The sequence below is a fragment of the Chiloscyllium plagiosum genome, unplaced genomic scaffold, assembly GCF_037043375.1.
Source record: "Chiloscyllium plagiosum isolate Xiang-an unplaced genomic scaffold, Cpla_swu_hap1 HiC_scaffold_39, whole genome shotgun sequence".
NCBI lineage: Eukaryota > Metazoa > Chordata > Chondrichthyes > Orectolobiformes > Hemiscylliidae > Chiloscyllium > Chiloscyllium plagiosum.
The window spans coordinates 91,117,337-91,261,515 of NW_028270177.1; the positions used below are offsets into that span (position 1 = coordinate 91,117,337).

A 144,179-nucleotide genomic window follows, 5' to 3' on the forward strand; every position below is an offset into this window, starting at 1 on the left:
TATCCATTGTCACACTCAATGCGCCAGACACTTCCCCACTATCACACTCACTCCCCAGCAGATTGCCCACCATCACATTCACAACCCCACACACTGCCCCACAGTTAAGGTCACTCTCCCGAACATTACACCGCCTTCAAACGCACACTCAGCACAGTCTCACAGAGCCAATACCAGTTCTCTGCACACTCCTGCCGGTCGCATTTGCCCACACGATTCCACACCCTCATGCTCACTCTCCGGCACACTCCCCCGCCGTCACGATCATTCCACTGCACACACCCCCACTGCCCCAAACACCCCACAACCATCATGCTCTCTCCCCTGTACACTCGACCACTGTCATCTCCCACTTCCTTGCACAGTCCACACCGTCATGTTCACTCCGATCCACCCACTCCCCCAATTGCACTCTCAACCCTTGCACACTCCGTTTCCATTGCACTCGCTTCATGCACACGGTCCCAACCCGCCAGTCACACCATTGTATACTGTCCCACTGTCACACTAACTCCCCTGCACACTCCTTCACTGTGACGCTCACTCCCAAAGACACTCCCCCACTGTCACACTCAACCTATGCACACTCGCTTTCCAGCACACTCACTCCCCTACACTCTATTCCACTGTCACACTCATTCCGCCTGACACTCCCTCAGCAATGTGCTCACTCCCCCGTACACTCCTCCAGTGCGACGCTCACTGCCCTGCACACTCCCCAATGCCATCCTCATGTCCTTGCACTCTGCGGAATCGTCACGCTCACTCCCTGGGAAACTCACCCTCTGTTACCGCCACTTACCCACAAATCTCCACCGTCATGCTCACTCCCCTGCACACTCACCCAGATTTATCTCCATGCCCCCACTACTCCTTCACGGTCATCCCCACTCACCTGCACACTCTCCACCATCATGCTCACTCCCCAAAACTAGTCACTGTCACACACAATCCCCTGCACACTTTACCACTGCCACGCTCACTCCCCAGCTCAATCCCCACTGTCATATTCACAATGCCACATACCTCCACAGCCACGCTCACTCATCCGAACACTGCACCACCCAGCACAGCCACAGCCAAACCCACTTCTCCACACACTCCTGCCGTCGTATTTGGTTGTCCACACAATTCCCCAATCTCACGCTCACTCTCCAATACACTCCCCCACTGTCACCTCTCACTTTCTAATACACTCCTCCACGGTCATATTCACTTCAATGCACACTCCCACACTAGCCACAAAGTCATCCCCGCATCCCATCAAGCTTCCCCGTACTCTGTCCCACTGCAATTCCCACTCCTCTGCACACTATCCCCCACCATGCTCACTCACCCACACACTTTCTAATTTCACACCCTATCCCCAGCTCACGTCCCCATTGTTGCACTCACTCCCCTGCACATTCGTTTACGTTCACATTCACAACAACGATCACTTCCCCAGAGTCATGCTCACTCACCCTAACACAACTAACAGCTACACTCAAACCTGGCATTCTTCACCAAGCCAAGGGCCATTAGCCCACAATGCACCCCGTCATACTCAGTTGCCCGTACAATTCCCAATGCCATACTCACTCTCCTGCACACGCCCTCACCATCAATTTGTTCCACCACACTCTCCCCCACTCTCCACACAATCCACAACCGTCACGCTCACTCCCCTGTACACTCCATCACTGGCACCCCCACTCACCAGCACACTCCCCCACAGCAATTTTCACTCACACTCACACTCACCCACTGTACGCTCCCTTTCCACCACAATCGCTATCCCACACTCTATCCCACTACCACAGTCACACCTCGCCCACTCCCCAACCGTAACGCTCTCTGCCCCATCGTAATGCTCACTCCCACACACTCCTCCACTGTCACACTCAACCACTGCACACTCCTGTTCCAGCACACTCACTTTCCCTCACACCATTCCACCATCACGCTCAGTCCCCCGTACACTTCCCCACCATGCAGTTAACCCCTGTAAATTCCCGCACCATCAAGCTCACTCCCCCATACACTCTCCGCAGCGTGGTACTCACTCCTTTGCATACTTTGACGATGACAAACTCACTCCCCTGTAAACTCCAACACCATCACGATCATTCAATTTCATACTCATTCCTTGCCCATCCACCTGTGTAACTCCATTCGGCCGTGCATTCCCCCAGCATCACGCCCCCACACCTTCATACTCCAGGCCTGACATGCATACACTGCCGCACACTCCACCAAAATCACGCTTACACCCACACACACTCCTTCATGATCACATACATTACCCCTTTACCCTGCCCCACTGCCATGCACTTTCACCTGCACATTCTCCCACTGTCATGCTCACTTCTCTGCACACTCTCCCTCCATCACACTAATGTCGCCGAACACTCTCACCACCAGGCACAGTACCACACACCCTCCACCATCTTCTCGCTCTTTCCCCGCACAGTCCACCACCGTCAATCTCACTGCCCACATCCTTCCCACCATCATGCTCACTTCCCACAGACTACCACACTGTCCTGTTCACACCCCAACACATTCCGCCACTGTCAGTCTCACGCCCACACACATTCCCTCACTTTACCATACATTCAACACAGAGCCGCACTGTTACGTTCACTCCCTGCACACTCCTGAACCATCATGCTCAGTCACTTACGTACTCCTGCAGAATCACTCTCACTCCACAAAACACTCCCTCCACTGTGACATTCAATTCCCAACATACTCCACCTCTGTCACGCTCACTTTCCAATGAACACACATTGTCACGCACATTGCATCACTCACTGTTCCACGATCGCATTCACTCTGCCACACACTCCGCCACCGTCAAATTCAATCCCCTGCAAACTCGCTCGTCATCATGCGCATTAGCCCACCTACTCTCCCATCGTCATGCTCAGTTGAGTGCGTGCTGCCTCATGCTCACCCGCCTGCACAATCCACCATGACAATGATCACTACACTAGAAACAACCCCCCGTCATGCTCACTGATCTGCACACTCCCACATGTCATTCCCCCGTTCCTGCACACTCCCGCACCAACATGCTCATTCCCCAGCACACAGCCCAACTATCATCCACAATCCCTGCACACTCTCCACCGTCATGCTCACTCCTCCACAATCTCACCCATAATAATGAACACGCCCCACACAATCCCCCACTGTCCCTCTCACTCCACTACATATCACCCAGTGTAAAATCCACATTCTCGCACACTCGCCCACCTTCACGCTCTTCACTCCCCAATCCCCCAGTGTCATCCCGATGTCCATGAACATTCCTGCACCATCATGCTCACTTCTTGGCATTCTCCATTGCTGTCATATGCATTCCCACACCGACAACCCAACTGTCACATTCACCCCACGCACATTCACCCAGTCTGACGCCAATATTCCTGTGAACTAACACACCTCCATGCTCAGTCGGCTGCACAAGAACCCGTTCACTCTCCCGCACCCTCCCCCACCGCAAGTCAACCCTTGTTTAATCCCACGCCGTCAGGCTGACTCCCTCACCATTGCACTCATTCCCCTGCAGACTCCGCCAATGACACTCACCCAAACTCCCAATCTGTCACGATCATTCAACCACTCATTCCCCAAATTTCAGTTCCACTTGCGCACACACTTCCTGACTGCCACGCTTATTCCCCCCACGCACTCCCCCATCATCATGCTCATTCCCACTCCCATTCTCCCACCATTATGCTCAACCCCCCACACTCTCCTCCACCATCACACTCTCCCATGATCACACTCAGTACCCCGTACCCTCTGCAACCATCATGACCTTTACCTCATGCACTCTACCAGCTTCAGCCTCACACACCCGCAGACACCATCCACATCACACTCACGCCACTGCACATTATCCCACCACACACAGTATCCCGCATCCTCTGTCACCTTCACACTCTTACACCCACACATTTCCCACTGTAATGTTCTCATCTCCACACAGTCTACCGCTGTCACACTCACGCCCTCGCCCTTTCCATCACCGTCTTTAACACTCACTCCCCCAGACACAGCCTCAGTGTCAAACACACATACCACAGACTCTCACGCCATCTGTGGTCAGTTCTCCACGTATTCCCCCACCATCAGGCTCACGCCCCAACTCAGTCCACCACAGTGATGCTCTGTCTCCCGCACACTCCCGCATCATCACGCTCACTCCCCATGACACACTCTTAATGCTATCCCCCTCCCTGCACAGTCTCCACTGTCATGCGCACTCCCCAGAACATTCACCTCCATTCATCTCCTCGCCTCACACAACCTCCCACTGTCACCCCAATCCCTCTCCCATTCCCCACCATTATGCTCAAGCCGCCACACTCTACTCCACCATCATACTCATAACTCCACACACTCTCCAACCATCGCACTCAGTACACCGTACCCTCCCCACCAATCATCCTCATTCCATTGCAGAATCAACCACAGTCGCAGCCACATCCACGCTCCTGCAGTCTGTCATGCTCACTGAGCCGCACACAATCCCAGCATGACGTTCACGCTCCCACACATTCACCCAGTGCAACACCCACATAGCTGCACCACTCACCCACTGTCATGCTCAGTCCCTAGCACAATGACGAACCTTCACCCTCGTGACTCCCCCACTATCAACACAATTCCCATGCACAATCTCAAACCATCACACTCTACCCCCTACACTCTCCCGTTCTCTCAGACACGACCCCTGCATACACGCCACTGTCAATCTCACTCTTCCGCACACGCCCCATCATCACGCTCATTTCCCCACACACTGTCTCACCTTCAGGTCACTCCCCCCACACAGCCCACCGTAAAACTCACTCGACCGCTCACTCTCACAACGTCATTCACACTGTCATACACACTCCACTACAAGCACACTCAACTCATGCACATTCCCTTTCCATCACACACGCTGCCTCTCACACTATCCCGCCATCTCACTCACACCCCGTCTCCCATCAATACACTCACTCCCACACACACTGCCACGTCATCACTCTTACTCCCCCGCAAACTCCTCACCGTCACTCTCACTCACCTGCATATACCCCGTCATCAAGCTCCGCCCAAGCATACTCCTGCACCATCACACTCACTCTCCACCACCCTGCTCACTCCCTCGCACACTCACCTATATTAGTCCTCATTCACCTGCACACTGCCCAATCATCATGTTCACTCATTCACAGACTCTCCCACTATCACACTCACTCACGGGCATACTCTGCCACCGACATGCACACTCCTCCAGCGTATCATCATTTCTACCACCGTCATTCTCACTCCCCTTTCAATGCTTCACCCGTAACTTTCCCTCTCCCGCTCACTCCTCCACAGCTATACTCACTTCCCTGCACAATCTCCAAGCCTCACATTCTCTCCCCTGCTCAGTACCCCACCATCACATTCACACCTAAGCACACTCCCCCATCATTATGCACACTCCCCCACACATTCTCCTCACTGTCACGCTACTCCCGTTCATGTCATTCACTCTCCCACAGTAATGCATACTCCTATGCACAATACCCCATCGTCACGCTTACTCTCCACATACTTCCCCACTTTCATGCGGCCTGCCCCACACTCGCCGACTGAAATACTCACATTACTGCACACTTCCCATCTTCACACTAATCTCCTACCCACTTCTGCACTGCTACACTCAGTTCCCTGCACAATCCCCTACCATCACATTCACTCCTTCACATAGTGCACTGTCACACCCACTCCCCTGTAACTTCCCCACCGACAGGCACACTACCGCACGCACTCATCCCACCGTCACCTTCACTTTCCCAGTACATCATTCACTCTCCCAATATCACACTCACATCCCCACACACTTTACCGTGCGACCTCCTTCAGTCCACATGGCACTCCTTATCTTCATAACTTCCTTCAGTCCCCATGACCATCACTATCTATGTAACCTTCTTCATCTCGCCACAGCCCTCTGTATTTGAATAACCTCCCCTCATCTACAGAGACTTCCCTATCCCCATCACCATCTTCAGTCCCCGAGGTCCTGCCTAACTGTGTAGTTATCCTTCCTCAGCCAAACCTTCCCTATCTGTGTAACCTCCGTCAGTCTCCATCACTATCTCTATATCCATAATCTCCAACAGTGGCTGCAGCTCTCCCTATCCCCATAGCCTCATTCAATCCACACAGCATTCCCGATCTCCATAACACCGTTCGGCCTTCAGAACCCTCCCTACTTCTACAACCTCCTTCAATCCTGCCTGTCTGTGTAACTTCCTCAGTCCCCAACATCCTCCCTGTCAGTGCAGCCTTATTCCATCTCGACAAATATCCCTGACGCCCGTCCCTGTCTCCATGATCTCTGTTTGTAACCACAAACTCTACCTATTTCTTTACCCTCCTCAGTACCCTCATACCTCCTATCTCCGTAAATTCCTTCTTGCCCCACGACACTCTCTATATCCATTTAGGTCAGCATGTCAGAGCTTTCTTCACTGCCTGCTGTATCGGCATCCTCCATTTATATGAAACCTGCCTGTATACTTCTATTTCACCCGATCTTTGTAAATTCTTAGAGTTACTAAACCCTCCTTATCTTTGTAACGTAATTTCCTTCAGTGTCTAAAGTTCTCCCTATCTTTGTATGATCCTCCAAAAGCTCGAACTCTTCTCTCATTGTGACATCATCCTGCAATTTTAAACCTCTTGATAAGTAAAACTTCTTCAGGCGCTGCACTTTCTCAATTTCTGTTACCTTCCCTGCTCTTCGAAACCTCCCTATCTGCATGATCCCTGCTATTTCTGCCGCCATCCCTATCTCTAAATCACACCAGCCTGCATAGTCCTCCTTATATCTGGAAACTTTTTCCAATTGTTCAGCACCCTCTTTTACTGCAAACTCCTTGAGCCCCTGCCTGATTTGCCATTTGCCAAGCCTATTCCTGTCCTTCCAATGAATGTCAGTGTATAAAACCCTATAGTGCTCTCAACCCCAAGTATGTACAAGTAGCTTTATAATCCATAACCGTTTCCTGTACCACAACCACTGTACCTCTCCTCACTCTTTCAGACCCATTAAGCTTCCGATTTCTTCACATCAGTAACACCGTTTCTTACGACGGTCCCTAAAAACTTCCCTCTCTTTGTGAACTCCTCCACAGTCTCCATAAACTCTTGCTGCCCCTCAGATCCTCCTTATCAGCTCATCCAGTCTCTTTATCGAACTACTTACCTTCAGATAATTCTGCAGCTTTTGCACTGTATCTTGGTAAAGTCTACTCTTCCCTCAAATCCTCCCTATCGAGGGTAAATCATCTAGTTTGAGTGATATCGCCTATGTCGGAAACTGTCTCTGGCCTGTAAAGTCTGCCAGCCTCCATAGCCTTCCTGTCCACGTAACTTCGAGCGCAGCAGGTCAGGCAGCATCCATAGAACAGGAGGTGCTGCCTTGGAGATAATCCTTGGATGCTGCCTGACATGCTGCGCTTTTCCAGCAACACATTTTCAGCTCTGATCTCCAGCATCTGCAGTCCTCACTTTCTCCACGTTAATACTAGAACTTACAAGCGTTCTTATATTTGCAACGAAATCAGTCACCACACCCCTCCATATCTTTCTTAATTTCTCTTGTTGTCTCTCTTGAAGACGCCTTATTGTGTGTGCCTCTCACTGCCTGCTCCTCCCTATACCCATCCGTGTATCTGGAATCTAATCCAGCCTGCTCTACCTCTGTAATTTCCAGTAATCCCAAAAGCTCTTTCTTTCGCAATCACTCTTGATTGCTTGTAACTACGCGTAACTCTGTAATATCATTGAAACCCTGAAAGTCTCCCTATCTCTGTAAGCTCTCTCCATCGTATTATCCCCACAATCACTGAAACACTCCTGGGATTTGCAACAAAGCAAGTGTGTTGACAGCATTAACTGAAGTGAGCAGATATGATCGAACTGTCATTACGGAGATGGGGCTGCACAATGGGCATGGATGGGAAGTAAATATTAAAGGATGTCGGCATTCAGCACAACAGGCAAAACGACAAGCAAGTTCCAGTGACGTTGTGAAAAAAGGTTGTGGTCAGTGAATTATGAGATAGCCACGTGGATTGGAAGAACAAAGTTCACATTCTATTTGGATGGAGCTGAGAAACAGCAAGCAGCAGCAGCAACCGTTACAGGCAGTAAACATTGATGGCAATGTAAATATGTAATCAGTCAGGAAACTGAATGTACTTGTCGCAAGGGCATTATAGCTACTGTGTGTAACAGTAGTCACCATCCCGACTGGATACCTAATGAGCATCAGGGCTGCAATGGATCAAATTCTGGAATGTATAAAAGATGGCTTTCTATAATAGCATGTCAAGGGCCCATCAAGAGAAGGACTAATTCCATATCAAATGTTGTGTAATGATAAATGTCTAATAAGCTCATTCTAAAAAGCTTTGCTAGAGTAATATTACTAATCTCGTATTGCGTTTCAATCTGAGTAAGCAAAGACCATCAGATGTAGAAGTGGAATTAGGCCATTTGGCCCATTGGCCTTTCCACCATTCGGTTAAATCATGGCTGATCCGGTATCCCCAACTCTAAATTCCTGCCTTTCCCACATAAAACATGGTTCCCCGATAAACTAAAATCTGACCTCTTATTTAAACAAATTTAATGCCATCGCCTCGACAGCCGTCTTCAGAAAGACAATTCACAGGATCACTTTCCTGTGAGTGAAGAAATTACTCCTCACTTCAATCTTGAATGGGTGAGCCTTTGCTGTGATTTTATGCCCACTTGTTACAGTTTCTCAAACAATGGAAATCAAATGAAGTGGCAAAGGTAATTTTTGCTGACGACAAGGAAATTGGTGGAGTTGTGTATATTGAGGAAACATATCAAAGGTTACATCGGGACACGCATCAGCTAGAATGATGCTTGGAGAGATGGCAAATGGAGCTTAACTTGAGATGCATGAGATGACGAATTTTATGTTGTAAAATGTAAGGAATTAGCATTTTAGGAGGGAATTGATGTACAAAGGGATCTCGATATATGCCCATAGCTGCCTGTAAGTGGCAATACACGTGGTTAAGATGAGAAAGAAAGCACATAACGTGTTTTTCCTTATCATCGCAGGACTGAGTGCAGAGGTTTGCATGTCATGTTGTAACTGTATGAAACTTTTATTTGGGCACATTTGGAATACTATGTGCAGTCCTCATTGCCTCATGACAGGAAGAATGGGGATAATTTTCGAAGTTAAGAAAAGCGGATTATGAACATATTGTCTCTGTTAGGTCTTTTAAGAGTCTGTTACCTACAAGGCGAATATAAACAAACTTAGACTGTTTTGCTAGAGTGTCAGAGGCTGAGTGGCGGAAGGGTACAAGCATATAAAAATATGAAGGGCAACGATAATGTAGATAGCCGAACTCCCTTTTCTAGCTTACAAGTATCAAATACAATGGTGCATAGTATTGAAGAGAGAAGGGGAAAGTTTAAATGAGATGTGCGAAACAAGTGTTTTATTTACAGTTAGTTTGGAGGGTGTGAGGTGAGGTGGTAGAATCAGAAACGTGAGCGAAGTTTTAATTGGCATTTAGGCAGGTAGGTGAACAAGCGTAGATATAGGGAGATGGACCATGTGCAAGCAAATTGTATTCGTTAGGGATAGCATTATGGTCAGCACAGCCATCGTAGACTGATGGACCTATTGCTGTCGTGTATTGTTCTATTTTCTAACTTTTCAGCATCTACTTTATCAAAGCCCTCAGAATCTTAGATATTTCATTCAATTTCTTTCTCATTCTCCGAAATGCCAATGTGGCCAAGCTCAGTCACTCCACCTCTTCTCGCTAGAAAATCCATCTATTGTCAAGATCATCAGAATGAACCTTCTCTGGTCTGCCTCCAATGGAAGAGTATCTTTCGTTCTGGTACTCACGCTGTTCATAATATTCTTGGTATCGTCTGATTTGTATCTTGCATAGCTTAATACAAGACCTCCCTATTGTTAGACTACATTCACTTATTCGTAAATGCCGTCATTTGATTTGTCTTCTCCATTACTTACTGACACTGTGAGCGACACAAAACCCTTTGTGCAGTCAATCTGAAATCAAAAGGTGCTAGCCTGATTGTAATTAGGGAATGCTGGAATGCATTATTATAGATACGGCAATAGACAATAACTGGAACATTATGAACATTTGAAGACAATTTGTTTTTCTGGCAGTTGGATTATATTTGTTAGTGTGAATATCAATGGCAGAATAGGTAAGGATGGTGGAAGCGTGTGATGGTAGGAGAATGTGATTTATTTAAATGTTCAGAAGGTTTGAGAAAGTTGTCAATAAGGATTAAAGAGTAACCTTTGGAGAGAATGGAGTCACTTAAAGATCAATGACGTCGTCTGCATGTGGAACCAGAGGAGATGTGTGAGACATGTTACCAAAAAAGCTTACTGTCAGCATTACTTTGGAGAAATATATGGAATTTGGGGAAGTAAATAGTAAAATCTTGGAAAGAAACCTCAACAGAAACGTGACGGTGCTAGAATCTTAAAAGGAATAAAGGTAGATCTATCCTTCGTAACCCATAAGGTCTATCCCAGGATATTGTGGAAGCCGTAGAATGTATTGCAGGGCCCCTAACCGAGAGATTCGCATTGTCAAAACACACGGTGAGTGCGGCAAGTCCGGAGTGGAGACAATGGAACAGTCAAGAATCTACAGAACAGTGAGACCTGTGGTGGCTCAGTTGTTCGAGGAGATTCTGAGAGAAATGTGCGACATGCATTTGAAAATGCAAGAGCTAACTGGAGACAGTCAGCATGGATTTGTGATTGGAAAATCGTGTCTCACAAACCTGATTTAATCTTCGAAAAGATGGCCAAGAGACAGATGAGGGTACGGAGGTCAATGGTGTCCACATGGTTTTCAGCAAGACCTTTAACAAGGATCTAAGGATGGTAGAGTATCTAGTAATAAGGAAGAAGGAAGCTTACTAAGGCTGCCGAAGCAAATATCAGACGGGACTCGAAAGGGTTACATGAGACTGTGTGGTGGTTCAGTGGTTAACTCTGCTGTCTCATAACACCAGGGACCTGGCTTCAATTCAAGCCTCGGGCGAATGTCTGTCTCGAGTTCGCATACTCTCTCGTATTTTCATGGCTTTTCTCCGCGTGCTCAGGTATCCCCCAGAACACAATGAAGCGGAGGTTAGGTGAATCGGCCATGCAAAATTGTCCATAGTGTGCAGGGATGTATCGGTTTGGGGCATTAGTCAGCGGAAACGTCGAGTAACAGGATGGGGGAATGCGTCTGAAAGGGATTCTCTTCAGAGGGTTAGTCTGAAGTTGTTGGGGCAAACAGACTGTTTCCACACTACAGGGATTCTGTCAAGACAGCCGTGAAGGATCTGAAGAATTGATTTTGGGGAGCTAGATCTCAGGCATGAAAAAGCTTTAATGGGTAGGATAAAGGAAAATCAAAAGGCTTTTTGAAGTTAAGTGACAGACACGACGATGGCCAGAATGAGCCTCGGGCCGATCAGGGACGATTGAGGGTACGTATTACGTATTCCTGGAGGCGAGGGAGGTAGGCGAGATCCTTAATGAATAGTATGCTTCAGTATGCACGAATGAGAAGGAATTTGTCATTTGTGAGGACAGCCTTGAAATAGGCTGATACATCCGAACAAGTTGATGTTAAGAAGGAGGATGTCCTAAATATTTTGAAAAAGGTAGTACAGATAAGGCCACGAGGGCCAGACGAGGTAGATATTGGTTCCTGGAATGTAAGATTGTGGGTCATACTGAAATGGGTAATATACTGGGCAGTGAAGAATGTTATCTCTGATACAACTGGATTGACAGTATTGTTGGAATAGTGGGATGAAAAATAGCAGATGGAGTTTAATTAGACATGTATGAAGTATTCCATTTGATTGAACTGGTCAAGATAATGAGAGGCATAGCTATAGTGCATATTGAGAGACATTTATTTTTTCAATGATAGAAATGTTTTTCACGAGGGGGGAAAACATAAAGGAGATTGGAGAAAGATAAGTGGATATTTCAGAGTTCAGTTCTTTACACAGAGTGGAGGGTGTTTGGTGCGTGCAGCAAGCGGTGGTGGTAGAGTCAGACAGATAACATACATTTAATAGACTTCAGAGAGGCACATGGATGATCATAAAATGAAGGGCATGTAGGTTAGTTTGATCTTAATGTCGGGTGAAAGGTCGACACAACATCATGGGCCGAAGGACCTTGTGCTGGAATGTTCTATGTTCTGTGTTCTACGTTCCATATGATAGACGAGATAATAAGTTCAGCTCAATATAAAATGTTATGGCATCCAGGAGGAGCTAGTCAACTGGGTACAAAATTTGGCTTGACGTTAGAAGACAGAGGGAAGTGGGAGACACTTTGTTTATCTGACGGGAGGCATAGACAAGCGGTGCAGTGGGTACACTGAATTTTGATATTTGGATAAGTGATTAGGATGGGAATATTAGTTTCCTTGTCCGTAAGGTTGGGGGTGAGGTGACACTGAAATTGGTGATACATTTGGCAGTGAAGGAGGTAATATCAGATACAACGGGATTAACAGCATTGTTGGAATAGTGGGATGTAGAATGGCAGATGGAGTCTATTGAGATAAGTAGGAAGTGTTCCAATTGTTGAAGGAATGCAGGGCGGGGCTTTTACAGGTAATGTTGGTTCGCTAGGTAGCGTGTCAAACAGACACCGAGGAACGCTGGTACACAGTTCTTTGAAAGTGGTGCCACATGTAGACGGGGTGGTGAAGCAGGTATTTGCGGCATTTGTCTTCATTTTTCAGAGCATTGACAGTAGGAGGTGGATGTCCTATTATGGCTGTTAAAGGCATTGGTGGGGCCGCCATAAAACAGTTGTTGATCAGTAGAATGAGCACATCTGGTTCACTTACACCATTTACGGAAGGGCACCTGACATTCTAAACTGGCCTGGCTAATATGTGTCTTTAGACCCACATTAATATGGCTGACTCTGAGCTGGTCTCTGGGTGATTGACACTGGAGCAAAGGATACTGGTCCAAGTGACATCCTCATCCCATGAATGAATAAATAAAAGTACATATGTCACTATTTCCCTCTGCAAACACCTCCCGCTGCAAGAATTCATACTGGCTTTGTAACACTCTTAAGGCCCTTGCCAATCTTGTCACTCTCAGCACCTCCAAAATATTGAACTCGCCCTGTTCCTTCTGTGTCAATGAACCCTGACAATGAATCTTTTCCCACTGTCCTCATTCTTTAAGCAGACCATTGGCAAACGCTTTAACACTTGTTGCTTAAATACTCTCTCGCTTCAGGTTTGTTCATACTTTATGGTGATCGTCTAAGCCTCATAATCTAATATGATCTATTTTGTCTTGAGTGAGAGACAGGTGGAAATTTCTTGCTGAAGCTTTGTCTGTTTCAATGAAATGCCATTTGTGTTGAGTGTTTTACACTGTTCCTTTAAATGTTTTCCACTGATCGTCTACAGACACACATTTCCGACTGTTTACTCTGTTTACCTTGTTCAGTTCTCCTGTCGCATTCTTGTAATTGGCTACTTTTGTTTCTTGCTGTAGCTTGTCCTTTCTGTGATTCACATTAATTCAGTTTATGTTCCTATAAACTGCACTTCACTACAAATTCCTGAAGGCTATCTACGCGTGACATCACTCATTCACTTATTCACTCAGCGATGAGATAGTTATTTCCCTCGGCAGTTGCACAATATGTTATTAAAGAAACAGTGACAGACACATTCTCTGAATTCCGTTTCGCATATCACTCCTGCCTGTGCGATTTCCCCAGACTATAAGAATATTGAAGTTTACAAAACTATCGTAATATCTTTTTTAAAATAACCAATAAATTCCTATTTAATGAAATGATGAGCAATTAATGCTGTAAGACGTCCTAAAACTGTACTGTGGCTTGTGTTCTTGGCAAGTAGCAGACAGGATTTACATTCATACTGACTCTACTTCATGATCTGAGGCCAAATACTTTAACTGTAATGCCTTTGTCATCCATTGCTGTCAGGTTTATACATCCTGCGTTTCCTTTCTGCCAATGTCTCCACAATCTTATGCACGATTGAATATTTATGTTCCACTTTTTGTTCACCCTCTAACCAAATCTTGCTGGCCACTAAATTCCATTTATCTCTGTGTCACAAACCCTTCTATCTTATTGCAGATACTTCGTTCATTCCAAAAAAGCATATTTTATTCTTCCACGCAATTTACTGTAGCAAACCTATTTGCTGATGTGAAATTTAGTTGAACGCTGTCCAATCCTATTCCTTGTCTTCAGCCACACACTTGGCAAGTAGCAGACACATGCTTCACATCTTTTTCTTTGGACTTTGAAAGCTCCTTTCATCTGAATCCTGTCCCTGCATCCTGTCCGTCAGTTTGAAGTCTTGTCCATTAACCTACCGATATGACTGGCCAGCACGGTTCCAGTGGGGCCATCCGAATGGAGACCTTTTTGAAAAAAATCAGGTGTCAGATGAGAGTGAACCTGGCTGACCATCCGTTTTTGTCCAGCCCAGCTGCCCTTGAACTGAGTGGCGTGCTCTGCCATTTCAGAGGGTAATTCAGAAGCAAACAATTCGCTGTGGGTATGTCAAGCAGACCACATGAGGATGGCAAATATCCTTCTCGAAAGAACAAGTGTTTGGGTTGTTTGTACATCAGCAACGTTTCATACTCACTTGTGGATTGTTAATGAATATTTTAAAAATAATTGGATTCAAATTTCACCATTTATGATGGTTGTATTCAAATCTGTCTCCCATGAACATTAGCCAAAATTTTGAATATATTCTCGAGCAATTATACCACTAGTCCATCACTTAGCATGCTCACAGGTTGCTCATTCTTGAACACTGATATTAGTGCATCATGAATCAAAACTGCTTGTTCATCCACAATAGTTCGAACCTGAAATCTTCCTTCACTCTGGTGTTACCACTCAGTATCTCTCCATGTGCTATCCCTCATTGTGTTGTCGAAATGCTGCCTCTGTCACCGCCTCTCTCTCTCTATAGGTACTCCAGATCCTGAGCAAACGGAACTTTCCGCTCCAGAGAGACGCGACAGCACAGGCCAGGAATGGATACTGGGATTGTCCAGATCTCTGTGGTTCTCAGTCCCGTTCAATCTGTGCAATCCTCACTGCATTAGTTTAATTTCGCATTTTGTCTATGGCTCTGTCTCCCATAGGTAATCATGACGTTCCTGACTCAATAGTCTTCTCAACTGCTGGGTGTCTCGTCTCTCATTTCATTGAAGATGATCGGTCAAACTGACAAGTGGTAAAGAGATCTGGAGGCCTCCATAAATCCTGCAGCGAAGGTACAACACTCATAATGCACACCACAGCGAGCAACGATAGGGTTCTAAACATCAGCTTACAAAACATGACATAGATTCAGTGCTGCTCTTTACAGACGCACCCCGGTCTCAATCACTGCCCCTATTTTATGTTTGTTGCACTAATACAGCATAGGGAGTTTACAGTAATCAATTTAGGCATGTGCTGTCTTCGTGAGCATCAGTACAACAGAGGTGAAAACAGGCCTCTCACGAGAGAGTGGTAAAGCTGCCTGCAATCTTTATTTTCTATGTTCGCTCGCCAACGCGACCTATGTCCTATCTCGGAAACCAATGTCTGTAATATCTTTTAACTCCTGTGACAGATCCTGTCCCTAGCCTCCTCCCTTCCATATCGTCCCGACACATATTTGTAACGTACTGCATTCCAGACTAACTTCCCTGGCGCTGCAACTTGTAGTTGTCTCGACAACATGCCCTATCTCAGTACTCTCTTCTTCCAATAACTGGAGACTGAATAATGCGAAAGAGAAACAACTCATCTAACTCGTTCATGTTGACCATAGTTCCTCAACGAAACGAGTCACGTTTGCCTGTTTTTGACCCATATCCCTTCAATCATTCGCCTCTCCATCTACGTTACAAATTTATTTTATATGTTGCAATTTTATTGTTCTCTACCACTCCCTCTGGCAGCTCAATCAAGACGTGCACCATTCTCTGTGTAGAAGATATTCACCTTCAATATCTTTTAAGTGTTTCCTCTCTCACTTCATATTTATTCCACAGTTATGTACACCTCTACATCGGGGTAACGACCTTGGCTACTCACCTTCCCTGAACCCCTCATGGTTTTGCAAACATTTGTAAAGCCACGTCTCAGCTACCATGCCCAAAGGAAATTCGATGAACAACGATAAAAATACTTCTGCTATCGTACCAGCCACTAATTTTCCACAATGTTCTGGGATACACTTGTTCAGGACCTCGGACCTTTCTGTACCTTTGTGTTTTCAAACTGCCAGCGCCACCTCTTCTGTATTATGGACTCTTTGCAATACATCACTGTTTCTTTCCGTTGGTTTCCTAGTCTTTATCCACAGTACTCTCTGACACGGGAGCTTCATTTCGGCTCTCGGCTACCCCCTGTGATTCCACACGTGGATGGCCAGGTTGATCTTTGTGGGACCCTATTGTCTCTCTAGATTTTTTAATATACCTGCGTGCTGTAGAATCTGTTTGGATTCACCTTAGCATTATCTGCGAAAGATATCTCATTCCTATGTTTTGCTTCCCAGTTTATCCAGCCAATCGTTATTTCTCAACCCTCCAGTATTAGTAGTGTCTTGGTCAATCTTTGGTCCAATTGCGGTTTGAGAACATGCTTCCAAAAGCAGGATGATCACAACTGCACGCAGTACTCCAAATAGAGACCCAGCAATGTCTTGAAGAACCGTATCATGATGTACCAACTCATATACTCTATCTCTGTCCCATGAGGTCAAGTGTGGCAAATGCCGCTTTCACCATCCTGTCTACCTGTGCTGCCACTTCCAAGGAGCAATGCAACTGCACCAGTTGGTCTCCCTATTTTCGAAACCATTAACTGTGTTAATGCTCCCTGGTTTGTCTTTACAAAATCCAACACTTGAATTAAACTATATCTTTCATTTTTTTGTGCACTGTCCCAGTTGATCAAGATCCCCTTTGATAACTGTATTCACTGTCCACTATAACAGTAATTTTGTTATCCACAATCTTACTAATAATGACTAACAATATTTTGAACCAAATCATGTCTACAAATGATGCACATCAGTGGACCCAGCAACGATCCTTTCGCCACACTGCTGGTCACAGACCTTCAGTCTAAACAACAAACCTCTACCACCACTCTCTATCGCCTACTGTCAAAACCAATTTGTTTTCAATTGGCTAGCTATCCCTGATTCCAGGAGATCTAGCCTTACGAACCAGTCTACCATTACAAACCCTGCCAAACGCGTTGATGAGGTCAGTGTGAAAAAGTTCACTGCCCTGCCTTCATCTTCAGTCAAGTCTGTGAGACACTACTTCGTATGCACAAGTTGCGTTGACTGTCCTTCACCAATCCTTTTTTTTTCCCAAATGCCTGAAACTCCTGTCCAGCAGAATCCTTCCAACAACATACGCACTACTGGCATTAGGCGAATTAGTCTTTAGTTCGATGATTTTTCCTCGTAGCCTTTCTTCAATACTGGTACAACATTAACCACCATCCAGGGTTCCAGCTCACCACCCATTGTTGTCAGTGTTTGAAATATCTCTTTAAGGGGGCCGGCGATTTCGTCCCTATCTTCCATCAATGTCTTAGGATACACTTGATATTTCCCAAACATCAGCCTATCTTTTACGCATTTTGAAAGCTCTAGCACCTCCTGTTCTGTGATGTTTTGAAGACATCGCAGTTTATTTCTCTGACTTACCCGGTTCTTCCACGCAGTACGTTTTGACTTGAAGTTTGCATTTAGGATCTCACCCATCTCCTGTGGTTCCACACATGGATATCCCCTCTGATGTGTAAGTGACCACATACTGTTACTACTTAATGTTTTGTTATTAATATATTTGCAGAATTTCTTTGGATTTTCCTGAACCTAATATCCCAAAAGTTTCTCAGGTCCCTGTTTGTACCCCGGCTTTCCCTCTGAAGTATATTACTATTCCCACAATGTTTTTCAAGTGATTCATTTAATCCAGTCTGCCTATGTATGACATGTGTCCCCGTTTTCTTGGCCAGTTTCAGTATCCCCAGTCATCCAGTGCTTCCTATTGTGTCAGTATTGTCCTTCACACTAACAGGAATCTGCTGACACAGAACCCTCATTTTGTCTCTCTTTGAAAGCTTGCCACTTTCCATATATCCCTTTACCTGCAAACAGTCTCTCCAAAAATCGTTTGAAAGCTCTTTTCTAATACCTCTGGATTCGGGTAAGGTCAATTTTGATCTTTAACTTGTGGTCCAGATCGATCCTTTTCCGTAGCTATTCTCAAGCGAATAGGATTGTGATCACTTTGTCAAAATGCTCCCCCACGAACACAACAGTGCCTTTCCTTAGCTTGTTTCCCAAGGGGAGGTCAGGCTTTACCCTTTTATTCAGTTTGAATATTTATATTTGGACTGAGGGAGTTGTGTTGAACATACTTAACAAATGTCTCCCATCCAAGCTCTGACACAATGGCAGTCCCAGTCTAAGTTTAGAAAGTTAAAGCCACGAACATTACAACCGTACCATTCTTACTGTTCTCAGAGATCTCATGACATATTTGCTGCTCAATTTTCTGCTGACTATTGGGGACCTGTAGGACAGTCATATAAAATTGATAATCCATTCTTATTTCTCAGTACCATTAATGCAACTTCAATGCACGGTCCCCATGAATATCCTCTCTAAGTGCTGATGTATTTTCAGTGACCACACAAAAACCCACGAAACCCTTATCTCTCACCTCCCCTTCTGTATTTCTTGACTCTGGAAGGGGAGGGTTTTCAGTTCTTGGATCATGGGGACCTCTTCAGGGTAGAGGTGACCTTGGTAAGGGGGACGGGACACCAGTATCCCTTGCGGGAGATCTGGTAATTTTACTCAGGAGTGTTTAAATTTGTTTGGCAGGGGGTCGGGTCTCAAAATGAGAGAGGGACCCTCGGCCAGTTAGGGGAAAATACCTTAGTGTCGAACCCAAGTTTACGATTCAGGATGTCCAGGGGCACAATACCGGGACTTCGGGTTGAAAGTGCATTTATTTCAAAGTACGAGGCTTGACTGCGAAGGCAGGCGAGCTTAGAACCTTGATTGGCTCTGGGAACTGGGATATCATAGCCAGAACAGAAGCATGGCTGCGAGCAGGGCAGGACTGGCAGCTCAGTGTTCCAGGACACAGAAGCTACAGGCGTGAAAGAAGGACAAGTAAGTGAGGAAGGAGCTTTGCCCTTTTGAAAAGGGAGGACATAACAACAATGTTTCGAGATGATACTTTTAAGGCGTCGTCAACTTCGGTCATATAAATAGAACTTAGAAAGAAGAAGGGTTTTGACACACAAATTTGGGACCATATTATAAACTTCCATATAGCCAATAGATTCAAGAGAGCAGATGTGTAGAGAGATTGCAGATACCAGTAGGAATAATAGAGTCGTATTGGTTGTTTATTTTAATTTAGCCTTGTATTGAATGTGACATCCAGATTTTAAAAGGCCTGGATGGTGTGGGAGGTGTTATGTGTGTGGAGGGATGGGGGAATTGGGGTGGGGTGCTGGTGAAGTTTGTCACATGCGTTCAAGAAAGTTTCCAAATCAACATGTAGATGACACTATGCTACTCAGCTGGTGCAGCACTGGTTCACTCCTTAGAAACAATGTCGGGCAAGTGAATGAAGTGTCTCTCGGAGACCACGTTCGGTCCAGTGAACCCAACTGTCTCCGTATTAATGTAGTTATGGAAAAAGATAATGCAGGTGAACATATGAAGGTGATGAACTGGAACATGGCCAGCTTTGTAGCCATTGGCGGGTTCGAGCAGAGGTCGATTGGGTGACCGGAAAAAACACAGAACACCAGGTTATAATCCAAAAGGTATTTGGAAGCACTAGCTTTCGGACCGCTGGTGATCATTGAAAACAATGACAGACTTAATCGAAATTTATTTAATATTCATTTCCATGACACTGCGATCATTTTGCTATAAAGTTCTTGTCTTATGATTGTGCTCTGCAAACACCTGATGAAGGAGCAGTGATTCTATAGCTGGTGCTTTCAAGTTAACTTGTTGGACTATAATTTGGTTGTGTTTTTTATTTAATTGGTTCACCCGAGTCCAACAGCGGCTCCTCCACATCATGCTGACCATCGATTGGGTGAGTCTGTTTGAAGGAAAATGAACGGCTTCCAAATGGGAGGCATATACAATTTTGACATCAAGCACCCTGTTAAGGTGAAGGGAAAAGCTGCTTGGCTGATGAGGGAGATTGTGACTCTGCTCAGGAAGAAGAAGACTGCATACTTTGGCTTTAAGGTTTCTTTGTTGACCCACCTTCTTCCAGTCACAAAGACACGATCAATCTGTAGAAACCTGCAATCCTCTCAGGTCACAGCACACTCCTGATCTGTCGAACTCACTCCAATGCCTGTGACTGTCTCTATCCTGTTCCTATAAGACTCACTTTCTATATGACATCATCCATCGCTGTCACCCACCTTGTCAATATAGGATCCTCCAGTCTCTCCGTCTATCTGCTCATCTCCAAAACATTCTCAAGCTTTTACATCTCTATCTTTGTCAGCGTTACACTCCATTACAAGCTTTCCCACTTTGACCAACCTGGAGGAATTCACGAGTGCTGTCTCATCTGTGTAACTGTCTCCAACCGAAATTCTTGTCCTACGTTCTGGAAAATCTGTCAGACTCCACATCCGTCAAGTCAAAATAACCTCCAGAACTTGAGACATTTTGTATCAGTAAACATCTTAGAATAATGACTACCCTGAATATCTCTGTTTGTTTTTCGCGTCTCTACTTCCCACTTTATCTCTGTAATCTGCGTCATTAACCTGTAACGCTCATGAATGTGTAAACTAGCTCATCCTATCAACATTCGTACGCCTGTAAACTGCTCCATCCCTCCCAATCTCCCCAGCTCCATGAACTACGGTAGGCCCGTCAGCTCTCCACTTTTCTGTAACCTCCTGTGGCTCTGTGATCCTCGCTCCAGAGAAACCACCTCCTGCCCCACAAACCTTCAAATCTGTTTCGCCTGTTCCAGATCGGGTCATTGCTGTCACTGTCATATGCGACAATTCAAGCAAACTTTCCAATTTGTGTCTGATCATTCAATCCCCATACACTCACCCTTTCTGGAACCTCTTCCTGCCATTCTAACTTTCACTATTTCGAGTATAGAACGTCAAAGCATAGTAAAGGCCCTTCGGCCCTCGATGTTGCCCTATTCCACAGAACTTAAATGTTATTGTCATTCATGTGCCTATTCAAGAGTCAATTAAATGTACCTTATGCATCTGAATTCACCACCACTACTGACAATGCATTCCACGTACCCAACCTTTGTGTATAAAGAACCTACGTCAGACGTGTCCCCTAAGCCTTCCTCCATTCAACGTAAAGTGTGCCTCCTCGTTGTAGCTGTTTTCGCAATGGCGAAAATATCTGGCTAACCACTTGATGTCTCTCATCATCTCGTGCACTTCTATCAAGTTACCTCTCATCCTTCTTCGTTCCAATGAGACAAGACCTCCTCCCTCAAACTTCCTGCAAAAAACTTGTCCTCCTGTCCTGGCAACATGCGAATTAATCTCCTCTGCACACTTTCTAAAGCCTCCACATTTTTCCTATAATGAGGCAACTGAAACTGAACAGAATATGCTAAGTGTGGTCAAACAAGGACTCCATAGAGCTGCAGCATAAACTCGTGGGATCTTTCACTCAATTCCCCAGTTAATGAAGGGCGAAACACCATATGCCTTCTGAACAATCCTATCAACTTAGTTGGCAACTTGAGGGTTCCAAGATCCCTCTGTTCCTTAATACTGCAAATAATCCTGCCTTTTACCCTATCAAGATTTTCTTCAGAATCCCCCAGTTGTAAACCCTCACTGTCTTGAATACTTTTTCTCGCCTATGCAACGCTCACAAACTGTGAAAGATCTTGAAGTCCCTGCAATCTTCCTCAGCTCTATAACGTTCTTCATTAGAATCAACTCACAAAATTATTGAAGACTCTTTTAGCCACTGAAACATTTTTTAATATTTGCAAAATCTTCCAGTCCTGATATCCCACCCTATCACTCTACTTTCACTAACTTACCGTGCACTTCTGGGAAACATTGCGAGGAAGAATTGTAGAATCCGGGTCATGTTCAGGGGGTAGGAAGGGTTGCAGAAACTGGAGCATGGTCCAATTGTTGAAAGCGATGTGGGCCCTGAAGGATGTTAGAGATAGCAGGAAACAAAGAACCTGGAGAATGGGAACAAGTTCGAATAGGTTGTGGATGCTGAAACAGTTAAGATTTGAATCACGGATTTGTTTTTTCAATCTATCACGCCGATCTTAATGACCTAATTTTGGAGACATTTACCAGAATGGTTGTGCACATCTTCAGATTCCCAGGCTGGGAGATATGGCATCAGGCTTGAATATATTAGCCCATCCTGTTTGTATGCCTGATGCTGAGCTGATGTTGCTCTGGTGCAAAACATTTTCCGTGCATCTGGTGACCTCCAGATATACATGACTGACCAGAGCTCACGTCATCAAAACCTTCGTTGAGAATGTATTTCCTCATTGTTAAGTGGCCGTTCCGTGAGATGCAGGTGTTGGGGAGCTTCCATTTTGAGAGAATAAAGTCTTGTTCATGGGAAAATGTGAAGCTGTCAAAAATGAAGTAACGGTAGGTCAGAGGAGTGCACGGTGTTCATTTTAAAGAGAAAAGAAAGGCTGGTGGGTGCACAGAATGCAGGCTGACTGGTGAAATTAAACTTTGATTAAGAAAAATAAGAAAGCATATGTCAGGTAGAGACAAGAGAGATCGAGGGAATCATTAGAGCCATACAAAGGCGGGAGGAGTGTACAAAAGATTTAAATCAGGAGGTTAAAAATGGAGCATGAGTTAGTTTTGGCACATAGGGTGAAGTAGAATCCAGAGCGTTATTGTAAATACATAAATGACAAAACGGGAACTATGGTGATAATAGGGTCCCTTCAAGATTAGCAAGGCAGACAATCCGTGGAGCTGCAGGACATGGGTAGATAGCAAACAAATATTTCACATTAGTGTTCAATATTGAGAAGGACATGGAAGTTATAGACTGTGTTAAAATAGATGGCGAAATCATGGAAATATCCACACTTCAGAGGAGGAGGTGCTGGATGTCTTGAAACGCATAAAGGTGATTAAACTCACAGGACCTGATCTCTATGGGAAGCTCGGGATATGATTGCTGGACCTCTTGCTGAGACATTTCTACTATTGATATGTCCACGGGAGGTATCAGAAAACTTGTGTTTGGATAAGGTGGTGGCAGCACTTAAAGGTAGTTAAGAAAAGCCAGGGAACTATAGATGTGTGATCTTGACGTCGGTGTTGGGCAAGTTGAAGGAGAGAATTCTGAGGGACAGGTATATATGTATTTTGAAAAGGGAGGTCTGATCACGGACAGTCAACATGGCGTTTTGTGAAGGAAATCATGTCTCAAGAATCTGACTGAGTTTGTTTGAAGAAGCGACAAAAAATATTGATGAGGGCAGAGCGGTGGATGTGACCTCTATGGACCTCAGCAACGTTTTCAACAAGATTCCTCGTGGGAGATTGGTTCGCAAGGTTAGATCTCTTCTAATACAGGGAGAACTAGCCATTTGTATACTGAACTGGCTCGTACAAAACATAGCGTGCTATTGGCGGGTTGTTTTTCAGACTGGAGAGCTGTAACAAATGGAGTACGACAAGGATTGGTGCTGGGTCCCCTGCTTTCCATGATTTTCAAAATGCTTTGGATGTGACCAGAGGAGGTAAAGTTAATACGTTTGCAAGTGACATCACAATTGGAGGTGCAATGGACAGCGAAGATGGCTACCTCAGATTACAACGGGATCTTGATTAAATTGCCCAATGGGCTGAGGAGTGGCAGATAGAGTTTCATTAAAATAAATGTGAAGTGCTGCATTTTCGAAAACCAAATATTAGCTGAAATTATACACTTAATGGTAGGACCTCGGGAGTATTGCTGAACAAAGAGAGTTTATTGTGCACGTTGATTGTTCCTTGAAAGTAGCGTCGCTGGGAGATAGGATAGTGAAGAAGGCATTTAGTATGCTTTCCTTTCTTGGTCAGAACATTGAACATAGAAGAGGCGAGATATTGTAGTGGCTGTACAGGACATTGGTTCGGCCACGTTCTAATTTTGCGTGCAATTCTGGTCTCCTCCCCACCAGATGGATCATGTGTAATTTGAAAGGTTTCAGAAAAGGTTTACAAGGCTGTTGTCAGGGTGGGAACATTTGAGCTGTTCGAAGAGGATGAATCAGCTGGAGCTGTTTCCCCTGCAGTATCAGAGGATGAGGTGTGAACATATAGAGGTTAATAAAACCATGACGGGCGTGGATAGTATAAACAAACAAGGTCTTTTCCCCGGTGTGGTGGAGTCCAGAACTGGATGGCATAGATTCAGGTTGAGTGGGGCAAGATGTAAAAGGGACGTAAGTGGCAGCGTTCCTTTCACATAGAGGGTGGTGCGTGTATGGAATGTGTTGCGAGGGGAAGTGATGGAGGCTGGCACAATTACAGCATTTAAAATGCTTCTGGCTGGGAATATAAATCAGAAGTGTTGACAGTGATATGGGCCGACTGCTGGCAAGTGGAACTAGATTTGATTGGGATATCTGGTTGGCATGGACGAGTTGGACCGAAGGGTATGTTTCTGTGCTGTACGTCTCAACGATTCTCTGACTCGAAATGTTTTCCACTATTCATTTCGAGCTATACATCTCAGATTGTTTACCGTGTTTACCGTGGTTGTTCTCCACTCAAACTCATGTATTTGTCTTTGTTATCGGTTTTCGGCAGTACTTTATGGTCAATTAAAAAAATTATAATCTCTTTGACCTCCAAAATACGACGATTTGCTGAAGGATCTCTCAGTGTGACATCACACCTTCAGTCAGCTTCAACACCCAACGGTTGATCTGAGATAGTTACATCCCTAGCCATTTGCCCCATATGTTATTCAAATTAGCACGGAAAAAAATCATTCGAAGATGAGTTTGGAGAATATCAATTTTCTCAGTAAAATTGTCCCAGATTATGCAAAACTTGAAGTGTCCCAAAATTATCACAGTGCCTTTGCATTGAACAGGAATTCATTGAAATTTGAATCAATGTTGAGCAATGAAATGCTGCTCGGCAGCTTAAAACAACGTTCTCCTGTTTCTGATTTTGACACGTAGGACCAGAACTTGCACTCAGACTGATCCAAAGGCCAAATGCATTCTGTGCAATACCTATGTTATCCATTTCTGTCAAGGATATCTATCCTGCTTTCCCATTCTGCTCGAGATCCCGCAAGGATGTGTGCCTGTTAATATTTTTTCCAACATTTGTTCATCTTGTAACCTCATCTCTCTGCCTAGTAAATCTTATTTATCTCTGTTACGCAAGTCCATGTACCTTTTTGTAGATACAATGTCCATTGCAGAAGATAGGACCTGTTCTCGGAGTTTGAGGCATGCAAGACACTGGTGCAGATGAGTTGGACGAAAAGTTATGTTTCCTTGTTGTATGATTCTATACTATGACAACAATACTGGAGATGGAATAGACAGCAGAAACGTCAGCTCTTTTCTCGCCTTATAGACCTGTTGAGATTTTCCAGCATTTTCTCTTTTTTGTTTCAGATTCCAGCATTCACATTAATTTGCTTTCATTTAATATCACCTTCTAAAGGGTGACCTCCTTTTTCTTCTGTTGTGCCGATGCTCACTAAGGCAGCATAGGCTTGGATTGATAACTGTGAACTCCTATGCTATCTCAGGAGGTTTTGTACAGCAGAGCTGAAAATAAGCCTCCCAAATGCACGCTACTTGTGCAATCCTCTCAAGTCCCTGCAAAACTCCCGATCTGTAGACACCAACTGTAAAAACTGTAAAGTCTGTGTAACACACTCCTGCCGTTATCAAGCAGCCTGTCAATGTCAGCTCTTCCAATCTCTTCATCTATCTACTCGTCTTAATTATCATCTCCAGCTTTTACATCTCTTTCTGTGTAAACGTCACCCTCCGCTACAACCCTCCCTCCCACAGGAACCTTCTCCAGTTTCTGCAATGCTTCCTATCAGTGTAACTGTGTCCAGATCCTACTGCTCTTCCCGTTTCTATAAGCTCTGCAAGACTCTCCAGTCTTACCATCTATGTAAACTCCAGAAACTAAACATTGATATCAGAAAATCACTTCATTCACGACAGCCTTCCGTACTTTTGTTAGTTTCCCAATTCTTTCCAAAGCTATTCATCTCTGTATATAGCACCATGCCATATACCACTCCCTGTCAGTGAAAACAGCACACATCGGGCACTGAAAATCCTCACTATCCTTTTTTATCACATGCGATCACTTCACATCCCCCTGTATCCTCTCCAACTCCATTGACTACAACTTGTTTCATGTTATAACTCTTCCAGATCATATGTTATACCCCATCTCTGTGGTATTCTTCAGTCACAGCAATTCTCGATCTCTATATGCAGACCTTTCACTCCTTTCGATCGATGTGAGGTTACTGATAACTTGCAGCATTTAAATACCTGTAGCAGCCTAATACTCTTCAATGCAACCTGCCCTTGTATCTTCCTCAAGTACTCCAGGTACTGTCCTTGTCATATTTTCTAGCATCAGCAACCGTTCTCGATTTCTGTAACATCCTACTGGAAACCAGGACACAGCTCTATGTAACTGATGGGAATGCTGCAAACCTGCACTCTCAGTCCTCACTAACACTCTGAACCCCTGTTGTCTTACAAACCTTTGCACTTCTGTCTCCTCCAAAATCTTCATACACTCATACTCTTGTATACATAAATGATCTGGAAGAGGGCATACACATAAATGATCTGGAAAAGGGCACTGTTGTTATGATGCAGATGACATGAAGATCCGTGGAGTAGCAGAAAGGATAAAGGTCTGTCAAGGAATAGAGGAGAACATAGACCGACTGTAGAGCTGGACGTAGAAGTGGCAGAAGAAGTTCAATTCAGGCAAATGTGATGTGATGCATTTTGGGAAGTCTAATTCTCGAGCGAATTGTACAGTAAACGGAAGAGCCTTGGGAAAAGTTGATCAGCAGAGAGATCTCGGAGTGCAGATCCATTCTACCCTGAAGGTTGCTGCACAGGTGGATAGAGTGGTCAAGAAGGCATATGGTATGCATGCCTTCATCCGACGTGGTATTGAGTATAAGAGCTGGCAGGTCATGTTAAAATTGTACACGTCATAATTTCGGCCGAATTTCGAATACTGTGTACAATTCTGGTTGTCAATTTACCAAAAGGATGTGGATGATTTTGCGAGGGTGCAGAGAAGGTTTACCAGGATGTTGCCTGCTATGGAAGGTGCTAGCTATCAAGAGAGTTTCAGTAGGTTTGGTTCATTCGAAGAAAGGAGTCGGGGGGGTGGGGCGGAAGGCCTAATTGAGGTCTGCATAATCATGAAGGGTATAGATAGATTTAAGCTTTTATCTCGGGGGTGAACGATTCAATAGCAAGAGATCACGTTTTCAAGGTAAGAGGTCAAAAGCTGATACACGTGGCAAGTACTTTACACAGAGGGTGGTAAGTGTCTGGAATGCATTACCAGCAGAGATAGTAGATTCATTAAAGATGTGTCTGGACAGAGGCATTGCGTAGCTTGGGAGCAGAGGGGTACAGATGCTTAGGAATTAGGCGACACGTTCAGACAGTACATTTAGATCATTGTATGCTTAAACGGCTGAAGAGCCTGTGCCTGGGCTGTAAATTTTCTGTTTCTTTTTTTCAGTTTGTTTCTTCAATTGTCCCTGGCTTTGTGAACTGATCCAGCTCCTTCATCCCTCTCGAACTCAGGAAACTGCTGCAGCTACAATTAACATGCATACCTGTGTAATGCCCAGCCCGTACAGCCCTTCCAATTTCTGTAAACCCCACAGCTCCAACCACCATGCTCATATGTGCATTCTACAAACCCTACAATTCCCTCATCTCTGTAACTTATGTTGCTCCAACAACCAAGCTTATCTGTGTAATATCTCATCACTGCAATCCTCCGTATTTCTATATCTCCTGTAGCTCCAACCATCACTCGCATCCGCGTATTCTTCAGTCACTAATATCCATTTTATCTGTATACTTCCTGTAGGTCCAATCACCAATCCATCAACATAATCTCCAGTCACAACAATACTCCCTGTCTCGATAACTCCTACTATCACCCCGTCCTGTGCAATCCCCAGCTCCCACAAACCTCTCTAACTCTGTATGTCCTGCAGCTTCAACGACCACCTCTATCTGTCTAATCTCCAGTCCCTGCAATCCTCCCTACCTCTGTAGCTCCTGCAGCTCCAGCTATCACCGCTATCTGTGCAATCTCCATTCGATTGTGGCTGAATTGTTTCTCAACCCCAAAGTCTCCCCTTCCCCCTGTATCCCTTGATCCCCTTACTGATCAAGATCCTATCTCTCTCTGTGTAAAATACATTGAATTACTTAGCTTCCACAACCCAATGAATAAGTTCCTCGACGTCTCCATTCTAAAGATCGTCGCTTCATGCTGGAGTTGTTCTGTTGGGTCCTGGTCGCTCCTACTGGTGTAAACATATTCCCACGTCCACTCCATTCATTACCTTCAGTATTCTGTAAGTTTGAATTATATTCCGCCGCTTCCTCCTGAATTTTATCGCGTACAGATCCAGAGTCTTCAAGTGCTCCTTATATGATTAGTATGTCATCCCTTTCGATCTTTCTTGGAAATCTCTTTACTGTATCCACTTACATTCTTTTTCCAGACAGTTATTTTATAGCGTGTATAGTATGCTTCAAACACTGACCTCTGTGGATCTCCACTTGTCACCAACTGACTCATTTATATCCACTTTCTGTCTTCTGACCATGCCAAGCATGCTGTTTTGAAAGCGAGATTTCATTTCCTAAACACTGCTGGACTTGTTTTCTTCTGTATGGCTGGAAAGAGCAGAGAGATAAAGGGGGGCGAATGGTTTAGTGGGAATTTCAAAAACCGTTTAACAGGGCCCCACTGATGAGATGGACAAGGAAAATTGGCTCATATGGGATTGAGAGAATGTACTGGCATGGATTGAGAATTATTTAACAGATAGAAAATGTCGCGGGAATAAATGGATTAGGGATTGACGCCTACGTACACACAAACTGATGTTAAAGAAGAGAATTTGCTTTTTAACATCTTGGATTTAATTTGTTGGGCGTGAATATGAATGGCAGAATTGATATGCCATGTTGAGGGGAGTGGAAGTTGGGGCACACAAACATTATTTGACATTTTAGAGGATTAGAGATAATGTCATGAAGGGCTGAAGAGAGACTAGGCTTCCCTAACGATCAATGAGGTTGCCAATGTGTAGAATCAGAGGAGCTGGGTGAGGTGTTAAACAAAAATCGCCCATTAATATTGACTGTGAAGAAAGACATGGAAGCTCGAGAACTTGGCGAAATACATAGCGATGCCTTGGAAATAAATCCACAAGAGAGAAGTGCTCGAATATGAAATCGAATAAACGTCGATCGACCTTCAGTAGCTCAGCAGGTGTATCCCATGTTATTGTGGCTCGCAAGAGTGGGGATTGCAGGGCTCTTAACAGAGATATTTGCGTTATCAACAGACATAGTGAGGTGCTGGAAGACTGGAGGGTGGCTACTGTTGTCCCATCACTTAAGAGCTGCCTGGAAATAAAGCCAGGAAACGACAGACATGCGAGTCTAATGTTGGGTCGGTTGTTCGAGGAGATTCTGAGAGAAACGAGCTACGTTTATTCGGAAAGGCAGGGGCGGATTAGAGATCGTCAGCATGGGTTTGTGAGTGGAATATGGTGTCTCACAAATCTGACTGACTGTTTGAGGAGATGGCCAATAGATAGATGAAGACAAAGCTGTCAACTTTCTCTACATAGACTTCAGCAAGGGCTTTGTCAATATTCCATATGGTAGGCTGGGAAATCTGTTCAGATCAATGTGAAAGGTTAAGGAATCCAGGAGGAACTGGTCAAATGTCAATAAAGTTACCTTGATGGTAGGAGACAGAGGGCAGTGGGAGACATTTTGCTTTTCTAACTGGAGGCGAGTGAAGAGCTGTGTAGTTGGTCCACAGTTTATGATTCGGTTAAATGATTTGGATGGGAATATTGGTTTCATGCTGAGTACGTTTGTGGATGAAGTCGAAGTTTTTGCTATAGTTGACAGCGAAGTAGCCTATCGATGATACAACAGGATTCACAGGACTGCTGAGATAGTGGACTGAGAAATTGCAGATGGGGTTTAATTAGGTAAATGTGAGGTATTGCAATTTGTAAAAGAAACGAGGGTGGGAGTTTCACGGTGAATAGGAGGGCTCTGGTCAATGTCAAACATGCACCTCAGGATGCAAGGAAAAAATTTTTTAACAAGAGGTATTACAGCTAGACAGGGTGGTGAAGGAGGCACTTTGGACACTTGCTTTTATTGGTCAGAGCATTCAGAATATGAGTTGGGATGTGATGTTGTGACTGTATAACACATTCGTGTGGTGACCAAAATCTGTCGGTGACCAGTAGCAAGAACTCATCTGGTTCACTTACGTGCTTTAGGGAAGGTCATCTGACATTCCTACCTCGTCTGGCCTACATGTGACTCCAGACCCACAGAAGTGTGGCTGATTCTGAGCTGCCAACTGACCAATTAGCAGCTGGACAAAGAATTCTTGTCGAATCATTGACATACTCTTACCATGAATGAATAAATAAAAGTTCATATTTCCCTCTCTATCTCTGCAAACACCTCCAGCTGCAACAATTCGTACTGGCTTTGTAACACATGTTCACCACATCCAGCACCATCAACGCTACCTGGCAATGATTCCTCTTCCCACTTCCCTCTTTCTGCTCGGAGACACTTTGCAATTCCTTTGAGACTTAGTTCAAAAACATTTCCTAACTTCAGAATAATTAGGTCTTTTTGGTGTTCTTCTAAGCCTCAAAATCAAATGTATTAATTTTGGCCAGAGTGAGGGTCGAGTGTCAATGTCTTGATAAGGTTTTGACCGGTTCAATCGAATGCCCTTTCTTGAAATGTTTTGCAATGATCCTATAAATATTCACTTACAGCCAAACATTTCAATCTCTTTTCCCTGTTCTGCTCTCAAACTGATGTAATTGGCTAGTTTTATTGCTTGTTATAATTTGCCCAATTCTGTGATTCACTTAAAAAAATTACAAATAATATAAATTGCATTTTATCACAATTTCCCGGAGGATCCCTCAATGTGACATTACTCATTTGTTCAGCTTCATCACACAACAGTCGACTTGAGATACTTCCGTTTCGAGCCTGCTGCACAACGTAATATACAAAGAAACACTGACAAAAACATTCTTTGAGCTTCTCTTCCAAATTACTTCTGCCATTGTGATTGTGCCAAATTATACAAAGACAGAAGTCGCCATAAATTACTAAAATGTCTTTGTTAAAAATTCCAAGCAATTCCTGTTTAATGTAGTAGTGAGCAATGAAACGCTGAGAGGCAGTGTAAAACTGTTCTTCTCCTTGCGTTTGGGGCGCTGAAAAGAATTTGCATTCAGACTGATTCAGCTGCACAATCTGTAGTCAAATGCTTTCTCTGTAATGTGATTGTTGCCGATTACTGTTAACGTTATCCATCCTGCTTTCCCATTCTGCCTGAGCACCGCCCCACCCCGGTAAGTTCGTATACCGTTGACTATTTATGTTCGCCTTTTGGTCACCATGTGTCACAAAGTACCTCTGTCATATTGCGGAGACTTTGACTATTCCAAAAAAAAAAAATTAATTGACCCTTTTCCACATTTTCCTGTCACAAACCTATTTGCTGATGTACAGTTCAAGTTTAACTCTATCCCTTCCTGCTCCTTTATGCTTGCCTTCATCCACATCCCCATGTTGCACAGATGCTTCACCTTTCTCTTTGGATTTAGAAATCTTGTGTTCCAACATCTCTCCGTTGTAAACTCCTCCAATAACTGGAGACATAGGATCATGCAGCACAGAAACAGATCTTTCTGCCCAACTTGTCCATGTTGACCAGGCTACTGAAAAGGAATGTTTCGCATTTCGAATTTAGCCCATATATCTTCAAACCTTTTCCTCTCGGTGCACCTGCCCAAGTGATGTTTACATGTTGGAATTGTACTTGATTTTATCATTTCCTCTGGCTGTTCGTTCCATATATGCACCATCCTCTATGGAAAATGTTGCCCATTCGGTTCCTCCTTGAATCTTGGCTGTCTCACATCACATTTATGCCCTCTAGTTTAGGGATCAGCCATCCTTGGCTATTCCCCTTACTTATTGACCACGTAGCTTTATAAACCTTTACAAGGTTACCCCAAAACCTTCGATGCCCAAGAGAGATCACGACGACAATGTTACAAATATCTCCAACGTATATACTGAATGCTCTAATCCATAAGGGCAAGTGTGCCAAATACCGCTTTCCCCACACTGTCCACCTGTGATGCCACTTCCAAGGAGCAACATAACTGCATCCCTTGTTCGCGGTTTGTTATACAATAATCTCGAGGGAACAACAATTTACTGTGTTTGTCCTCCCTGATTTGTCTGAACAAAATCCAACACCTGAATTAAACTCTATCTTTCATTCCCCAGCTGGTCAAGTTCCTCTTTGATAACCGTATTCAGTGCGCACTAAAACACGACATTGTTCTCCACAAACATACCAACTTGTTTATGTGAATGATGCAAATCAATGGACCCAACACGGACCTTGTGGCACACCGCTGCTCAGAGGCCTCCATTCTGAAAAAAACAACCTTCGACCACCACTTTCTGTTCGGCTAATTTTGTATTCTGTTGGGTCGATCTCCCTGATGGCTTGTGACCTTATTTTACTAACTAGTGTACCACTTAAACCCTGTCAAAGACCCTGCTGAACTCAGTAAAGGCAACATGGTCACCTCTTCAGCAAACACAATAACGTTTTAGAAACGTGACTTTGTATGTACAAAGCCGTTCTGACTATCTTTAATCAATCCACCTTTCCATATGCATGTAACTCCTGTCCAGCATAATCACTTCCATAACTTCCCTACTGCTGAAATCTGGCTAATTGGTGGTTAGTTCCATGGATTTCCATTGTGGTGTTTTTAAAATAATGAAACAACATTGTATTCGTAGATATGGAGAAACACAGAGTGGAATCGGATGCTTCGGTTTAACGAACCATAATATAAAACAAAACTCGTACCACCTGCGTGTTGTTGGCCCCTAACCATCCAAACAATTCATAATGATGTGCTTATCTAAATATCTTTTAAATGTTTTAACTTGATCCACAACCAACCCTTTCCCAGGTGGTCAATTCAATCACAGGCTTTGAGGAGTCAGCAACTGAATTACTCATTGCCGAATTCCTGGCCACTGACTTGCTCTTGAAGACAATGTTATTGCTTTGGCTAGTCCTGAGCAATTTCTGGTCATGAGAGGGCCCAGGATGATGACAAATACCAGGTTGGGTAATCAGTGATAGTAATGTAATTGCATATCAAAGAAGGATGGTTTGAATCTTTACTCTCGTACTTGTCTAATATTTGTGTGACGTGAACATTAACTGCTATTTGTCAGACAAAACCTGAATGTTTTCCAAGGCTTGTGGCATTTACCATGGACTATTTCAGGAATTGTATAATCAGTGACCGTTCCCACGTCTGACCTAATATTGGAGAATGGGTCATTGCAGCTGGTGAAAATTATTGAGCCTCGGACACTCTCTTTCCTGAGCAATGGCTGCAGAGCTGTTCTGGAGTTTGAATTACGAAACGGACAATGATCAGTTTTGTTGCTGGTGATTATTCCAACCCGGAGAGTACTTCCCCAAGATTCTGATGAACTATAATTCTATTCGGGCTCCTGTTGTCACGCACTATTAAATGGTGTCTTGACTTTTAGTGTAATTGCACATACCGCCATTTTGGCAGTTCAGTCTTTTGATCGAAGCTCGCGATGGGGTCAGGAGCTGAGTCAGGCTGACGGGACATTAACTGAACGTCACAGAACAGGTTATTGCTAATCTCACACATTATGGCTGACACCCTCCTTCATATTTACATGCTTGACCGTACACTGATGGGTCAGTGACTGTCTGCAGTGCCAGTACCCTGCTTAATGTATACAGGACATACTTCGGCAATTTATCACATTGTTGTTGGATGTCAATGTTCTTAGTGAAATAGAACAGCTGGATTAGAGATGTGCCAATGTCTGGAGTTTAATAACAGTTTCAAGTGTCTCAAGCCATTTCTTAAAATTGTGAGGAGTGTATCGAATTGCCAGAAAATTTGTGTCGGTGCTGCTGGGGCCCAGTGAAGATCGCTGAAATGGATCATCTGCTCAGCCCTTCTGGCTGAAGATTGTTACATATGCAGCAGCTTTATATTTTCCCTGATGTGCTGCACTCCCCCATAACCGGGGACTTCATTGTTGGAGAGCAGCCGCCTCCTCGAATGGTCTCTTTCATTGTCCACTATTTTATGTGACGAAATGGTACAAGGCCGCAGACGTAGATCTGAACCATTGATTGTGGGATCACTGAGTTCTGTCCACTACTTGCTGCTTATGCTGTTTAGCATTTATCGTCCTGTTTTTAGCTAAGGACGATCTTCTCCAGGTTGTTTGGGGCTGCTAATGACGTGTTCTTCTGCACTTTTGTTTGAACGGGGGTGCTTCCTGGCGTGAAGCTTACTGTGCAGTGGGAATATGTCGGCCCATGTGGTTGCAGTCTGAATGAGTTGTACAGGATATGATTCTGCTGCTGCCGATGGCTCACTGCACCTCATGGACACCTCATCTTTGGTTGATCAATCTGTTTGAAATCTGCCCCATTCAGCACACAGGTAGCTACAAAACATGGTGTAACGTCTACAAAATTGAAGACGGCCCTTCCTGCCCACATGGACTAGGCAATGACTGCTCTTACAAATATTTTACATGGAGAAGTGTCTCTGCAGCAGGCCAATTGGTGACGACGAGGTTAATGATATGTTTCACTTTTATTGATTTCCCCATAATCAGCCGCAGGGCAGTCCAACATCCACACGATCCAGCATTAATACTGAGCACTGTATTGACTATGTCAAAAAGAGCTGCCCCCTCTGGCTGTGTCCACCAGAGAGGTTGGTGATGTTGCCTCGCACATAGCCCTGTTCATGAATCCTGTTTCACAGACAATTTAAGTCTGTACCTTGATTAGCCTGTAGGAAATGTATGGCAAGCGACTTCTACATATTGTTCAATGAAGGGTTAATACCTATTAATGTCTTGCATATTTTAAAATAAACCAGACAACATTATTTTCCGTTTTAAATTATTGATGTGAACAATATTTAAATTACCAGTGTACAAAGCGAACTATTACACGATTCAGTGACTGCAGAAAGCAACTGATTCATGTTCAGAATGGAGAACACGATCTTGCAGTATGCAAGCGTTTGAAAATGACTTTGAATAATGCTAGAATTCAGACAAGGTGTTACTAGGCCTCACCACTACCTCCACAACACTCTCCAAAATCTGCCCGCAGAGTTTCCAAGCGAGAGCTGGACAGTTGTTCACAAATTCCATCACAACAGACCTGCTAGTGACATATCTGAACAACAGGGAAATGTGTGGCGCAGATTGGGTGCTAGTGCAAATGCAGTTTCAGCATTTGTAAAAATCATCTGACACCATGCATGATATCTGCAGCACATGTTAACTTACGTTGAACATCAGTATTCAAGCAGAATTGCTCAGCTCCACTGACGCCAGCATGATCCCAGCCCAACGTCCTTCTGTGCGAATTGAGCCGGAAATGTCTATGTAAATAATTGCAGCATTGTTCTGAATTTTAGCAGCAAAGTCTCTTCACCGACAGTCGATATTCCAATAAGCACAAAATCCACTCGATTCAATACAATTTTATATCATAATATGATGAAAGCAATGCACACATCACAGTTGGAGTTTTGAAATTATGAGTCTGGTTACACACCCAAGAACTAATTATGATTATTAAGTGCAAGGGCCTGGAAATGTGCAGATATTTTCCCATGTACTAAGATCGAGTGCTAATATTCACACACAACAGATTTAATGGAACAATATTACTGTGTCATCCAAATATTCTGCAGTCAGTTATAAGTACACCTTCGATTTCCACTGTCACCTCACAGTTCAGTAATGTTGTATGTGTATGCCAGTGGCTGTGTCATGCGAGGGATGTACGTCATGCCTCTGATTTTTATCAATCAGCATATTTATTCAGCTGTTCAGAACAAGCAAGGTACTGACTGGAACAAACCAGCCTGTGGTCTCAAGTCCCAAACCTCAGTGCCCAGCATGTTAGGACAATATATTCAATTCTAGTTTATTCCGGGAATGTGGTAGGAACTGTATTTATTGTTCATCCCGTGATGCCATTGAGAAGATGGTCTTGTGCTGCCATATTGAAACGCTGTGGCCCAAGTGCTATACGTCGACTTACAATACCATTAAGGAAGGAACTTGAAACAAATACACTGAAGGAACAGCATTTCCAAGTCAGGTTGGTGGGTGCAACGAAGCGTGAAGTACTGGGGTCCCAACTATCAGCTGCCCTTGTCCTTCTTGCGGGTCGTAGTTTCAAACGGGCTTTGAAAGGAACTTTGGTAAATTTCTGCAGAGCGTCGTGTAGATGGCAGACATTGTTGCTACTGAGTGTTATTGAATGAGAGGTGAAGCTGCACTCACCACCTGCATATCTGCATCTTTCCCTATCGTCTCCTGTAGATCTTGATTTGCATCTCAGTAACTCTCCCTATCACCATAATCGTCATCAGATACGACAGCAATATCTATCGTTGATAAGTTTTTCCAGCATCTACACTCTTCTCTATTCCTCAATCCTACTCCCAAATACGACACACGTCACTGTCTGCCTAACCATCGCCAGCTCCTTTACTGCTCTCTGGCTGGTTGTTCCTGCAGAATCGTTGCTGCTCCATAATTCTCTAAACTCCTCCAAACTCACTGATCACCTCCCTTTGTCTCTAACCACCTCCAGACCCTTCGCCCACTCAATCTCTCTGACCACCTCCATTCCTTTTCGCGTCTCTCTCTCTCTAACCACTTCTGTCCCATACACCTCTCCATATTTCTCTCAACATCTGGACCATTACCACATTCCCTATCTCTCGAACTACTTCCAGCCCCTATACTCATCCGTATCTCTGTAACCTTCTCAATATACTCCAGTCCTCCTTATCTGTCGAGCAACCTCCAGCCCCTACACCCCCGATTCAGTAACCTTGTCCCATTCCTTACCGCATAGCTGTCTCTCTAACTAACTCCAGCCTCTTCACCCCTCCCTATATCTCTCAAAACCTCCAGCCCCGACAACCGCTCTCCATCATTCTAACCTCCTGCCGCGACAACTTCCTTATCTCTCCAACCACCTCCAGCCCACACCCCTACATATCTCGCTAACGACCTCCAGCCATCCACCTCTCCAAATCTCTCTACACACCTCCATTCCATACACCCCGCCCTATCTCTCCAAATTCCTCCAACCACTACATCACTACCTATTTCACTCATCCCTCCCTCACTTTCTCTCATCACCTCCACCCCAAACATCCCCTCCTATCGGTATAACCATCTCCAACCTTCACATCACTCCCAATTGACGTCCAGCCTGCACACCCCTCTCTGTCTCTGTAATCACCTCGAAACCCCTCACCCCTCCCTATCTCTCTAAACACTTCCAGCTCCTTACACTTATTCATCTCTCTAACCACCTCCAACACCAACACCTCTCCCTATGAATCTAACCACCTCCAACCCGTAGCCCCTCCGTTTGTCCCTAAACTCCAGCTGCTTCAACCCTCCACATATCCTGATAAATGAAAAAAAGAAGTCTCAAAACCTGTTCTGGCATGTCCAGCCCTCACTACCTCTGTCACATCCTGAAGCCTGCTTTCATCTTCCGGTATCCTACTCATAAATCCACGATTACCGCCTCCAGACTTCACTCCTGCTTACTTCTGTGATTTCCTCCACAATTTGCAGCCCTCCAAAATTCGTTCATCGCCTCGTTTCTTGTCCCGTCGCTCTCTCAGTAAAATGTTCCAGATTCTATGCCACTTGGCATCTTCTCCAGTCCATTCAACTTTCCCGATCTCAGTAATTGACGCCAGCATCTGCACCCATTACCTACCCATGTGACATTTGACAGAATCAGAATCCCTCCCTGTCCCTGTAATATCATCTAGCTCCAGCACCCCTTCCTATCTCTGTAGTCTTCTCCAGCAGGTACACCATTTCCTTATTCCTGCAACATTCTCCAGCACCTACACCACTCCCTATCCCTGTATCATTCTTAAGCACCTCCAAACTCTTCCATTCCTGTAACATTCTGCAGCACCTACACCCTCTCCTTATCCTTATTACATCCACCAGAACACTCTAACATTACGCATGCACCTGCACCCCTCGCTGTTCTTGCAACCTTCGCCAGCAGCTACACCCTTTCCTTTCCCCGTGCATTCTTCAGCATCTACGACCTCTCCCTATGCCTCTACTATTCTGAGGTACCTACAACCCACACAGTATAACGCTCTCCAGTAACGAGACCCCTCTCAACCTTTGCAACATTCCCCAGCACCTACACCACTCCCTATCCATGTAAAATGCTTCAGCACCTAAACCGACCGGTTATCCCTGTAACTTTCGACATCATGCAATTCGCCTCGCTATCACTTCACTTCATATTCTCCATTATGTACACGCTTCACTAACACTGTAACGTTCTCCAGTACCTACACCCTTCCCTTACCCGGTAAAAGTCTTCACCACCTAAACATTTCCCTGTCCCTGTAACGTTGTCCAACATGTGGACCGACTCGTTATCGCTGTAAACGTCTCCAGCACCTGTAACCCTCTACAACTCGAGAACACTCTGCACGGCTAAACCCTTCATAACTTTCTAACCTCCAGCCCCTGAAACATTCTCTATTTCTTTAACTACCTCAAACCACCACATCTCTCCCTATTTCTCTAACCACCTCCAGTCCATACACGTCTCTCTTCGTCTCAACGACCTCCAGCCCCAAGCACGACTCCCTAACTCTCTAACCAACTCCAGCCCGCCCAGCCCTACCTATCACTTTGACAACGTTTATCCCCCACACCCTCACCACTTCTATGTCCATCTCAAGCCCGGCATCCCTCCCTAGCTCTCACACCTCCAGCTGATGCAACTCTCCGCATATTGTGACAAAAATGCAAAAACACTTGAATAGCCTGTCCTCGCATGGACAGGCATCACTATCTCTCTCAGATCTCCAGCCTTGCTTTTCTCTTTTACTGACATCCTCCAACTTATAAAACCACGATTACCTACTTCAGACAGCACTCTTCGTTATCTTTGTGACTTCCTCCACAACCTACACTCTTTCAACGCCCCCTTTCGTGCCCGATCCCTCTCTCAGTAAAGTAACCCAGACTCAATAACATTTTGCGTCTACTTCAGTCCCTTCAACTCTCCCTATCTCTGTACTCGACTCCAGCACTTGCACACAATACCCATCCATGTCACATTCGATAGCACCTAAACCACTCCCTATCCCTATAAGATTCTCCAGCACCCACAAACTCTCTCTAACCCCATAACCTTGTCCAGCATCGACACCCAATCCCAAACCCTGGAAGATTCTCCAGCACTTGTAGGGAATCCCTCTTTCCATTTATCATTCTCCAGCACATTCAACTGTCCAATTCCTGCAACATTCTCTCGCTCCAACACCCCTCCCTATCTTTGTTTAAATTCTCCAGTACCTACACTCCTCCCTATCCCTGTAGTGTTGTCCAGTACCGTTGGGTTGTTAAGAAGGCATATAGTGATTTAGCTTTTATTAATAGAGGGATCGAGTTCTGGAACCATGAGATTATGCTGCAGCTGTACAAAACTCTAGTGTGGCCGCACTTGGAGTATTATGCACATTTCTTATCTCTGCATTATAAGAAGGATGTGGAAGCTTTGGAAAGGGTGCAAAGGAGGTTTGCTCGGATGTTGCTTGGTATGGAAGGAAGGTCTTACGAGGAAAGGCTGACGGATTTGTGGCTGTTTTCGTTGGAGAGAAGAAGGTAGAGACGTGATATAATAGCGACATATAAGTAATCAGAGGGTTAGATAGGGTGGACAGGGAGAGCCTTTTTCCAAGTATGGTGAATACGAGCACGAGGGGGCATAGTTTTAAATTGAGGTATGATAGATATAGGACAGATATCAGAGGTATTTTCTTGACACAGAGAGTAGTAAGGGCATGAAATGCTTTGCCTGTAACGGTAGTAGATTCACCAAACTTAAGCATGTTTAAGTCGTCATTGGACAGGCAGATGGACGTACATGGACTAGTCGAGGTTAGATGGGCTTCAGGTTGGTATGACAGTTCGGCGCAACATCGAGGGCCGAAGGGCCTGTACTGCGCTGTGATGTTCTATGTTCTATGTTCGACCGACACCACTCTCGATCACTGTAGCATTCTCTCTCACTTAAACAAGCCTGCTGATCCTTGTAACATTTAGCAGCACCTACTCTAATCCACATCCCTGTAACATTCTCCAGCAACTACAGAGTCTGTATTCCTTCTGTATTCCTTTCACATCCTCTAGCAACTAACTTACTCCCTATCACTGATACATTTTCCAGCTCCTGCACTCCTCCCTAATTCTGTAACTTTCTTCAGCACTTAAAGGGCCACAATATCCATGTAATCTCAGAATCTAGAACACAGAACATAGGAAAGTACAGGAGACTACAGGTCCTTTGGTCCACGATGTTGTACAACGTATTTATACCAATCTAATATAAAATAACCTAATCTACGCACCTCTCAATTCAATGCTGTCCATGTGCGTCTCCAGCAGCCGCCTAAATATCCCTAATGACTCTGTTTCCATGACTATGGTTGGTAACGCATTCCATGCACTTACAACTCTCTGCAGAACGAACCTACCTCTGAAGTGTCTTCTATATCTTCCTCTTAAGAACACCAAACTATGACCCTACGTGGCAGTCAATCCTCGCCCGGGGAAAAGACTCTGTTTATCGATTCTTTCCATGCCTCTCATTCGATCAGGTGACCTTTTTTCATCCTTCTCTCCAGAGGGAAAATTCCAAGTTCATCAACCTCTCCTCGTAAGACAAGCCCTCAGATTCAGGCAATATCCTTCTCCAATTCATATAACCCTTACTTTCCCTGAAAAGTTCTGCAGAAAAGTCACCCTTGCTGTCCCTTCCGATCTCCATCCAACGATACCCCCACTCTCCATCATTATAATATTCTTCAGCACCTCGACCCAGTCCCTATCCAAATATCATTCTGCAGCCACCTACCCCCATTCACTATACTTGTAACATTCCCAATCACAGACAAACACTTCTTATTCCTGTAATCTGCTCATCCACTCGCAAACTCACAATCCCTGTAACATTCCCAAGCGCCGACAGCCCTCTATATTCCTGTAACATCTACAGCCTCTACACACAATAACTATTTCCGTATCAATTTCCAGCACCCCTTCCCAGCAAACATTACCCCCACACCTTAACCCTGTAACATTGTCCAGCACCTATGCTCCATCACTGCACATGTAACATTCTCAATACCTACATCGTCACCTACAACACGGCATTCTCCAGAACCGACAATCCGCTCATCCCTGCAAGCTTCTCCAGCCACAATACACCGCCCTATACGTGAACAATTCTCCAGCAGGGACATCCTTCCCTATCCATGTCACATTATCCAGCACCTACAAGTCTATGTATCACTGTAGTTTCCTCCAGCACCTGTAAACACGCCAATTCCTCTAATATTCTCCAGCCCCTAACAACTCCCCACCTGTGTCACATTCTATAAAACCTACACCCACTCCCTGTTACTTTAATCTTCAGCACCTCCTGAACCCACTCCCTGTCCCTGTAACATTGTCCAGTACCTGCACACACTCCCTATTCCTATCACATTATCCAGTAACTTCAGCTGCTCCCTATTGCTTCAACATTCTGAAGGAGCCATACCCACCACCTGTCCTTATCTCGTTCTCCCGCACCTGCTGACACTCGCTGTCCCAGTGACATTCTCCAGCATCTACACCCACTCACGATTCCTGTAACAATCTTAACCACCTGCACCCGCTGCCTATCTTTGCAAACTTCTCATCCATCTACACCATTCTCTATTCCTGCAACATTCTGGAGCACCTACACCACTCCATATGTGGAGAATATCACCAGTACCTAAAAGTGTAACATTGTCCACCACCTTCGTACACGCCCTCGCTGTCTAAAGTTCTTCAGCACCTGCACCCACTCCTTACCTCCTAATTTGTCCAGAACCCATGCACGCAACCCCTGTAACACTCTCCAGATCCTACACCTTGCACTATCCCTATTAATGTTCGCCAGCACCGTCACTCACTCACTATCAATTCAACATCCTCCAGCACTTGCAACCGTATCCCTGTAACATTCTCCAGTACTGACAACCATTACCTATCCTTGTAACATTCTGCAGCACCTGGTCCTGTCATGGAAATTCAATCGACTTTACTCAACTGTTAGCAAGAGCAAAGAAATGAGCTTTATTTAAGTTCTGCAGATTTGACCGCAGTACATTCAGCTGGATGCCTCAATGTCAGGGGTATCTGAGCATTGTTCAGATACTTGCCTTATATTGTTTCTTATCACGCTCTCAAGGGCATAGACTGGGAAAACTCAAGTTGTTATTCTTTCATCCCCTGGTCTTGGACATAATAGTTCTTCAGCTTTCGCTGAGTTCGACTGTTGCAAGATCGAGTTGAATGTTTGGAAAATTCAAACAGAGGAGAAAGTGAGGACTGCAGATGCTGGAGATCAGACCTGAAAATGTGTTGCTGGAAAAGCGCAGCAGGTCAGGCAGCATCCAACGAGGAGAATCGACGTTTCGGTCATGAGCCCTTCTTCAGGAATGCCATTCCTGAAGAAGAGCTCATGCCCGAAACTTCGATTCTCCTGCTCCTTGGATGCTGCCTGACCTGCCACACTTTTCCAGCAACACATTTTCAGCAAAATTCAAACGGAGACAATCTGGCTGCAAACCTCATTAAAATATGGTTTACAAAGCTCAGCACAACATGAAATTTTAGAAAATCATTCTCTTTCAAATTTCACAGAACATGGATAATTTTCCATTACATTTCCCCCTTTTTGTCATTTTATGACAACAAGGACAACTGCAGCAACAACAAAAAATACATTGCCAGGATAGCTATATATCAGAAAATGTTTCGGAAATACCAGGCCTTTTCTAAGATGCCACCTGCTGTAACACAGATTTGTGGTGGTATTGTCACTTGCTCTGTTGTGCCCTCTACACATATTCACACGTCACACTCGTCAACTTCATGGTAGGGTGGGGTCCACGGAATAGGTTTTTCCTGCCGTGTGGCCACTGATAGTTTTAGTTTTTGGTATTCCACTGCACACATAAGCAGCGGCGTAGGCAATTACACAAGCAGGGTCCTATACACAACACTATACATTAGACCAGTCCAACAATTAGCAGCACTTGTGGGATTCAATACCCCCTTTCCTCCCCGAAGGGAGTTAGGCTATCAGAACCAAGAGTCATCTGCTGGGGGAGGCGGGTGTACTTCATATGATTTATTGCACTAGTGATAGTTTGGGACTCCTCAGGAATATTCAAACAGCATGAGGTACCTAACATTTTGGAGACGCCCCCTCTCCCGTCTGTCAGAATGTCGAGCACTAACCGATTTTGTATCACCGCTTCCCTCACTGCTGTGAATTCAATGTTAATGAGTGATAGACCTTCCTTCGTCTCATTTGCTAACAGCAATACACTATATGTGAGGCCATTAATCTTGTTTATTGCCACTGTTGTCCCTGCTACCAAAAGATTGGATTATCCAAGGTTTGCTCCTGGTGTAGTTCAGGGGTCTGTGAGTGTGAACCCATTCTAATGCCGTGGCACATCCCTTTGATTGCGTCTACTACCTGTCCTTGGGACGCACACTGTTGTGCCAGTAGACTGTATCGCGGGATAGCAGCACCCCTTTCCTCGCAGTGTAAGGTGGTAGTACCCTTTATCTCCACAGGCCCATATTATACCCGCCATCATGGTCTAATTATTGATAAAGGAACAAGTAATGTTTATGATCATACCATTTCCAAAAGTTGCTGAGCAAAAGTCCTTGTTCAAGTATAGCATCTTAGTGAACCGGGAGATTCCCCAAGTCGAGTTTCCCCAGATTGTTGCAAATACACTTTTCTGCCCAGCCTTCCACGATGTGGAATTCTGCCGTCGGGAGCGTGTCAGATTGAGACTGCAGTTGGCCTTGAGTTCAAGTGGTGGCACGAGATTTGCCCTAATTGCTCCCCCTATCAGGGTCAGGGTAGTCGCATCCCGCAGAAGCAGACAGCTAACATTTCTCTCCTGGCTTTCCGTGATTGGGTCGGTAGTACACCGTTGGGCTGTGTGCAAACATATCCAACAAGGGTAGCGAACATCTAATCTCCGGTGTTATATTAGGGCCAAAGTACATGTTCTGTTCCCTTTGCATTTAGCATTGTCCGTTCGCTCTTCCCAACCTACTGGCATCGGATATGCGCCATTTATCTCCTGCTGGGCCACTTCTACAATCGAGTTAGACTCGCTATCATACCCCGTCGACTCCCTCCACGTTCGGGCGTGACATTATGCACCCCACCCAGCTTGGGATAAGATCCATGACCTGGTTTGGCTGATTGACATGCCCTGGTGCTACTATCTTGTGTAGGACCTTCTGCACTGCATCTCAAGTGGAGGGTGGGGGGCGACTTTACCACCATGTTCACCTGTTAATAGATGTCGGGGAAGGGTCTATCTATTCCAAACCATCATACTCCCTCATCGCTCTTCTGAGTTTTGAATATTATCACCTGTGCCCAGCTACCTCCTACCTTGATCATATAATATCTATTTCCTGTGTCAGGTGTCCGTTTGGCGGTGGTGGCTCCTGCTAAGTGCCAGTCTCCAGCCCCGCAGGAACTCCTGCATAACTATTTATTATCCCATTTATAATCGTGATGGCTTCAAAACGCCCATGGGTCGCATGTGAAGGTCCTCTTCTTAGCCTTAATTAAGATTACCGTCTGCGAATGTATCCAAAATGCCCCTGCCCTTACGAATAGTCCTACCAGGGCGCTTACTAAAAGTGTGATCTGGTGCAACCCCTTATTCGTATGAGGCTTTGAATCACTACTTGCACTTAATTGGTTCCAGTGCCGTCCGATGTCTCCTCATGCCAAACCACACGTTTGCAATTGATGGCGTGTATCCTAGTGGCACTTTTTGCGATCTTAACTGCTGTCTGTGTTGCAAGGAGCACTTGAAACGGTCCCAGCCACCTCCTCGCCTTCCAGATATTCCTCCTGAAATCTTTCATCACTGTCCAATCTCCAGTTTGTAGATCTTGCAGGTTCCCTCCTGCTGGTGTGGGTACAGCTGATTTCAGATGATACTGTGTTTGCGACAAAAGGGCAGAGAGTTTTATACAGTAACAAAACAGCTCATCCTCACAGTGCCATGTTATCTGGTCTTGGGCCAATTCCTGTGCTGGGCTGTCTACCAAACAAAATTTCAAACGGGCAATGATTAGCTCTTCCTCTCCTCCTCGATCTCATTTCCATTCGCACAATCGAAAGTGCCTTTGTCCATATCACCACAAGTTCCTCATAATATTTTGCCAATTTATTTTTTAGGGCAGCATTTTCTCTTTCCACTGCCCCACCGCTCGCTGGGTGGTAGGGACAGTGTTGTCTCATGTTTATTCCCAAATATTCACTGATCTGCTGTAAGGCATTGATGACAAATGGTGTCCTATTGTCGCTACTAAGCCTTTCAGGGATGCCCCATCTCGGAATTATCTCAGTTAGCAAAGCTTTGGCTACTGCACTGGCATGTTTAGATGTGGGGAACGTTTCCACCCATTTGGAAAACATATCAACTATTACCAACAATACCTTTTTCACCTCGCTGAGCGTTAGTTCAATAAAGTCCATCTGCAAGTGTTAAAAGGGTTTATTGGTTATGGGTGTGTGCTGCCTGACTCATCTGTATTCCCCTCTCCACATTATTAGTGGCACAGATAGCACAACCTTCACAATATTTCTGGTAGTAATGAATAAATCGCTTCCTATATCAATGTGCCGAAATACTGTCATTCATCCCCCCTTTTGACTCATCGTCCTTACTGTGTGTCAGCTTGGCATAGAATGGAAATAATTATCGTGGTCGACAGGGTTCACCATTGGGGCCACACCATACTCCTTCCCTGACACTGCCTCCTGCTTTCGCCCACTCACGCTTTTCTTCCTGTGTGACCGGTGACTGTAACTCCCGTACGTCTGCTGTTGGGGTACAAATTTTTGTCATACACATGTCAATCCGCTCACTTGGCGGCTGCTGTGCTGCCGTTTTTGCTGCTGAGTCTGCCCTTGCATTGCCTTGGGAAATGAAATCATTATGTTTTGTGTGGGCTTCACATTTACACACAGCGATTGATATAGTCAATAGGACCACCTCCAGGAGGTCAACAATCTGGCCACGGTGTGTGATGGGCTTTCGGGTGGAGTTCAAGAAGCCCCTGTGTTTCCACAGGGTTCTAAAATCATGTACAACCCCGAATATGTATCTGCTATCGGTGTAAATGTTCACTGTCTTTCTCTCAGCAAACTTACATTCCTTAGTCATGGCAATCAGCTCCACTGCGTGCACCGACAGATGAGAAGGGAGTAATCCCACAATGATTATCTCGGAGGTAATCACTACAGCATACCCAATGCAATTATGCCCTGTCTCCTGGCTTCTGTATGCTGCGCCCTCCACAAAAATATCTCCATATCGGGATTCTGAAGTGTTGAATCCTGCAAACCGGATCTAGGGCTGCACATTTTATTAGTTACAGCGACACAATCATGTGGGTCTCCCTCTCGTTCTGTGGGGAGAAGGCTAGGACGTTACATCCCTTTATTATATTGTGAGGCATCTCCAATAGCACAGTATTATATCTGAGCCAACGTGCTGCTGACATGCGTGCGGTCATTTGCTCGGAAAGGAGTAAGGATACTGCGTATGGGACCAGAAGGGTTTATTCAACATTGCCGACTATACCTTTGGACGCTACAGCAGCTTTTTGAGCCGCGGCCAGGGCTCGAAAACATTTAGGCAATGCTGACGCTACGGGGTCCAGTTCAGCTGAAAAATATGCTACCAGCCTCAATTTCCCCCGATCATCCTGCAACAGCACAGATGTCACGCAGCCACTCTTCTCATCTACTGTTTTTACAAAAAGCTTGTTTGGGTTCGGAATTCCCAATGTAGGTGTAGTTTGGAGCGCCTTTTTTAATTTGACGCAGACACTCCTGGCCTCTGGGGTCCACTGATACGGACTCTGGTTCTGCAAAGCTTTTCCCTGGGCTATGTCACTAAGGGGCACCTCAAGGGATCTGAAATGTGGGATAAACATTCTACAGTAGGAGCACAGGCCCAAAAAGATAGTAAATATTTCTTCGTGTGTGGCTTTGGAATTTGCTGGATTGTTTGAACTCTGTTTTGACCAATGGTCTTGTCTTGTTCAGATAGTAAGTGACCTAAGAACTTTACCTGTTGTACCACAAATTATAGCTTTGTGAGACTGGCTTTGTGCCCTTCCCTCGCTAGATGGCAGAGCAACGCAAGGGAATCCTTCTCACATTGTTCCTTTGTTGGTGCCGCTCACAAGCAATCATTTACATACTGCAGCATCGCGGACCCCGGAATAAGAACAAGAGTTTCCAGACTCCTACGTAGATCCTCGTTATATATGGTAGGGGACTCACATTAACCCTGAGAAAGTCGCGTGAAGGTATACGATTTCCCTTTGAATGAAAAAGCGAACCAGAAGTGACTGTCTGGATACATCGGTGCACGAAAGAAAACATTTGCTAAATCCACAACAGAGAACCATTGGCTCTCCACTGGAATTTGAGCTAATATAGGCTAGTAGTTGGGAATATTTGGGGCGCGTGGGACAATACCATTATTGATTGCCTGCAGGTCTTCAACAAACCTCCATTCCTCCGATCACCGGGAATGTATGCCTTTTTGACCGGAGAAATGTGGGTTCTCAATGGTGAGTTTTCACTGGAGATTATCACTCCAGCCTTTCGAGGGATTCAAAGACTGGAGTAATTCCTTCTATGGCCTTTACAAGGACGATACTCAGTCTTCGGGGTTATCCTTATGGGTTCACAGCCCGGTATGAGCCCCACATCATGTTTGTCCTTGGCCCACAACTCAGTCGTGATGATTTTTATTCTTGACTCCGAGACTTCTATCGCCGTGAAACGCCACGCTATCCCCTTAGGCTTTTCAGGACTGTCCTGACTGCCTGAGTTAGCCAATTTAGTTTCTTCTTTTATGTCTGCAGATCTGTATTGAACCAGATACCCACATCGTCCCAGAAGACCCAACCTCTCGTTCTTTGTGTCTTTAGCACCCATGTCCCTAATTCTGCAACCTGTCACCAGACACCTTCGCCAGTGACACGTGAGGAGCAGAGCCTTCTACATCAAAAAGATATGGACTGATTGCTGTTACAGATACTTGAGAAAAGTTCACACTAACTGCACATCTGCGATCACTCCAATAAAATTCGCACAAGAACAACTGATCTGATTTAACCAATCTCCTGAACAATTCCTTCTCATGTCGTTCGTCAGGGCCGTCACGGTGTGTGTGTGTTTTGCATTGCAGCATATCTTCAGCAAGAAAATCGGTGTTAATATGATTAACATGGTTGCTTGCTTCCATGGTGAGTGAATCGCTCACTGAACGTATCATCCCCTGGCTTAATTGCCACTCGTAGACATATATCAGGGGTCGTGGAACATAGTTTACAGCCTGTACTGGTAAATCTTCCCGTTGAATTACCTGCTCGTCGGAGCAATGAGCAGGTCCAGCCCCAGTCTCATTATATGATCCCGAACCAGCAGATTTAAAGGATAAAATTCCGACACCAACAAGGAGATTTGGAATGTTTGCCCAATACTAGTTTCGCAGAATAGGGGTGCGGAAAATCTCTCCCGAACCACCACTCCTGATGCATTCCATTGTGTTCAGGAACCTTTCACTCATCGTTATTTACTTCGATTGACTAAACTGGCTAACTTTAAGGATTGAGCAAGTTGCCCCTGAATCTACCAAAAACTGAAGTGATGCACATTCCACATATAACATAGAGGTAGACATCGACTTACACGCATCATTGTGATTTTGAACAGACTGTCCACTTTTCGCAATCTAACCGTTCAACATAGAGGTTGGACATGTCTCAGTGCTCGTACGATTAGGAGAAGAGATTCGTATAAGCAAGTCCTCGTTGCCAAGCATAAGAGAAAGGGGCTTGCTTGCACCTTGTGGGCTGCCCACCTCCACCTCAGCCTTTCCCTGTCAGGGACCCTGCTGTCCAGCCTCCAAGGCCGATTGAAGCTGTCTGTGTGGGCACTGTCTCGCCCAGTGGACCATTGTTCTGCAAACAAAGGACCCGCCAGATCTACCGCTGCCAGCACCTCTTCCGCGACCACTTCCTCTTCATCTTCAGCGACTTCCACCTCTGCCTCTCTCTCTTCCTGCAGCACCTCCCTCCAATGGCTGGGTGACAATTTGCATCATATTAAGTTGAGCTTTATGTGATTGCTGTTCCAGTTTTATTTTCCGCTTATCCTTCTCTTGTGTAAGCAACTTTTCAGCATGTATCGCATATTGTTCTATCAAATTCAGCTTTCCCGTGTCCCAGGTAGTACATGTGTCTTTTACCTTTTTCGCTATTTCGTCCTTCATTCCACTGATGAAGCTGATTCTCAGGTGTGCCTCATGTGGCGTGATTTTTGCCGTCGTCGGGTGGTCTCAGTCCACTATGGGCATTATGGACTTCAGTGAGGTGCGGAAGGGACTGGGACACTGTCTCACCTTCCCCTTGTCGACACATTCCTATTTTGGTCATGTCCATTCGCACTGGGAATGCCTCCCTACAGGCGGTTGACAGCGCTGCAACAGAAGCATTAAAATCTCCGTTCTGCTCTGCTTGCGTGTTGGCGACTCTGGCATGGACGTTTGCGGCTGGCCACTTATACATGATTTTAGTGACATCGGCACCTAGTTTTCATCCCAGGAGACGTCTCATCTCATGTAACATGGGATGAAACTCAGTACAGAACTTTGTCAATTCTTTGGTGAAATTTTTACTTCCAACCTCGCGTGAGTCAGGCATCTGGCCAAAGGTAATTTCCAGATTCTTCATGGTCCATCGCCGGTGGACCAACACTGGATACCGTTCCTGACCTGCAAGTTCAAACATTGGGGCTTGCAGAACTACCTGGTTAGATGATCATACGCCAATACCCTCACTGTCTATCTCATCAACTGTCGGGGTGTGAGCGCGAACAGGCCCTGGATGCCTTTCCATCTTGGAGTGGTTGTCCTTCTTTTGGGCTTCTTGCTTTAATTGGTTGCAGGTATGGCGTGCGACTGGTGATTCAGCAGACCATGAGGCGGTGGCCGCTGACGTGGAGCCTTCGCCAGGCGGATCTCGTAGTGGGGGGGCTATTGGTCTTGGAAGGCAGTCATCAAAGTCAGAACATGAAACTTACTTAAGACACTGTACAGCGTCGTTAGGTTGTATTACGCTCGCGTCTGCATGTGTGCTGGTGTTTGTACGTGTATTTGATATATCACCGACTTGAGATTTTCTTTCTCTAATATCAGCCTCATGTTATAAGCAGTCCAATTCACAGGTTCTAGTTTTCCCTTCATTTCCTCCTTCTCTCTCTCCTCCAACATCGACCTCAATATTTCCAGCTGTCTTTTACTAAAACTTCCTCCCTCCAGTAAACCACATTCCTTGATCCACAATTCTACCTTCTTTACAGGCACTGTGCTGTCATTATTTAACATGTATTGTATTTTCGGTTGGCCATTACAACTCCTGTGTGGACTCTCCTTTTGTTTGCTCGGAGCCCATTTTTAGAGTAACTGGAAAAGTGTTCAGCTCTCTGTCTCTCTCACGCGGTACTGTTATCTTTTCCCTTTGACTTGCTTTCTTTCCTCCGGAGGTCCCCTGTCGCATTGGACAAGTCCGCCTCAATGCCTTGGTTTTCGTAAACCAAGAAACCACACATCTAGTCCTCGTTTGGTGAGTCCACCTCAGCCAGTGGTGGCTCCAAGTCTAAAACCACCCTTAAATGTGCAGTCTCTGAAACACTCTAGAGATGGATATTCCCTTGGGTTTTGCTCTAATGTCACGTGAGAGTTCACTGAACCCTGTTCCTGCTTTATTTATTCTCTTAGAATGAGTCTCGGTGGAGGATTACTTAAGTCACGACTCTTACCGACTCTATTCGATTCGAACGCCGGTGCTTGGGCGATCAACAGATTCCTGGTCCTCTCCCACAAAAGGGTCAATTCAGCGCTCGATATGAAGGTAAACACCTTCATGGCGCTGGCGCCTACGCCTCCTAGGAATCTTCAGAATCTCACTCAGTCGCCTGGTACCGGGATGAGCCCTCAAGTTTTCTGTCGTAGAAATTAAATTGACTTGACTCAACTATTAGCAAGGGCAACGTAAGGAGCGTTATTTAAATTGAGCAGAATTGACCCCAGTACTTTCATCTCGATGCCTCAATGTAAGGATTATCTGAGCATTGTTCAGATACTTGCCTTATACTGTTTCTTATCTCACACTCAAGAGCAAAGACTGGGAAAACTCAAATTGTTATTCTCTCATGCCCTGGTCTTGGACATAACAGTTTTTCTGCTTTCACTGTGTCCGACTGTCGCAAGGTGGAGTTAAATGTTTATAAAACTGAGTCAGAGACATGCTGGCTGCAAACCTCACCAAAGTATTGTTTACAAAGCTCAGCACAGCATTAAATGTTAGAAAAACATTCTCTTTCAAATTTCACAGTAAATGGATAATTTTCCATTACAGTAAGTCAGGGGATTCATGAGGGTACAGGGGTAGATGTCATCTATGTGGACTCCAGTCAAGCGTTCGACAAGGTTTCCCATGGGAGACTGATTAGCAAGGTTAGATCTGAAGGAATACAGGGGGAACTAGCCATTCGAATACAGAACTAGCTAAACGGTAGAAGGCAGAGGGTGGTGATGGAGGGTTGTTTTTCAGACTAGAGGCCTGTGACCGTTGGAGTGCCAAAAGGATTGGTGCTGCGTCCTCTACTTTTCGTCGTTCACATAAATGATTTGGATGTGAGCATTAGAGGCATAATCAGTAAGTTTGCAGATGACAGAAACATTGGAGGTGTAGTGGACAGCAAAGTAGGTTACCACAGATTACAACAGGATCTTTGTCAGACAGGCCAATCGGCTGAGAAGTGGCAGTTGGAGATTAATTAAGGTAAATGCGAGGTGGTGCATTTTGGGAAAGCAAAGCTCAGCAGGACTTTTCCACTTAACGGTCAGGACATAGGGAGTGTTGATGAACAAAAAACCATGGAGTGCAGATTCATAGCTCCTTGAAAGTGTAGTCGCTGGTAGATACGATGGTGAACAATGCGTTTTGGTATCCTTTGCTTTATTGGTCAGAACATGTGTCCATTTTGCGGCTGTCCCGGACCTTGCTTCGTCCCCTTTCGGAATATTCCGTGAAATTCTGGTCTCCTTCCTCTCTATAAGATGTGGTGAAACTTGAAAGGGTCCAGAAAAGATTTACAAAGATATTGCCAGGTTTGAAGGATTTGAGCTATAGGGAGAGGCTGAATAGGCTGGGGCTGTTTTGCCTCGAGCGTTGGAGGTTTACAGAGTTAGGAGGGTCATGAATAGGAAAAATAGCCAAATTATTTTCCATGACGTGTGAGAGTTCAGAATTAGAGGGCATAGATTTAGGGTGTGAGGTGAATGATATAAGAGAGATCTGAGAGGCAACTTGTTCGCGCAGAGGGTTGTACGTGTATGGAATCAGCTGCCAGAGGAAGTGGTGGAGTATGGTACAATTGCGGAGAAAGTGAGGTCTGCAGATGTTGGAGATCAGAGCTGAAAATGTGTTGCTGGAAAAGCGCAGCTGGTCAGGCAGCATCCAGGGAACAGGATAACCGACTTTTCGGGCATAAGCCCTTCTTCAGGTACAATTGCAACATGCAAAATGCATTTTGAAGAGTATATGAATAGGAAGGGTTAGGAGGGTTATGGGCTGGGTGCTGGCAGGTGGGAGTAGATTGGATTGGGATATCTGGTCGGCATGGACGGCTTGGAACGAAGGGCTAGTTTCCTTGCTGGATATCTCTATGATTCTATGACTGTATGACAAGTTCACTACAGATCACACCAGATGGCCACCTTTCCAAAGTCGGCAATTTCCCCTCCCATGTGGTTGAAGAAGCCCTCCCACGCATCTCATCCAGTTCCTGTACCTTCACACTCGAAAAACATCCCTCCAACCCCATAAAGGGTAGAGATTCCCTCGTTATCAGCCTCCACCCCGGCTACCTCTGCAGATAACGTACAGCCTTCGCCATTTCTGCCACCTACAACTGGAACCCAACACCAGAGATATATTACTCTCCCCACACTTACCCGCTTTAAAGAAAGTCCATTCCGTCCGCAATCCTCTCCTCGGGACCACTTCTACACCAATCCACCCATCCCTCCTGGCCACTTCCTCTGCCACCGCAAGAATTGCAAAACCTGCGCCCACACATCCCGCCAACCAGGGTCCAAAGCGACAAAGCAGCCTTCCACATCATCAGACTTTTACCTCCATTTCCATACATGTCAGTAACTGTATCCATTGCTCCCAATACAGTCTCCTCTACATTTCGATGGCAGGATGCTGACTTGTAGAGCGCTTCAGGAGACCTGCACCAAACGCCTCATGGCCAAAAACTTCCAACTACCCTCCCACTACACCGAGAACATGCCAGTCCTGGGCCACCTCCATCGCCAGACCCTTACCACCTGACTTTGGAGAAAGCACACCTAATTTTCAGCCTCGGGAACCACCAGCACCATGGCATCAATATGGATTTCACCAGTTTCCCCATATCCCCTCCCCCCACCTAATACCTGTTCCAAACTTCCATCTCAGCACCGCGCTTATGGCTTTTCCTACCTGTCCATCCTACTTCCCAATTATCTGCCCCACGCTTCCCTCTGACGTATCACCATTTCCCCCCACTTCATTTTGCACTCTCAGCTGCTTTTCCCGCCGGCCCGCACCCCTGCCATTTAATCTCTCCACCCGCGAGATTCAAACCCTCAACACTAATGAAGGGCTTTTGCTGAAACGTCGACTTTCCTGCTTCTTGGAAGATGCCTGAACTACTGTCCTTTTTGAGGAACACGCTCCTGAATATTCTCCAGCATCTGCAGTTCTCCCTTTCAACTACGTCATTGAAGCTGTATTTTGAGTGTCAGCTTGATTTTATTTGTGTATTTCACGCTCTGTCCGCCCACAAATCTCAGGCATGAGATCTGACCTTATTCTTGATTACAGATGCTGATTTCATATACTGTTTTAATTCTGACATTTTCAATATGTCACTGTTTTCTCGATTCTGTACGTTCATTCACAGGGTTATAACCGATCAACTGTGCATTAGTAGGAGTTAGCTGCACTTTCCCACACATCAAAAAAAAATCTCCACGTTACTTTCGATTCCTACAAGACTTCACTGTGCAAGAAAGAGAAAAGAACACCTTTAGTAACTTAAGATCAGTTGATTTAAAGAATCCCCATCTTCAACTGCTGCGGTCATATCGACTCGACCCGTCCTTCTCCTGAGGAGTGCCGTGAGTTTATAAAATACTCATACACAGACGCAGGAGTTTCAAGCGACAGATTAAACATTGGTGTAAAATTTGCCATCCTTTTTATTCAGTTGTGTTCGAAATGTGAACAGTTCTTAATCATACCAATCTAATTCTCCTCGCTGCATTCCTGCCCATTCCCGTGAGAATCAACTCTCTTCTGATTGGTTAAAGATAGTTCCCTACGGGAGAATGTGTCACTGTATTTAGGACCCATCCCAGTACAAGTTCACTGTGAATTCACACGTTCTTTATTTCACATATAACACATCATATCAGCACATTTACTGAAGGCTAAATATCGTGGTATGTCCGAAATTCCAGGTGCATTTATTAAAATGAATGTCAGTCACAACAGCTATCTCCGTGGTCCTGCTCTGATTGGTCATGACGAGATTGTCAAATGTGGCTTCCTAAAACATAATTTATTGGCAAACAATCGAAATATCTCCAAGGAAGCATATCAACTTGTTCAAATCATCTTAACTTTCTCGACTTTAATTGTAACCTGGGTGCATACTACATTCGAAGGTTCTCCTAAAGTACATCAGAAACGAATTATTTCATTTTGATTGTCACTTTGAACAACTATTTCATAATTTTATTTGTAAAACTGGAAGCTCCTTGGTAGATTTTAACTTGCATGGTTATTGGGATAGACTAACGCCTGACACTTGCTCTGAAGAGAGCCAATATGAGCCAAGATCCCTCTGCTTCTCCACACTGCCAGCAATCCTTTCACCCTGTGTTCTGCATTGACATTCGCACTTCCAAAGTAAACGACTCTACACTTTTTCGCGTTTAACTCCATCTGCCATATATCAGACCAGTTCTGCAAACTCCCAATATTTCTTTGCAATCCACAACAGCTGAATACACTATCGACAACTCCACCGACCTCCATGTCATCGGCAAAATTACTACGTCACCTTTATTCTTCCTCATTTAACGCAGTTATAAAACTCGCAAGAGCAGAGCTCCCCTAACCAATCCCTAAGGAAGTTCACTGGACACCGACCTCCACGATGCCCTATCCAATAATCTTCAGTGTACACTTGATGGTCACTGTTCGTGAGGAAATGTTTTTATCTAATTTATTAAGCCTGCCAAAGTACACGTTGACAGATGAAAATTAACTGAGTATGTCCTGCATTACTTTACCGCTTTGTAAAGTTAAGGAAATATTTCTGTCTCTAATTTATCCTCCTACATTAAAACAAGGTTATCATGGTGAAGGAGGAAACGGAAATCAATCTGCACATGGTATAGATTTAATGAAGGATTGAAGCATTTCATATCTATCCCTCCTGTCTCATTATGTATTCTCCACTCACCAATATGTTTACATATCATTGGATAAAAATAACAGCTATAGTCAGTGTAACTAAAACATTTATCATCTGCACGGCTGCCAAGATGCCTCAGCATGTCGGATGATTGTTTGAGTCATGTCCAACACGAGGAATGAATGAAAGGCTTCTCACCGGTGTGAACCCTCAGGTGCCTCAGCAGCGTGGACGCCTGAGAGTATCCTTTCCCACACACAGTATTTTTTTCCGAGTGGTGCAGTTATGGAATGAGCTGCCTGAGGGAGGGGTAGAGGCTGGTACAAGTACAACGTTTATAATGCATCAGGATTGGTAAATAAGTAGGAAGGGGTGAGAGAGATATGGGCCAAACGCTGACTGATGAGATGAGAGTTATTAATGATATATTGTCAGCGTGGACAAATTGGACTAAAAGATCTGATTTTGTGCATTCAATTTCTATGACTCTCTATGTCCCTCTCCCTCTCTTGGTCATGTCTCGCTGCGATCTTACTCCAGTTCAGACAGGGAGGTGGGATTGGGGCTGGGTCAGTGGAAATTGGATTGCTCCAACTTCTAACTATTTTTACACAATCATATCCCTGGGAGTGGGTAAACTGAAATCTACTCCAGTACTGGTAGACTTCGAGTTTGTCCCATGCAGTGAAAGTGTGTGTAACAAAGACATGGAGGGTGTGTGAGATGGAGAGTGGGAGGATGTATTTGAAAAACATGGGGAGGCTGTGTGAGAGCATAACAGGGATGATGTATGTAACCAGACAGGCAGCGTATGTGTGACAAAAACAGGCAGGGTGTCCTCAAATATGAGAAAGGTTTTAGATAATTTATTTATGTTCGGACTTGCCATTGCATTCAAAGTTTGTGAGAAGATGTGTAGCTCGGGTGCTCGTTGTTGTGCTTCTGTTCGCCGAGCTGGGAATTTGCGTGGCAGACGTTTCATCCCCTGTCTCGGTGACATCCTCAGTGCTTGGGAGTCCCTTGTGAAGCGCTTCTGTGATGTTTCCTCCGGCATTTATAGTGGTTTGAATCTGCCGCTTCCGGTTGTCAGTTCCAGCTGTCCGTTGCAGTGGTCAGTATATTGGGTCCAGGTCAATGTGTTTATTGATTGAATGTGTGGATGAGTGCCATGCCTCTAGGAATTCCCTGGCTGTTCTCTGTTTGGGTTGTCCTATAATAGTAGTGTTGTCCCAGTCGAATTCATGATGCTTGTCATCTGCGTGTGTGACAATGGAACGAGGACATGCCGCAACCCAAAGGACTAGCCACACTAACATACATCAAGAGCATTTCCGAACTGACAGCCAGACTACTGCGACCAATAGGACTCATAACAGCACAGAAACCAACAGCCACTCTCAGACAACAACTCACCAGAACGAAGGACCCGATACCCAGCATGATCAAAACGAATGTAGTGTACAAAATCCCATGCAAGGACTGCACAAAACACTACATAGGACAAACAGGAAGACAGCTAACGATCCGCATCCATGAACACCAACTAGCCACGAAACGACACGAGCAGCTATCCTTAGTAGCAACACATGCAGATGACAAGCATCATGAATTCGACTGGGACAACACTACTATTATAGAACAACCCAAACAGAGAACAGCCAGGGAATTCCTAGAGAGCTGGAACTGACAACCGGAAGCGGCAGATTCAAACCACGACAAATGGCAGAGGAAAGATCACAGAAGCGCTTCACAGGAGGCTCCCAAGCACTGAGGATGTCACCGAGACAGGGGGCGAAACGTCTGCAACACAAATTCCCAGCTCGGCGAACAGAACCACAACAACTTGCCATTGAATCTTTTGATGGACAGTTTGCATATCGAGCTGCCATTTGATTTGTTTCTGGAAATATTGGCATGAAATAAATTAAATATAATCCCTTAGCACTGACCCTCCGACAGCACACACTCTTCCAACACTGAACGGGTGACGATGGCAGTACTCAGCTCTGACGCTGTGATAGTATCCTCTCGCTCAGTACTGACCCTCCAACAGTGCCTGCTCCCTCAACACTAACCATCTGATTGTGCCCACTCCCTCAGCATTGACCGAATTACAGTAACCGCTCCTTCAGCACTAATCATCTGAGAGTTTCTGCATCCTCAATACTGATGCTCTGACACCGTCAGCTCCCACAGCACTGAACCTCCAAAAGTGACCGCCCTTTCAGCACTAACCTTTTGCATCGGAAAGAGAAAGCGCCGTTCCGTCAGTTCTGGCCCTGTGACAATGCATGCTTTCTTGGCTCTGTCATTTGAGCCTGGTCCTGGTGCACTATTTTACTCACTTGCACAGTGTTCAGAAGGTTTGAAGCAACCAAAGATATCATCTGTGAATTGCTGCACCAAATGATCATAGCAGTCTCCTGCGAGTGAGGGAAACAGAGGGAAGGTGAGCAGAAAAACTATTTGTCACTGTCAGCTTTGATGAATTCCTGCCTCATCCTCAACACATATCCATAACCTGCGGCCAGACTGCCTCTTATTAACAGTCACAGGCCACATTGGATTTGTTACTGGGTAACGGACTGGCCCGGTGTAAGATGTGGAGGTAGGTGAGCAATTTGGTGATCGTGAACACAGTTCGGTATGTTTACTTAAGCATTAGAAAGGGATAGTTATATACTGCAGGGAAAGAGTTATATCTGAGGGAAAGGCAATTAGGATGAAATTTGTCAAGATTTAGTTTGCACTTGATGTGGAAGGAAACGGATGGAATGAGCACAATTGGAATGTGGAGCTTATTCAAGGAACTGTTATTGCATGTACTTGATGAATGTGTACCTGTCACTTCTGAAGGAAGTTGTGGAGCGAAGCAGCCGTGGTTTACGAAATAACTTGAAGCTCATTTCAACAGAAAGTAGAAGGCATATGTTAGGATTTGACGTGAAGGCTCAGTTAGGGCGATTGAGAGTTACCAATTAGTTACGAGCGTCCTGTACAGAGAGTCCAGAGAGCCAGGAGAGGACATGAGAAATCGCTTGCGGATAAAATCTTAGAAAACCCTAAGCCTTTCTACGTGTATATGAGGAATCAAAGAATGTCGAGAGTAAGATTAGGACTAGTCAAAGATAGTAGAGATGAATTGTGTGTGAAGTCAGAGGAGGAAGGAAGGCGCCAAATGAATACTTTTTGTTAGTATTCATATTGGTTTAAGACAACGTTGTCGAGGAGAATCTGAGATACAGGCCACGAGACTGGATGGGACTGAGATTTACAAGGAGGACTTGTTAACAATTCTGGAAGGTGTGAAAATAGGTAAGTGCCCTGCGTCGGATGGAATCTATCCAAGGATTTTCTGGGAAGCCAGGGAGGAGATTGCAGAGCCTTTGCCTTTGATCTTTATTTCGATATTGTCTACAGGAATAGCACTCGAAGTTTGGAGGATAACAAAAGTTATTCTCTTGTTGAAGAAGGGTAATACAGATGGCCCAAGTAATCATAGACCAGTGAGCCTTTCTTTTAGGAAAAAAAAAATATGGAACGGATATATATAAGATAGGGTGTATAATCATTCAGCCAACAACAACTTGATTTCAGAGGGTCAACATGGTTTCGTGAGTTTTTCGAGAAGGTGACCAAGCATGTTGATGAGGGTAGGGCACTTGACGTGGTGTACATGACGCCAGTAAAGCCTTTGATAAGCTTCCACATGTTAGGCTGTTGGATAAAATGTAGAGGCATGGGATTGACGATGGTTTCGCAGTTTGGATTAGAAACTGGCTTTCTGTTAGAAGGCAGCAAGTGGTGGCTAATGAAAAATATTCAGCCTGGAATCCGGTCACGATTGATGTGGCACAAAGATCTGTTTTGGGACCACTGTTGTTTGTTATTTTCGTAAATGACTAAGACGCAGGCATAGGTGGATGGGTTAGTAAGATTGCAGATAACACTAAAATTGATGGAGTAGTGGACAGCGTGGAAATTTGTTGCAGATTGCAGGGGTGCTTGGATAAACTGCAGAATTGGTCTTAGAGGTGGCAAATGAAGTTCAATGCAGTTAAATGTGAGGTAATTCAATTAGGGAACAATAACAGGAAGGCAGAATACTGAGTTAATGAAAGGATTCTTGGTAATGTGGATGTGCAGAATGATCTTGGAGTCCATGTACATAGTTTCCTGAAAGTTTCCAGCCAGGTTATTATTTTTTAGATTAATCACAGTGTGTAAACAGTCCCTTCTGCCCAACAAATCCACACCGACACGCCGAATCGCGACCCACCCAGACCCATTCCCGTAACACTGCAGGCAATTTAGCATGGCCAATTCAACTGACCTGCACATTTTTTGGATTGTGGGACGAAACCCACGCAAACACCGGGAGAATGTGCAAACTCCACACAAAGAGTCGCTTGAGGCAGGAATTGAAGCCGGGTCTCTGGCGCTGTGACGCAGCAGTGCTAACCACTGTGCCACCGTGCTTCTAAGAAGGAATACCTTGTTTTCGGTTTCATTGGCAGAGGGTTGAGTTCCTGAGTCATAATGTCATGCTGCAAATATACAAAACACTTGTGTGGCTCCACTTGGAATATTTTGAACTGCCATTCGCCCCATTCTAGGAAGGATGTGGAAGCATTGGAAAAGTTGCAGACGAGATTTAACAAGATATTGCCTATTCTGGAGGAAAAGTCTTCTTAGGAAAACCTGAGAGACTTGGGTCTGTTCTGATTGGAAAGAAGAAGTCAGAGAGCGGATTTGATACAGAGTTACAAGGTTTTTGCAAGGTTTGTGAAGGTTTGTAGCTCAGGTTGAGGTTTCGGGTGTAGGTCTGCTCGCTGAGCTGTAGGTTTGAATCAAACCTACAGTGCAGCCATCAAACCTACTCCAGAGAGTTACAAGATGGTAAGAGGATTAGATAGGGTAGATTGTGGAAGTCTTTTTCTTAGGAAGATGATGTCAGCTTGTACGAGTGGTCATTACTACAAATTGAGGGGTCATAGATTTAAGCCGGATGTCAGAAGCAGGTTCATTGCTCAGAGAGTAGTAAGGACGTGGAATGCCCTGACGGTAAATGTCGTTAACTCAGTTAAATTATGGAGATTTAAATAATCCTTGGATAAACACATGGATGATGGTGGGATAATATAGGGGGATGAGCTTAGATTAGTTCACAAGTCGGCACAACATCGAAAGCCAAAGGGTCTGTGCTGCGCTGTATTGTTCGATTGTTCTATGTTCTAAAGCCAAATCTCCACATCGTGAACCTCCAACCCCATGGCATCAATTGGGATTTCACCAGTTTCCACATTTCCCCTCCCCCACCTTACCCCACTTCACAACTTCCAGCTCAGCACCGTCCTTATGACCTGTCCCATCTGTCCCATCTGTCCTTCCCATCCATGTGCATCATCCTCCCCTCCAAACTATCAAATTTACAACCTCCTCCGTGCACCTATTGCTTTCCGAGCTACCTTCAGCCCGGCCCCATCCTCTCAAATTTATCTTTCCACACTCGAGGCTTCCAACCAAATTCCTGATCGAAGGCTTTTGCATGAAACGTGATTTTCCTGCTCCTCAGATGCTGCCTGACATGCTGTGTATTTCCAGCACCACATTCTTGAATCTAATCTCCAGCATCTGCAAGACTCACTTTCACCTAATAATCATGGGTGTCCTTAATTTTCTCTTTCCCTTTCCTGACTCCATTTTCAATAAAGTTTAGAGATGTGTAAACAATACATCAGCTATGTCCCAAGAACAGCAAGAGACATATCTTGGTTTTCGATTAATTTGCAGGGCTCTTTCAGTTCAGTCATTTCCTGGGACATCATCTTTTTCAGTATGAGCATTAGGAAAGAACATTCCTTTTAGCAGTAAAAAAACATCAGTCTGTCACTCACCTTTGTTTCATGCACAAGGGCACCCAGACTCTTCTGTACAGCACTTTTTGCAGTTCCTCGTGATTTTAATGGCAGTCAGTCTTTTGACTCTTCCTACCATGTGCCCGACTCAAAAGCCTGACATGCAATTGAACCTGAAAAGATTTTGACCACCCATTCAACCTGTCACTATCCATTTCCAGATTCCGCTGTCCTCATCACAAAATGCCCTCCCACCTGTTGTGTATCGTCAGTAAATCTGGACACATTCCACTCTGCCAATTCCACCAAGTCATTAATGCAGGTATAAATCATTGAAGTCCTATGACTGACCATTCCAGCACTTTGCTAATTACATATTTACAATTTGAGAAATACGCAATAATCCAGATTCTGTGTCTTCCACTAAATAAATAACGGACTATCCTGACCTTTTTTTTGCTCAACTTCGTGAACTCCTACCTTGTGCAATGGCTTTTGATATGGTCCCTTATGGAATGCCTACCAAAATTTGATCAACTCGACTTGTAATATGATCAAAGAACTATGGCAAAGTTGTCAAGTGTGTTTTTCCTTTCAACAAATGATGTTGACTCAGTTTGACTCCAATCATCTTTTCTCAACGTTCTACAATCTCTTTCTTCATAATGGTCTCTCGCAGTTTCCAAATGACAGATAAGATATTGGAACAGATGGAAGCCATTCGTCCCATCAGTTCAGCTCCACCTTTTAATGAGGTCATGTCTGATTTGGTTAATTCTTAACTGCACTTTTCCGCCTTATCCCCATTCTTCTTGATTCCCAAAGTGACTAATTGTCTCGCCATCTCAGCCTTGATTATACTCAGCCTTGACAGCCATCCATTGTAAAGAATTCTGCAGATTTTCTACTCTTTGAAAGACATAATATCCTCCTCGTCTGTGTCTTAAATGATTAACGGTTCCCCTGAGATTAGGCTCTTTATACTCTACGCAAACGTCGTTTTTCATTCCATATCTTAAGTCCCAGTCCTCTGGAAACTGACCCTGATCGTTGGCAACATTTCTTCCAGAACATCAACCCACCCCTCCGCACTGCGCCCTCACCCATCAGTATAAACAGATCATGAAAATCTCCAGTTACCCTTCTTTTTTCCAAAGAGAAGAATCCCAACCTCAGTAATTTCTCGACAAAAGAGGTTTGCTCATCGCTGGACATAATGTAAGGCGGAGGATTGCCAAGAGGTTTTGGGAAAATATCGCCAGTTGGCAGGTTAAAAAAAATGAAAAATAACAGTAAACTCATGTCTCCAGCTTTGGGAAACTTTAGAATATCTTTGGGAAGCGGAATCTGAGGAGAACGAAGGGTAGATTGTCCAACTTAACAGAGCTGGTCTTTAAGAGGCTGGAACGTTGACTCTGTTGTTCTCTGGACATGAACCAATCTGAGACATTGAAAGGATTTTCGTTCCTCCGCGTCAGGAATTCAAACCTCGCCACGGCGACAGGACCACGAGAAAGCTAGTGTACAAACAAGTTACCAAAAACTCTCGAAGAAAGCAGGACTCCGGTTGTAGAAATGTTGGTTTCTGTGACATGGATGTGTTTGCAGAGGGTACAGGACTGTTGCCATTTCACTACAGTGAATGTTCCAGGATTTATTTTGGAATAGTAAAACTGATAGAGAACAACAATCAATTTGGGAGGGGCAGGCTGAAGTTTGAATTCGTGAAAAGACTGTTTCATGGATCGTGCAAAGAGTCAGTTCACCCGTGTCTGTTGCGTAATTGGTCAACACGTTCATCCATTAACCGAACGGTTGGTGATTTGGGACGTCCCAGGGTTGGATCTCTCATTGCTCCTACTTCATTGTTTTCTTTCCTACATAGCTCCGGGTATTTAATGTGATCAGGAAAATGTTCCCCAACAGGAATCCTATCCAGAACCGCAACGGAATTTCTGTATTGTTTTAATGGTTAATGTAAAGGACTGTGGATGTTGGGAATCTGAAAGAAAAATAGAAAATTCTGGGGAATGTCAACAGGTTTGCCAGTACTACTGGGAGAAAGCGGAGTTCTGATAACGTTCTGAAGAAGTTCTGAAACGTTGAATTGCCTTTTCCCAGCCTAGATCCTGCTCGACCTGCTGAGTATTTTCCTGCAATGTCCGCCTTCTTTTAAGCTGAATATCGATTCCAGCTATCGGGGTGGAACACCCAGACCCACTTCGTACCGACATTTCATCGATTTGAAAGCTGTGGTTTTTGAATTCAAATAAACCAAACAATGATTCACCACTGCTAAGCTCCCTAGAGGAAGAGACCTGGAAATAAAAGCGTGCACAGTCTATCTGTAGTTGTGGCAGAGTGGTTAAGGCGATGGACTTGAAATCCATTGGGGCATTCCCACGCAGGTTCAGAATCCTGTCAACTACGAATAAGCGTGAACTTCGCGATATGCTTGGCTTTTGGAGATTCAGATCGCGGCGGGGAGAATCACTTCATCCAGGTCATGAATGGTGCAAATCTCCAGTGCACTTAACGAACTGCACAGATGCACTGCTAAATTTGTTTAGACTCGTTACGACATAGCGTGAACCTTCCTGCTTACTATAAAACCAGCAACGATTGACAATGTATTTCTATTACCCATTTTAACGTTCATTTCGATAATACTATTCAGATAAAACTCCCAATTAAGGTTTACAAAATAACACTTCTTTTCTCAAAACCAGACAGTTGTCGGTTCTTGTCTTCGGATCTTCCCGTGTCTTTGTTTTTTCCTTGTTTGGACCTTCTGTGTCACAGGTCACAGATCGAAAAGGTATTTTCCTGAGATATATTTTTACAAGAAGATTGTTACCTGCAAGAACTTGGCATTCCTCCTTTCAACTGCTCAATATCCCCCGTCTCATACCCCAGAGCATCTGATTGGGTCATTTTTTTTAAGACTTTCAAGGGACACAATTAAAATTTGAATTGAAATGTATATTTTATTCTGATTAAAATTTGAACTGAGTAGCCAAACTTGAACTGTTTATGACTCCAGGTAATGTACTAATTGAATTGTTCGACCCAGTATTACGTCGTTGTTTTATTGAGAACACTTGTTGCTGTGTCTGGTTGTTCTGCTGCTTTTACCTGTGTTAAACGTGCACCAATATGTTTAAAACACCTCGCCTCTACAGGAAAAAATGAACCATCATAATGAAGATATGTTTTCATTTTAATTTTTAAATACTTTACTCGAACATACAGAAAGTTTCATACAATTTCATCTGAATGCCATCAGTTAAATCTGTGATAATGTATCTGTGAATACATTCTACTGTACGGAAGCTAAGCTAATTGGAATTGGACAGTCAAAACAAAAGAGTTAGCATCTAGCAGCTCGGGTTTGAAGGGTAAGTGGATTATTTAAATGCCTGTGGGGAGCTAATCAAAGCACATCTGCAAAAATAAAAGCAGTCACAAATTCTTCACATAAAATACGTTGTACCACTCATTCAGAGAATAATAGAATTCCTGGTTTGTTCACTGGTTTGGTAAAATGCGGCACATGATGCCCAAAATTGCAACATAAAACATACTTAACAGTAGTAAAAGTAAGAATTTTTCTATTCAACACAGAACCCATTACTAATTGTTTGCTCGTATTATGTCGGTACTGAGAAGGCCAACCCAATGATAACATCTCTGTGATTACCGTGAAGGTGATTCCCCGGTTTCGGGGACTCATTACCACACTCAGTTTGCTTCAGGTTCTGAAGTGACCTCAGCCAAACAGTATCCCTCATCATGGAGCCATTCCACATCGCGAGCGGCTCGCTCATTGATGATCCACTGGAGCTGCAGTTTATATCCAGGACAGTAGAGAAAGCAGAGTCAGGGATATGGTCAAAAGGAGACGGGGGTAGGGAGGGGAGTAATATAGGTTGTGAAGCAGAAAGTGTGACCTGGAATGAGAGACAGAGACAAGGAGTGTAGAAGGAGGAGAGGCAACGGCAGGATTTCATAAAACCAGTGATTCGTGGAGAATCCTTATGGGGAAACATACAGAGGTGGAGAGGGTGACCAAAAATGTGAGAGAAATAGAACACAAGAGTTGACGGGGGAATTAAACATCAAAACAAAAATAAAAAAAAGAGATTCAACTCTCCTCTCGATTCTGCTGCCTCGGAAAGGTGCTGGCATGTGCAGCCAAATCAACGTCCTCAGCAGTAAGAAAGACATTCGAACGCTCGAAGCACTGTACCCCACTTTGCTCAATCAATATTTGGGTCCGTGTGAGGTTTGTCCATGGGCCCATGTCTCCAATCAGTGATTGTGCACTTTGGTTTTGGGGGAGTGTGGTGGTGCAGTTCCTAGGGTGGACCTGGGTGTGGTGAATCTGTGATGATGTCTTTGCATGGTGAAATTCTTGCATTTTTCATCGCGATATTTTTCGCCACTTTATTGTCAATCTCTGCCTCTGAGGTGATCATCGCGTTAACCCATTGATACGGATGACCTAAATGCAATATTTCCAACGTCAAACAAATTACACACGCACACAGCTCAGGCCAGTGTATAGTGCTGATTGAAACAAAACATCCCCATCTGGTAGGATTCACTTTTGGGCTGGTCGGAATTGTTTCTTCTTTCTGTACATCTGTACATTGTTACTCTGCCTTCAGTTCAATATTCTTATCTCCTCCCCTCTAATCTCTCAGTTAACCTTCTTCACTCTATGCTTCCAAACGGCTAATGTTCATTGCTTACATTTCACGGACATTTTATTTTATTTCCACCTTTATAATTCCTGACTTCAGTTTTTCCTCATCGTCTCGTGTTCGGAGTGATCAATAATAGACACATGGGGTCATGGAGACACAGATGGAGAGAGAAATATAACGACAAGAAGACGCAAAACAAATGATTTCTAAAGAAAGGACTGAACGTGGCTTTTGACATTAAAGCCGAAGATTCGTGCACAGTTTCGAAGGTTCTACGATGACTGTTCCACGTTGCAGTCTATGCCCTAGTCTAGATGTTAGATTCTATATGTGGATAAAGGAACTGGATGCATAGCATTGATGTTCCAGCAGTCATTGTTTGGATACAGATGATACAAGTGCCAGAATGCAATCACTGATTGATTGCCAGAATGCAATCACTGTTGTTGTAACCTATTGTTACATCTAACCTAACGTCATCTGAAAAAGAAGACGAATCATCTCGTTGTAAGATAATTGAGCTGTATTGGGATTCACGATTTTTCATTTTTGAACACTTGAAATTTCGGCTCTGTAAATTATTATATCTTGAATGACATTTAATTAGCTTCGCAATTATGTTTTATGCAGATTTCGTCTCATCTCAATGTTATGAACACATTATGGACCTTGCAGAGAGCTACAATAAATTTACATTTATCGTTGAAATGATACCAAAACGTCTCCTTCAAGCAGGCCAACAACGTTTATCTTTCCCGAGGCGTTTCCTTCCAGTAAGACACAGGAAAGTAATTGAGCCCGATAAAGCGCACACAAATCTAACGTAATTACTTTGGTTCTCTTGATGGCTTTTTCCAGGCTGTCTGAGCTGAAAGGGTGAATTCTCTGATCCTGGAATGAGGGCTTAGACAACATGGCTTCCTCTTCGAAATCAAAGGCGGAGAACGTTTGTTTTGGTACTTCTTCTCCTGAACTTGATAGAAACAGCTGATGAGAATGTTAATTGTGTTCGTGAGTTCACTTGCAAAAGGCATGTTTATGGTGAATGCGGCCACAGTGACAGAGCTGACGGTGAGTGCTTGGTCAATATATTACCTTGTTAAGTATGTCAAAGGTTTAGAGTTCTACTAAATCGTTTTGTGTGTGTTTGTGTTATTTTAGCTATGCTGTAAACATACCGCATTTTTGCTGAAAGCTTTGTGGTAGACATATCGAATCACACATAGTTTCCAGCGCATGACTTTTGCGTTTCAAAAAGTACAGAACTGAGGTCATGCCAACCGATAAAATGCTTTGTACTAGGCTGAGTTGGGGGCAGTTGGGATCTGGTTTGCTTTCTTCCATAACAAAATAAAGGGTAAGCAAACTTCTGCCTTTAAACGAAGTCATTAAGATATGATCACACGACGAGAGCAGAAACAAGGAAATCACTAAATTTTCACTCATCTCGCTCACATTGTATAGTCAAATATTGTGGTGCGGATAAACGCCTGCAGAACAGGCAGCGTCTGAGGAGCGGTAGAGTTGATGTTTCTAGCATAAGCTCTTAATCAACAATGTAGGGGATAGGAACAAGGAGCTAAGAGATAAATAGGAGGGGCTGAGTCCTGTGATATGGGAGTGACGAAGTCGAGAGATATTCATAGATGTTGGTGGATAGCGGTGTCAGACTGGAGCGGAGGGTGCAGTGGACAGGTGCAAAGGAAGTTGAAAAGCTCGAACAGTCCAAGTGAGCGACCACAAGAGGGAGGGTTGGATCCTGGATTAGGTGGTGTGAGTGGAGATGAGTAAACTGGTGAAATAGACATTGATTCAAGTGTGTTAGGAGACTGGCAAGGTGGAAGACAATTAGTTTTTCCTCCAGGTGACGACTCGTTAAGATTTGGCGGTGGAGGAAGCAAAGGACTTGCATTTCCTTGCGAAGTGGGGGGGGGGGAGTGAAGTGGTCAGACACAGGCGGTGGGGTGTAGGCACTAAAGAAAACTGCGACCCTGTGGCAGAACCCAATAAAACCCTCTACCATTTCAACAAGGACTTGACACTCCTAGACGTCCTCCACCCTGAAGGGACACTCAAAAGGGACACTCAAAGGGACACTCAAAATATAGTAAATATTTTTATATAGATATAAACATATAAAGTTAATTTTTTTTTAAAAAGAACAACACTTTCTGCCAGAATCAAACCTTCATCTGAACATCATCTTCTTGAAATGTCCAACATCAGCTGCACCCTCCCCTCTGATAAATCATCATATCCCAACACCTTCACCTCCAACATTCGCCTTTCGAGCTACCATCCTCCGCCCAAATCTCCATTCCAATTATCTATCGATCAGCCCCCTTACCCCCAAATGTCGAGTGCCCTGCTCTACACATGCTGCCTGAAATTCTGTCCATTCCAACTCCAGACCGTTCACTCTGATCTCCTGCATCATTACTGAATACTTTCTCCTCGTCGATGTTTCCTACGACAAGGACATTTGTCATAGTAAGCAGCCATATTGCTTGAAGAAACGACTGTCAGGTATTAATGTTAAATCTTGAAATAATTCGGCCAGTAACACAAACAAGCTTCCAAATCACCTTTAATCTCTCAGGCTGCTCCATTATTCCACACATGTCAGTTATTCTATTTTAAATTAGAGTCGTCACTCCTTTACGCCCTCATCAATGTTCCATGCACGTGGACGACACCACATCTATCATCTTAATCTGTCACAGGATACATGTAGCAACACATGGAAACCACTAGCATTTCTTGAGAGAGTGAAATAACGGGGGTGGAGGGGGGTGGGTGGCGGTCAGGGAGCTTGGTGTGCAGTGTGGTTCATTTTGAAAGTGAAGATCAAACAATATGTACTTTCTCCAGCAGTAGCTTAACATCCCCATCAGCCGTTTCTAATTCGCAGTCATCCTTACCAAAAAAGGACAGTCTGATGAAAGTCTCAGATTTGAGATGAATGGCAGTGATTCATACATGACCAATTGGTACACAGTACTAAATTGTAATTTTGCTATTATGAGTCAAGATTATAAATCAATCACCTAAGGAATGACCTCTCATCTGGTAAAAGCTGGGATAATACTTATGTTCAGTACTCCATTGTATATTAGATTTCGTTTTTAGGAAAAACAATAAAAACTAGGTTCAGAGGAATGGTCAGGGATTGAGTTCTGTTCAAAGTTAGCAATGCATTTGACGTAGATTTAGAATTTCCTGTTGGATAAACAAGAACACGGTTTTGAATTCCAGGAAGGAGGTCGACGAGTTTCATATTGTAGATTTTGGATAAATCACAAATATATATAACTCTTTGATTGGGTGTAAGCATAAAATTCAGCATTGGATTCATAGAGAGGATTTTAATTCGTATTAAGGCAGAAATAAGGATCTAGATTTCTAGTTATAACTGAAACATTGTTTCACTTTAATGCTGGGTTTCGACGATGGATAGATTTGCACATTTGAAAGAACATGCAGCTACTCTGAAAAGGGAAATGTGAGAACTTCAGATGGTGGAGATCAGAGTCGAGAATTTGTTGCTGGAAAAGCACTGCAGATCAGGCAGCATCCGGGGTGCGGGACAATCGAATTTTTCGGGTCAAACCTTACGTCAGGAATTCCGAATGAAAGGCTGATGCCCGAAACATCGATTATTCTGCTCTTCTGATGTTGCCTGTCCCACGTTGATTTTTCAAACATCACACTCCCGAAAGCTATTCAGACGGGTAGGTTAAGAGTTCAGCATGTAACATGGAGTTGTTCTTTGTCCGTTTTGGTGTTATTCTAATTCACGATGTTAGGTTTGATTGCAAGGAAATTTGTATGTTTTAAGAAGTGTAAGGCAACTATTTATCAACGAGCGAGATGCTAACGAAAGTACAGTGACAGTAGGGAAGCATTTATCAAGAAAGCATAGCATTTGATGAGGGAGAAGTGCTTGATGAAAAGGTGTACCGAAGTTGAAAAACAAATTTGTTCCAGATAACATTCATTCAAGGACCTTGAAAAAGATAGTTGAGGGAAATATATACTTTAAATGAATTCTGTTTTTTTTAATTAACAGAAGTTGGGGAGGTACCAGAATATTGGAATATTGCAACGGTATTGCTGAAAAGAGGTTGCAAAAGTAAAATCCGAACTTACAGGCTGGAACCACTACAGAAATTATAAATCAGGACAGATTTATTCATCACATGTCAAACGGTAACGCGATTAGCAACATGGTTTCCCTCACGCAATTTGTGTCTTCAAAGTTGCCAGACGTTTTAGAAGAGGCAACAGAAAATTGGACGAGTGTTGACATGTTATCAATCATGCTTTATTGAATTTCCACAGAACTTGTCATACATTTAATTGAGAGTATGTGATGTAGTTGCCAATATTACACCAAAAGCGCTAGGATATGACTGTTTCGGTTTAACTGTTTCTGAATCAAAGTTTTTATTTGGCAGTATATTACATTGAACTCTTAAGTTCCTCCCTTAACGAGGAATAAGTCAATCCATAAATAAATGTGTTCATGTCACAACTCAGGCTGCGTGGCATGAATCCACTTCTAAGTCATATGAATTCAGACTTGCTATAATTACTTGCATTTGCTCCTGTAATGGTAAAACACAGAAGAATGCAGCTGCCAGATATGCTGCCGAGGAAATACACAAAGCTCATTCAACTCTCCGATTCAGCGTCTTTACACTTATCTTTGATGTTCTGACCCCTCAGTCTCTAACGGATGTGACTATTTAAATTCATGTGGCTAAGAGTCAGAGCGTTCGGCAGCAAAACTAAAATAAATGGGAGCAATTGGATTGAAACCATACCAAATTAATTATTTCACATTCATCCAAGATCAGTGTTATAGATTGGCTTTATATAGCAGAACCATGGAACGTTGTCAGTTACATATCCAAATTCCTGTGATAGCCAGTGAGGTTTTTTTTTGAAAAGGAAAAATGAAAACGCTGGTTGTTGTGAGACCTGCAGCTTCAGCTCTCTCCGTACAATATTTTGGGCTTTGACAGTGAAAAAGAAAAGGTCATAAGTCGTTCAAAGGTGAAATTAACGTTGACTCAAACTCAACATTCTGTGTGTACCCGACGAAGAGCATGGGCAACAGTACACATGTACAACAGACAACAGTGTAACGGGAAAAAATATCAGGTTAAAGAATCCGCTGTCGTATTGGATCTGCCATTTCCAAAGGCAGAAGGTACTGACTGGTACAAGTCGAAAGGTCACAGTTTTCAAGGACATGATCAGTATCATCGCAAATTTAAGTGCAAGTGAAAGATCGAAACAATATAAATATTTTTGATCAATTCACTGTGACAATAATGCAGAACCATCACTCGGATTTGGTTTATCATTTGCTTACACATTCAAAAATCTCTGGTGAAGAAGAGTGCCAGCAATAATTATGAAATAACAAAACAAAACAATTTCAAATGGTGGTTTCATCGTATACAAGTCCCAGACGGTAAAAGCTGAACCATTCGTGTTCAGGGACCTTCGTGGCGGTGTTTTGAGAGCTTCTGGAAGAGAACCGTCTCCTCAAAATATTTGAACATATTTCATAATTAGTAGCTAGAAGCAACTAAGTTAATGTCGTTTACTCTGATTTCCACAATCCTCACATGTTACAACAAAAGAGAAGGGAGAAGTTAAAATGAACTGATGGTCACTGCGAGAAACTCAAAACAGCTTGTCATGCGTAAAGGAATTCTAAGGAATGGCGATAAGTTCATTGTCCTTTGCAATTTTAATAAACAGTATGGCAATGAAAAGTAGAAACACATCATCAAAATAAACAGACATATAAAAAATTGAAATTATGCATAATATGAAGAGATTTGTAAAGTGTCCCAAGAACGAAAGTTCAACATTCTACCTTGCAATTTGCAGACATATGAAATAGAAAGAGGCGCACTACACTCAGATCGCACAGGTTGCTCTGTCATTCATGTGGTACTTGGCTGATCTGATTGCAACTCAGATCCACATTCCCGACTTCACTTGTTCAACTAGATATTATTCCCATTTACCTTAAAAATAGTTAACGATTCAGTTTTAACCATGTCATCGGAGAGTCAAACAGAAATATTGATGACATACGAGTGTAAAAGAAATCATGTTTTTCTTAACGAGTGTTACTCCAATATCCAAACAGTGTTATTCGGTTCTAGATGCGTCTGAAAGTGAAAATGTTCTCTTCACTTTTATTATTTTAAACTGCCCTCAGGGCAGTGCACGTTTCAATCAAGACGTTTTAAAGTCAGTAATCTCAGAGTTAGATCACATCTTAATGCGGTACGGAAAAGCTTAATCTGCAATATTTTTTCCCTAAAATATAGAGCCCGCTCATTTCAGGTAATATTCTGTTAAAACATATTGAACTGTTTCCTTCCTTGAATAAGGTGAACAGTATGAGTCCAGTCCTCCTATTGTAGTCTCATCACCGTGTTCTTTAGCTATAGATTTCAATATGATAAAATAAGATTCAACATATGTTTTGGTAATACAGTGAGTATCACGCTGGAAATCAATTTGCAGTGTTCCCAGCATCGACATGCGATTGCAAAAAAAATTAGACTGTTAGAGAAATTGTACACTTTGCCTGCGTTTCAGAAGCAGTTTAATATGAAACACGTTAAAAACTGGGGACTGCATCAATACATTATTTGAACGTGCTATATATCACTTCAGCAACAAATAACTACAAAAACCAGAAGTATATCTATACAACGTTATCCAGAAATACGGGTAACCAATAAACACAATCAACCACTTCCTCAAAAACAAACGCAAACAAGTAGACACAACACAAACAAAATCTATAGCTGCATTACCTTACTTCAAAGGCATATCAGAAATGCATCTAGACCACTCAGACGCCTTGGCATCCTGGGAGACAATAAACCTTCCAACACACTTAAATTGTCGACTGATGATCCTAAAGGACTCATTAGATACCACTAGCAAAACTAACGTCATTTACGAGATACCATGCAAGAACTGGAGAAAAACACATTACATCGGACAAATTAGCAGGGAACTGGCCACCAGGATACATGAACAACAACTGGCCACCAAACGTAAGACGCACTCTCATTAGTTTTCATACATACAGGCAAAGAACGACACCACTTTGACTGGGAAAGCACACATACACCACAAGACAGACGCAAGGAAGACACGCATCTAAATTCTTAGAGGCATGGCATTCTAACCAGAACTGCATCAGTGAACGCATATGAATATCGACCTTGTGTACGTTCCCTTGAAAGAATGAACGAGAAATGACATCACCCACCTTAAGAATCGAAGACCTGTAAAAAGGAAGGCTGGACATACCACCACAGCTTCCCCAGAGAATCTCACTGAAAATGTTCCCTACTTTATAGTTGCAAACTCTCTGAAAACAAACTATCAAGCTCTGCGACCCTCCTTACATACTTGTCATCAAGCTAAGCATCAGATCTTCTCAAATATCGGTAGCATCAGATGATAGAGAGGTATGTCTGAGGAAGTGCTAACTCCTGAAGAATGCTGCATATGCTTGCATCCCAGCCATTGCTGCTAATTTCTGGTGAATGAATTAAATGCAGCTAGTACAGCTTTGTTGCATTTTTGGCATGATTTTGCACAATCACGCCCAGTGCATTTATAAATACTGCATGGATCAGAGAAACAATACCATCTCGTTGTCAATACAGATGTAGGAAAAATGCCAGAAATGCAGTTGCACTCGGGCTGCATGAAGATGGAGACTGTGAAGCAGTACATATTGCTAATTCAAATCAGGACGGGACAAATGCAATTAGTGTCAGGGTCTCAGGGAGTGTTTCCAGACTTAGGGAACATGCGGTGCAGGTTCGTAGATTTTTGAAGGTGATGCAGCAGGTAGTCGTGATCGTTTGAATATTGCCATCAGATTGCCATTTTGCTGCTCTGCACGACATTGGTTAGGCCGCTTTTGGAGTACTGCTGTTAGGTTTTGTCTCTGTGCTTTGAAATGATTGTGCTCAATCCGAAAGAATGCAGAATTGATTCACATGGACGCTTCCAAGACTGGGAGGTTTCAGCTCGAGGGAGCGGCTGAATAACCTGGGGCTAATTGACCTGGGTGTCGGAGTATCAGAGGTCCCATGTCGAAGTTTCTAAAATCGTGAGGGGACGTGGATCGCTGATGTATTTTTTCCAAGCATAAGTAAGCCTGAAACATTAGAACATGCCTTTAAGGTAAGGGACGATTTTACACGTTCCTAACGAAATGCTTTTTCATGGAGAGTATGGTGCATCTATGGAATGACCTGCTAGAGGAAGTGGTGGAGGCATGTTTAATTATATATTTTAAAGTGGCATCTGGGTATTTGCATATTGTTTCCTGAAAGATGGCAGAATTTCATTCTAGAACATCTGCCTGCACGTATGCAGCTGGGTCAATGGCCTTTAATTTATACCACTGCGCTTTATCCGCCTCTGGTCAAAACCAATCAGACGCTTGACTACTTAGGCAGATTTTACGGAAAAGAAGACGAGACGATTATATTGGAAACCAATGGTTCCTAGTATAGAAATAATACAACGAGCTGACTGAGTGTATTACTTTCTCTTGAAAAGGAAATCGAGATTAAATTATCTCTTTTTCATCCCTGTGGAGGGATAGTAACTTGACTTCATTCAAACCATCACCTCTTCGAAACTAAAAAGCAGCCCAGTGCAATCTGAAATTCCTGATTAAAACACAGATAGTTGAACATTTACCAAAGTGGTAGAGGTTCTAATCGTGATAATTCGAGGAACAGAAAATTAAACATGCAGGTGCTTCAGAAGTCTACGATCTGGAGAATGTAAAAGGTATAAAATTAGAAGCTGATCTGGGAAAGATGGCAGATATATCATTGGTCAAGTGCTCAAAGGACCGACAATGACACTTCCACTTCGAAGAAACTGCCTTCCAACACCACTATTGGAAGTGCTTGCACATCCAGCTATGTTTCATCAAAATAAGTACTTCTACTTCTGAAGACATTTCTGATACGAATATATTTATTAAATGGTTGTAAGTATTGTTCGGTACGCAACAATTTGTTGATTTCCTGCGACTATATAGTCAGGGCCAATATAAAATTCCTTCCATTACTTAACGTATATGCCATGAAGCGTCCTTTGGCTCTTCGAGACAGAAGCTTGCCCTGATAAGGAATTGTGCAAATCTGCTATTTGGCTGGTGAAAGATACTTCTCCCCAAATCTTGCATCAGTTGCTCTTGCTGGTGATTCATTTTACCGTGGCAGGTGTGAATTAGTATAAAGTGTTTTCTTGTTCATACCTCATTATTGATAACATTGAACAAACAAATCAATTCTGTTTCTGCAAGATTCATATCTCTCTTTCGAAATGATTTGATACCTATTTATATATTAAATGCCTGAATGAAAGATTTATTGAATGTTGAAACTGTCTTATAACCCCATTTACGGATGTGTCTGGTGTATCATATTCATTCTATTCAGTATGTCGGTCCTTCTCACATTTACATGATTATACTGAACGTGTTTACCTGCTAGCAAAATTTGTTTTAGTCAGAAACTGGAATATGAATTGTCTCGTTTGGTTGTCTTAGAGCGAACTTGGTGACAAGAATGGTTATCACAAGAGGAAGATGTGGCCTTTCTAAATGTATCACTTTTTCCATTGTGTCAAAGGAAATAACAGGTCTATTGATAATTAACATCAATATGTTACTGTATCGTGTCTTCAGTTACCAGTTTACCCTTTCATTCTTGTCCCCCACAGCAGTCTGCAGGGTAATTTATATCTGACTGCTGTCGATCTTGATTTATATCTTTGATGCATTGTCTCCTTCACATTTGATCTCCGTGCTGTGGTTTGCTTCCAGAAGTTCCAATGTATTGTACAAAAAGTGTATCAGTAACTTTTACAGTAACCTTTTTTTGGGGTCTAACTCTGTTAAAGGAAATGGCAGTTTATGTTTTTTTTTTAAATTCATACCTCACCAAATATTTCATAAGGTGCAGTGGAGCGGTTTTCAAACAACTTCACCTGCAGAAATGGCATTTGGTTGGTGTTACACGGCCTCAGTCGATTGGTTTCCATTTTGTCTGATCATCCTGTTTAATTCAATGGAAGTATGACGTATTTTAGTGGCCAATAGAACTCTTTCAGGAGTCCAGTGTCGACGGAGTGAGAAACATAGCAATTGGGAGACTGAGAATGGAAGGAAACTCATCATTTTACTTCTCTCAGTGTTGTAATTAACATGTTACTATGCCCTATTTACTGCCAGGGTAACTACAAAGGCCCTAGTTATATCTCAGTGAAACACGAGAATTCATTAAGATTAGAGTGGTTTTGGAAAAGCGCAGTAAGTCAGACCGCATCGAAAGAGCAGGAAAATCAAAGTTTTGGGCAAGTGCCCTTCATCAGGAATGAGCCACTGTGGTGGAGAGATAAATGGGAGTGGGATGGGGCTGGGGCGAAGATAGCTAAGAGTACAATAGTTGAATTGAGGTGCGAATAAAAGTGATATATCAGAGAGGAAGGGTGAGCGGGTAGGTGGGAAGAAAGTTTGGCAGGTAGAACAGATGATGAGGATGGTGCTGAGCTAGCAGTTTGGAACAGGGGTAAGGTGCGGGGATGGTAAATGAAGAAGCTGGGGAAGTTCACACTGATGCCCTGGCATTGAGGTGGTCTGAGGCGAAGATGAGACCTTCTTCCCCAGGCGTCGTGTGGAAATGGAGTAGTGGTGGAGGAGGCCCAGGAACTGCATGTCCTCGGCAAAGTGCGACGGAGAGTTGAAATGTTCGGACCCGTCATGGTCGGGTTGATTGGTGCTGGTGTCCCGGAAATGTTCTTCGGAGCACTTTGTGAGTAAGCATCCTGTCTACCCAATGCAAAGGAGGCCACATCAGGAGCAACAGATGCAACACATGATATTTGTGGAAATGCAGGTGAAACTTTGATGGAGGTGGAAGGCACCTGTTGGACCTCGGATGAAGATGAGTGGGGAGGTGTGGGCGCAGGTTTTGCAATTCCTGCGGTGGCAGTAGAATGTACAAGGAAGGGAGGGTTTGTTGTTGGGGGGCATGGGCCTGTATAGGCAGTGAAGAAGGGACTCCAAACCCTTCATTTTCATATACCCATCCAAATGCATCATAAATGTTTCAATGTACCAGCCTCCACTACTTCCTCAGGCAGCTCATTTCATATACGTACCACCCACTGTGTGAAAAAGTTGCCCCTTAGGTCTCTTGTAGATCTTTACACTCTCACCCTAACCAATGCCCTGTAGTTCTTTCCTTGCCCGAACGCAAGGAAAGGACCTGGGTTTTTTTTTGCCCTGCCCGTCATAATTTTGTAAACCACTATAAGGTCACCCCTCAGCCTCTGCAGATTTAATGATTCTTCCCAGCTTCTATCTTTTCGGCTCTCTTTCAGAATACGAGATTGTACTAGTAGGTGTATGTCTTATCATGAAGTTGCGTTTCTCTTTGGATAAGTTGAAAGTGATCTCAACATAAATACCGATTAATAATTTGACATTTTGTGCCGGTTTTAATTGGGCACAACAATCAGTAACTATCTAACCTCGCCTTCTTTTACATAAGTCGTGAGAAATCACACAGTTTTCTTTAACACTTTATTTCAGAATCTGAAGGACAGCAAAGAAGAGTATTAATACCCACGTGACATCACAAAATTACAGAATAAGTCAAGAAACGCATGGTTTTCATTCCGTTGTGTTGCAGAAGGAGGCTATTTGGTCCTCTTTGTCTATGTGTCGTCTCTGTGATGTAATCATACCAGTTCATTCTCTGCAATTAAAACATAAAAGATGGAAATTTTTTGTCGCCCAATTTTTTTGTGAGATCATTGCTTGCAGATGTTTTCATCACACGAGTGGATAGAGTCGTCGAATTCACTGTTACACATCGCATCAAGTAATCCTGAAGTATGTATGCTATTGCTAATTTTGCAGTAGTGTAACGTGTATGTTATTGATTGTTGTGCCAAACATACGAACATAGGTGAATAGTATTTTCAACTCCCGAGCAGCAAAATTATTTACTTGACAGCGTTATTCATGCTACTTCAATTCTTTACATTTATTTCCAGTTCTGATTCGGTACGAACTGATTGATTCCATCTTAAAAAGCATAAAAATATATTGGAGAAAGTATGATCTGAGACGATTGCAATTTCAAGTCTTCTGGCGTAAGGGAAGTCAGTTTTGATACTAATTATCTGTTTATGTCGAATATACCACAACCCATCCGTCCATAGTGCAATTTTCATGTTTTAGCTTGTAACCGCTTTTTCATGGTCTTGTGCGTTTTCTCAAACTACGTTTCCTCTGCAGAGAGATTTGCTTCAGAAAATTGAGCTCTTTCGTCAAGCATGAAAGGTCATCCCTGAAAGTATGGCATTACCGTAACTTGCAGATGAAAGTCATTTCACTCAACAAGTTTCCATCTCCACCCGAGGAGCACGCCACCCTATTCTAGTAAACCAACATTTCGATAGTTAATCCACCTGAAAGACCATGCTACTGTTTAATTGTGCAAGTCCAGTTCACATAAATTGCACGTCACTGGACTATAGGAGAAAGCAGAACATCCAGAGAACGTACAAACTCCACAAACTCTGAGGCGAGAATCAAAACTTGCAGTCGTGCCCATAACTGCACTATTGCAACCTTATGTTTGACACTTCTTCTTTCCAAAATGTACAGATACTCAATTTGCATCTTTTTGACTCAAACGAATTTAATGTCAAAATAACTAACACAAGTATTAACATAGCTCCCTTGATGTACTTTCATGACTATGTGTTTCAGTTACTATGAAACAACGTGGTATCTTGTGAACGTGCCAGTTCGTCTCCGTCATTTTTTTCCCATTCATTCAGCAGACGAGGTTGTGGTTGATGAGGTCATCATTTATGGCCAATCTGAAACTGCCAAGAAGCCAGTTACGAATCAACTACTATGTTGTGGGTCTGGATTCACATGCATGCCAGGACAGGTAAAGACAAAAGTATCCCTCTCTCGAGACCATTCCTCACATAGAATGTTGTCCTGAATACTGATAATTGATTCATGAATATATTAAAAACTGAATTCCAGATTTTTGAAATAAGTTTTAACTTTCTGCAGGAATTTCAGCTTTGCATCCCCAGAATGCTGTCTGCGTCTCTGCATTAACTATCCAAATATAATACCACCAGGCCATCACCTCTCCCTTATCTCGGGTTATTGTTTCCTAATGCTTCAGTCTCTTCTCTATACATGACAACACCAACAACTAAAGAGAAGCTTGTTCTCAGCTGTTCCTTTAGCGTCATCTTCACCAATCCATTAAAATTTGCTGCAATTATTCTTAAAAAATCTTTGTGACACATTTCTGCCAACGTTACCTTTCATGCTACAACGACAGATCCATTATGTCCCAGAAATTATTCGTGATTAATGATGTTGTTCCAATTCAACACAGTCAATATATTTTAAAAGAACATTCACGGGCATTTCCACAACTTCTGCTTTTTAAAATATCTCGTGCTGCGATCACTTGCACTGACAGTGTCGAAATGGCAGAGATTCCGCATTATTGGAATAAAATAATAATTTATAAGTAAGCTTGCATATTATACTGAATGCCATCAAATCGGAATAGGGTTACAAAATCGAGATGATATTCAATCTTAAAACTTGGTCATCGGTAATGAGAGGACTTTGTTTATTAAAAGGCCCTTTGCTGGACAGCGATCTATTCTGATGAATCTATTCTCATGTCACTACTTTCTTCATTATCATTAATTGGGTGACATGAACGTGCATGAGTCGCTGAAGATGACACATCAAAACACAAGAAGCAAATAAAACTGCTGCAGAGTAACATTTGACCCTTCAAACCTTCGTGGATCCACATCCACTGTCTAAATCTGTCGCCGATTTTCTAAGAGTCTGTGTCACATCGGTCCCAGCTCAGTCATGCATCTATCCTGGTGCGTCTTTAAAGACGCTATCTTGCTCGCCGCTGTCACTTCCACTGGCAACGCATTTTAGGCATCCATCACCTTCTGTGTTTCGAAAATTCCATGCATATCTCCCCTAAACGTTGCCCCTGTCACTTTGAACCCATGACCCCCAGTAATTCAGCCCCCCATTTCTGAGAAACATCTTCTTGCTATCCACCTTGTGCATAACTCTCGTTATTGTGTGGACCTCAATCAGTTCCCTCCTCAACCTTTGTCTTCCTAATCAAAATAATCCTTATCGACCCAATCTATCTTCATAGCTGGCGACCTCCATATCAGGCAAATCCTGGAGAACGTCCTCTCTCCAAAGAATCCATATAGTTTTGGTAATTTAGCAAGGAGAACTGTCTGCAATATTACAAATGTGATGGAACCAATATCTGAAATAACTATAAGGTGACCTGTCAAATTCTGTACTCAGTATCCTGTCTGATGAAGGCCTCACAGACCACTCTATTGACCTGTGTTGCCACCTTCAGGGAACAATGGAACAGAACACCCAGATCTCTCCTTGCATCAATTATCTCCAGGAGATTTCCATTTACTGTATAGTTCGCTCCTGAACAGGATCTGCCAAAATGCATCACCTTGCATTTTCCCGAATTGAACTCTGTCTGCCAATTCCCTTCCCAACTGTCCAACCTATCTGCATTCGGCTGTATTCTCCGACGGTTCACTTCATTATTTACAGCTTCACCAATCTGCTTCATCTGCAATCTTCCCAGTCAGACCATCTAGACCTTCCTCCAAATCATGTATGTTTGTAGCACAAACTCCCCTAGTCACAGGTCTCCATTCTGAGAAGCTCCATTCTACTATTGTTCTTTGTTTCCTGTGGCCCACCCAGTTCTTTTTAGATCTACCTTGCACACCATGGTCATCATTCGACTTCACCTTCTCCAGGAGCCTTACATGGGGAAAGTTTCAAACACCTTACAGACGTGCATTCGTATGATATGTACAGCCATTCTCTCATCAAACACTTTTGTCAAATCCTCTATTCTATTAATGTTGTAAGACATAACCTTCCCTCCACAAAACCATTATGTTTATCACTGATAAGCAAATATTCATCCAGATGGGAGTCCATCCTATCCCTCAATCTTCTCCAGCATCTTTCCTAACGCAGATGTCACGCTCACCATTCTATAATTACGTGGATTATCCGTGCTACACTTAATAAACAAGTGGACAGCATTGGCAATTCTCCAGTCCTCCGGGACCTCACCGATGTTAAAGGATGCTGCAAAGATATCTGTTGACGCCCCTCTCTCGCTTCCCTCAGCAACGATAGATGCGATTCGGAGCTGGGGACTTGTCCATCTAAATGCCTTTTAGAATATCCAGTACTTTCTTCCTCCATAAGCTGACTTGAAGTAGAGTAATCAAACATCAGTTACCAATATCAACATCCATTATGTCCCACTCTTCAGTGATTGCGAATGCAAAGTATTCGTTAAACGTCTCAACCATTTTCTCTGGCTCCACACGTATCTTTCCTTTTTTGTCTTTGATTGGGCCAACCCTTTCTCTCGTTTTCCTGTTGTTCATTACATATGAATAAAACGTTTTGGGATTTTTCTTAACCCTGTTTGCTAAGGATATCTCTTACCCACTTTTAGCCCTCTTAATTCTACGTTTCAGATTTGTCCTGCATTCTCGATATTCTTCCAAAGCTTCGACTGTCTTCAGAATCTGCCTGCCTAGACCTTACGTATGCGTCCTTTTACTTGCAGCTGATTTTACACTTTAACCTATCTTCTTTGCTTCCCTAATTTTGATATTTCCATCCCTCATTTTCAAAAGAAAAATCCCTCCTGCACTCCAGTTAAACACTCTTTAAAAGACTCCCTCATATCAAACGTGGATTTATCTTCAAACACCTGTTCCCAATATACTTTACCCACTTCCTGCCGAATTTAGATATAGTTGACCTTCCCCCAATGTAGCAATCTTCCTTTCGGACCACAGTCGTCATTGTCCATGATGATTCTAAATTTTACGGAATTGTGAATACTATTCCCAAAGTAATCGCCATTTGAAACGTCAACCGACTTTTCCGAGCTCATTCCCCAACATCAGGTCCGGAATGGTCCCTTCCTGTGTCGGACTACTTACAAAATGCTCGAGAAAGTCTTCCTGGATTCTGCTAAATATATTTACCACCTTCTAGACTTCCTAGATGGACGGAATCTCAGTCAATACTGGGAAAACTAAAATATTCCATCTGCACTACACTTTTTTCTCCTGCATTTTTACATATATGTTGACATATTTATACGACTATCTCCCACTCGCTGTTGAGAGGCCTGTAGTAAAGCTTCAACATTTATTCCGCATCTTCCCCATCTCTGAGCCATGAGATATTGCATCATTGTTTGAGTCGTTCATCGTGACCTCCTTCAGTATGGCTGTGGTATCCTCTTTGACAAGTAATGCAAGTCGTCCACCTATTTTAGCTCCCGCTCTATCCCGACTGAAGCATCGAGATCCCGGGATATTTAATTGCCAATCGTGTGCTTCCGTCAAACAAGTCTCAATAATGTCAATGATATCATAATCTCAGGTGTCATTCCAAGCCCTCAGATCATCTGCCTTGCCAATTACAATTTCAGTATTAAAACAAATGCACCTCTGACGACCAATCCCTTTTGCGCTTTTCATCTGCTCTCGACCTCCTGACTTCATTATCTCGTTCATTAAAGCTTTAGTTTCCGCCATGTTACTGTCGACTAATCCCTCTTAAATTCCCAATCCCCTGCCACATTAGTTTTCGCCCTCTCCAACAGCGTTCACACAAGCATTGATTCCAGTCCGGTCCAGGTTTGGACCGTCTAATTTGTAATCATCCCACCTGTCCCAGAATCGATCAGAATGTCCCAACAAACGGAAGCCCGCTCTCTTGCACCATCCCTCAAACCACACATTCATCCTGCATGTCCTTCACTCCTATTCTACTTAGCACCGGGCACTGGTAGCAATCATCAGATTACTATTTCGGAGGTCTTAATTTTAGCTTGGTTCACACCTCTCTAAATTCTGATTGTAGGTGCCCCTCGTTTGTTTTTTGTTCGGAATTTCTGGCATTGGGTTCAGAGGGAAATCAGGCTGGTTAAACCAGGACAAAGAAGGCAAAGAATGTGAAGGAGATTCCAAAGAGACCGTGCAAATACATTAGGGCGAGAGACTAGACAGGGGCACAATTAGCCCCTTTAGGACCAATAAAGCCGTCTATTTGTTAAACCGCAGGAAACGAATTCTCCACATTGTACAACTATATTACTGCATTATTTACTGTGAAGTACGAAATGTAAGTTAGTGAACTTTGTTAAATTAACAGTGATGTCTCGAAAAGCGCCCACATTCCGGAGGAGGAAGTCCTGGAGACCTTAAGGGCAGAAAAGTAGATGCATCTTCGGGTCTCGAACAGTTGTAACCCAGATGCTTGTGGGTAGCTCAGGAAAAGATTGCTGTATCCGTTGCTAAAATATTCGCATTATCGAAGTTCCATGTGGGGTGCTGGAAGAATAGAGTACACGTAATGCTGTGCCTTCTTTTTTTAGAAATGTTGCAAGAAAAAGCTCGAAAATTCTAAACCTTTGAGCGTGACGTTAATGGTGGATGGATTGTCGGAGGGGATACTGAGGGACAGCAAATCAATTCAGTTGAAATAGCAAGGACAGGTTAGATACTGTCAATAAGGCTTTGTGGTTGGGAAGTCATGTCTCACTTCTTCACAGAAGATTTTTGAAGAGTTGACAATGAAGATTGATGAAGGCAGAGTGGTAGACATTGTTTATTTGGACCTCAGCAAGGCGTTCTACAAAGTTACATATGCTAGATCTGTTAATATGTTTGAATCCCAAATGATCGAAGAGGAGGTAGCCAATTGGGTGCAAAATTGGTTTGAATACAGAAAGAAAGGACAGTGGTTGACGGTTGTTATTTCAGGATTCAGGACCTTGAGCAGCGATGTGCTACAATCAATTCGTGCCGGGTCCATTATGTTTTATCATTTCTCTAATGATTTGAATGTGAATACAAGACGCATTCTTAAATTCATAAATTCATTCGGTGCAGAAAATATAGATTTTTATACCGGCATATCGACCATTGAAAGTGTGCTAAATCTGCCACAGGTACACACAGTCTCCGAACACTCACGCAATGCCCCTGCAGGTTTCTATGGTAATCAACTTAACCCACACTCTTCTGGATATTGTAGACAATTCAGCATGGCGAATCCACCTAACCTGCACACATTTGCGAAGTTGACGTAAAAGGAATTTTGGGAGGAACCCCACGCAGATGCCGGGAAAATGTGCAATCTCCATAAAATGATTTGCCCGAGGCTGGAATTCAATCTAACTCACCAATGCTATGAGGTAACTGTACTAAACATTGAGCACAATACCGCTCATACCCTTGAACTTTATCATACTGGATGCAGTTATGCAAATATTTTTGGAAACGTTCAAGCCAACAGTACCTTCCCAGGCAGTTTTTCACCACATGCTGAGTGAAAACGCTTCTTTTACCCAAATTCCTTCGCAATCTTTGGGCCGTTGCCAAAGGTTATGCTGTCTCATGTCTGATTCCTCATTCTAGCAGAATGGCTGCATTATATTTGCTGTGTCCAAACGCCTTACGAACATATGCAGCTCAATTATGTACACACTTCCGTCATCTCCGAACAATGGAAAACTTTCCAAATCTAACTAGTCTCCACTAACAACTCATTTTCTCCATTCCAGGTAACATCTTGGTGGACTATCTCTGTATGTTCTCCAAGATCAGTTATTAATTTCCCAGTCGCACTTCGATGTCCAGCAATACATGAATTGGTAGATTAAAGAGAGTTTATACGTTACTGCGGATTATATCAGCAATAAATGCTGCTGGTTGTGAATCCTATCATATCTAATGGACCGGTTGGAGAGACAGCGAGAGGCAATGAGGAATTTGCAATAACAACAGTCTGTGATAGATGACAGTTATATGACGTGGAGAAACGTCTCAGATATAGTTACATAGATGGATTAACTCCAGGAAAGTTAAGGCAGTTAGGCAGTTGTTGCAGAAATCTTCTGTGCCTGTCCCCATTTCATGCAAGTTCTGATATGGAAAATGTACAGTATGATCGATTCACAAGGGAACGTAGCACGAACACCCAAGTTTCTGGTATTGAGACTGGCTCTAACGCAACGAGGGGCACGTCGGGTTCCAAGAGATCAGTTGTGTTAGGGGATTCTCCAGTCCGAGGTCCAGACAGACATTTCTGTTGCCAGCAGCATAAAATCAGAATGGTGTGTGGAAAGCCTGGGGCCAGGATCAAGGATGCAGAGAGGATGCAGAACGTTCTCAAAGGGAATAATGGTCAGCAAGACGTCATTGTCCACAGTGGACTCAAGGAAATAGGATGGGAAAAGTTTGAGATTCTGAAGGGAGATTACAGAGAGTTAGGCAGAAGGTTTAGAAGGAGGATCTCGACAGTAGAAATATCTGGTTTACTCCAGTGCCACGGACTAGTGAGGGCACGAATAGACGGATAGAGCAGGTGAATTCCTGACTGAGGAGTTGCTGTATGGGAGAAGGATTCACGCTTTTGCATCATTGGAATCTCTTTTCGGGAGGAAGTGACCTGTACAAAAGGGTGGAATGCACATAAATTGGAATGAGACTAATATACTGGCAGGGTAATTTGCTAGAGCTGCTATGGAGGATATAAGTTAGTAAGGTGGGAGGGTGCGACCCAGGAAGATAGTGAGGAAAGAGATCAACCTGAGACTGGTAAAGTTGAGAACAGAAGCGAGTGAAACTGTCAGGGCATGGTTAGGAAGATGTGACTGGAATATCATAGCAGTTTCAGAAAATTGGCTCAGGGCTGGGCAGGACTGGCTGCCTAATGTTCCGACATACAAATGCTGCACGAATAATAGAAAGGGAGGCAAGAGAGGAGATGGAGTTGCGTTTTTGATAAGGGAAAGCATTACAGCTGTAGTGAGGGAAGATCTTCCTGTGAAATATATCCAGTGAAGTTATTTGGATGCAACTGAGGAATAAGAAAGGGACAATCTCTATTAAAGATACCCTAATAGTCGGAGGGATATTGAGAAACAGACTTGTAAGGAGGTTTCAGCTTCTGTAAGAATAATAGGGTGGTTATGATGGGTTGTTTTAAATTTCCAAACATTGACTGGGACTGCATAAAGGTTTAGATGGAAAGGAATTTGTTAGGAGTGTACAAGAAAAATTTCTGTATCAGCATGTGGACGTACCTACTGGAGAACGTGCAATACTTGAACTACGTTTGGCAATTAAGGCAGAGCAGGTGACTGAGGTGTCAGCGGGGGAGCACATTGTGGCCAGCGACCACAATGTTATTAAATTTAAATTAGTGAACCAAAATGATAGACCAGATCTAAAAGTGAGTGTTCTAAATTGGAGAAAGGGTAATTTGCCGGTATTAGCAAGTACTTTCAAAAGCTGATTGGGGCAGATGTTCGCTGATAAAGGGCCGGTTAGAAAATGGGAAGCCTTCAGAAATGAGATAACAAGATTCCAGCGACTGGCTCTCCCTCTTCGGGTAAAAGGAAAGGCTGCTAGATATACGTAATGCTGGATGACTAAAGAAGTTGAGGATTTGGTAAAGAAAAAGACGAAAGCATATGTCAGATATAGACAGGAAAGATCGAATTAATCCTTAGAAGAGTATAAAGGCAGTAGGAGTATACTTAAGGGGGAAATCAGGCTGGCAAAAATGGGACATGAGATTGCTTCGGCAAATAGAATTAAGAAGAATCCAAAGGAGTTTTACCAATACATTCAGAGCAAGTGCGTAACTAGGGAGAGTATAGGTCCCCTCAAAATCAGCAAGGCGGTCTTCGTGTGCAGCCGCTGAAAGTGGAATAGATACAAAAGAGTATTTTGCAAAAAAAATGTTTACTGTATTAAAGGACATGGAAAATATAGAATGTCGGGAAATAGATGGTGACATCTTGAAAAAATATCCATATTACAGTGGAGGAAATGCTGGATGTCTTGAAACTCATGAAGATGGATAAGTTCCCAGGACCTCATCAGGTATACCTTTGAACTCTGTGGGAAGCTATAGAAGTGATGACTGGGAGTCTTGCTGAGATATTTGTGTCATCAATACTCACAGGTGATTTGCCGGAAGACTGGAGGTTTTCTAACGTGGTGCTAAAGTTTAAGAAGGGTGGTAAGGAGAAGCCAGGAATCTAAACGTCAGTGAATCTGACGTCGAGGTTGGGCAAGTTGTTGGAGGGAATCCTGAGGGACAGGATATACATGTATTTGGAAAGGAAATGACTGATTAGGGACAGTCAACGTGGCTTTGTGCGTGGGAAATCATGTCTCACAAAATTGATTCAGTTTTTAGAAGAAGTTACAAAGAAGAGTGATGATGGCAGAGCAGTAGATGTGATGTATGTGGACTTCAGTCAGGCATTCGATTCGGTTCGCCATGGGAAACTGATTAGCGTGATTAGATTTCACGGAAAACAGGGAGAACTCGCCATTTGGATACAGAACTGGCTCAAGAGTAGAAGACAGAGGGTGTTGGTGGAGGGTTGCTTTTCCAACTGGAGGCCTGTGGCCAGTGGAGTGCCACAAGGAAGATACCTGTTTTCCTCCAATCTTCCCAGCGTCCTGCCTTTCATTAAATTCCGCAAAACCTTTATTTCGTTAGCAAGCTATAAAACCATTTGCGATTGGCCTACCAATCTGATCAATACTTCTAAGCTATGCTTCGTACTTTCGCAGATGACACCAAAATACGTGGTATTGTTTACAGTGAAGAAGTTTATCTCTGATTACAGCAGTACCTCTAGGCAGATTTGCCATTGGGTGGAGGAGTGGAAATATGGAGCGTATCTTAATTACATGTATGCTAATGCTTTTGGAAAGTCAAATCACCCAGACATATACACTTCCAGATCAAGGAATTTGCCCGATTCCCCTGCTCTTCGGATGCTGCCTGACGTGATGTGCTTTTCTATCATCACACTCTCGACTCAGATCTTCAGCATCTTTAGTCCACAGTTTTCTCTGTACAATTCTTGGGAGGGACTGGGATGCGTTAATCTAAAAAGTGCAGTTGTAGTTTGACAGAATAGTGCAGAAGGTGAATTGCGTCCCTACTTTTATTTGGCAACGCATTCAGTTGAAGATTGGGAGGTTTCATGTGTGCAAGACATTGGTTAGGCCACATTAAAATGGTGTGTGTGCGATTCTGATCTCTTTGCTATCGCGAAAGGAAACCCTTGAACATGAAAGTTCGGAAAGGATTGCTTGGAATGCTGAATTTCGAGGTATCAAGCTCGCTGAAGCACAACAGGATGACGGGTGACCTTATAGAGATTTATAAAGTCATGAGGATCATGGGAAGGGTGAGGAACTCAGGTCTTCTTCCACTGTGGGAGTGTACAAAACCTGACAGTATACGTCTAGTGTGAGAGGAGAAAGAACTAAACGGAAAAGAAGTAATGTTTTCACCGAAATGGTGATGCACGTACAGAATGAACTGCCTGGAGAAGTATTGGACGCAGCTACAATTCCATTATCTGGAAATCACCTGGATGATTTTCATGAGTAGGAAACGCTAACAGAGATATGGTCAAATTCTGGCAAATGGGAGGAGGTCAGTTTAGGGCATCCACTCGGCATAGCCACAGATTCACCTGCACCTCCACCCACATCATCTACTGCATCCGCTGCAGCCGGTGTGGCCTCCTCTATATTGGGGAGACAGGCAGCCTACTTGCGGAGCGATTCAGAGAGCACCTCTGGGCCACCCGGACGAACCAACCCAACCAACCTGTGGCACAGCATTTCAACTCCCCCTCCCACTCCACCGAGGATATGCAGGTCATTGGACTCATCCACCGCCAAACCACAACAACCCGACGGTCGGAGGAGGAGCGTCTTATCTTCCGACTGGGAACCCTCCAACCGCAGGGGATGAACTTGGACTTCACCAGTTTCTTCATCCCCCCTCCCCCCACCTTGTCTCAGCCGGATCCTTCCAGCCCGGCACCGCCTTCCTGACCTGCAGTCTTCTTCTTGACCTCTCCGCCTCCATCCTACTCCGACCTATCACCCTCACCTTGACCTCTTTCCACCTATCACATTTCCAACTCCCCTCCTCCAAGTCCCTCCTCCCTACCTTTTATCTTCTCCTGCTGAACACTCTCTGCTCATTCCTGAAGAAGGGCCCGTGCCCGAAACGTCGAATCTCCTGTTCCCTGGATGCTGCCTGACCTGCTGTGCTGTTCCAGCAATAAAGTTTCAACATAGCCATGTTGAGCCAATGATGTGTGTCATGCTATTTAATTACTATGACTCTTTGATGGATTGATACTCATGCTCTCTCCTTCTGGTAATCTTAGTGGATTTATTAATTTGAATTTATAACACGCCAGATAAATTCGAACATCAGAGTGAAATCCACTTGGTAGATTCATTTTTTAAATTTTTTGCTCATCGTTTTATGCGTGGGTTGCTGCTTAAAAATATTAGACAAATGCCGCGAATGCACTGTTCATTACAAAAAAACAGAGATTCTTTTGTAGACGTAAAAAATAATTGGCATCCATACATCGGCAGTTGACATTTACAGGAGCGATTGTAGTGTGAACATCAGAAAGGAAAATATAATGTATTTGTCAAATCGATAACCATACAGAAGCTCGGAGGCATGAAGATATCTACCTATCGATGTGTAAAGTATCGTTGTCAGCTCGCAAGTCTGCAATCCACCTCCTTTCCGGAAATTCATGTGTTAACACTCGTTGCAATCTTATTCAGGAAATATCCCTCCCGATTATGAAAACAACTGCACACTCAGCTCAATTTCATTGAACATGGGTCATGAACAAAAATTCAGCTCCATGTTCCTCCACTGTAAAGCCAAGTCCTCAAACATCAGAAGAATAAATATTGAAACTTCATAAAAGAAGAAAAAGTAAGAAGACTTTTAACTCTCCAATGAAACATGTCGCATGTGAAATTCTGTGGACACGCATCCGAATTTTGCAGCTTTACCATGTTGATCTGATCATATGATAACAGTGTCAATTTTTAAAAATCACACGACTTCAGGTTATTGGCCAACAGGTTGAATTGGAAGTACTAGATTTCGGAGCGCTGGTCCTTCAACAGGTTGTTGTGCAGTATAAGATATTAAGACATAGAATAATAACAACGTTTAAGAGTGATGTAGCTGAAATGATATATTAAAAATGGACTATTTGTTTACTCTCTTATCTTTTAGAATGCCAATGTTGCTTTCAGTTCTTTCATGTGAAAATCGCAGAAGATGTTTTAAAGTTGCATTCTCAAGTGAATTGTAACAACATGTGCTATGGCAGCGCCGATGATGCATTGGAGGTTTGTGGTGCCTGTGTGAGGTGACCTGAGTCCCAATATTCAGACTGAATCTCAACTTCAAAACGGATTCACAGAATCTTACATGCATCCATGCTGTTTTTGAGCCAAGTAAAATATAATTCTGCAAGTACAATTTCACGTCACAAATTAGGGCGGTACAGTGGTTCGCACTGCTGCCTCACAGCGCCAGAGACCTGGCTTCAATTCCCGCCTCAGGCAACTGTCTGTATGGAGTTGCACATTCTCCCCGTGGGTTTGCTCCGGGTGCTCCGGTTTCCTCCCACAGTCCAAAAATGTGCAGGTTAGGTGAATTGGCCATACGAAATTGTCCGTAGTGTTAGCTGAAGGTGTAAATGTATGGGTGGGTTGCTCTTTGGAGGGTTGGTGTGGACTTGTTGGGCAGAAGGGCCTGTTTCCACGCTGCAAGTAATCTAATCTAATTAAATTAGTATGTGTGTGTGTGTGAAAATGTGTCTATCTGTGTTGGGAGCATGAATGTCTGTGAAAGAATGTGTGCATGTGTAAAGGGTATACGTGTGTGAGAGACTTCGGTGTTGGTGTGAGTACAGGAGTGCAGCTGTGAGCGTATGAGAGAGGGCAGCGTGAGAGTACGTGTCTGTGGGAGAGGGGGAAGGAATGTCTATGTGTGTGTTGTTCAATGCGGTCACCTGTAGTGTGACATGAACCTACGGTCCTGGTTGAGGCAATCTTCATCGGTACTGAACTTGGTTACCAGCCTCTCTCAATTGAAAGCAATGATTTGGCGATGCCGCTGTCAGTGAGACAGATTGTGTGGTTATGTGTGATTGTGAGTGTAAAGGCGTAAGGCTCTGTGAGAGGGTGCGTGTTTGAGTGTGGGATCGTATCAAAGAGGGTCTGCGTGAGTGTGTGTGTCTACAACAAAGTTTGAAATTGATTTTGCCTTAAATTTAAGAGGAAATGTTTCAGTCCAGTTTGTAGAGTATTAAGTAAAAATAGGTTGAGGAGAAAGGGGTTGCTAACAGTTGTTGGTTTCAATATTCTCTTTTGGGTTTACAGGAAACAAAAGTTATTTTTCTTTAAGTTGTGCCGTGCTTTTTCTCTTCAAATTTAACAGATTACGGTGCCAGGTGAGATTCTCTGTGTGTCTTTTTTAAAAATTGGCAGTGTGTTTTATAGTGTGGAGGTTCTCGCCTGTGATTTCGATACGATTAGGCAGGTCCATTCTGAGATTTGGACAGGTTTCAATAGATGTGTGGATCGAGAAAATAACAGTAGATTAAAGCATTTGCCGGTTAGTGTCCTGGATCATTAAATCAAACATAGCTGGGACAATTTGTTTAATTTTAGTTACTTATGGTTGGTTAAATTAAAAGTGAGCGTAATGTCTGTTACAATTGGGGAGAAGTATCTGGGGTTTGAATATGATTCCAAGTTTGCAAAGATTGTTTGGAAAGAAAAGATAAAAAAAAGAAGTGGGAGCAGCGGCCGAGTTGAGGTGAACCCGGGAGACTACAGTTAAGGTAAGAGTTTTTTTCAAAATTACTTACCTGTAGCGGGCATCGGTGTTTTGTTTTCTCTCTCCTTCACAGAAAGAGCGGGAGCAGCAGAGGAAGTGACGGCAAGCAGAGGGGCAGCCGAGACCCGGAAGCAGTTAGTGTAAGCTTAGCTGGGTTAGTTTTTTCCCCCTTCAAAAGCGTGAAGGAGAGGAACCCGAGGCACTACACGGGTAGTGCCTCCCACCCGCCCTCCTCCTCTAACCTAATAATAACATCTGTTGTGGCAAGCAGGTAAGTGCTGAATTTTGCTTGTATTATTTAGACACAGTTTTTGTTTAAACAGTTAGCTTTAGAGGGATGGCAGTGAAGGCAGTGCAATGTTCCTCCTGCAACATGTATGAGGTGAGGGATGCCATCGACGTCCCTGCCGATTACACTTGCAGGAAGTGCACCCATCTCCAGCTCCTCCAAGACCGTGTTAGGGAACTGGAGCTGGAGTTGGATGAACTTCGGATCATTCGGGAGGCAGAGGGGGTCATAGATCAGAGTTATAGGGAAGTAGTAACTCCAAAGATGGCAGATAGATGGGTTACAGTGAGGGGGACTGGGAGGAAGCAGCCAGTGCAGGGACCTCCTGCGGCCATTCCCCTCAAGAACAAGTATACCGTTTTGGATACTTGTGGGGGGGATGACTTACCAGGGGTAAGTAACGGGGCTCAGGTCTCTGGCACGGAGCCTGTCCCCGTTACTCAGAAGGGAAGGGTGAAGAAGAGCAGAGCAGTAGTAATTGGGGACTCGATAGTTCGTGGCACAGATAGGCGGTTTTGTGGGAACGAGAGAGACTCACGTTTGGTATGTTGCCTCCCAGGTGCAAGGGTACGTGATGTCTCTGATCGTGTTTTCCGGGTCCTGGAGGGGGAGGGGGAGCAACCCGAAGTCTGGTCCACATTGGCACCAACGACATAGGTAGGAGGAGTGCTGAGGATGTTAGACAGGCTTTCAGGGAGCTAGGTTGGAAGCTTGGAGTTAGAACAAACAGAGTTGTTGTCTCTGGTTTGTTACCCGTGCCACGTGATAGAGATTCGAGGAATAGGGAGAGAGAACAATTAAACGCGTGGCTTCAGGGATGGTGCAGGAGGGAGGGGTTCCAGTTTTTGGATAACTGGGGTTCTTTCTGGGGACGGTGGGACCTCTATAAACAGGATGGTCTACACCTGAACCTGAGGGGAACCAGTATCCTTGGGGGGAGGTTTGCTAGTGCTCTTGGGGGGGGTTTAAACTAACTCGGCAGGGGCATGGGAACCCAGATTGTAGCTTCAGGGTGCAGGGCCTGGAGTGTAGGGAGGTGAGGAACATGGCATCAATTTCCAAGGAGGGTGCCTGTAAACAGGGAAGTGGCTTGAAGTGTGTATACTTCAATGCAAGAAGTATACGAAATAAGGTAGGTGAACTTGCAGCGTTGGTTGGTACCTGGGACTTCGATGTTGTGGCTATTACGGAGACATGGCTAGAACAGGGACAGGATTGGCTGTTGCAGGTTCCGGGATTTAAATGTTTTAGTAGGGTCAGAGGTGGGGGTAAAAGAGGGGGAGGTGTGGCATTGCTTGTCAAAGATAGTATTACAGCGGTGGAAAGGACGATGGATGAGGACTTGCCATCTGAGGTAGTCTGGGCTGAGGTTAGGAATAGGAAAGGTGAGGTCACCCTGTTAGGAGTCTTTTACAGGCCTCCTAATAGTCCTAGAATCATTGAAGAAAGGATTGGGAAGGTGATTCAGGAGATGAGTGACAGTAATAGGGTGGTTGTTATGGGGGACTTTAACTTTCCTGATATTGATTGGGAAAGCTATAGCTCAAGTTCGTTAGATGGGTCAGTGTTTGTTCAATGTGTGCAGGAGAGTTTCCTGACACAATATGTAGACAGGCCAACAAGAGGTGAGGCCATACTGGATTTGGTTCTGGGTAACGAACCAGGCCAGGTGTTAGAATTAGAGGTAGGTGAGCACTTTGGGGATAGTGACCATAATTCGGTGATTTTTACACTCGTGATGGAGAGGGATAAGTGTGTACTACAGGGCAAGAATTATAGCTGGGGTAAGGGAAATTATGATGCGGTGAGGCATGACTTAGGATGTGTGGCTTGGAAAAGTAGACTCCAAGGCAAGAGTGTAAATGATATGTGGAACTTGTTCAAGGGGCAACTATTGAGTGTCCTTGATAATTATGTACCTGTCAGGCAGGAAGGAAAGGGTCGTGCGAGGGAGCCGTGGTTTAATAAGGAATTGGAATCCCTTGTTAAATGGAAGAGGGCGGCCTATCTCAAGATGAGACGTGAAGGTTCAATTGGGGCGATTGAGAGTTATAGGGTAGCCAGGAAGGACCTGAAGAGAGAGCTAAAAGCAGCAAAGAGGGGACATGAAAGGTCCTTAGTACATAGGATTAGGGAAAACCCTAAGGCTTTCTATAGGTATGTTAGGAATAAAAGAATGACTAGGGTAGGAATAGGTCCAGTCAAGGATAGTAGGGGGAAGTTGCGTGTGGAGGCGGAAGAGATTGGGGAGACACTGAATGAATACTTTTCTTCAGTATTCACTCAGGAACAGGGCATTGTTGTCGATGAGAATACTGAGGCACAAATAAGTAGAATGGATGGCTTTGAGGTATGTAGAGAAGAGGTGTTGGAAATCCTGGAAAAGGTGAAAATAGATAAGTCCCCTGGGCCTGATGGCATTTATCCTAGGATTCTCTGGGAAGCAAGGGAGGAGATTGCAGAGCCATTGGCCTTGATTTTTATGTCCTCTTTGTCTACAGGAGTAGTCCCAGAAGACTGGAGGATAGCAAATGTGGTTCCCTTGTTCAAAAAGGGGAGTAGGGATAGCCCTAGTAACTATAGGCCTGTGAGTCTCACTTCTGTTGTGGGCAAAGTCTTAGAGAGAATTGTAAGGGATAGGATTTATGCACATCTGGATAGGAATAATGTGATCAAGGATAGTCAGCATGGTTTTGTGAAGGGCAGGTCGTGCCTCACAAACCTTATTGAATTCTTTGAAAAGGTGACGAAGGAGGTTGATGAGGGGAAAGCGGTAGATGTGGTGTATATGGATTTTAGTAAGGCGTTTGATAAGGTTCCCCATGGTAGGCTACTGCAGAAAATACGGAGATATGGCATTGAGGGTGAGTTGGAGGTTTGGATTAGGAATTGGCTGGATGGAAGAAGACAGAGGGTAGTAGTTGATGGCAAAGTTTCTTCATGGAGTGCCGTCACTAGCGGTGTTCCGCAAGGATCTGTTTTGGGACCATTGCTGTTTGTCATTTTTATAAATGACCTGGAAGAGGGGTTAGAAGGTTGGGTGAGCAAGTTTGCGGATGATACGAAAGTCGGAGGAGTTGTTGACAGTGAGGAAGCATGTGGCAGGTTACAGCAGGATATAGAGAAGCTGCAGAGCTGGGCAGAAAGGTGGCAGATGGAATTCAATGTAGCTAAGTGCGAGGTGATTCACTTTGGGAAGAATAACAAAAAGATGGGGTACTGGGCTAATGGTCGGATACTTGGTAGTGTGGATGAGCAGAGGGATCTTGGTGTCCATGTACATAGATCTCTGAAAGTTGCCACCCAGGTAAATAGTGCGGTGAGGAAGGCATATGGCGTACTGGCTTTTATTGGTAGAGGAATTGAGTTCCGGAGTCCTGAGGTCATGATGCAGTTGTATAAGACTCTGGTACGGCCGCATCTGGAATATTGTGTGCAGTTTTGGTCGCCATACTATAGGAAGGATGTGGAGGCATTGGAACGGGTGCAGAGGAGGTTTACCAGGATGTTGCCTGGTATGGAAGGAAAATCGTATGAGGAAAGACTGAGGCACTTGGGGCTGTTTTCACTAGAGAAAAGAAGGTTTAGGGGTGACTTGATTGAGGTGTACAAGATGATTAGGGGGTTAGATAGGGTCGAAAGTATGAACCTTTTCCCGCGTATTGAGTCGGGTATTACAAGGGGGCATAGCTTTAAATTAAGGGGGGGTAGATATAGGACTGATGTTAGGGGTAGGTTCTTCACTCAGCGAGTCGTTAGTTCATGGAAGGCCCTGCCAGTAACAGTGGTGGACTCTCCCTCTTTATGGGCATTTAAGAGGGCATTGGATAGGTATATGGAGGATAGTGGGTTAGTGTAGTTTAGGTGGGCTTGGATCGGCGCAACATCGAGGGCCCAAGGGCCTGTACTGCGCTGTATTCTTCTATGTTCTATGTTCTATGTTCTAAGTCCCGTTGGAATTACAAACAGAGGTTAGAATTTTGTTTAACCAAGGACAAAAGTCAAGCTGAAATTGTCAAGGAATTACTCAGGAGGGCAAAACGGACAGTGAGATAGCTTTTGCAAATAGAATTATGGAGAATCCAAAGGGTTTTTACAGATATATTAAGGACAAAGCGGCAACTAAGGAGAGAATAGGGCCCCTCAAAGATCAGCAAGGCGGCCTTTGTGTGGAACCACAGAAAATGGGGGAGATACTAAATGAATATTTGACATCAGTATTTACTGTGGAAAGGTATATGGAAGATATAGACTGTAGAGAAATAGATGGTGACATCTTGCAAAGTTTCCAGATTACAGAGGAGGAACAGCTGGATGTCTTAAAACGGTTAAAGGTGGATAAACCCCCAGGACATGATCAGGTGTACCCGAGAGCTCTGTGGATAGCTATGGAAAAGATTGCGGGGCCTCTTGCTGAGATATTTTTATCATCGATAGTCACAGGTGAGGTGCCGGAAGACAGAAGGTTGGCAAACGTGTGCCAAAGTTTAAGAAGGGCGATAAAGAAAAGCCAGCGAACTATAGAACGGTGAAGCTGACCTCGGTGGTGGGCAGGTTGTTGGAGGGAATCCTGAGTGACCGGATGCACATGTATTTGGACAGGCAAGCACTGATTAGGGATCGTCAACATGGCTTTGTGCGTGGGAATTCATGTCCCACAAACTTGGTTGAGTTTTTTTGAAGTAACAAAGAACATTGATGAGGGCAGAGCAGTAGATGTGATCCAAACGGACTTCCTTAAGGCGTTCGGCAAGGTTCCCCGTGGGAGACTGATTAGCAACGTTAGATCTCATGGAATACAGGGAGAACTAGCCATTTGCATACAGAACTCTCTCAAAGTGTAGAAGACAGAGGGTGGTGGTGGAAGGTTGTTTTTCAGACTGGAGGCCTGTGGCCAGTGGAGTGCCACAAGGATCGGTGCAAGGCCGGTCATTTGGTCATTTACATAAATGAGTTGGATGCGAGCATAATACGTACAGTTAGTAAGTTTGCAGATGACACCAAAATTGGTGGTGTAGTGGACAGCGAAGAAGATTACCTCAGATTACAACAGGACCTGGACCAGATGGGCTAATGGGCTGAGAAGTGGCAGATGGAGTTTAATTCAGATAAATGCGAGGTGCTGCATTTTGGGAAAGCAAATCTTAGAAGGACCGATACACTTAATGTTCAGGTCCTAGGGAGCGGTGCTGAACAAAGAGACCTTGGAGTGCAGGTTCACAGCTTTTTGAAAGTGGAGTCGCAGGTTGATAGGATAGTGAAGAAGGCGTTTGGTATACTTTTCTTTTTTGGTCAGAGCATTGAGTACAGGAGTTGAGAAGTCATGTTACGGCTGTACAGGACATCAGTTCGGCCACCGTTGGAATATCGCGTGCAATTCTGGTCTCCTTCCTATCGGAAAGATGTTGAGAGCCTTAAAAGGGTTCAGAAAATATTTACAAGGGTGTTGCCAGGGTTGGAGGATCTGAGCTATTGGGAGAGGCTGAACAGGCTGAGGCTGTTTTCCCTGGAGAGTCGGAGGCTGAGGGGTCACTTTATCGAGGTTTACAAAATTATGAGGGGCATGGATATGATAAATAGACAATGTCTTTTCCCTGGGGTCGGGGAGTCCATAACTAGACGGCATAGGTTTAGGGTGAGAGGGGAAAGATATAAAAGAAACCTAAGCAGCAACATTTCACGCAGTGGGTGGTACACGTATGGAATGAGCTTCCAGAGGATGTGGTGGAGGCTGGTACAATTGCACAATTTAAGAGGCATTGGATTGATATATGAATAGGAAGGGTTTGCAGGGATATGGGCAGGGTGCTGGCAGGTGGGTCTAGGTTGGGTTGGAATATCTGGTCGTTATGGACAGGTTGGACCGAAGGGTCTGTTTCCATGCTGTACATCTCTATGACTCTACTCAAATACTTAGGTGTCAGTGAAACAGACATGTTCAGTGTCCTTGAAAAAAGATTTAAAATACAATTGAGGAAAGGTTTGTGAGATGATAAAGAAAGACAGAATAAAGAGAGAGAAAAAGACAGAAGAAAGGTAGAGAGAAAGACAGACAGAACAAAGGGTGAGGGAAAGTGAGGGAAAGTTTTCACTGAGCAATAAGAGTGAGAATTCGAAGTTGTGAATTTGGAACTTCGTCATCAGAGTGAAGTTAACAGGATGGAGATTAGATGAGATGTTAGTATTATATATAAATATTTCAAATCTCAGCCACATTTTCATGAGAGAAATATGGAAAACCTTCTTCAACTTATTAGAAAAATTGGTGAGCCTGTTGGCGTGGTCCCTGTATTTATGGACAATGCTAGTTTAGACTAAACTGGGAGGTTGGACTAGTGAGGTAATTGCCGCTATGTCAGATGAGAGGGCAAGAGGTCAAACAGGCTATTTTAAGCGCTTATGAATTGATACCAGAAGCGCATAAACCGCTTTCAGAAGCATTAAAATGGAATTAGGTGTGACTTATTTTTTGCGTTTGAAGGAAGTAAACACCTTCATTTCTAATAATGGAGGCCAGACTTAAAGATAGATAAGATCTACGAGGTTCAACGTGAGATTATTCTGCTGGTGGAGTTGAAAATTCATGTGGTGTGTTCCTGTGGGTATCAGAAATTCCAGAATTTTCCAAAAGCATTATGTTAAAAACGGTATAAAAGAAGGAGAATACACCTGAGGATAACTTTCAGAAAGGTGAAAGTTGAGACGGAAATGGAGACCACGTCAGCATATTGCAGAACAGAAATCGGCGAAATGCAGTAGATTGTGTAGTCTGTGTATTACACCGCGGAATTATTAGAAGGAGAATATGAACTCGATAGATTAAACTAGATTCCCTACATTGTGGAAACAGACCCTTCGGCCCAACCAGTCCATACCGACCGTCCAAAGAATAACCCACCCAAACTCGTTTCCCCCTGACTAATGCACCTAACACTTCAGGCAATTTCGCACGGCCAATTCATATGGCCTGCTTATCTTTGGACAGTGGAAGGAAACCGGAGCACCCGGAGCAAACCCACGCTGACACTGGGATAACGTGCAAACTCCACACAGACTGTCACATTAGGTTGGAATCGAACCTGGGACCCTGATGCTGTGTGGCATAAGTGCTAACCACGGAGCCACCGTGCCGCCCATGGATGTGTTCACTGTGGTGTTTGAAAGACTCAGGCTTCGGTTAAAAAAAACATTTTTATTGGCCTGGACTGCACGAGGATGTTGTTAATCTTCGCCAAACGTCCCATACATGCCAAGTGGTCGGTAGGTTACCGGCGGAAATAAAGCCAAGACCTTTGCTAACAATTCCCGCACGTGAAGAACGTTTCACACGGGTTATGAAAGATTGTGTCGGATATCTGCCGAGAAATAAAAATGGGAAACAGGTTTCGTTAACCATAATGGCTGTGTCTACCAGACTTCAAGATTCATTTGAATTATGAGAATTAAGGCAAAATGATTGGTCGAGGAGATCGTCGCTTTATTCACGTGTTATGGGCTACCCAGAGAGATTCATTTGACTCAATGTTCTAATTTTACTGCAAGCCTAGTTATGGATTTGGATTTTATTCAAGTACGTATCATACTTAATCCAAGAGAGCATTAGAAAGCTGGCATGAGACCTTGAAGACCATGTTGAGAGCATACTGTCAGGATTACCCGAATAATGAGGATGAAGATGTCCAATTCGTATTGTTTGCATCAAATGAATATACTCAGCCTACTCCCTTCGAGTTAATATTCTGACATGAAGGTGAGGACTCATGAAATTATTTAAAGTAAACTTGACAAGACCAAAGCACAAGACCTAACAATTTGGTTTTGCATCTGGTGAGAGGAAGAGGTTATGTCGAGCAGGTGATATTGCTAAAACGTTCCAAAAGGGACCACAGCATAAAATGAAGCAGTTTCCATATACAAGCACAAACTCGGACGTTGTCTTTAGGTTATGACGTGTTAGTACTGTTGCCAGTGATCGGACACAATTTAAAGTCAGGTTGAGTCGCCCCTGATAAATTTAGAAAAATGTTGAGTTAGGTGAACTATCTCATAAAGTTGTTGACTTGTTGAAACTGTATTACACTGGAGAGAAAGAACTAATGAAACAGATGTAAGTTACTGCTCAGCAGAGTGCGGAATCAAATCCAGATGCTGTGGATTTTGATGTGACTCAAAATATATTTCAAACTAAGAAGGCCCTGAGGGGTGGGAACAGGATACACTATCTTCCTCGGACTAATGAACACAGTTGAAAGTTTGTTACTGTAGTATGCGGACATATGTATGAGTCTAATGCATGGGAAGAATACGATTGTAAATGAAGTGGATATAGGGAATGCTGTTCAGATAAAGCAACACCCCAATCAGCTTCACACCTCCAAAGCCAGCGAGGTCAAGAAGGGTGTGGTAACCAAAATCAACGAGGATGGCGTTGAACTGAGCCAGAATGCATAAAGTTCAATGATGTTCTTAGATACCAATGCCCACATGCAAATAACATTTCACACGGATTATGAATGAATGTGATGGACCCCTGCCTGAAAATAAAAAAAAAGTTTTCATTATCCACTATGGTTGTCCCTACCAGATTCCAAGAGGCAATTTGATTATAAGAATTCAGGCAAGCAGATTGGACTCAAGACCAGACTGGATTCAACGATTTTGCTTGAATTATTGGAAGTCCACACCGTTGCAAAATCGGACTCATAATCAATGTCGAGATTGGAGGTCTGTATGGAGAAAATTTGACAAGCAGTTATATCAGCAAGTTGGACAAACTGTGTGTTTATGACAAGTACATTTACCAGTGACAGTGAAAGAAATTTCTGGGCTTGCAAAGTCAAGTGAACTGCAACAAGTCAAAGTGATGCACTTTGGAATGAATAACACACTCGCCAGATTTCAAAGGCTCACAAACAAAGTTGTCGAGTGGTTAACAAACTGTGAAGTCTGTTTGGTGTTTCGTAAGCACTGGTAGGATCATACTGTGCAGTTTAAACGAACACGAGAGGCGAAATTGGCAATAACATTAAACAAAACAGAAGACACAAAAGCAGAGGTGACGTTCTTGGGACATAGCAGTGGTCCTGGAAAGTTGACCACACGGAACCCAAAGACGAAGGCCATAGATGAATTCTACCTAATAAAGTATGGATAACGTAGTTATCTATTCAATTATGAAATATATTTGTCTGGCAAGACGTTAATGTGAACTTAGATTAAAGTCATACACATGTCATGGTGATGCTGTTAAGGCAAATAAGAAATTGAGCCATTTTTTTGTTATATTGGTCCATTTGCTTTCTTCAGGGGAAGGGGTCATGAAGGTCTATACGCGTACTGTATTTTTAAAGGAGACAGGAAGCTAATCCGGAAATAGAAAAGCTCACCTGTAGAGAAGGTCTTAATATGTAACATTTGGTGTCCACAAACACTTTGCACGGTGTTGCCATGCACCTAATAAATTCAATTAATTTCAGTCGTACCCCAGATAATAAATACCAATCGAATTTCAATTTTTCAATTTGGGATGCCATCAAACCAATTAAATGATCCAATGTTTTGGGGAATAAAACCGGACATTTTGAAGAGATTGGAAGAGAATAGCAACGACTACCAACAACCAAACTGCTATCTGTATAGCTATCTGAAAGTTCCCTTCTAAAAACAAATATATGCAGCAGAACACTAATGTCAAACCAGAGAAATCTACAAAGAATGTTCGAGATCTGGAGATGATAACGGGTTTTCAAATTGATCTTGACGTAAATTTAAGAGGGAATGTATCAGGCCAGTATTGTTCCATGATAGTTAAAAGATAGAATTAAGAGGATGGTGTAAATAGTTTTTGGTTTCAGTATTCTCTTTCAGACGTATACAATAAAATTGATAATTTTTACTTTAAATGGTGACCTTTGGGATTATTGTTTTCCTCTCGAGGTTTAACGCATTGCAGCAAGCGGTGAGGGTCTCTGTGTGTCAGTTTTCGAATGATCAGAGTGTTTTAACCCCTGTCATAACCAAGTCTTCATGCATTTCTCCACGATAAACACAGGGAGGAAATATTCATTGAGAACCTCGCCCATTTGCGGTCGTTAGACAAAAATATAAACTCACACTCTTACTCTTGAGAGGCCATAATCTTTCTGTAATAATTATTTTATCTCAGCCAAAGCTATCTCAAAGCCTTCATCAATAAACTCTACTGTCCACTGCATACCTCTAGGGAATCCTTTGATCATAGCTGTCTTTACGTTGAAAATAAAGCCTTTATTCCTTCATTGCTGATCTTCTGTTCAAGAAAGTAAACAGTGATATTTCAAAAAATTAAGAAAAGTCAGCATTGCACTGTCTTTTGGAAAGCTGTTGGAGCGTATTCTAATGGACAAGACTTTTGATGTTTCGAACCACCAGGCCTAATTAGACACAGTTAAAATACCTTTCCGCAGGCAAGGGCATGTCTTATTAACATGATTGAATGTTTCGAGGAGGTGATGAAACTTGTCGTTTATGGTAGTGCTGTTGATATTATCGACCATGGACTTTACTGAGACTTTCAGCAAAGCCCCTCATGATAGAGTCGTCCAGAGATTTAAATGCATGGGATCCACGGTGAATGGGTCGCATGAATTCTTTTGGTTTTGCCCATACGAGGCAGAGGAACGTGGTGGAATAGCGGAGTTTTGTCTTCTGAAGGAAGTCCGTGACAAGTGGTGGTCCATAGTTATCGCGACTGGCAGCTCTGCTGTTTCTGGTTTGCATTGTGGACATGGATGAAATTGCAGATTGGTGAGTTTGTAAGTTTACAGATGAGATAAGGTTCAGTGGTTTCTGGGAAAGTATAGAAGGTTGTCAAAGAATCGAGCAGGAAGTAGATCTGTTCCAGGTATGCACGGAGATTTGGCAGATGGAGTTGAGTCCAGTGCTGCACTTGGAGATCATGCCTTAAGGAAGAGTATATAGTTAATCGGAGGAACTTGAAGAGCTTTTATTTGAAGAGGGATTTTGCTTTCAAGTTCAGTGTTCCTGAAAGTGGCAACATAAATCGACAGGGCAGGAGAACAGGTTTATGACATGCTTGTCTTTATTGTTCGGAGAATTGTGAGTAACAGTCAGAATTGTGAGTAACAATGTGGCAGCTTGATAAGACATTAGTTCGGCTTCTATTAGAGTTCAATTCTGTTTACCATGTTACAGGAACGTTATGGAGCTTTGGAAATGGTGCAGAAAAGATTTACCAGGATGCTACCAGGATTTGAGGATATGAGCGATAAGGAAATGCAATTAAAAAGCTCGGGTGTTTTCTCTCGTGAGGCGGAGGTGAGGTGAGACTTGGCAAAAGGCTACAGAAATATGAAATTAATGGATAGGGTTATTGGCCTGAGTCTCTTCCCCACAGTGAAGTGTCTAACTTTAAATTACATGCATTCAGGTGAGCGGATCAAAGTTCAAAGGGAGATATGAAGATTACGTTTCTTTAATGCAGTGAATTTTCGGAGTCTGGAATGTACTGTCGTGATGTCGGTGGTGGCAGAAGAGGGAGCGAAGAAAGCCTTTAGGTATGCACGTTAGAATGCAAGTCATGTAGGGATATGGACAAAGGGCAGGCACAATGAATTAGTTTAATTTGGATGCATGTTCAGGACAACGTCATCCGTCGAAGTGTACGTTTCTGTGCTTTCCAGGTCTATGTTAGTTGTTCCAAGTTCCCGGAATTACGTACTTGTGTATCTAAGATAACCCGACATCGTTGGAAGAGTACATTTTTCAATACAGGCATGTGAGTACACGTGACAATTTATGTAACTCAATTAAAATTAATTCAATCCTTACTTCTACGCCTTTTCTTCAGAGCGCTGTTTTCCCCCTGTTGTTTCATGGAAAGATTTGGATTTTCCTTCGTTGATGTGCGATACCGGCAGTCATGAATTGATGACCAAAATGAATATTGACTCGGGGGTGGGGTGGAGGGGGGCGGTGGGGTGCGGGGTGGATGAAGAAATAGACTGTCTGGTTTCAAAGAATAAAGCCAGGTAATGTGATTTTCAGATTGTTCTATAGTGAAAGGACATTACTTCTATATTACAAACAGACAAATTTCAGACAACTACTCAAATTTCTGTTATCGTCCTTCTGCAGTGCTTGTTTATCTCCTCTCCGGATACGCATGAAATTCTCCTTTTACTCTGAGGCAAAGCATTCCAAGTTCCAAATACATAGCATCAGCAAATGTCTATAATGTATGTTTCATTCACTTACCAAGCTTCTGAGCAATCTGTACTTTGATGAAACCTCCCATAAATGATAAGAAGCCTTCGCATGTCCACTTAACTCTTGGTACCTCAGTGTGATTAGATTCAATTGCTGATTTTCCGTCCTTTAATTTGGGTCTAAATGCCATCATAGAACATAGAATCTAGAACATCGCAGCACATGACAGGCTTTGCAACCCTCGATGTTGCCCCGACCTGTGAAACCAATCTGAAGCCGTTTTATCCTGAACTATTCCACTTTCATCCGAATGTTTATCCAATGATCATTTAAATGCCCACTAACTTGCCGAGTCTATTAATGTTACGAGCGGGGCATTCGACGCCGTGAGTGTCTATGAGTGACGAAACTACCTCTGACATCAGACCTATATCAATGAGCCCAAAATTTAAATTTATGCCACATCGTGTTGGCCATCACCATCCGAGGGAGAAAGCTGTCAGTATGCAACTTGTCTAAACCTCTAATAGTCTTACATGTTTCAATTAAGTCACATGTCAACCTTCTTCTCTCGAACGGAAACAGCCTCAAGTCCCTCAGCCTTTCCTCGTCAGAACTTCTTTCCATACTCAGCAATATCCTGGTAAATCTGCTGTGAGTCCTTTCCAAAGTTCCCTCGTCTTTACTGTAATGCAGTTACGAGAACTGCGCGCAATACTCCAAGTATGACTGCAACAGAATTTTGTACAGCTGAAACTTAACCACGTGGCTATGACCATCATTCCCTCTACCAAAAATGCCAATACTACATGTGCCTTCTTAACAGCCATATCAACCTGAGTGGTAATTTTCAGAGATCTATGCACATGGACACCAAGATCTCTCTGTTCATCTGCACTGTCAAGAATTTCCTCCAGCCCACCACTCTGTATTTCTGTTGCTCTTTCCGAAGTGAATCACTTCATACTTATCCACAGTAAGCTCCATTTTCCACCTCTCAGCCTAGCTCTGTAGTTTGTCTCTGTCGCATTGTAACCTGCAACATCGTTCCTCACTATCCACAAATCCACCAACATTAGTGTCATTCACAATTTTCCTTACTCATTCTGCTACGCCCTCATCCAGATCCTGTTTCAAGATGACCCACTGCAGTGGCCGAAACAGATACTTTCATTACACCACTGGTATCTGTACTCAGGATATACATTTCCCATCAACCACAACCCTCTGTCTTCTGTCAGTTGGCTGATTTCTGATCCCCACATCAAATCACGCTCGATCCCATGCCTCTTATTTTTTTGTGCAATAGCTTCCGATACGGATCTAAAACCAAACTTGAATGATCAAAACATCCCAACACAATGCAATGGTACAGGCTTGACCCTCTCAAAGTATTTTCAGAAGGTGACTCTGACTCTTTTTTGTATAAAGGTTGATGTGAAGTGAGTGTTCCCCATCTGATACAAGTCATCAAAGCACTGGACTTTCAGGCAAAAAAAAAAAAACAGTAATTTCAGGACAACAGTTGTAGCCTCAACGAATGAAAACGTAATTTTGAATAACGTAACTGTTGACATACTGCACCAATCCGCTCCAATAGCTATTAGTAATTAACTGTTCCAATACTGTAAGAGCACATGAATATATCCATGGCAAAAACAAATCAAACACAGACATTTACAGACGGAAGGAAACAACTTCAAAGACATAACCTTCAATATAAATTCAGAAAAGTGTTTTAAAGAAGCTGGCGACTTCCCTGCACTCCACCAACTTGTGTCTGCTGCAGCTAAAATAAAGTCGATAAAAAGGGCATGAACTGAGAGCACTGGCCATTCCTTTTCCAGCTTTAAACGGAAAAGTAATGCATGAAAATAAAACTGTTGGACTATAACCTGGTGTGTTAGTCCAACAACGATACCTCCAAATCATTATTAAAATCGACACTGCGGCAGCTATGCCTTTATGACCTCTTCATATAAAAAGACAGAATATCATTTATAAAGTACCAGCATTGTCACAAGCAAAATACGTTTTTTTTTCTGATCCTACGTCTCTCGCAAAGGTATTGATGTTGAATTCCATCCGCATATTCTCTATCATTAGACAGTTGCTTAAATATCGTAGAAACTATGCATGTCGTCAGTAAGGAATATGATATTTATTCAGTGTTCTTTGTCTAATCCCAGGCGTTCAGATGAGCTAGAGTAAATTTCCAACTTGTCTGGAATGAGTTACTGGATAAGACGATTGCATTCTTCACATGTGATACATGAAAAAATATCCAATGTGGTAAGTCAATCTCTTCATGTGCATTTTCCTCTATTCGCCACTAAGTATGCAATTTCAGAAACTGGACAAATATTCGAATTTGATAAGCTACGATATGCGTAAGGTTTCCACACTTGGCAGCGAGGAAGCACGGAGTACAATTGCTAAACGTATTAATAACAAAAATAGTCAGGAAGCAGTGTTACTTTTCACAAACTTCGTCTGTCTAAATTCTGAAATAAGGTGATGTACATGACATCTGGCGTCCAATGCATAGAAAGTACAACGAAAGTGAAGTCGAGAATGTCAGGGCCAGATCTTATTTTGTTTCATTGTGTTCTGCAAAACAAAAACATTCTAAATGAGCCGAACTAATGGAAGTGATGATTTGACGTAAGCGACTCAATGGAGGTCTGATGTGTGCATAAATACAGCTTAGCATTACCATGTGTTGGTCATATGGCAGCCAGAGACCTTCTACAACTACAACAGTCATTCGTTTTCAGAAATGAGGAAACCACCTGTTGCAAGAGATTTACTATCCACTTCTTGCAGCTGCTGGTCTTCCAGGTAAGCCATTGATCGTGTTTCTTTCTGGTTTATTTTACTTTACTATTGTAAACGTTGAATACTCTATTTTTTCCACTGTCAGTTTTCACAGAAGATTATCAAACCAGTGATTGAACATTTTCGGCTTCTGCATTTTAAATGGGAGCATAACTCGTGTCATAACAATTGCCACCAATGTGCCGCCTGCAAGGAGTTGTGTCGTTCTTTAGACAGTCTGGTAATACCGAACAAAATGATGACTACAGCAGCATATTAAACCTTTGTGTAAATGTCATGTTTTGTAAATCACTCAGAATGTGTTCACATCCTCTTAATAAATATTTACACCTCTATTTCAATCATGCTTTGCAATATTGCTGACTCTGTCTCTTATATCTGTCTTTATTACAGCGAACACGATGACTATTTTAATTCTTTTACGAAGAAACTGTGGTCTTTCCAAATGCATCACTGCTTATATCGTGGCCATGGCAACATCGGATCTATTGGTCATCATCAATAATGTTGTAGTTTATCGCATTTTCAGTTATCACTTTCCATTTTCATTCTTCTCCCTAACACCTGTTTGCAAGCTCATCATATACATGACTGTCATCAGTCTCGATTTAACTGTTTGGTTCACTGTATCCTTCACATTTGACAGATTTGTGATGATCGGCTGCCATAGATTTAAAACATTATATTGTACCGAAAGAACTGCAACCACGGTATTAATAATCATTTCGGTCTTGACTTTGTCAAAGAATATTCCAGTTTTGTTTGCACATAAGCCAGAGGAAATCATTGATGGAATCCAATGGGGCTGCCGATCAAGCGTAGCATCATCTGCATGGGGAGCGTTGGTCTGGATTTATAGTGCCTGGCTTGGTTGGCTTCCATTTCTCTTAATTTTCTCGTTTAATTCTTTAACCATCCACTGTATCGTGATGGCGAATCGAACTCGGATTAGGCTCCGTGGTCACAGAAATAGGAATGAAAGCAGTGCAGAAACGGAGAACCGGAGGTATTCCATCGTTATATTATTTTCGGTATCCGTCAGTTTCATGTTACTTTGGTTGACATATTCTGTTATTTTGGTCATTACCAGACTGGCAAACCCTAATCATTACAGAGGTGACTTTAACGACCCTGAATATATGGCAACTGAAACAGGAAATATCCTCAAGTTGTTGAGTTGTTTCCTGAATCCCTGTATTTATGCCACAACCCAGACAAAATTCAGAGAAGAACTGAAGAATGCAATTCAATCGCTGTTGAAACAAACTCTCAGAGTATTTATAAAAAACGTGGACAAGAGCAATATATTTTAGCAGAATCTCTTTGTAGCTGAGGCCAGATTTAACCCTGTTTTCCTTAATTCCCCGGGTTGATTAGATTAGATTAGATTAGATTAGATTAGATTACAGTGTGGAAAAAATACTTTGTTGTTAAAAATACTTTGCACAATTATCCCTTAGATTTTCAATCAGCGTTTTGACATGTGATAATTTCTGCTTCGTGCGATTTTTGTTTGAAATATACATATTACACATCCATTGAAAAGTGACATTTCCAAACCAGGTCTCAATGTTCTAATACATGAATATAAAATGGATACCGTGATCAAATACATCAGTCTACAATCATACTCATATTTAATGCTTTCAGTTGAAATTATCAAAGATAGTGTTGATTCAAATTGGAAACTGGTTATTTTTGTGCACATTTTGCAAGGAAGAGATTTTATAGTCTGACAAAATTACACATTTGAACGCCATAGTCGACAACTTCAAACAGGCAAAAAGAAACAAAGGAAACGTTCTTGCGGTCCTGGCTCTTGTACGATACGGAACGGAGCATTAATTCATTCAATAGACGGAGGAGATAACCTCTGTCTATCAGCCTACTATGTACACAGGAATAGTGCCTGTAACGCTCAGTGATGAGTACACGAACGAAATGCAGATATACAGAGATATCGAAAATAAGAGCGATCTTCCATCTCAAAACTTTTTTTCGTATTGTCCTGATGTTCAAGCATCCTTGGAGCACTCAGAAATACGCATTGCTATTTCTTTAATACATTTAAGAAAACGACCACAACCGGTTTCTCTGACAGAGAACGCCACAGTCTCTGTTTGAAAACTCTCTCTTCATTGCAGTCATAAATATTCTGTCTCATCTTCCGACATACTGAAGCATGGTTCCATCCGACAGTGGCATTCTGATGGATCTTTCTTTTTTGTTCTCAAACATAAAGCAAGATTATCTGATGGAAATCCTAAACCTTCATATTTGAATCAACGTGATGAATTTTCAGTCACTGTCGAAGGCAAATTTAATGTCTAATGCTTTTTTGCCTGCCTGAAGTTACATTGTACTTTCTTCTTTAACTTCTGAAATTGGTGTGGGAATACCAAAAGTGCGAATGCAGGGTCATGAGGTGGACGAAGACCATTTAGGGTAATTCCTCTTTGTCTTTACATGCAGATACAAATATCAATGAACAGTTGCTCTCTGAAGATTACAACATGATTACATAAATAACGGGTAGTGTCAAAGAGTCACACAGCACAGACGCAGAATCGTTCATCCAGCCAGTTCGTGCCATCCATAATCAAAACTAAACAAGTCGCACTTCTCTGTGCTTGGCTCATGTACCTTCAAACAATTCTTGTTATCATACTGACCTTAATGAATTTTAAAAGTCGTAACTCGATGTCCAAATCTACCTGTGCAAGTTCATTCCACAAACGAACCACTCTTTGTGTAAAAAATACCAGCATGTCTTTACAAAAGTTTCTCCTCTCACGTTTTCTTAAATTCCCTCATACAATGGAAAACGCACCTACAATTTTCCTCATCTGTGCATCTCATGATTTTATAAACCTGTATAATGCCATCTCTCAACGGCACAAACTTGAGTAAAAGTATCCTTGCATATCCAGTCAATATTTCAAAGGTAAACCCTTAATTCCCAATAACATCTTACTGAATCTCTCTGACCACTCTGCACCTGAGCTACTAATCATATTCGGGGCTTTGACGGGTTGAAACTGAGTACTCATCCTTTCAACATTACAGCCATGGTAGACTTGTCAAAGGATGATTGTGAACAAATCGGCGCCCAATTTCATGTGATGTACGTTGGCAGGAACAACCTCGACTCTCCTGAGAAGCAGGTAAGGGGTCTATTCTGCTGTAATTCCCAGTTGCTTCTATCCTTCATTAAATTAGCATAGTCAGCATTAACTGATCATCTCTAGTTGCAAATTTTAACACATTCTGTTCGACATTGTTAACCAATCGCATTACGATTTTGGGCGGATGACTGTTCACTCCATCATTCAGTGATGGAACGATCGATGATGATGGATTGGGAAACGGTTTCCGATATCCGAAAACCTATAGAAAGGAGTATACCAGATAGTAATTGGATAGGAATTCTCCTTCTTTTGACGAAAGCGCTATCAATGGTGAAAGAGGCTGGGAAATGTTTCCTGATTTCTTTCTGGTAAAACTGCAATTCCTCACTTTCATACCTCACTCGTCATCGAACAATCACCTCTCTCCGCAGGGAGAGGAGATGCTGAAAATTCATCTCCTTGCAAGAAACTGTTGCGAAAACTCTACAAAAAACAGGAAGAAGGAAACCGTATTGGACATGAACATGAATAATATTCAGTGTTTGTCGGGCTCTCAGAACAGGATCAACGAATAGTATGCTGTTGGGGTACGTTATTGGTGTCGTAGGGTCGTGGAAATTATTTTATTGAAGTTTTTCTGATATTGTGTTGGTGACAGCGTTTTCACATTATGTGGAGCATGAATTATTGTGTCCATGAAGGGGCTTTTAATATCGTGTGACTTATGATTTATTATGTTGGAGTACTTTGCATAATACACTTTTGCAGTTGAATGAGGAAGATGTGAACATGCAAAACTTGGGATCTCAAAGAAGATCAAAGTCAATTTTCGACAGGCAACAAGGCAATCACAAGGTGTTGCCTGCAAAAAGGAAAATCACGCCAATTCCTTGATTCATTCTGCCAATGGATAAGGCATAGGAATGTACTTCGTCTCTGTGAAATAACTTTGGAATCATATACAAATATGGGTAGAATGCATTTAATGTCGTTGTCCAGAAGAAGATATTCTTGCCTCTTCTTCCAAATCAAACAGGAATAAAGTATATTTTTATAACTGTTTTGAAGGCATGAAGCAGTGAATGCAGTTAATGTCCTTGTCCAGAAGAAGATATTCTTGGTTCTTCTTCCAAATCAAACAGGAATAAAATATATTTTTATAACTGGTTTGAAGGCATGAAGCTCATTAGAGAATTCGGAGAGGATTATATCCTGTATGAGCTCACTGAGACTGTGAGGTTGGGAGACTACAGAGGGAGTAAATTTGATATGTCTGCATTCGAATTTTGCCAGTATGTTGGAGGGAATGTCGTTGGAACAAAGGCCTGCTTCATGAAGAATGTCGCATAGTAGTGCACAACTGGAACAGGAGGCTCTGGTTAGAGGCTGAATAAGCTCGTGTTGCTTACTGTGGAGCAACAACTGTCTATGAGAGGCATGCTCATGGTGATAAGGAAATCGCTGTCTCCCTTCGACCACGGGACACAACAAAGGGGACACAGTTGTCTTGGAAAACAGGATGTTTACCGGGGAGTTGAGGGCTAATCATTTAAACCAGAAATGTTGTTATTCTCGAACGGATTGCCTCGGAGGGTATTTAAGATGGGTACCATCTCAAGCTTTAATGATACTTGCATGAATACTTACAGTGTCGTGACTTCCATGCTATTGACCAAATCCGCAAATTGGACACCTGTAGGTATGGCATAGGTAAAGTAGAGTAGAATCGATGGACCAAAGTGTCTCTTCCGCACTATGTTTTTTTCTAAAATTCCACAAAAGAGCTTGGGAGACATGGGATTGTGCATGAGCAAAGACTCACATAATATCAACACAGGTTGGAACATATTTGAGGAAATTGTGGTTTCAAACATAAAGTAAATGATGTTTAAAGTGGTAATACAATATAAATTCAAAAGTTTGAATAAGCAAATAAACAAAATATATATTCTATACCACAGAAAATACCTTAAAGTCTTGGATACACAGACATTAAAAGGTTATCCTAAAAAAAAGTTGTACATCGTAGGCACGTGCGAATTGCTCTAAGGTTCAAGCCAACGTTTCATTTATTACAAGCTAGACTCTAGAATTGAAAAGAACGCTCATCAGAAAAATACATTTTTAAAGCTGCTGAGACCGTACAATGGCAAAAGAATTTGACAACTCCTTCTGAAACGCAAGCTTAACTGTTCAGACGATGTATCAATATATTTAATTGTATCCTAACGTCCTCTTTATTAACAATTTTCAGCAAATTGACAACTGGAATTGGTAAGTTTGATGAACATCTTTAACATTACTCTCGAACTGAATTGAATACTCATCGACAAATAATGAACTAACAATGCAATTGCAGATAGTTTTATGAAATTTTGGTTGTTCGCGTATTTTGTTTATTTTGATGAATAAATTAATGAAATCTCATGATCAGTTCAGCAACTAACGTTGTTTTGAGTACACACAGCTGACAGGTGATGTGCATAAAATGTAACAAGGCATTTAATAATGTTTCCCATGGTAGGGTCATTCATAAAATTCGAGGCATTGGATAGAAGGAAACCTGTCTGTCTGGATGACGATTTGCCTGACCGACAAAAGACAAAACGCAATGGCAGATGAAAAGTATACTGGCTGGAGCTTGTTGACCAGTGGTGTTCCACAGACATCGGTTCTGGAACCTCTACTGTTTCTGATTTCATTAATGACTTGGATGAGGAACTGGAAGGAAGGATTAGTTAGTTTGCCCATGACACGAAGTTTCGTGGAATTGTGGGTAGTGTGGAGGGCTGTTGTAGGTTGCAAGAGAACATTAACAGATTGCAGAACTGGGCTGATCAGTGGCAGCTGGAGTGCAACGGAGAAAAGTTTGAATTCTTCTACTTTGAAAGGCCGAATTTGAATGGCGAATACATGTTTGAACGCAACATTCTTGACAGTGTGGAGGAACAGAAGGATCTGAGGTCCATATTCATGCATCCCTAAAAGCTGTCACCCAAGTTGATTGGATATTTAGGACCATATATGGTGTTCTGGCTTTTATTCGCGAGGGGGGGGGGGTTTGATTTCGAGTTGCGAGTTTATGCAGCAGATCTGTAGAGTTTCGTTAGGCCACACTTGAAATGCTGTGTCCAATTGTGGTCACCTCAGTATATGAAACACGCGGAAGCTTTAGGCAGTGTGCAGAGGAGATTTAATGGGATTCTGCGTGGACTGGATGACATGTCTTATGAAGAAAGGTTGAGGGAACGAGGGCTAATCTCATTGGAGTGAAGAAGGATGAGAGATGTTTTGATAGAGGTGTACAAGACGTTGAAAGTCATAGATGGAATAGATAAATATAGACTGTTTCCCAGGCCAGACATGTCGATCACGAGAAGGGATAATTTACTGGAATTTAAATACAATGAAGTATTTCAGCCAGGTGATGATCATGGGACTTTTGTTGATTTTCGGGCAAAAAACAAACAAATCCCGTTCACTGTTGTCTTTGAGGAAGTCATTAGCTGCTTTTGCCTGAAGGTGATACCAGATCATTAACAATTTACTTAATTCTAAACACCTCTATTGGCAAAAAGGGTTTGGCAATCACTTGTGGAATAGGCAGCCACACACATGTCCGATCAATACGTAACAAGAAAAAGTAAATCATGGAATGAAAATTAACAGAAGAGGCACGGCAGCACACCAGGTTAATAGCATCGAAGTGACATGAAGTTTTCATTCGTCCCATGGGCTCCAATGTTATTGCACTTCAAGACATCGTACTAGCATTTTCAAATGATGTCAGGTTTGCAGCTCAGTGGCCCAGTTGGCAATGCATTCCACACACCCATGATACTCTGGGTGAAAAGGACTTTTCTTCAAAGCCCCTTGAAATCTCCAGCCATATAAAATTATGGCCCCTTGCTATTCTCTCTTCAAATAAGGTGAACAACTGCTTCTCATCCACTCTGCCGTTGCACCTCATAATATTTTACATTTGCTGTTTCATAGAAGGTTATCTCGTGCTATCTCTGTTAATAGATGGCCTGTGAAACCCAAGGCTGAATTTGGTGTACACCAACTCCAGTGCAATCACATCCTTTCCATCATGTGGTTACCATAAATGCATGAAGTACTGCGGCTGTTGCCTGTATAAAGTCCTATACAACTCAAATATAATCTCTCTGCTGAAAGTCAATGTCACATTTGAGTATGCAGAAAAGGTTTACTCTGTGGAAACAAGATTAGAGGAATTGAGTTATAAGAAGAAGCAGGATAGGTGGGGATAGAATTCCCTTGGGGAGTAGAGGCTGAGGGACAGTTTTACAGATTCGGAGAGATCATTAGATATTTAAATTGCAAGGTATTTTAACTAATATATGGCACTCAAAAACTAGAAGTCATAGATTCTAGCGGAGAGACCACAAAATTAAGAGACCCAAGGGCCCAAGACGGTGGTCTGCATATAGAACGAACTGACATTGGAAGTGAAAAATGCGAGTACAATAACAATAATTTATGAAAACAGCTTTCGAATACATGGAAAAGAAAGGCTTTGTGGGATATTGGACGAATGCAGACAAATAAGAATATTTCAGTTGAGATAACCTGGACAATTTGGTTTGAATAGTCTGTTTCCATGTTGTTTGAATCTGTGACTGTACTATTTTGAATGTGTTTACAAGTTATAGCTGACAGTAATTTCGTCATGCGACCAAGTAAGATGACACTCTTGAGCACAATTGTTATACATTTTCTGATTCAATACACGTATAGTGGCTCTCAAGGTACTGCACTATCTATTAGAGTCATAGAGATGTATAGCATGGAAATGTATTGATGCTATTGACTGCAGTTACAGGGCGTGCCTTACGATTGTGATTGACATAGTTAGAGTAACATAAGGACACAAGAATTGGGAGAAAAAGTAGGTCATCAGTTACCTGCCGGATTCTACGATTTACATATGGAAGAACTGCAACCAACATGGTCATTTTAAAAGATGAGAGGCTTAACAAATACTCCTGTATTTTGTAGATATGGTATTTCATTTGCATAACACTATATAGTTTTCCTATACATTCTTTGCCTTTTGATCTCTCACTCCACAACCATCTGATGAAGGAGCAGCGTTCTTTCTTGGATTGCAACTGCCTCCAAATAAAGCTGTGGCAGTATAACCTTACGTTGTGTGAAGTTTAACTAAGTAAATCTGAATCTAACACCTGCAACTCCAAATCATGTCTGCTCGGACACTTTGCGTTGTTAGTTGTCCCGACGTGCGGCCGAATGTCCAGGACCATTGACGTATTCCCCAACTGTGAGGGAACACCTGTGCCTGGTGATTGTTGTGCCGTGTTCATTCATGAGTTGTCTGCTCCGTTTCGCCAATATACACTCCTCCACTTTGCGACTGTAAACAATTGATAAATCTTAAAGAGATCATTATTCGCAGCAAAATGCCCAGATTTCAGGAAAACATCGACCAGAACACCTTACAAGACTGAGAATGATCACAACCGGCAGGGTGGGTTCATGTCACACGACAGATGCCCCCACTGCACGACACACCGTCTATCTCTGTCTCTCCCTCACAGACACAAGCACAAGCTCACACACTTATTTACTCACAAACGGGCATATGTTTGCCTTCGTCAGTCATGTAGGAGTAAGTGAGTGGTGCAGATGCTGGAGATCAGGGCCTTCGTCATACGACTGGGCATATGAAAAGAAGATAAAAATGAAGCATTCATAATTTTTAAAATAAATATAAATAGTCGTAAAACTAAAGATGTATCGTAATTCTGGACCTTTATTCTGAAGTTGTGTGATATATTGCTGATGGTTCATTTCTTTAACTCCCGAGCTGTGGATCGAACAGCATTGTCAAGTAATGAAACATTTTAGGCCCATATATTCTTGCGTTTAGAAGAAAGAAACAATATATAATTGAGTTGATTAATGTGCTGAAGGAGGTAACTTAGTTCATAGTGGGTATAAACTTCATGTATGGTAACGAGACCAATAAGGGTTAATGGCTAAAATTAATAGGACATGCCAATGAATATTTGACGTGAAGTGGAAAATTCACAAACGGAGAACTGCTTGAGGAAATAAGACATGATTTTTTCAATGAGGCGGTGTTGGAGGCAGATGCCTTCCAGCTCAGCACCGTCCCCATGAACTGTCCTACATGCCTATCTTTCTTTCCACCTATTGACTCGATCCTCCTCTCTGAACTAGCACCTTCATCCCCACCCCCAAAGACCCATTGTCAACTTTGCTAACTTCCAACACCCACGTCTCTGACCTATCATCGCCATCCCATCCCCATTTACCTCTTCTACTCTATGCAACTTTCTCCCCATCCACACCCCCTCTCATTTATCTCTATCCTGCAGGGTCCCTGCCTCTATTCCTGACGAAGGGCTTTTGCCCAAAACGTCGATTTTCCTGAACCTTGAATGCTGCCTGAACTGCTGTGACTTTTTCCAGCACCATTCTAATCCAGGCAGGTGCAACTGGATAATCTTGAAAATCCACAGAACGGTTTCTTTTCTGTAGTTTTCATAAACCAACTGGAGGTAGTTTCACCTTAATTTCTCCAAAATGGAATATTTGAAATGGTCTGTAAGTGCAAAGAATTAGTAATGCTGCACATATCTTCCTCTCAATGGTGTAGTTGTTGAAGGAGTGTAATGAACGTTTCCCAGTCTGATTCCAGGGATGGTGGCACTGAGGTATGGAGAGAGATTGATTGGCTAGGATTTTTTCACTTAAGTTCAAATGAATTAATGGGGAATCTCTCAGAGAGTTATAAAATTCTAGCAGGACTATAGAGGGTAGATACAGGGAGGATGTTGCCGACGGTATGAGTGTATGTCGAGAACACGGAGATCACAATCTGAGGATCCAGCGTTCACTGTAAAGGACAACGATGAGGAGTCTTAAGTCCACTGAAATTGCAACAAGACTCTGAAATTCATTTCCATCGGAAGTAATGAATGCCAAAACAATTAATGTGATCGGAAAAGAGGTTAAATACAGAATCTGAGGCGACTGGCATCAAAGGTTACGGGGTGAAAGACGAATTAGGCTGTTGAGTTCAAATGTTCAGTCATAATCCTGATGAATGGCGGAGCGGGTTAAAGCGCAAAATGGCCGACTTCTGTTGCAATGCTTCTGTAGTCAATGCAGTATGAGTTGCAGACAGGTTGCCCCGCTCGTCAGGGTTGAACTGGTTATATTCAATTTGTGAAGTTATAATCTGTCTGTGTACAAATCTTGAGTCAGACTGGTTGTATTTACAAAGTGGAATTTACAGAATATTACAAGGATTGAAGGGGACATCGATACGCACAAGTGTGCACGTTTCTCCTTGCATACATTTTGTGAAGACATTAAGGAAACCATTGAATGCTTTCAGCCCTCCAGTACATAACTTAAACATGGAATAGGTGCTTCCTCATGTGAAAAAAGCAGGATGGCAGACAGAAAACGAAGTTGAGGATGAATTACCGTTCCAAAAGGGTTGCAAAATTGCGGCATTCACCACAGCACATTGAGGTGTATTGTGCAACATTGAGACAATAGAAGGAGGGGCTTGACAGAATTGCAATTAGCAGTTGGTTGAGTTGTTGTTAAGTGTGGTAAGTAAGGTGGACTTTGGTCTCAGGGTAAAGTCAGGACTGCAGATGCTAGAGATCAGAAACTAGAACGTCGTGCTGGGAAAGCATGGCAGGTCAGCCAGCATCCGAAGAACAGGAGAAATGATGTTTCGGACATAAGCGCTTCATTAGGAATGAGGCGTGTGGGGCGGGGCTGAGAGATAACTGGGAGGGGATGGAGTTGCGGGAAGGTAGCTGGAAAAGTGATAGATTGGTGAAGGTGAGGCCAAAGGTGATATGTTAGAGGAGGAGTGATGGACTGGTCCAGAGGGCGGTGCCGATTTGTACGCTTGAGACTGGGATCAGGGCGGGTGACGGGAAATGAGGAAGCTGTTGAAGTCCACATTTATCCGTGTTGTTGCAGAGTCCCAAGGCCGAATATAAGGTGTTCCTTCTGCAGGCGTCGTGTGGTAATGGTTTGGCGGTGGAGGTGGTCCAGCAACTGCAACTCCAGAACTTGTTACTGTATTCTGCCGACACACCAATAGTCGAGCAGAGAGGCGAGTACATGTCAAGCATAGCAGCTCGTAAAGTTTAGAAATCGACACTTCACTTACCGTGGAATCCAAAAACAGCAAGGGTGCGATGAAAACTATAACAACTGGATAATTAGAAGGCAAACTCAATGCCATATTCTAGCGTCAAACAATCTGCCCAAACATAATCGGACAAATAGGACACACTCCAATATATTTCCCTGGAATTCGAGCTAAATTCACAAAATCTGATCCCTCTCATAAATGTCACAGTTTTTGGCTCTCAGTTTTCAATGCATCCCGATCCCAGCAGCTTATTAGGGACGTTACACAATGTGAGACATTATTGGAAGAACTACCCACAAATATAAGAGTAAAACATTTCAGCGACTTAAGTGGAATGCTATAAGGTTCATAATTACACCATGTATTCTTGAGATTTGAAAATTAGTTTAAAACTCATACATTGAGTAAATTTCACTGTAACATGTTCTCTCTTCTTGTGAAATCTAAGTAGATGAATTTGTCCATGAATCCTGCTTATTCAAGTAGTAATCAACAATTTCCAATTCTGATTTAATGGTCTGGTTGTCCCCGAGAAGTTAAAACTTGGAAGTGCATTAAAAACGCAGAAGGAATTAATCCTGTGCCTGGTAGTCACATAATTCAAATTGAAAAGTTGAAAGGGAATATCTAATGATAATTGTTGATTGAAAATATATTACAACATACAATTAAAAGGAATACTGCAATCATTTTATATGTGATGAAATAGAAGATCAGGATGAGAAATCAGAAGGAGCAAAGAGGCTGTCATCAAAATGTGTTTTTTCAAAGGTACCAACAGTTTTCCCAATGGAATCGCTCGAAGTATGTTGGATATTATAATCAAGTAAACCTCAAAGAAACTGCATGTTCAGAAAGAAGTAATGCAAAGTCCAACTAATTGTGGGAAAATTGTTTAGCAGGCTTATAAGAGCATCGTCTGCTTTTACTGAAAAATAGCTTACTATACTTATAACTGTTTCCTGTGATTTTAAATTTGTAATTTAATTATAAAGCGCATTTAAAAAGAAATTCACATCGGCTTGCTACTGCAAGTTTAACACCTTTCGATTTTGATTTTGCTGGAAATGTCAAGGATGCCTATGATGTACTTGCAGAAAATGAATTAAATGAAATATTCGACAAACCTCATAAATTGTACGTTTATGGTAATGCATGTTTACAATCAACGAAACTGAGTTCGAAAAAAATACAATGGACTGTAACATTAGCAGAAATAAAGATCAGGAAAAGACAGAATATCTCATCTTGCAATCATCACTTCTCGTATGCAAGAAAGTAAAATTAGACTTTCCAATTCGATTCATGCACCATGAAATATAAGTGCACAATAGATGTGTCACGGTTAACCCAGAGATGCATTAGAGGTTGTAAACGGTATATCTTAATTGAAGAAATTGAAGTACGACTGCTTTGATTGGGAAATGCATATTGTGTGCAAGGCTTTCTTTCTGCTATATGCTGTCCTTTATTTATGAAACTAGAGTTCTGCTTTTTGAGTGGTCTTACACATTTTCCAAACCCTCCAAAAATTCCAGGCTTGCTAAATTTTATTCTTTTGCGAGTGCAAACTTTAAATCTGGAAATTATATCGCTTCTCCAAAATCTTTGTCCCAAATGTAACCTCCGTGAAATTTCCTATGTCATTTCCTCGCTCCTTTGGTCGCATGCGAACAGGTTTCTGAGTCCGAATACAATGTTATTGTTAAGTTCATTTGATGAAATTTCTTCCTTTGACTCATCAATCTACAATCTAATTCACAGGCTTATCTCATTCACCAATGTCACTGCCAATTCGCTGCAGTTAAAGCAGTCTAAAATTTCTGCATTTATCATGTGCATTTTTGATTTCTATGATCAATGCGAAAAGAAATCGCAGACACGGGTTTGCGAAAATCAATGTTTTAACTGGCATCTCTGGACATCCTGGTTATGTTAATCAGCAGCTATGTTCAATGCGGTATTCGATACTATCAGCAGCATGACCACCAACAGAGACAACAAACAACTGATGCAGTCAGCGCTGGATAAAACAGATCCCGACACAATGCATTCAATGATATGAGCATTCAATCTTCGTCTGAAAAAAGAAAGTTGGGATTTAGTGGCAATTTGTCACAATCTAACCAAAAACAAAACGTTGATTATCACGGTATAAGGTTGGACATGGGTTTATGCTGCGTTCTCTTTTTTTGGTTGATTCTTACATTTTAAATAATGATAGAATACATACCGACGTACTGTTTTTTTCCATAGTACGATTAAGTACTTAATCGCATGCTCTCTGCATTGTGTGACACTTTCAAATATAACATGAAAAATGTTAAAGCCATCCAAACATCCTTGTCATTTGCTTCCACTCTCCGTCTTGGTGGTGTCATTGTGAATATGTTTTCAGTTCATTAACTGCTTCTGTAAATAACATACAAAAAAGCCATGTGAAAGCGACGCATCCGATGATGAAGATTTGCACAGGAGGAAACCGAATACTGCTTTCTCCCATCTCTGTAATCTCGCACTCCACCTCAATACATGAGGTGCATAAAGCCGCAGGGACGCTTTAGTTCAGCAGAGCTGAGAGGTAATGTTATTCCAGTGATCTCCAAACCAAATTCCCATTTAAAATCCCGTTTAGAATTAGTACGAAATTCATATCGGTCCGTCTAATTTTTATACCAATTTACGCCAACTGAAACTGATTTTCAGCTGTGCTTTTTTGTAATCCTGGGGATTGGAAGGTTGGAAACATCGCATCAAACGCTTTAGATCAATCATTCTGTGTGGTATGTCACTGATGCCTTCAGGTTTGTCTCATAGATTCTGAAGAAGGGAATCAGTGTTCAAAACATTAACGGAGTCTTCTTTCCACAGAATTTGCGAGAACAGCTGTGTTTCATAAGGCAAACTTGTTTTTTTTTTTGTTTCGTCTATGTCTTCTGCCATACAGCAAATGCGATCAAAATCATTGCTTTCAATGTAATATGTCACACAATGATACGAAACTGACACATCTATGTGTGTGTGCTTGTCTACTTTATTTCATTGTAAAGCAAGGTATTGTTTTAACAGTAAGTATTCCACTTTAATTTTACGCAATCGCCTTATTGACATCTCGACCAACGCGAAATTTCTTTGTTTCACCGAATCAATGCCATTCAAAGTCGTGCATGCCACAACCAGATTCCCCACTCATGCTTCTTTGTTGCATTTCCAACAATCACAGATTACCCAGTACAAACTTACGTGTATCTCATCTCGCCATACTTAATGCACAGTGTTAAATGATGTGGAAAGCTCACAAGCTAAGAAAAGTTCCTTACCTGCGAAGCATCAGATGTGCGTGCTCGGTCCAATTTGGCAATGCCATATCTTGTCATTCCTGCATCGATTCCCATGTCGTGATCCATGCAGAGAGACTTGCAAAGTCGGAAGCACATTCTGTTAATTAGTGTGTGGTTTCAACGCTTTTTGGCTGAAGGGAAATAATTGGAAAGCCGTGCTCACTGCCCAAAGATCAGTTGACACGTTTCCTAGACGCATAGTGTCACGGCTAAAACAGCAAAGAAAATGAACTTGCAAAAATGATCTTGCACTGTCCTATTGACACTAATCCCACATTCCAAGGCTTGGCCCACGACGTACTCTGCCATCACAATTCAAGTGCTCATTGGCATTCTTTTTAACATTTGTGTGGTTTAGCAATTTGACTGACCCCTACACTCTCCGCCAGCCACTTCCAGACATTCAAAACCTTTGGTAGCGAAACAAAATCCTTGATAGCCCCTAAACACATAACGTAAGGTTATGTTCTCTTCATTATTTTTCCACCAGTTTTATAAACTGCGACATAATTCCACTGTTCCATTGCCTCTCATAAACTCATAATCCTGACTCTGGAACCAGAAAGCCGTCTCAGATCTATCCACACTGTATTACTGCGTAAATTTATTCTGTCCAGCAAACACCTTGGCGAATATGCGGTGCACCCCCGCCGGAGAATTCACAGCATACTATGGCATGGCTAATGGGACTGCACACTGTAATCTGGCTCTAGCATACGCGAAGATTTGTACAATTCTAATCGAATGCCCCTGCTCTCTGCACTGATGTACACATGGCAGGAAAGGACAGAAGCTTTATTTGTCTTCTGAAGCACAGTTTCAACGTTTGGTGCCAATTTCAATTGTCGATGGACAAGGTCCCCAAGCTCCCTTTGTTACTCAGAGCTTTCGAACATCCTTCCATTCATTGAGTAAGTGTTTGTCGTGTTACGTCTTGCAAAGTGCATTGTTGAACAGCTTTCATGGCAAATTTCGATCGGCTGCTGATCTGCCCATTTGAGCAACCCGTCTAAAACTTCCTTAAAACTAATATCTGCTTCTACACTTTTGAACACCAACATAAACGTCCTGCCATTTCCACACCCATTTATTATCTCTATCCTCAACTTAACTATAGCTTCCGATAAAAAAAAAAAGTTTTGTACTATTTCGAAGATGTCCAGAACAATGCTTCTGTGCAATTTAGTTTGGCATATTTCACTTGGCTGCTGGACGTGCAGGCTGAGTGTGCGAGAAAGGTCTCTGATCTATTCACTTAATCTTTAAACATAAAATTCACGGCATCTGCTGAAAAAAAACATATTTTTTCTTCTTCATATTACTGCATTTGAGAGGGTAAAAAGAACTCTTGCTTTTATGAAGATCTGATTATCTCTGAACGCTTTGTTCATAACTTAAGATGTTTAGCTTTGCAGAGCCATAGCATAATTACTCTCAACCAGAAGAATTTAATCAACAATATTTCAGAAATCCGCAGTTGAATCAGTTATTACTTGTCAGGAGAAACTCCACTCGTACACAGTCTCAAGTTTTCCCCATCGTAACGTTCTCATCAACGAGCAGCTGCATAATACTGGGGAGACTCCGTGCCTCAAAAATGTGCGTCAACTGTATCATGAAGAAGTCTCCTTTTGTTTTGCTTTAATGATTTGTTTTCCCAGTTCATCCGATAAACAAAGTACAAATTAATATAAAATAACGACCTTTTCAAACAGGGGAGGTTCAAGCAGGATTTCGGAGCTGCGGATGGAGTATACAAAGCTGGAAGATCTATGTGGGAACATGACTGAAGTTGGAGAGCTTCCAAACGCTCCTCGTTCCTCCTTTAACCAAAGTATATTCCTGAAATCTATTGACCATTCTTTGTTATTCTGCAAAAGAGGCATGTCGAATTGGAAACGTTAACGCATTTTGTCTTTTCGCTGTCCCTGGCACATCTGTTGTTTCACCAAATTTTCCCACGTTTCAGCTCTCCATTTTCTGCTGTATTTCATATACATTTTCTTAGTGTTCCTTGGCTAATGCTTGTCTCATGTAGGTGCTAGACGTCTTATATCTGTTTTCGGGTGGTGATAAAAATCTCAAAATCAAAGGTGAGAAATAACCCCTTTCCCTTAACTTACAAACTCACGCAAATAACATCCATTGTCTCATTAGCAAACACTGTTTTGGATCACTTCAGGCACCTTCAAAGCATTTCAAGAACGTGGCCCAAACCTAACATTAGAACTTGCTTTAAGCAGGTTTTTTGCAGATATTCCAGGAAGAATGCAGCTGGTCAACCCATTTCGTTTTAAACAAAATATAATTTATTTATATATTTACTGCATGAAACAAGAATAAAGAGAACGGAACACAAAATAACTTAATCTATCAGAAAAGCCAAAATATAATCACAACATTCTCCTGTTGGTTTAAATGCTTGCAAATACACCTTATATACCCCTTGTCGTAAAAGGTAAGATCAAACAAAAGGTCTCACAGGAAAGAGGTCACAGAGCGTTGGCGAGTATGGACCAGCAGCTTTAAAACTGTCTCACTGCTTTCAGTGAACAACCTTCAGCGATCAAACACTGCATCAAACCAGAGAAAACCTGAGTTGGAAAAAAGAAAAACCGTTTCCTCCACTTTCATTGGACAGGTGTTTCTTTTGAAGACAAAGTTTTTTTTTTGCCTTCGGCGGTATCTGTTAGCTGTGATCAAATTGGCCCTAAACCTTTTTAAACTTAAAAGTTTCAGAGGCTATGTCTATGACGAACTCTCCAAATAAAATGCCAAGGAGAAAGTAAACTATTTATCGGCGCAGCAACATCACAACATCTGCGTAGGCCCTGACTGATGCGCGAGCACACACACACATACACTCTCACACACACAGAGATATACCTGTACATCTCACACACATGCACAGACACACATGCACGACTGAACGTTTCCATTTGTATTGACTGTGAAGGTCAGAATTCGAGATCGTTTGCAGTGATTTGCGTGCAGTTTTCATTCTGTCTTCTCCAATGTATTTACCAGGGATTGTGAATCAGCCCAACGGAAAATGTGGCCTTTCCTCCTGCACTGTTCACGACTTTGTGGCCATGGCAATAGCCAATCTCCTTGTTATTGTCACGGAGGTTATCTTGAGGCATATTAGTAATGATTGCTTCCCATTGTCTTTCCTGGATATCGCTCCTGTGTGAAGTTATATTGCAATCCTTCTTCCTGCAGCCACAGACTGTTTCCTGTTACGTTATCTTTCGATTGATTTGTTGTCATTTGCTGCCAGCAACTGAAAACAAGATATTCCAATACGACAATAGTAACTGTTGTTCTGACACCAAACTGTGTTCTACACGTTTGAAAAAACATTGTTTTCTCCTCCAACCCCTTCACCCTTCCCTGTCTCCCTGTCTCCGTAACCTCGACGTTTCACTACACCTCTCCAGATATCTCCGCTCTCCCCCAACCTCTACAACGTTCCTATATATCTAAAACCTTGAACCGACATTGCTTCCTATCACTCTCAACTCTTTCAGACCCGACACCTTTTCCGATCTTTTTAATATGCACACCTCTACACCCCTGTCTAACTCTCCAATGCCCAGCCGTTACCCCTCCTTCTTCCTGGTGCAGAGCAGCAGAGGAGATAATTTCCTCATCACATCAATCACATACAGTTTGGTGTAGGTTGGGCAATGCTCGTGAAAAATACGCCTGGGTACAAAAGTGTCCCCTCCTTTCTCATTACAGAGGTTCCCCTCTCCGAAACTTGTGCTTCATCTGTTGGCCTTGTTGCAGTCCCAGGTTCACTGTCAATACAGGCCCCACATCTCAGCCAGAGATGACTCATGAAAATCTCCGGTCTCCCTGACTGCAACGCTTCTCAGCAGAGTTTTGAGGGGCTTTACGTAACAAAGGGAATACGAATGAGGAGCAGAAATTCTTTGACGCTGTTCCACAGCACTGCGATGGTGACTAATCTGCTTCAGGTCGAAGCAAGCATTCCTGTCTGTACCCCAATACATAGACAAACGCCTGTACATAACGTTAATGTGAAAGAAATTTGTCCAAAGAATACCTAAGCACTTGAGAAAATAAAAAAAGGTGATTGCCCAGACAGTATTCTGCACCTGAAAGTTATTCTGCTCAAACTTTCTGTTGGCAATGGGATTTCCACTTGCAACAAGTGGATTTTGCCGGATTTCCTTTGATTCAGACGGTGGGGCAATTTCATTGCATCATCGTCAGGAATCCTGTACGAGTGGTAAAGATGAGTGAAAAGTTTTCTGTTCCCCCAATTTGGTATGAATAGGAATAAAGAATGACCGAAAGTGGAGGAGACAATTCCTTCTCAGGGAGGTTTTGTATTCTCCCTCTTTGATCTGAAGCATACAATAATGTTACTCGACCCCCAAATTGGAACATGTTGAGGTAAGCAGGGGGAAGCTGCTCCTACGCCACAGTTTAGAATGTTTGACTGACTTCGTCCCTTGCTTTGTAATTACGTAAAGAGCTGAGTGGCTTCATTCTATTCCAGTGTAACTCCTGAGGGATGGAATGGTCGTCTCCTGACTGGTTGAATGGAATCTTCCTCTCACTGTGCATAGGCGTTGAGGGCTTGAGTGTGACAGAAACGCAAAGAGTTGGCCATTTGGCTCCGCGAGTCTGTTGCCCAATTCAGAATGCTCATTGATGATATGATTGTGACTGAACATTATTTGCCCAATAATTATTGATTGCAATGCCCAAAGGTTCGTTGAGCTCAGCCTTGAACATCTACCAGTTTTTGCTATTCCCTGGGGATAAGGGCACCGCAGACGGCACAGTGCAAAAGAGAAAGGGACAACTTTATCTCAATCGGGGATCCATTACGATCAAAGTGTATTAAACCCACACTAAGGAATGAACTATTTTGAGACCTACAGACAATAATTAGAAACAGACATATATAATTCAAGCTCTTAAACCTATCCCACATTACCATTGAATCCCCAATCAAATGTTTAGCAGCCTTAAATGACTCTGGACTCTGAGAACACGTTTTAAGATCCCATGATACAATAAGAGCGTAAAAAGGAACAGAATTCGGTCATTTGTACCGCGAGGTCCGCTCTGCTGTCCGATAGTGGTTGCTATGTTCCTGAACATCATTCTCCTGCCTTTCCCCATAATGCTTGATCCCTTATGAATCAAAAACTTTTTTTTAATTTTTGTAATTAAAAAAAATATTGTTTCTGTATGACTCTGTGATTAAGGTTTTGTGTATATGTGTCTGATTCTGTGTTTTTCTGTGTCATTGGTTGTGCACCTGTTCCATATGCCGCCTTAATTATCTGCTGCACCTGCAAATCAACTTGTTCTGATTAATGAAAAAAGACACCCAAGTCCCTCTGCACTGCAGAATGCTGTAATGTTTTTACTATTTATATAATAGGACGATTTGCTATTTATGAACACGCACGTGAATATTGTACATTTAAGAGAGCATGAAACCTGGCAAGGAAAGACTGAAAGCATAGAGTGTGCTGAACAATTTTAAAAGGTAGCATTTGTATATGAAAAGAATAGGTTGAGCTGCGTTGCCATCATGCACAACGAATTCGAATTTGGACAATCAGTTTATATTATGTCTCAAGATACCAAAATGCATTCGAATTTGAATTTTAATCTTTTGATGATATTAAACCATTTAGACGATTCGATGTTTTGGGGCATAAAATCGGGCACTTTAACCAGTTGTGAGATCGGCAAAGATCAGCCGACTGCTAACTGAATTGCACTTTGTAAGCTACCTGCCCATCAGAGATTTGTGCTGCAGAAGGTTAAAGAATAGATAACACTGAAAAATCGACTGAGGAAAATCGACACAGAGAAAATGATAGAGGAAAATCGACAGAGGTAATTCGACATCGAGCATTGACAATGCTGGCTAGCTATGAAACGCGTTTTTATTTTTTTGTAAATCTCATACGGTGTTTTTATCAAATCAGTATTTTAGAGTGGGAGGTAAATGATATGCTTAAGAGTAAGATTTGAAATAGTCGTTGTCTAATATTCTTTTTTTGGGTCTTAAATAATGCAACTATTAGTTTTGTTTTCTTGAGGTGGTGAAATTTGGAATATTTCTTTGCATCTCCAAATTTAACAGATTAAGGTGCGAGGTGTCAGAATTCTGACTGAGCAAATTTTCCTTCATCAATTTTAACTAACCTCTCACATCATGCCTTAAACTGGTTTAAATAGACTAAATTTGATCGATTCATGTAGTGCATTTCTGATCGCAATAAAGCACAAACGGAATTTTCTTACCCCAGTCGTCTGGATAGTATTCACTCTAAGTACTTAACGTGGCATTTAATTTCCGACGCCACCAATCTCGTGCTCGCTGTGACTCAGGATGGTATGCAGTAGATTTAAATTGTTATATTGCGAGCTGTCCATAACTTAATTGATTACAGTTGATGTGAGTTTTGACACTGATGTGATTGTATCGCTGTGGGTAGTATCTTGTGAAAAATTGAGTCATCCCTCAATTATTCATTTAGCTGTGATATTGCATCATGGAACGGCCTTTGGAAATCCATTCGACACATCCATTTTTGTTAACAAATACTGAATCCCACCTATTGTTATGGGTACGGGTGTTACACAAACAATTAAGACTCTTGGAATAGGTAGTAAGGTGCGAATTTGGTTTTCCAATTACCTGACATGTACGACACGGCTGTTAAAATGCAAACACTTCCTTGTGCACTCGAGGCTAATAAACACGCTTTGTTTTGTTATAATTTCAGTTGTTCTCACTCCTAAATGAACCATTGGAGGTGCTTCCGTGCCATCCGCAACAGCTCCTTTCCACAAACCAGTGGTAATCGAATTTGTTGAACGTCTGCACGTTACACGTCTGCCTGAATATGTGATGGCCTCCATTTGCCCATTAAGACATAATTTTAAAGATACCGGAATACATTCCGATTATTTTTCTGTGTATGAATTTTGATATGATTAATTTCAGCGTTCATATTTCTGTTGTGAGTTAATTTATCTGAGCTATAGATACTTGCTCAGTCATTTCCCTGCTCCTGAAGTGTTTCAACCGTCTGATCAAACCAAATCTCTGCTAATGAAACGTCAAATTGCTTATCTGTGATCTAGTTTTCTCCTCTTTCAACTTGTGACTTTGTGACGTCGATACCATTGAGTCAGCAAAAATTCTAGAATATGTGTAATGGAATAATTCATTTACCTGAGTTTCCATTCAGTTTCAACCACTTCTAGTGGTGAATCAGCTTTATCATTATCAATGACAAATTACATTCCTGGAACAGAGCGCTTGTCCGACCATGACTTCCCCACTCTTCTCGAGACACTGTAACATCACTTTACATAATTTTCTGTTCCTTGTTTCACCGTGAATTATTGTCTCTGGGACCCAGCAATAGACTTTCAGAGATATATAACATCGCATCTTTCAGCATCAGATATTGAGAGGTATCTCGGAACGTTGGAAACTCTTCACTTCCTGCTCCTGACATATGGGAGTAAAATTTACATTCACAGGTGTATGATTTAAGTAAATCTTTTCCTCCTCAACCAAACTCCGACCAGCTTGTACGTTCTGGTTCAGTTTTCCAGCCTTCACTGGAGTTTCTGTCACCAGTGCAACAAACTTTATTGGCTTATCGTGTTCCCTTACAGTTGGTTTCTCAAAGCTTTTCCTAACCTATCAGCAGCGTGATTTCCTATGTCCTAATTTATTGCAATGCAAACACGGGAATTTTTTTTTCTGTTCTCTGTTCCTTAACGGTTTGATTTTAACCTGTGGTAAATTATCCTCATGAATTTCATCGAAATCTACCTTTCCATGTCCACGTGAGAAATTCTCTTTTCCCGAATTTAAGTCCCTGACTGATTGAAATTTATTACGGAAGCCAAACTTGATACCTGACCCAATTCATAGCCATCAGCCATTTCAGCTGCTATTCTATCCGTCTTGATTCTCTGCTTTTCCTCATGGATTGGTGCTATTTCATGACGTGAATTTGTGAATTCCTCCAAACTGGTTTTGTCTCGAAGAGCGTCGTAGGTTTGCTCTATTTTGAATGCCCTTACCCATATACAAAATTACTTTATTTGATCCCTTCAAACTCAATGGACGTTTAACCAGGTTCCCTCCTGAGATTCCTGAAACGTTTTCTGTAGGTGTCTTGCACCAGTTTCAATGGAATTGTGACGGCTTTCTTCAACTCCTCATAAACCCCAGATCCGTCCTGTTACAGTCATGGGAATGCCTCATCAGCTCTAACCAGAAATTTTGTTAGGATCAACATAAGTCACGTGAGATTAACAAAATTGGCATCCGCATCCTTCTCATCAAAACTAGGCGATGCATGAATGCATTTAAGCAGATTGTCACCATATCTTTGAATGTCAGGGTTCTGCTCATACTCACTCTCTTCCTCAATAAGCTTATCTTCAGCATTCATCTCCATCCTTTTACATCGAATTTTCTATATAATTGCCAATTTCTGAAATTCAAAATGCCTGTCTGCCTTCCTTTCCTCTCTCTCAATTTCTCTCTCTTCATACTATCGTTCCTTTTCTCTCTCGCCTGCTTTTATTCATACATCAAACTATTTCGTTTCCGTTGCACCGTCATTGTATTTAGACTCTAACTAAAGGTATTTTGTTGACAATTGAAATTTCACCAGCTCTAATTGCTTTTGATTCTGATTACATTTCCAGCAAATTTAAATGCTGAGCAATTGCTGGACTTATCTCTCCTTTCCAGGTGCAAGAAATAATCTCTAAGTCCAGGGTGTCTGCTCATTCCAGCAGGCTGGCCTTGATCGCCTTTTGTAAAAACCCGAATATCAATTCTTCCACTCCTAGCAAACTCTTCGTAATTTGTTGTTTCAAGCGTAGTTTTAACCAACTGAACTCAACATTCGGAAACAAAACGACCCTAATATCTAGCATATGCTTCCGTCGAGTCCAATAATCCTTATTCCAAATCGAAAATACAGAACAATTCCCTCAACGAGCCTACAAACGATTACAGACCAAGGAAAACCCCCCCGAAAAAATTCAAGAAGACCATAACTTTGCTGGTTTGTTTGAAGCAGCTTGAACGTGATATTTCAGGAAAAATGCCAATGTTGAAATCATTTACTTTTAAACAAGGCAGAATTTATTGAGGGGATTATCGATGAACCACATTTAACAGAAAACAGTATACCGAGTAACTTCACCTCTCCGAAAACCCAACATATCATCCCAGTTTATGATGGGCAAACATTTGCAACAATCTGCATAAACATTCCGGACATAAAAAGTAAAATCAAATAAAGGGTCTTGCAGGATAGAAATCAGAAAGAGAATACCTGCCTTGGTCTGCTTCTTTGTGTCCAGTAACTTCTTCCACACTCGTGATAGAAACCAAGCCAAAACTGACTAAAGATCAGCTGCGAGAACTGGCCACTCCCCTTTCATTTCGCAACTTTTCTTTTTAAAGTGAAAGCCTTCAGCCTGAGAAAGCATCGGTTAGCTATTATCAAATTGGCCCTCAATCCCTTCAACCGTTGACCTTTTGGAACTCTCTGGAAAGAAAAATAAAACTGAGGCCAACATAATGTTTTTAGTCAGCAGCTTCTTCGCTTATTTACACACAACAGTGCATCAACCTTTGACTAAAAATCCTTAAAGGTTTCTGCATTAACTTCATTTTGACAAAGTGAAGTGCAGAGAACCAAAAAATGTCTGAGATATTTATTTTACCAGTCTTTCTCTCCAGATTGGGTCATCTTCTTTTTTAAAAAAGAAATGTTGAATCTTCATTTGTTGGTGCTCCCTCAAAAGGAAGCACGATTTCCAAATGCACCGAGTGAATGCTCCTCAGGATCCTTTTTAGTTTTAATTATGTCACCTCTGATTCTCTGAAATCCAGCCTCACTCGTCGAGGCTCTCCATTATGTTTCTAACACAGCAACACACTTCGCTCAGTGCCATCACAAGTGCCATTCTCATAAATGCAGATGTGACCTTACCAATTAATACTACGACTTAAACATTTATATCTACTTTAAAATAGAAAGATTTTTTTTGAATTTTGAAGGACACTTCTGGTGCATGATCGGGTGCGCAAATGGAAAGGCTGTGAAACAAGATAGATACATGTGGCATATGGCTGTGAAATTGGTAGCTGAGGTTTGGTTGCTGAATCACAACAATTCGTATATAAACAATTTGTTTAATAAGCCTCATGATACAAAAAACAAATAAAATTTGAATGCAGTGTTTTGACAACATCAGTCCAATTCAAAGTTCCGATGTTGGGGGTGCCTGAAATACAAGGGGATTTTGGCAATTGGAATAGTGCGCAGCTGCCACCGATCAGGTAAGTATCGGTCATCAATCTTGAGACGTTGCTGACCATCTAACATCTTTCTCTCAACGAAATTAGTAAAGGTCTCTATGGAAGGTGCATTTTCATGTAAAACATGCTAACAGTTGAAAGAAAATAAAGTTGAGCTATCAGCTGACGAAGATTGAAGTCAGCGAACCACACAGATACTGTGTGGTCTTGAGATTAAGATGGGATGTATTGGATTGGAACAGCAAATTATGTAGATTTGCGTGAGAGAGTAAAATGTTAAGAAAAGGGAGCTTGGATTTCAGAACAGCTTATTTGTTCAGTGTTCACTATTAGAATGAGGACAATAAATTGATATTTTTATTTAAATGGGAAATGGGAACTCTCCTGTCACTCACATTTGAATATATTTCAAGGTGAGGCGTTTTCTGGTTGTTTGGTTTTAACTAACGCCAGAAACTTTGGCAGCGCTTAGTTTGAGCAGAGTCAAAAAGAAGTACAATCGAGCTTTGAGGTCAGCTCTTTGCTTCAACGCCATAACTGCCCGAAAGTAGCATCAAGGAGCCGCGGACACACAGGAAACTATGAGAATCATAACAATTACTTTCCATTCACTTCTGGCAAAAAGGAAGATGCTTGTGGTTGTTGGGAATGTGTCATCCCAGCTCGAGCATGTCTCATCAGGAATCCCTAAGTTTCTCCTCTTCCTAACCATCTCCAGCTGCTTCATCAATGATCTTCCCACAATAACAGCGATTTTCAACAATGACATCTCTATGCTCTGTTTCATAATGGATTCTTCAAATCCACAATCTGTCCATATCCAATTGAACGAAGATCTGGACAAAGTCCAGACATGGATTGAGAAGTTTGGGAGAAGATTTGTAGCTCGGGTGCTCATTGTTGTGGTTCTGTTCGCCGAGCTGGGAATTTTTGTTGCAGACGTTTCGCCCCGTATCTAATGGCATCCTCAGTGCGTGGGATCCTCCTGTGAAGCGCTTCTGTGATGTTTCCACCGACATTTATAGTGACTTTTTTCTGCTGCGTCCGGTTGTCAGTTCCAGCTGTCCGCTGCAGCGGCTGGTATATTGGGTCCAGATCGATGTGCTTATAGATTGAATCTGTGGATGTGTACCATGCCTCTAGGAATTCCCTGGCTGTTCTCTGTTTGGCAACTCATGTTGCTTCTCATCTGAGTGTGTGGCTACTAATGAAATAACCAAGTCAACAACCAAATATATGAACAAATCAATGGCACATCCATGGGCTCACCCATCTCTGGACTCAAAGCAGAAGCGGTAATGCAAAGGTTAGATCAAACAGTCTTACCACAACTTCAACCCAAACTCTGGGTCAGATACGTGGATGATACCTTTGTAATCATTAAAAATTAGAAATAGAGAACACACACCGGATCTTCAACGTCACACTCACAGGAATCCGATTCACTAGAGAGGAACAAAAGGACAACCAACTCCCATTCCTAGACGTGATGGTACGGAGAACACCGAATGGAGAATTCACCACAAAGGTATACAGGAAAGCCACACACACAGACCAAGTCCTAAACTAGGAAAACAACTACCCCAACACATACAAAAGAAGTTGCATCAAGACACTGTTCAAAAGGCCCACAACACACTGCAGTACTCCAGAACTGCAAAAAGACAAAGAAGAACACCGATACGATGTATTCGCCAAATACAATACCCCCGCAATTTCATATAGATGCCTCAGGGAAAGACAACGGAATGAGGACATGCCACAATCCAAAGGGCTAGCCACACTACCATACATCAAATACATTTCTGAACGGACAGCCAGACTACTGCGACCACTAGGACTCACAACAGCACACAAACCAACAGCCTCTCTCAGACAACAACTCACCAGGACGAAGGATCCGATACCTAGCATGAGCAAAACCAATGTAGTGTACAAATTCCCATGCAAGGTCTGCACTAAACACTTCATCGGACAAACAGGAAGACAGCTAACGATCCGCATCCATGAACACCAACTAGCCACGAAACGACATGACCAGCTATCCTTAGTAGCCACACACTCAGATGACAAGCAACATGAGTTCCACTGGGACAACACTACAATTATCGGACAAGCCAAACAGAGAACAGCCAGGGAATTCCTAGAGGAATGGCACTCCTCCACAGATTCAATCAATAAGCACATCGACCTGGACCCAATATACCGGCCACTGCAACGGACAGACAGCTGGAACTGACAACTGGAAACGGCAGATACAAATCACGATAAATGCCAGAGGAAATATCACAGAAGCGCTTCACCGGAGGCTCCCAAGCACTGAGGATGTCACCGAGACAGGGGACGAAACGTCTGAATACAAATTCCCAGTTCGGCGAACAGAACCACAACAATGGATTGAGAAGACATGTATTAGATTTATGCCAAATAGGTGATAGGCAAAATCATCTCCATTAAGTATCTCTTTCACCACTGTCCCAAGACATGTAATGGTGTTACCATTGCTAACTCTTTCACGGTCATTATACTGGAATTACTAATCACCAGAATCTCAACATGGCTCGCAACGAAAATACAGTGACTCCTAGAGCATGTCAGTAAACAATAATACTACGGTCTACAACTCAACTCCTGACTCTCCCCAGATCCTGTCTATCATATATATGGGGATGGAAGCGAGGAAGCATCGGGAAAGAAATAGTGATGTCTTGCAAGCTGTCAATGTTGGTCAAGGACAGTATTGCAGTTGCAGAAATGATGTTTAGGGAGTCGTCAACTGAGGTAGCATGGGCTTGGGATAAAAACAGGAAAAGAGAGTTCAACCTGTTATGGGGTTTTCTATAGGCCTCCGAATAATTCCAGGGATGTAGTGGAAATGATAGCAAAGATGATTCTGGATAGGAGTGAGAGACACAGGATGGTTGTCATGGGGGTCTTCAACTTTCAAAAAATTGACTGGGAACAGTACCGTACAAGTACTATAGATGGGTCAGTTTTTGTCCAGTGTGTGCAGTAGGGCTTCCTGACACAATATGCAGACAGGTCAATGGGGGCGAAGCTACATTAGATTTGGTACTGGGTAATGAGCCCCGCCAGGTATTAGACTTGGACGTAGGTGAGCACCTGGTGATACCGATCACAATTCTATTATGTTTACTTTGGTGATAGAAATGAATAGGTGTATACCACTGGGCAAGAGGTACAGCTGGGGGAAAGACAATTACGATCGATTAGGCAAGATTTACGAAGCATTGGATGGGGAAGGAAACAGCAGGGGATGTGCACATTAGAAATGTGGAGCTTATTCAATGAAAAGCTCCTGAGTGTCCTCGATAAATATGTAACTGTCAGACAGGGAGGTAGCTGGAGAGTGCGGGAGCCGTGGTTTACAAAGGAAGTGGAAACTCTGGTCAAGAGGAAGAAAAAGGCTGATGTTCGGATGAGAGAGCTCAGAAGAGCCAGGTGGAAGTATGAGAAGATGTTGGCGGATAGGATCAGGGTAAACCCTAAGGCTTTCTATAGGTATTTAAGGAATAAATGATGAGATTAAGATTAGGGCCAATCAAGGATAGTAGTGGGAAGTTGTGCGTGGAGTCAGAGGAGTTACGGGAAGCACTAAATGAATATATTTCGAAAGTATTCACTCTAGAAAATAACAATGTTGTCGAGGAGAATTCTGAGATACAGGTTACTAGACTTGGTGGGACTGAAGCTCAGAAGGACGAGGTATTAGAAATCCTGCGGAGTGTGAAAATAGATAACTCCCATGGGCCGGATGGGATGTATACTCGGAACCTCTTTGAAGACAGCGAGGAGATTGCTGATCCTCTGGCATTGGTCTTGAAATCGTCGTTGTCTTCAGCAATAGTGCCAGAAGACAGGAGGATAGCAAATGTGATTCCCCTGTTCCAGAAGGGGAGTAGGGACAACCCTGATAATGATAGACCAGTGAGCCTTACTTCAGTAGTTGTTAAAATGTTGGAAAATGATATCAGAAATAGGATTTGTAATCGTTTGAAAAGAATAATTTGCTTAGGGATAGTCAGCACGGTTTTGTGAAGGGTAGGTTGTGCCTCATAAACCTTATTGAGTTGTTTGTGAAGGTGACCAAACAGGTAGATCAGAGTAAACCGGTTGATGTGTTGTATATGGATTTCAGCAAGGTGTTCAATAACGTTCCGCAAAATAGGCTATTGTACAAAATGTGCAGGAATAGGATTGTGGGAGATAAAGCAGTTTGGATCAGTAATTGGCTTGCTGAAAGAAGACAGAGAATGGTGGTTGATGGAAATGATCATCCTGGAGTCTAGTTACTGGTGGTGTACCGCAAGGTTTGGTGTTGGGACCACTGCTGTTCATCATTTTTATAAACGACCTGGTTAGGGGCGTAGAAGTGCGGGTTCGTAAATTTGCAGACGACACGAAGGTCGGTGGAGATGTGGATTGCGACGAAGGATGTTGTAGGTTAGAAAGAGGCATAGATAATTTGCAGAGCTTGGTCTGAGACGTGGAAAGTAGAATATAATGCGAACAAGTGTGAGGTAATTTACTTTGGTCTGAGTAACCGGAATGCAAAGTACTGGGCTAATGGTAAGATTCGTGGTAGTGCAGATGAGCAGAGAGATCTCGGTGACCAGGTCCACAGATCCTTGAAATTTACCACCCAGATTGACATGGTTGCGAAGAAGGCATACACTGTGAGAGCTTATATGAACTGAGTGATCGAGTTCCAGAACCATGAGGTTATGCTACAGCTTCCACCCTCCCTCCTAATCTCCCTTCCCAGTTCTCTCTCTCTGTCCTTTCCCATATGCTCTCCTTCTCTCCACCCACCATCACTGCTTCTGAACTACCTCCCTCACTGTCTCTCTTCCCCCTTTCACTCTTTCCGGAAAGACCATTCCCTCCGTGCCTCCCTCATCAGGTCTACACCGCCCACCAACCCAACCTCCAATCCCGGCACCTTCCCCTGCAACCGCAAGAAATGCAAAACTTGCGGCCACACCTCCCCCCTTACTTCTCTCCAAGGCCCCAAGGGACACTTCGATATCCACCACAAATTCACCTTCACCTCCACACACACCATCTATTGCAGCCGCTGCACCCGAGGCGGCCTTCTCTATATTGGGGAGACAGGCCGCCTACTTGCGGAATGTTTTAGAGAACACCTCTGGGACACCCTGACCAACCACCCCAACCACGCCGTAGCCCAACACTTTAACTCCCCCTCCCACTCCACCAAGGACAAACAGGTCCTTGGATTCCTCCATCGCCAGACCATGGCAACACGTCGGCTGGAGGAACAGCGCCTCATCATCTGCCTGGGAACCCTCCAACCACAAGGGATGAACTCAAATTTCTCCAGTTTCCTCATTTCCCCTGCCCCCACCTTGTCTCAGTCAAATCCCTCGAACTCAGCACCGCCTTCCTAACCTGCAATCATCTTCCTGAACTCTCCGCCCTCGCCCCACTCCGGCCTATCTCCCTCACCTTGACCTCCCTCCACCTATCGCATTTCCAAAGCCCCTCCCCCAAGTCCCTCCTCCCTACCTTTTATCTTAGCCTGCTGGACACACTTTCCTCATTCCTGAAGAAGGGCTTATGTCCGAAACGTCCGTTCTCCTGTTCCTTTAATGCTGCCTGACCTGCTGCGCTTTTCCAGCAACACATTTTCACCCCTTTGACTCTCCCCTTACACACACTCTCTCCCCTCCACTATCTCTGCCCACGAGCATGCCTCCTCTCTTTCATACCCCTCCTCCCACCGTTTTTTCACGCCCCATCTCTTCCTCTCTCTCCCCTCTCCCTTTCACTCTCCTTCCATTCCTTGCCTCTCTCCTCCTCGCTCTTCACTCCCTTTCCACTCTTCCACTCTCACTACCTTCCTTCCCGCTCTCTCCTACTTCTTCTTGTTCTTGTTGTACCTCTCCATCTCCCGGTCTCTCCCACCCCCTCTCTCTCCTTCAGGCTCGCTACCCGTCCCCTCTATCATGTACACATCAATGCGTCTATCACACTCTCCCCCCTCCTTATCCGCACGCTCCTTACCTCTCCTGAGTCTCACGCTCTATGCACCTACCTCTATGTCTCCCCTCCCCCCTCTTGCTCCCAGACTCTCTCTGTCTCTCTCTTTCCCTGCTCCTGCCCTTCTCCCGCTCCCTCTCTGTTAATCTCTTCCCTCTCTCACCCCTCCCGATCTCTTACTTCCCCGTCCCTCACTGTCTCTGCTCTCTCTCTCTCCCGTCTTCATTTCTCGAAAACCCTCCATCACTCTCTCTCATTTTTCTCTCTTTTGCTGTATCTCGCTACCTGCACCTCTCTCCTCCTGCCTTTTTTCTCTCTCTGTTGCTCCCATCACCACTCTCCCGCTCTATCACTGCCCTCCCTCTCTTGCACCCTCTCTCCCTCTCTTTCTCAATCGCCCCTCCTTTTGTCACTTAATCATTCTCTGTCCTCTCTCCCACTTGTCCCTGTCGCACTCTCTCCCTTGACCTCTGCCTCTCCAGTCTCTCTCACTCCCTTCCCCTCTCTCCCTTCCCCTCTCTGACCTTCCTCCTCTCTCTCTCTCTCTCACTCCCGCCTCAGTCTGTATCTCTTTTCCTCCCCCTTTCTCCCCTCTCTCTACCTTCCCTTACTTTCACTCCCCCTCCTGTCTGTCTCTCCTCACTGCCCTCTCTCTCTCTACCTCTCCGTCTACCTCTCTCCTTCTTCACCTCCCTTCCCTCACTGTCACTGCCCTCTCTCCGTCTCTCTCTCTCACGCCTTCTCTCGCTCACACTCCCGCTCTCTCGCCAAGCTCTCTGACTCTCCCCACATCCCCGCTTCCCCTCTCCATCTATCTATCCTTTCAGCCCTCTCTAACCTTTCATCACCTCTCTCCTCCTGCTCTTTGTTTCTCGCAAAGCTTTCTCTCTCCCTCACCCTCCTCGCTTTCTCTATTTCTCTCAGTCGCCTCCTTCGTATATTACTCTAATATCCTCCCTCCAGGAGAAAGTGAGGACTGCAGATGCTGTAGATCAGAGCTTAAAAATATGTTGCTGGAAAAGCGCAGCAGGTCAGGCAGCAACAAAGGAGAAGGAGAATCGACGTTTCGGGCATAAAACCTGAAGAAGGGCTGATGCCCGAAACGTCGATTCTCCTTCTCCTTTGATGCTGCCTGACCTGCTGTGCTTTTCCAGCAACACATTTTTAAGCTCATCCTCCCTCCAGCCCTCTCTCTGTCCTCTCCTCACCCCCCCTCTCTTATCCCTCCCTCTGTCTCTCTATCCCTTTCCTCTCGCTCCCCGTCCACTGTTTTTCCCCTTCCCTCCCGTTCTCCTCTCCCCTACCTCTCACTCTCTATCCCGACCTTTGTCTCTCTCCCTTGCCTCTGTTTATTTCTCCTCCATTCTGTGCCTTTCCCATCTCTGTCGCTCTGTCTTTATCTTCCAGTCCTTGTCTAGCTCTGTCTTCCCTCCCACTCTCTCATCCATTTCCCTGTCTCTCCCCATCGCTATCATCTCCACTACGATCGTTCTCTTTCTCTCTGCCTCTCCCTCTCTCTATCCTCCGTTTCCGTCCACTCTCTCTCTCTTCCACCTCTCTCGTTCTCTCCTTTCTCCCATCTCTCTTCCCTTGCCCCTCCTTATTCTGTCCCTTCCCATCCCTCTCCTCTCTTACCCCTCCTTCGCTATCTCTACCCCCTCTATCTATCCACCCTCAGTTTCTCCCACTCCCTCTCTCTCGCCCCGCCCCTCGGTCTGACTCTCACTCCAGCTCGCAAGCACCATCCATCTCTCTGTCTATCTACTCCATCTCTCTCTTTCCGCCAAACTATCACTGTCGCTCCCCGACCACACTCTCCCTTTGCCTCTCATAATATTTTCCACGCCCCACACTCGATCGCCAAACCTCTTATTTCCTCCTGTCTCTCTTGCCTCTCACTTGGTCTCTCCAGATGTCCCTCTCCCTATCTCCCTCACCCTGTCTCTCTAAACCTCCCCCTGACTCTATCTCTCTCTCTCTCTCTCTCTCTCTCTCAAATCTCTCTCTCCGTCACACTCTCTCTCCATCCTTTCTGAAACTTACCCCCTCCGGCTATCCTGCTCTCCCCATTCGCTTTCCACTTCCCTGAGTTTCTCACTCCGCTATCTCTCTCTCTCTCTGTATCACCACAATGCCTCTCTCTGTCTGCACCCTCATTCTCTATCTCTCCCTCTCCACTGCTATTTCTCGCTCTTTCAACCCTGTCTCTGCACCCTCTCATTCGCCCTCCACGTCTTGCTTCTCTCCCGCTCTCTCCATACTGCCCAGTCTCTTTTGCTTCCTTCCCTCTCTCTTTCTCCATTCCCCCATCCATTTCCACTCCGCCACATCTATTTCTCCCGTCCTCTTTCTTTCTTCTCCCACTTTCACCTTGTCTGCACCAGGCACCTCCCTCTCACTCAAACCCTCCCTCTAACTCTTCCCACCATCTCATTCCCCCTTCCGCACTCTGACTCTCCCCAACTCTGTCAGTCCCCTCAAGTTCACACCTCACCATTTCTTCATCACTTTCCGAAATTTCGTTTCTCTCCTCTTCCTTTCAATCTCGCTTCTCCCTCTTTCGCGCTCACCTCCCCTCTCCTTCTAACTCCCTCCTCCATGTACCTTTTCTCCCTCTCTCCCCATTCTCCCTCTCTCCACTTTTTCTCCCCCTCCCACACTATTTTCCCTCCCTCTCTGCCGCTGTCTCTTCCCCTCTCTCTCCCCTCCATTTCCATTTCTCTCCCCTCGCTCTCCCCCTCCCACGCTCTTTATCTACTCCATCCCCTCTCTGTCCCTGTCTCTCCCCTTTCTCTCTCCCGTCTCCCTCTCGACTTCACCCTCTCTCTGCTTCATCTCTCTCTAAGAGAGCTAAGTTCCGTCGTTCGCTCTCTCATTCATAATCCCTCGTTCGCTCTCTCACCGGCGTCCCACTTGCTACATGCTTCCCTCTCTACCCCATCCACATCCGTCTGTCGCTCTCCCCGCTATCTGTCTCTCTCTCCCTGGTGTTGCCTTTCTTCCCCTCCCTCTCTGTTTATCTCTACCCTCTCCCTTTCCTCCCAATTTCTCACTCAACCTGCCCCTCACTTTCCCCACTCCATATCTCCCTGCCTTCCTCCTTCTAACCCACTCACTCTCTCACTCCCTTCCCTCTCTTTCTCTCCCTCTCGCTTCTCCGCACATTTCTCCCGCTCTCCACCACTCCTTCTCGGTCCCCACTCCATTTCTCTCCCCTTCCCTCTCTCTCTCACGCGTCTCCCTCTCTTTATGTCTCTTTCTTGATTTCCCCACTCTGTCTCTACCCTGGCTCTTTTCTTTCTCGCTCTTGTATGTCTTTCCACCATTCTCCCATCCCTGTCACTCACCCACCCTTCTCTCTCTCTCCCCGTCTGCCCACCTTCCAGCTCTTTTTATCGATAACCGCCCTCTTTCTCACACTATCTTACACGACTCTCTCTTTCCCGTCTCTCAATTTCCCCCCTCTGCCAGTCCAATCTCTCTCTCTCTCTCTCTCTCTTCCCTTCTCTCACACTTCTCCCCTCTCTGTTTCTCTCTTTCTCCAGCCACCCACTAAATCTCTCTTTATCCAGCTTCCCTCCTTATCTCACTTCCTCCCGCCTCCCTCGCTATTTCTCCTCCCCTCTCTCTGCCCTCCCTCTCAGTGCCTCTCCCTCTCTACACCTTTCTATCTCCCTCCTGTCTATCACTCCCCAACGCCTGCCCACTATCTCTCTCGTTCCCATTACCTTCCACTCTCTCCCTTACCATCACTCCCTCTCTCTCCATTTCTTTCTCTCTATGTCCCACCTCACCTCCCCCTCTGTCAGCTACCGGTCATGTTCCTGAACCCCTCCCACTTCTGCTTTCTTCCTTTCTCACTCTTCCCTCTCTCCCTCTCTTCCCCTGCTATCTAACTCTCACCACTGCCGTCGCTCTTTTTCCGCCTCTCTCTCTATCACCGTTCAATCTCTCCCTCTCTCTTCTGCATCCCTCTCTGCTCCCTTTATTACTTTATCTCGTATCTCCCCAATTCTATCTTTCTCACTCCCCACCTGCCTCACTCTCTCAATCCATGCGTCTCTCACTCACCACCCTCTGTCCCTCCCCATCCTCCACTCCTTATCTCGATCTCCCTCTCTCTCAGTCTGTCTCGCACTCCCCTTCCTCTCGTCTTTCCTCTCTCTCATAATCTCCTCATTTGCCCTCTCCTCCCTCCCTCTCTGTCTCTGTCTGCCCCTCCTCATCTCTCTATCTCCCTTCCATCTCTCTGTCGGTCTCCACTTCCTTAAGCTTTGTCTCCCTCACATTCTCTCTCCCCTACTTCTTTCTATCTCCCCTTTGCTCTCTCTCTCCTCTGCATCATTTCTTTTGCTCCCCATCTCTCTCTCCTCTCCCTCTCTCTCCCCCTCGCTCTGCCTTCTCTCTCACACTCTGTTTGCACTCCTCCTCGCTCCCCTCTCACCCCCACACCTCCCTATCTTTCTCCCCCTCATGACTGTCTCTCTCTCTCCTTCTGTCCCTGTGTCTCCCTCTCCCCATTTCACCAACCCCCAGTCCAGGAGTTCCTCTCACCGCCCAAACTCTCTCTCACACCCTAGTCTCTCTCCACCTTCCTCCATCTCTCTGCCCCTCCATTCTCTTTCCTTCTCTCTCCCACCCCATGCTTTGGCTCTACTGTTCCCTCTCTTCATCCACTACCCCACTGTCTCTTCCTCTTTCCTCACTCTCACTTTTGTCCTCCTAGTCACTCTCACCTTCCCTCTCTTCCACATCCAGTCTCTTTCCCAATTCGTCTCTCCACCTACTCTCTCCCTGTTGTCTCTCATCCCTCCCTGACCCTCTCTGCCCTCTCCTTCACTCTCCATTCGCCGCTCCCGTCCCTGTC

At 43.3% G+C, this 144,179-nt stretch overlaps 1 long non-coding RNA gene, 1 other non-coding gene and 1 pseudogene across 2 annotated transcripts; 1 reads left to right on the forward strand and 2 right to left on the reverse strand.

The window, feature by feature from the left end:
• Positions 1–49,874: 49,874 nt before the first annotated feature.
• LOC148138809 (uncharacterized) lies at positions 49,875–105,608 on the reverse strand (annotated as a pseudogene).
• trnas-uga (transfer RNA serine (anticodon UGA)) lies at positions 64,589–64,671 on the forward strand. The gene has a single exon. It is a non-coding gene; the product is annotated as a tRNA-Ser (tRNA).
• Positions 105,609–120,811: 15,203 nt separating the features above from the next.
• LOC148138810 (uncharacterized) lies at positions 120,812–123,045 on the reverse strand. The gene is made up of 3 exons (XR_015753829.1): positions 122,899–123,045; positions 121,812–121,990; positions 120,812–121,658 (listed from the first exon to the last, which is right to left on the reverse strand). It is a non-coding gene; the product is annotated as an uncharacterized LOC148138810 (long non-coding RNA).
• Between the last annotated feature and the right edge of the window lie 21,134 nt (positions 123,046–144,179).